General features: G+C 43.3%; 1 protein-coding gene, 1 long non-coding RNA gene and 1 pseudogene across 36 annotated transcripts; 1 reads left to right on the top strand and 2 right to left on the bottom strand.

Moving 5' to 3' along the window:
• Window positions 1-2817: 2817 nt before the first annotated feature.
• Window positions 2818-20932, bottom strand: LOC138847639 (small ubiquitin-related modifier 2 pseudogene; annotated as a pseudogene).
• Window positions 20933-21962: 1030 nt separating this feature from the next.
• Window positions 21963-79499, top strand: SLC35F2 (solute carrier family 35 member F2). 4 transcript variants are annotated; one of them, XM_051849731.3, is made up of 9 exons: window positions 21963-22102; window positions 22504-22775; window positions 61558-61733; window positions 64102-64229; window positions 71238-71397; window positions 72248-72404; window positions 73952-74004; window positions 75542-75696; window positions 78110-79499. In XM_051849731.3, exons 2-9 carry the CDS (start codon window positions 22666-22668, stop codon window positions 78293-78295), a joined length of 1125 nt encoding a protein of 374 aa, XP_051705691.3. In that variant the 5' UTR covers window positions 21963-22102; window positions 22504-22665; the 3' UTR covers window positions 78296-79499. The 4 variants fall into 4 exon arrangements, with proteins under 4 accessions (XP_051705691.3, XP_069933825.2, XP_089189637.1 ...); XM_070077724.2 differs by lacking the exon at window positions 21963-22102 and having other exon boundaries at window positions 22528-22775; window positions 78110-78419; window positions 78947-79079; XM_089333501.1 differs by lacking the exons at window positions 21963-22102; window positions 22504-22775 and adding an exon at window positions 35416-35549.
• On the bottom strand, window positions 46074-115404 carry LOC103349530 (uncharacterized). Of its 32 annotated transcripts, none has more exons than XR_011390468.2 (7): window positions 115251-115381; window positions 95406-95537; window positions 74125-74204; window positions 69622-69745; window positions 60938-61135; window positions 56354-56417; window positions 53684-54528 (listed from the first exon to the last, which is right to left on the bottom strand). It is a non-coding gene; the product is annotated as an uncharacterized LOC103349530 (long non-coding RNA). The 32 variants fall into 32 exon arrangements; XR_016234414.1 differs by lacking the exon at window positions 115251-115381 and adding an exon at window positions 100117-100394; XR_016234433.1 differs by lacking the exons at window positions 53684-54528; window positions 69622-69745 and adding an exon at window positions 46074-46488.
• Between the last annotated feature and the right edge of the window lie 6492 nt (window positions 115405-121896).

The raw sequence follows: 121896 nt of genomic DNA, 5'->3' as shown, positions 1-121896 counted from the left end.
TTTTTATATCACATAGAAATTATTGTTGTTGCTTAAGGTTTTTTTTTTCCTAGGAATAAACTTCCAAAAAGTTTCCCAGAAGTTTACATAAACTGAGAATCTGATTCATTGGATTACATTAGACCTCACAGTGTTTGGAGATGTGCCTAAAACAATGAAGGAGGCAATTAATTTCTCTTCTGCTATTGCAACTTTTTTACACATGGAGGCAGTACAGTCTAATAGTAGAGTCCAGGGTCAGCCATCAGACTGATGTTCCCAGCCAAGATCTGTTGGCCGGCGCCGCGGCTCAATAGGCTAATCCTCCGCTTGTGGCACCGGCACTCCGGGTTCTAGTCCTGGTTGGGGCGCTGGGTTCTAGTCTTGGTTGCTCCTCTTCCAGTCCAGCTCTCTGCTATGGCCCGGGAGTGCAGTGGAGGATGGCCCAAGTGCTTGGGCACTTGCACCTCTCTGGGAGACCAGGAAGAAACATCTGGCTCCTGGCTTCAGATCAGCATAGCTCTGGCCATTGTGGCCATTTGGTGGGTGAACCAGCAGAAGGAAGACCTTTCTCTCTGTCTCTCCCTCTCACTGTCTATAACTCTACCTGTCAAGTAAATAAATAAATAAATAAATAATCCAAAAAAAAAAAAAAGATCTGTTGTGGACCAGGTGCATGATTATGACATTTGATGTGAGCTATCAAATCTATGCCTTTCTTTACATATCAAAGGATATTTTGTGAATTAATAAAACAAATATCATACATTTGGAAGGGCTAAATTAACCTCATATTAGTGGATGTGAAGAAATCAGTTCCAGGGGCCGGCGCTGTGGCATAGTGGGTTAATGTCCTGGCCTGAAGTGCCGGCATCCAATATAAGTGCCGGTTTGAGACCTGGCTGCTCCACTTCCAATCCAGCTCTCTGCTGTGGCCTGGGAAAGTAGTAGAAGATGGCCTAAGTCCTTGGGCCCTTGCATCCATGTGGGAGACCTGGAAGAAGCTCCTGGCTTCTGGCTCCTGGCTTCAGATCGGTGCAGCTCCAACTGTTGGAGCCAATTGGGGAGTGAACCAGCAGATGGAAGACCCTTCTCTCTCTCTCTGTCTCTCTGCCTCTCCTCTCTTTGTAACTCTGATTTTTAAATAAATAAATAAATCTTTAAAAAAAATCAATTCCAGGCAGCAGATTTTTTTTTAAACCACTTTACTGTACACCTCCATCTGTCTTAGAGGTCATGCAAGCACACAAAAAGTCATAATTTTCCATTTTGGAACTACTCCTCTCCCTGTAGTCCTTAAAAGGAATAAATCATCTTTTATGCAGTCGCTTCAGTCAGAAGCCAGGGACTTCGCCTAGGCTTCTCCATCCCCTCTGCCCATGACATCTGAGCAGTACCAAACTTTGTTGATTCAGTTTTCTAAGTGTGTTTAAACTCTGTCCCTTTTCCACTATCCTTAGTTCAGGCCTTCCTCCTCTTTTTCCTGGACTGGGGAAACTGCCCCTAAGTGATGTTTCTGCCCTCCCATAGGAAGGCATACATATGGCACACACATTGCTGACAGAGTGACTGTGACATTCCCAGGCTTCCCGGGCTGCCGGTCCTGGGGTGGCATCAAGCTCTCCTATGAAAAGTTCCTGCCCTCCCTTCGTCTCCCTTCTTTTACCACAATGCGTGTCCTCTGTGAACCAGCCACACCTGGTGTGTTTGCAATTCCTCCTCTTTTTTGCTGTAATGTCTTTTTAAAAAAATCTCCTTAACTGTCTACTGAATTCCTATGTAAAGAGCTGCCTTTGCCACTTTGTCAGTCAATCACTCTGGACCCCTTTGCACCCTCTCTGTTGCCTCTTGCCCTCTGCATCAGGAGCTTCTTTCTTTCTACATTCAAAGCACCTTTTTCTGGAGAAGGCATACAGCTGTATTTAAGAGCCCAGACTCTCAGGCTGGCGCTGTGGCGTACTGGGTAAAGCCACCGCCTGTGGCACTGGCATCCTATATGGGTGCCCAATGAGTTTTGGTTGCTCCACTTGCAATCAGTTGCCTGTTAATGTGCCTGGAAAAGCAGTAGTCCTTGGGCCCCTACACCCACAAGGGAGACAGGTAAGAAGCTCCTAGTTCCTGGCTTTGCATCGGCCCAGCTCTTGCCATTGCAGCCATTTGGGGACTGAATCAGCAGATGGAAGACCTTTCTCTGTGTTTCTCCTTCTCTCTGTTTGTAACTCTACCTCTCAAATAAATACATAAAACTTTTTTTTTTTTTTTTTACAGGCAGAGTTAGACAGTGAGAGAGAGACAGAGAGAAAGGTCTTCCTTCTGTTGGTTCACCCCCAAATGGCCACTATGGCCGTTGCTGCGCCTATCCAAAGCCAGGAGACAGGTGCTTCCTCCTGGTCTCCCATGCAGGTGCAGGGCCCAAGCACTTGGGCCATCTTCCACTGCCTTCCCGGACCGCAGCAAAGAGCTGAACTGGAAGAGGGGCAACCGGGACTAGAACCCGGAGTACCGGTGCTGCAGGCAGAGGATTAGCTAAGTGAGCCGTGGCGCCGGCCCAAATACATAAAACTTTTAAAAAATAAAGAGAGTAATTTACTCCTGCTTGCAGACAAATTGTTCTACATATAACAGTTACATACAAAAAGTTATAAAATTGTCTTATCTTTATAATAGTAAATGAAAAATATTACAATTCTCCCATCAAACAAGGTATGCAAGGATTTTTATGTTGCTGTTAAAATAGAGAAAAATAATCACTGGAATATAAAGATAAGAGCTGAATGAGCATGCCACTAATGGAGAAAGGGGAAAAAGGAATGAAGAGGAAGATGAAATAATGGAGAAAACCATTCCGTAGCAGGCGGGATGTCATGGAACCAACTGCAGTTTTCTGAATGAGAATGTACTCTGGATCTGAAAGGACAGAGCTCAACAGTACAGCAGCAGCCTCCCTTCTTCGTGGACACCTCCTCTCTGCTGGTGGAACACATTGATTCTATCTTCAGCCTCCAGTTCCAACTGCACAGGTGGGTCTCACTCATTGATTGGCTGCCCATCAAACTGGAACCTGATCTGCCTCATTGACAAACCCTGTGGTTCACAATAAGCTTTCCTTAGTTTACTAAGTGGTATACACCTCTTAATCTTTTTTTTTAAAGATTTATTTTATATATTTGAAAGGCACTTACCAAGAGAGAGAGGGGGAGAGACAAAGAGATCTTCTATCCATTGCAATTGCTGGGGCTGGGCCAGGCCAAAGCCAGGAGCAAAGAACTTCTTCGGGATCTCCCACATGGGTGCAGGGGCCTAAGCACTTTGGGCCATCTTCTGTTGCTTTCCCAGGTGCATCAGTAGAGAGCTGGGCTGAATTAGAAATGGAGCAGCCAGGACTTGAACCATTGCCCATATGGGATGCTGGAGCTGCAGGCAGCAGCTTAACCCTCTAAATCACAATGCTGGCCCACACCTCTTAATCTTAAACTGCACCACAGAACCATCCAGTCCTGCCACCTTCAAATTAATGATTGGTGTTCTCAGTCTTGATTCCCTCCCTGGGATTTTCATCAGCCTTGGCGAGTTGTGGAGTCTCCTCAGCTGCTGCTTCACAAAAGAGGTACCAGGGCCTCACCAAACCAGCACACAAGCACACCAGGAGAGGCAGAAGCAACCTGGTCAGTTTCTGAAAGAACGCAATTAGCTGATGGACTCAGATAGCCAGCACAGGTGATTTATTTCTTACGCATATATATGTCATAGATTTTGTATTCAGTAGCTCAAATATTTGTATACATATGCTTTATTACTCATCTCACCTAAATGAGCAGCTTTTTTTTTTTAAAAAAAAGATTTTATTTATTTATTTGAAAGTCAGAGTTACACAGAGAAAGGAGAGGCAGAGAGAGAGAGAGAGAGAGAGAGAGAGAGATATCTTCCATCCACTGGTTCACTCTCCAGTTGAACACAATGGCTGGAGCTGGGCCAATTTGAAACCAGGAGCCAGGAGCTTCCTCCAGGTCTTCCCATGCAGGTGCAGAGGCCCAAGGACTTGGGCCATCTTCTACTGCTTTCCCAGGCCATAGCAGAGAGCTGGATTGGAAGTGGAGCAGCAAGGACTTGAAATGCTGCCCAGATAGGATGCTGGCAGTGCAGGTGGCGGCTTTACCCAGTACACCACAGCGCCGGCCCCATGAGCAGATTTTAAAATCGTTTATGTATTTGAAAGGCAGAATGATAGAGAGAAGAGGAGGGAGATCTCTTATCTGTTGGCTCACTCCCTGAATGCCCACAATAGCCAGGGGTGGGTCAGGCTGAAGCCGGGAGTCAAGGACTCAATCACCTGCTGCCCCCTAGCGTTCACATTAGCAGGAAGCTAAATGGGGAGGAAAGCTGGAATCCAACCTAGGCGCTTTGACAAGGGGTGTGGGCATCCCAGTAGTGGTTTAACCACTGCACCACAATGCTTGCTCCACATAAGAAGTTTTTAATTGGAAAACATTGCAATATTTATCTGTTGTGCCTTAACACGTTATGATTTCTGTTGAAGGAATTCCTAAAAGAAGGTTGCCTTTCCATTATTCTTAGTAAAGTTTCAATATTTTATATTTCCCTGAAAATACTGAGTAGCAAACTTGTAAAATAATCATCAATATCATCATTCATATTACTACTCGCTGCACCGATGTCCATGAAATGTTTAGACTGCCCCCGCGACCTTTCCTCCTCTTCCCATCTTGTAAGTAAGGGCGATTTCCAGGTTTGGTCCTCTTTTGCTCTACTTACACTCTTATCTTCAAGGCATTTAATTCAGTTTCATCATCTCAGCCACTCATTCCAGGTGAAAGAACCCAAAGCTTTTTCTGTAGTATTGTCCATTTTATGTATATTAACAGCCCCATACCTAAGCCCTGGAAGTTTAGCAGCTCCTTGAAATGCAAAATGCTTGAAAATCAAACTATTTTCTACACAAAGTGACTCCTCCTGATGATTTTTCTTTTTCTGTCAGCAGTATTGTCATTCTCCTAGTCACTCTCACAGCCTTCAGGCTGTGTTTACCACACTTTCTTTGTTCATTTTTTGAGGGACATTAAGGTTTGTTTCCACATCTTGGCCACTGTGACTAGGCCACAGTGAATATAGGAGTGCTACTATACTTTTTTTTTTTAGATTTATGATTTATTTATTTTAGAGTAGAGTTACAGTGAGAGGAAGAGACAGAAAGAAAGGTCTTCCTTCCATTGGTTCACTCCCCAAATGGCCGCAACGGCCAGAGCTGTGCTAATCCGGAGCCAGGTGCTTCTTCCAGGTCTCCCACGTGGGTGCAGGGTTCCAAGGACTTGGGCCATCTTCTACTGCTTTCCCAGGCCATAGCAGAGAGCTGGATCAGAAGAGGAACAGCCAGGACTGGAACCCGGCGCCCATATGGGATGCCAGCGCCTCAGGCAGAAGATTAACATATTGCGCCACAGTGCCTGCCCCTACTATACATTTTTTGAGACTGATTTCAATTCTTTTGCATAAATACCCAAAACTGGGATAGTTGGATCATAGGATAGCTCTATTTTTAATTTTTGGAGGAAGCATAGTGGCTGCACCATTTTGTATTCCTGTCAACAGTGGCAAGGGCTTTAATTTCTCTCTTTTTTTTTTTATTGACAGGCAGAGTGGACAGTGAGAGAGAGAGACAGAGAGAAAGGTCTTCCTTTTGCTGTTGGTTCACCCTCCAATGGCTGCTGCAGCCGGCGCGCTACAGCCGTCGCACTGCGCTGATCTGAAGCCAGGAGCCAGGTGCCTCTCCTGGTCTCCCATGGGGTGCAGGGCCCAAGCACCTGGGCCATCCTCCCCTGCCCTCCCGGGCCAGAGCAGAGAGCTGGACAGGAAGAGGGGCAACTGGGACAGAATCCGGCACCCCGACCGGGACTAGAACCTGGGGTGCTGGCACCACAGGCGGAGGATTAGCTTAGTGAGCCACAGCGTCAGCCTAATTTCTCTTCATCTTAGCCTCTATTTGCCTTTCTTTTTTGGGTAGTAGCCTTTCTTATTGCTGCGAGGTGACATCTCATTATAGCTCTGATTTGAATTTCCTTGACGACTAGTGACCCTGAGCATTATTCATGGGTTGGCCATTTGTATATGTTCTTTGGAACAATGTCTGCTGCAGTCGTTGGTGAAAGAAGGAAATTCTGCAATATACAACAATATGGTGAAACTTCAGACATTATGCAAGGGAGATAAGTCAGCCACAGAAAGACAGATATTGCATGAGGCCACTCATATTAAGTATGTAAAACAGTCCGATTCATAGAGCCAGAGTGGAATGGTGGTTGCTAGAGGCCAGTAGAGGGGAACAAAGAGTTATGAATCAATGCGCATAAAGTTACAGATAAACAAGATGAATAAGCTGTAGAGATCTGTTGTGCAATGCTGTACTATGCTAAGCAATAATGTGCTGTATACTTAAAAATACGTTAGGGTAAGACTCATTCAACATTTAAATGGGTCCATAATTGGCCCTTCCCTCAAAGTACATTTATAAGCACATATTTTTTATATTTAAAAAAGTTTCCTTATTTTAATCTACTTGAAGGGCACAGTGACAGAGAAGGAGAGAGAAGTAGAGAGAGAATTGGAGGGGGTGGGGGCAAGTGGTTCTCACCTACTGGCTCACTACCCAAATGCTGAGTCTGGGCCAGGCTAAAACTGGGAGGCCAGAGCGTGGTCCAGGTGTCCCATGTGGGTGGCAGGGACCCAGGTATAAGGTCACTAACATGCAACCTGGGAGGCACCAGGTGATGATGACTCAGCTGGTGGGGTCCATTCCATACACATGGGAGACCAGATTGAACTCTGGGCTCTTGGCTTTGGCCTGGCCCAGCCATGGCTGCTGCCTGCATTTGATGAGTCAATCTACAGATGAGAGTCTCTCTCTCTCTCTCTCTCTCTCTCTCTCTGTTCAGTCAAGTGAAAAGTAGAGAAAAAATGTGGAGGGACCCCAGCCTTGGGAGGGATCAGTCTATGGGCAAATCCTGATCATTTTACCTCCCGCACGGGCAGACCTCTCCTGTCTGGGTTGGTGTTTCTGGGTGACCTGATAAAGAGAGGCTCTGCTATTTTGATGATTATTGCTAGAGGAAATACCCAGGTGACCAACACCGAGTTACAGAAGGAATATTACAAATACAGTTGATGTGCCACCTCTTCTTGCTGAAAATTCTACCATTTAGAGATCTGTGTAACTGATTCTCTTGCTCTGCTTTCAAAATGTATAATGGATGCAGAAAAAATATGTTAGGGCAGGACTCACAGCAAGTGTTTCTACCACGAGAACAAAACCAAACAAAAGCTTCAGGTTCTCTTTCAGCCCTTCCTTTTCCTTGCTGAGAGCTGTGAATTCTTCAGACACTTCTGTTTCAGTTCCTGCTTTTGTACTCCTGTTACCATTACAAGGGGACCCTGTTACCACTCTGGTGCTGTGATAATTACGTCTAGTGGCTCTCCCTGCTTCCAGAAGCCTTTCTTTCTGACATAGTCTACGTGAACAAGCTTCTTAGTACTCCTCTGTTCACGAGAGCCTCTCAATGACTGTCCACTGATTGTGGAATGAAACCAAAGCTTCTTGACTCATAATTCCAGACGCTACACAATCAGATCCCTATCTATTTTTCTTTCTTCATCATTTCCTGTTTCCTGTCATGAATTCCCTTCCTTCATCCAGGCTGTTTTGCTTATCCTTGTATGTTAAATATATGCTCCACTTTTTTGCTGTGTTCCACGTTTTCTCTTGTGCATCACCCATACAGGTCCTGATCATAATTTAAATCTCAGAGAAACAGCAATCTTTTTTTCTCCAGGAACCTTTCTCTGATTGGATCCTGAACCATTTCATCTAGTTCTGAATGCCTGTATAATGCACAACGTTGACATGTAATGCCTCACTTTTAATGCATATGCCTTAATTCTCTAATGAATTGTTAACTTCTTGATGCCAAGAACACATAAACCTATACCTGCTAACATATATTACAATGACTTGAGCCCAACAACTATACACACTTAACAAAAATTAGGACATATGTTCTGTGAAAATGTGTGGATACTTGGGAGGACATAGGAACTGCCAAGTGAAGTTGGGACATTTGTGACTGGTGGAGAATCACCCAAAATTTCGTGACTAATTTGTAAGTGCTTTTTGTTGATGTATTTAAGTTTGTTTTCTAACAAGTGGATGTTGTAGGGCAGTAAGGTGATGTAATTTGTCATATATGAATCAAAATCCTAACTTTTTTCTTTTATCTGATTTAATAAGAAAACAAGTAAATCAAAGCATGAAAATCAAACGCACTAAACCTCAGAATATTCTTAGCTGATTTATTTTGACAAGTTTGTAAATTATTTAGCTGTTCTGAATTTATTTGATTTTAATTATTTATAACAACACTGTAGTGCATTAGTAAATGTCTTAAAGAGTGTTTTGTAAAAGTAGGCAGCATCTTGGTAATTATTTCACTATAACTCTGCCATTTAATTTTTGCTGACAAGTGGGCTGAGCCTATGAGGATAATTATAAGAAACATTAGAGGACAGAGTGTATGCACTTGGTACAGGATGGCACTGTATTTGCCTTTTCAGTTCTTTGTGTTATTCTTTTGTGCCGCTGTAGTCTTTCAATAGATTTCAAAGCTGTCAGCAGTTCAATATGACTTTTAGTTCAATCTTGAGCTTAAAATATCTTTATATGCACTCTATGCTATATGCCCAAAATTTCTCAAGTGCTTACCTACTTACTTTTTAACTGTAGCACTTTTAAATGATGTTCCATTACATCCTAAATGTACAAACCTCTTTTTTTTTTTTTTACTTCTTGGCAACTTTTCAAAAGCACTTTAGTATTTGAACAATAATGTAATAATCCACAATGTAGATTTTTTGCACAGAAAAACTCTAGCTCCTGAAGTTAGCTTCTTTATGCATTTCCCCTCTTAATTCTTTCCATTTGACATTTCCAATAGAAACTAGTTAGTTATTCCTCAACAGGGAGGAGAGTAGTAAAAAAGAGAGCTACATTAAGGCATTCCCAGGGTTTCCTGGCTTGAGAGAAAAACCAAAAAGAATCATGCACTCATTAACTAACTTTTGCAGTAGATACCAGCTGCAGAAGGATCCACTCTAAGATATGTATTGCTAATAATTACTGTGACTAAGATGTAGTCTTTTTTTTCTTAAGATTTGTTTTATTTATTTGAAAGGCAGAGTTACAGAGAGAGAGAGAGAGAGAGAAAGAAGGAGAGACAGAGAGTGAGGTCTTTTATCACTGGTTCACTCCCCAGATGGCTGCAACGGCCAGGACTGGGCCAGGACAAAACCAGAAACCAGGAGCCAGGAGCTTCTTCTGGGTCTCCCATGTGGGAGCAGGTGCACAAACACTTGGACCATCTTCCATTGCTTTCCTAGGCACATTAGCAGGGAGCTGGATCAGAAGTGGAGCCACGGGGACTCAAACCGGCAGCCATATAGGATACTAGCACTGTAGTTGGAGGCTTAACCTGCTATGCCACATGCCAGCCCCTAGGATGTAATTTTTTTCTTTAAGATTTTTATCTATTTGTTTGAGAGGTAGAGTTACAGACAGTGAGAGGGAGCAAGAGAGAGAAAAGTCTTCTGTCCACTGGATCACTCCTCAAATTGCTGCTATGGCTGGAGCTGGGCTGATCCGAAGCCAGGAGCCAGGAGCTTCTTCTGGATCTCCTACATGGGTGCAGGGGCCCAAATGCAAGGGCCATGTTCTTCTACTTTCCCAGGCCATAGCAGAGAGCTGGATTGGAAGAGGAGCAGCCGGGACTAGAACTGGCACTCATATGGGATGCCAGTGCCACAGGTGGAGGATTAACCTACTGCGCCACAGCCCTGGCCCCCAAGTTGTAATCTTATGACTGGTAAATAATTCAGAAAATTATAGATTTTGGTATTATCCAAGGGAGAGAGACACTGTTTCACAGATACAAACACTCCAATTACTGGAGAAACAGAATCCACTGTGGAACAGGGGCTTTCTAATCTCTGCGCCACTTCTTTTTTTTGTTTTATTTATTTGGTAACATGATAGCCTAATACTTTATCTCCATTCAGTTTTCTTGTAGTGTGCTTTTCTTATTTGCAAACACTGAAAATCAAAAAATTAGATCTCCCATACTTCTTTGTGGCTATGGAAATACAAATGCTCTCCAATAAAGTAAAATAAAGTGCTAAGAGATATTATCTTTTATGTCCCTACAGTCATAAACTTTATATCATTTTCTGTACTACGCTTTTCTGTTTGTTTTACTTTTTATTATTTTAAAATCAGGTATAGCTCAGAGTAAAGTGCATATGAAGATGTAGGCTGATAAATGTTTACATATGTATACACAGTGTAACCACCACCCAGATCAAGACACAGATCATTTTCAGTGCCCCAGAAGGCTTCTTCATGCTCTGTCCCAGCTGATATCTCCCCATAGTGTATGAATTTCCCAGGGCTGCCACAGCAGATTATCATAAACCAGGGGGCTTAAAACAGAAGAAATTCATGCTTTCACAGATCTGGAGGCTAGAAGTCCAAAGTCAAGGTCCTGGAAAGACTGATTTTTTGTTGTTGTTGTTAAGATTTGTTTATTTGAGAGGCAGATTTACAGAGAGGCAGACAGAGGCAGAGAGAGGAGAGGTCTTCCCATCCACTTGTCCATTCCCCAAATGGCCACATTGTAGATCTGAAGCAGGAGCTTCTTCTGGGTCTCTCATATGGGTGCAGGGACCCAAGCACTTGGGCCACCTTCCTCACTTTCCCAGATACATTATCAGGGACCTGGATCGGAAGTGGAGCAGTCGGGACTTGAACAGGCGCCCAAATGGGATGCTGTCACTGCTGGCGGTGGCTTTACCTGTTATGCCATAGCGCCAGCCCCTATTGCTAGCTTTTTTTTTTTTTTTTTAAAGAAAAATATCTTAATGGCTCAACATTTTTAGGTTATAGATTAAGTGAAAGCATAACTCCATTTCAGGGACTATTGTTAAGTTAGATATCCTAATGGTCCTCCAAACTAAACAATTAAAATATAAGGAATACAAAATAATTTACAATGCACTGCTGAGTTGGTAGGAATGTAATAACTCTGCAGAATCTTCCAAATAGAGTGAGATAAAAACATGCTGAAGAGGCTGGCACTGTATTGTAGCGGGTAAAGCTGCTGCTTGCAGTGCCGGCATCCCTTATGGGTGCCAGTTCAAGTCCTGGCTGCTCCACTTCTGATCCAGCTCTCTGCTATGGCATGAGAAAGCAGTAGAAGATGGCCCAAGTCCTTGGACCCCTGCATCTGCGTGGGAAGACCCAGAGGAAGCTCTTGGCTCCTGGCTTCAGATCGGTGCAGCTCCGCCTGTTGTGGCCATCTGGGGAGTGAACCAGTGGATGGAAGACTCCTTTCTCTCTGCCTCTCCTCTTTCTGTGAAACTCTGACTTTCAAATAAATAAATAAATCTTTTTAAAAAAATGAGCTGAAGCTAGTATTTGTCCTAAAGATTTCTACTAAATGTTGAAGAACGAGGCTCTGTTTTGAAGACGTCTTGGAGCTACTCTTTAAGTGTAGAAGTTAAAATCCAGGCATGCTGGAAGTTTGGCATACTATGCCACCTTTTTTTTTTTTTTTTTTAAGATTTATTTATTTATTTGAAATTCATAGTTACACAGAGAGAGATATGTCTTCCATCCACTGGTTCACTCCCCAGATGGCCACAACAGCTGGAGCTGGGCCGATCCGAAGCCAGGAGCCAGGAGCTTCTTCCGGGTCTCCCACATGGGTGCAGGGGCCCAAGGACTTGGGCCATCTTCTACTGCTTTCCCAGGCCATAACAGAGAGCTGGATCAGATGTGGAGCAGCCGGGACTAGAACCGGCACCCATATGGGATGCCGGTGCTTCAGGCCAGGGCTTTAACCTGCTGTGCCACGTGGCATACTATGCCTTCTAACAGAGCTGGAGGGCCAGATAGCTATCCTTGAAGTATTCAGGAAAGTGACAAAATAAACCCCATCATGTGGAAGGGCTCACCACAAAGATGTGCTAACTAAGTATTCTGATAACCTGGACTGGAGCTGAATTCTTCCAAAGTTCCTTCTACCTGGAAGACAGCTGAACCTGCCAGCGCCTTGTTCTCACAAGAATGTAAGGAAATAAATTATTTTCTTTATAAAATAACTATTATTTTCTTAAATAGTTATTTGTTTGTTTTGAAAGAGTTACAGAGAGAGAAGCAGAGACACAGAGAGATCTTCCATCTGCTGGTTCACTCCCCAGATGGCTGAAACAGCTAGCACTGGGCCAGGCAGAAGCCAGGAGCCAGGTGCTTCATCTGGGTCTCCCACATGGGTGGCAAGGGCCCAAATGCTTAAGTCATCCTCTGCTACTTTTCTGAGACCATTAGCAGGGAGCTGGATTGGAAGAGGAGCAGCTGGGACACAAACCGGTGCTCCTATGGGATGCCAGCATTGCAGGCGGCAGCTCAACCTACTAAGCCACAATGCCAGCCCCTCAGACAATTTTTAAACAGTCTCTCAGGAAAACTAAGACTCCAAGCATGACTTCTGAGCATGGGGCCTTATGTGACTGCACAGGTCAGACATCCATGGCTCTGGTCCTAAACAATTGTGACTGTATGAAACTAAAAATAATACCTACTGTGTGGGTGACAAAGAGCAAACTAGAACTAAATTATTGGTCAACAATAGCATATAAGTTAGGGGAGTTATTAGGGTTAAAATATTCTAAGGTTCTTGCATTGCTTGAGAACAGGATAAATATTTTGACTGATTTTAGACTTTGGGGTGGGCTTGTGGCACAGCAGGTAAAGCCACCAGTTGGGGTGCCCATGTCTCAAATTGGAGTGTAGGCTTGTTTACTGGCACTTCTACTTCTGATCCAGTTGCCTGCTAATGTACCCTGGGAGGCAGTAGATGATGGCTCAAGTGCTGAGTCCCTGCCACCAATGGAGGAGACCTAGCCCAGCCCCTGCTATTGTCGGCATTTGGGAAGTGAACCAATGGATAAAAGATCTCTGTCTCTTTCTCTCTCTGTTGTTCTGCCTTTAAATAAACAGAAATGAATAGACATTTAAAAAACAAATATTAAATGAGACAAATTGAAAACAGTAATTTGGTAGAAATAAATCCAAATATATCAGTAATCACTCTATTTAAATAAACTAAACTGTCTGATGAAAAGACAAAGATTTTCAGAGTAAAACACACAACAAAATCCAGCTCTATGCTATTTGATAACATATATAAACCTCATTTTTATATATATTGAAAAGGAAATAATAGGGAGAAAAATACCCCAGGTCTATACTAACTAAAATGAAGTTGGAGAAGTTGTATTTGTGTGATATATTGATGTCTTGGTTTTCATTCCTGGTTCCTGGCTCACAGCTCCCACAGCCCATTCTACTTCCACAATGACTAATGCAACAAGATTAAAGCATTTGGCCTTTTGTCTCTTGTTTCTGAAGCAGCTTCCTAGCAACAGAGGTGAAAGAAAGTCTTTTGTTGTAGTGTTGGGGTGCTTTAGGCCTTGGAGAGCGAAATCTCTCTCTCTCTCTGAACTTCTGCCCTCCTTTTACCTGCTCCTTTTCCTCCATAAGGCAGGGGATAGAAGCTAGGATTTCTCTTTTCGAAGAAACTCATAGAAACTCAAAACCAATGCTTATCTTCCCCTACCTTTCTGTCTTGGAGCTAGCTATAGCAGAACCTTCTGACTTACCTTATCTGATAGTAGATCACAAGACCTCCATTTTAGGGTGTCTGGCCCCATAATGGGGAGGAAGGAATGCTGTACAGAGAGACCAGAGAGAAACAAAACAAACAGGCCTTGCTGAATTTGCTCATTTAATCTCTTAGCACTAGGTCATATCCTTTTGGTCCAATCACACTTCTACAATGGTTGTCCGTGCTTTGATCATGCTTATGCAATGAAGACTCTATAAAAACTCAAAAGGGCAGAATTTGGGAAGCTCAGGGAAAGCCCACACTAGAGATAAAAATTTGAGTCATCAGTCTATGGATGGTACTATGGGGTTAGATAATAAAATATTTAAATAATAAAATAATAAGGGGCACCTACAGTTAATTACAAAACTGAGTATTTCATTTAAAAAAATTTTTTTTAAAGATTTATTTATTTATTTGAAAGTCAGAGTTACACAGAGAGAGGAGAGGCAGAGAGAGAGAGAGAGAGAGAGGTCTTCCATCCGATGGTTCACTCCCAAATTGGCCACAACCACCAGAGTTGCGCCGATCCGAAGCCAGGAGCCAGGAGCTTCTTCTGGGTCTCCCACGCGGGTGCAGAGGCCCAGGTTGGGCCATCTTCTACTACTTTCCCAGGCCGTAGCAGACAGCTGGATTGGAAGTGGAGCAGCCGGGTCTCGAACCTGCGCCCCTATGGGATGCCAGCGCTTCAGTCCAGGATGTTAACCCGCTGTGCCACAGTGCCAGCCCCCAAAATTGAATATTTCTTAGATGACTTTTCTGTCCCCTATATTTTGGTTATTTATTTTTTTTTGTTCAACTTTTATCACTTTTTTTCAGACCGTGGCCCTTTTCATGATCCCTTCAGTACTTATTTTAGGAGCTGGGCACCCTCAGGAAGTGATTCAGGAAATGGCGGCTGGAAAAGGGCTTGTTAAGAAGAAAATCTGTCAGGGTTGTAGGTAAAAAAAGAAGGGATGAGGTGGGAGTCTGCTGGGACTAAGGAATAATCTCGGAGTCTTCTCAAATAGGCAGAGGGTCATTTAGAGTCATATTCAAGTACTTTTCCCTATTTAATTGTAAGCACTTTCAGAGCAAGAACCAAATTTTATTCTTACTACATTTTCCCTGTCACCTAGCACAAGGCACTGAAAATAGTAGGAGTTCTAAACACGTTTATGGAAAGAAGGGAGAAAAGAAACCTGGAAGAAAGGGTGAGAATATCTTTTATGTCTTGAACATCATAGATCATGTGGCCTGTACATGATTTTCCTTCAACCAATACCTGGTTGATTGATTTGCAATATGTCCTATACTAATGCAATAGCAATAATGTGAATTCTCCAAACTTGCTATCCAAGCACAGAATATTATTGATTCATTTTGCTTAATGACAAATAATTCTGACATTTTCATTTGTTTGGTACCTTGTGTACTTTTGGCCATTCAACTAGAAGACCGGCTGGCCAGAATTTCTAGAACACCACTGAAAAGGAAAACAAGAGACTTAGCTGGAGTAAGACTTTTGGGAACTTCAAGTGTAGTGCAATAAATGTATTGAATAGGATACTCCAGATGGGATCTTTTTAAAAGAAGGCCTTCTAAGTAGGGGCTTTAATATGAACTTTAAGTGCAGATTACCTTAAACACTGGTTCTAAGTCAAAAGGGTCATAAGTTTTCATATCTGCAAGCTGTCTCAAATTTTTTTTCTTCTTTTTGACCCTTTTCAATATAGAAGTTCTCGTTCATTGCTAACATGACATTTTTGGGATTCAAATATGCTTTGCAAAGTAATAGAAAATCAAAACCATTTAGAACTATAGTCCTATATTTAGAGCTCTCTATTTTGTTTGAGAGAGAGAGAGAGAGAGAGAGAGAGAGAGAGGTGGAGAGAAGGAGAGAAAGAGAGATACAGAGTTCTCCCATCTGCTGGTTTACTCCCCAAATGCTCCCAACAGCTGTGGTGGGGACAGGGCCAGGGCCAGAACCAGGGGCCTGGAGCCTCAACTCAGGTCTCTCACATGGGTGGCAGGGCCCAATCACTGACCTGTGAACCTGCTGCCCCCAGGGTGCCTAGCTTTAGCAGGAACCTTGAACTGGAGATCAGAGCTGGAAATTGAACCCAGGTACCACATCATGTGATGAGGGTGTCTTAACTACCAGGCCAAATCCCGCCCCAATAGTCTTAAGCTTTTTGTTGGATGATAATGTGAATGTGACTATAATTGTCCTTATTATTCAATATGTTGTGTTTGGTGAGATTTACAAAAGATGTTTACCTAGAGCTTTTTTTTACAAGCAGTCAGAAAAAGATGTTAGGAAAAAGGCTTGTTCCATGCTTTCCAGTTAAATTGGAGAGGCAGCTTGGTGACTTGCGACACCATCAGTTAGCTACTGTATTTTTTTTTTTAAGATTTATTTATTTATTTGAAAGGCAAAGGCAGAGAGAGAGAGAGAGAGAGAGAGAGAGAGAGAAAGTCTTCTATCTGCTAGTTCACTCCCCAAATGACCAAACTGGCTAGAACTGGATTGATCCAAAGCCAGGAGCCAGGAGATGCCTCCAGGTCTGCCACTTGGGTGCAGGGGCCCAAGGACTTGGGCCACCTTCTACTGCTTTCCCAGGCCACAGCAGAGAGCTGGATCGGAAGAGGAGCAGCCAGGACTCAAACTGGTGTGCATATGGGATGCCAGCATTGCAGGTAGGTGGGGGCTTTACCTGCTATGCCACAGTGCTGGCACTGACCCCATTTTAGCTATTAAAGCTTCGTTAGCATAAAAACAGGTCACTATGCCACCGACAAAATACCAACTCTCCTGTGTTGGTCAAAATGAGTGACTGTTATTTTGTTTCTTTTTTCTTTTCTTTTCTTTTCTTTTTTTGACAGGCAGAGTTAGAGAGAGAGAGACAGAGAGAAAAGTCTTCCTTCTGTTGGTTCATCCCCCAAATGGCCACTGCGGCCGCCGGCGCGCCATGCCGATCCAAAGCCAGGGGCCAGGTGCTTCCTCCTGGTCTCCCCTGTAGGTGCAAGGCCCAAGCACTTGGGCCATCCTCCACTGCCTTCCCAGGACACAGCAGAGAGCTGGACTGGAAGAGGAGCAACCGGGATAGAATCCGGCGCCCCAACCGGGACTAGAACCCTGGGTGCCAGCGCCACAGGCAGAGGATTAGCCTAGTGAGCCGCGGTGCTGGCCTGCTACTTTGTTTCAGTTTTATCCTCTCGCTAGACTGCCCTTCATATAAGATTGGTTGAGATGTCAATCAGAATTGCATCCAATCTGACAGCATCCAATCTAAAGTGAATCTGTTGTGGGGAAGGAACCCCTGGATTACATTGTGGGGATCCAGAGCCCCACTTGGGCTGAGAGAGAACTCCAGCTGGACTTAGCCAGGTTCTTGATTTCCCACATGCAGGAATACAACAAGCAGGTGTAGATAGAGGTGAGGAGAAAAGCAGGATTTATTGAAAGGCCTAGGGATGGTACACACAGATACGAGTGTGGGCAACCTCACAAGGGAGAATCATCCCGCCCAGGCTGGTGTTGTCCTTATTATAGGACAAGGGGTTATGCTCAGGGCATGGCTTGATGGATTATTCAAAGGATGGAGGGTTTTGGGTGGGGCTGCGGTGCACATGGTGATCTCCAGGAAGGTGTCATGACATCTGGTGCACAACTGAAAGTGAGGTGTGGTTGCTCGATGGGGTACGGGTGTATTGAGCATTCAGTCTGGCTGAGCTAACACAGAAGGTGATAGGATTTGAGCTCCTTACAGCTCCCAGCTGGCTCCCTGCCCATACCAAAACCACTTCCTTAGATCCTTTCTCAGATTATTCACTCAAAGCCCAAATCATTTACATTTCTTGTCCATCTCTCCGAATCTGTGGAGGATGGGTTCCATCCTGGTGGATACCAAAATCCATGAGTGTTTAAATCCCTTATGTACCATGGCATAGTATTTGCATATAACCTACACACAGCCTCCTGCACACTTTAAAGCATCTCTAGATCACTTATAATACCTCATGCATTGTAAATGCTATGTAAATAGCTCCTATTCCTTATTGTGTGGGAATAATGACCAGGAAAAAAAAGTTTGTACCTATTCAGGACAGATGCAAATTCTTTTTCAATATTTACTGGGTTTGATTGAATCTGCAGATTTGGAACTCTGGATACAAAAAGCTGACTGTCTTTCTAATACCCCTGTATCCATGTGAGGAATAATAAGTTCAACTTGTTTACATGTGTATTCATGGTGGTGTTTAGTTGAAGGACATTTACAATGTGCTTTGGTTATTGTTTCTCTTAGGGCACTTTCCTGGGGAATGGGGCACCAGTTGCCATAGAACTAGAGTAGCTACTCTGATGTCACCAGACTGTGAGGAAGCCCCAATTAGCCCACAAAGAAAGTCTGTATGAAGAGCTCCTGAAACTATGTAGGGAGACAGAGATGCTAGCCAGGCTCCGGTTGTTCCAGCCTTAACCTCCTACTCCAACCTATGCCTTCCAGCTTCAGCAACCTTCTGATGAGAACAAACTGCCCCCCAAAAGCCTGCAAGGCATTCAAGAGAAACACCTGCTGAGACTTGTCTGAGGAGTGACCAGACAGCTATCAATCTTGTCTACGTCACTTTGACTTCAGTGCACACTGGGTCTGTTTTGCCTTAGTCATCTGGAGCAACCTTGAGCAATTCTTTGTTATTTATCCACACATTCCCTGTCCATTCACAGAAATGTTCTTAAAATCAATCAGGAACCTCTTTTGAGAGATAATTTCCTCCATCTCTGGAGATGCTTGTAGCCAATCATCCTCTAAAGAAAGTAATCTCTAACCAGTGAGAAATGTGTGGCCTCCCACCAGACCCCCAACTTACCTAAAGACTTTTAGGACTAAACTGGAAAAATGTATATTCCTTGTATAATACATAAATTCTGACTACAATTTGAACACTTCCTAAGACTCATTGAAAGTCCTTGGGCTTGTGGGTCCTGGGCCTGGGTCACTCATGTCCTGCCCTGAATAAACCTTGTATTTACTGTTTTACAGATCCTGTTTATTTACATCATCATGACAAACCACAGGAGAGACTTCTAACCAGAACTGCCTGGGCCACCTCTTCCTAAATTCCTGACCCACGTAAACCACAAAGTATAATAAAATGATTGGTGTTTGAAACCGCCAAGATTTAGGGTGATTGATATGAACAATAGAGAGCATGCAGTATCTGGCACACAGTAGGTGTTTAATAAGTGATGGTTGATTTTCATATTTGTAAGGCTATTTTATGCAAAATCCCCAATACCTAAATTTTTTTCCATAGTTAATTTCTTTGAAAAAACTTGTGGATTGGTGCCCTTATTTCTACTCAATGTATTTTAATCCTGATACCAAAATAACACAGACTGATCAATACTCCTCAGTAAGGGAGATGACCTCATTTTGAAGGAAGGCTAAAGCAGTGCTACTATTGCAACATTTTGAGGAAGATTTTGTGGTTAGGAACTACATATAACTTTGTAGTTGTGGTCCTCTGGGGTCCACATGTTGAGCCTAGCATGTTTTAAATTAAGATTAATGCAACCTAAACAGATTGATTTATTTACTTATTGATTATTTGCAAAGCAGAGTTACAGAGAGGGAGGGAGAGACAGAGAGATCTTCCATATGCTGGTTCATTCCCCAAATGGCTGCAATGGCTGAGGCTGGGCCAAGCCAAAGCCAAGAGCCTGGAACTCCATCTGGGCCATTCTTGGATGCTCTCTCATGCACATGAGCAGGGAGCTGGATCCCAAGTGGAACAGCTGGGACTTAACCTGTGTTCACATGAGATGATAGTGGCAGGTGGCAGTCTAACCACTGGGTCACAATACCACCCTGAAAAATGTCTTAACTGAAAGCAGTATATGCCTGTAGTAAGAAAACAAAATAAAAATAAACAAGGCAATCTCTCTTTCCTTATCCACCCCTCCTATCACTGAGCACTCCCAGGTTCTGATCATTATCAACTGCCTGGTATGCATTCTTCCACACCCAACCCTTCTAGCTCATATAAACACAGGAAAGCACAAAATATATGTGTATATCTGTATTTGTGTATTTATTTATATGAAGATATTTAGTTATTTAGTTATGGTTTTTATTAAAATGGAATCATATTAAATGCTTACTCTGTAACTTTAATTACCTACAGTATGTTACAATCTTTATAAATAAGTGTATGAACCTCTGCTTTGTTCCCTACAGGTGCTGCAACAAATTAGCAAAAATTTAGTGGCTTGAAACAACACAGATTTATTGTCTTATAATTCTGGAGGTCAGACATCCAAAATCTGTGTCACTGGGCTACAGTCTCTCCTGAAGTCAGTAGAGCTACTGACTTCCTCCCGTGGCTGCTGCTATTCCTTGGCCTGTGGCGTGTCCTTCCAGTTTTTACTCCAAACTCGGTTTCCATCATCGTATCACTGTCTCCTCTTCTGTTGTAAGTCTTCCTCGGCCTCTTTCCTAAAATGACGCTTGTGATTACATTATAGCCCACTGGATAATCCCTCAGCACATGTGTGTAACTTACATCTGCAAAGTCCCTTTTGCTGCAAAAAGCAAGCTTCTCAGGTTCTAGGGATTAGGATTCAGGTTTTTTTTTTTTGGGGGGGGGGCATGTATTCACTCTACCACAACATCTAAGTGCATCTTTTAATATCATGTACTTATGCAAAACCGTATATTTTACATAAAAGGGACTATAGCATAATACTGAAGATTTGATCAATTTTTAAAGACTTATTTATTTATTTGGCGTAGTGACACACGCATATGCATATACACACACACAGAGAAATATCTTCCGTCTGCTGATTCACTTCCTAAATAGCTGAAAAAAGCCAGGTGTGGACCAGGCCCAAGCCAGGAACCAGGAACTCCATCCTGGTTCTCCACATGTACGGCAGGAGCCCAAGTACATGCATGGGCTATCTTTTGCTGTTTCCCAGGTACATTTGCAGGGAGCTGGATTGGAAGCGAAGGACTTCAACCAGGCACTCTGATAACGGGATGCCAGCATTGCAAGCAGCTGCTTCACCACAGTGCCAGACATTGAAGATTTTTCTTTTAAGTACAATTTTTTCCCTCATTTTCTGCATTCTTACCTTCTTTTAAGGTTACTTGCATTGACATGTATCCTATTCTTTTCTTCATGTCCATATAACCATATATATACTCCAATAAAAATCAAATCTGTTTTAGTTAAGGACTTTATTTGAAAGGATCAGTACAAGTGGAGGGTGGGGAAAGATGACCATCCATATCAGCGTTTGGGGATTATTCTCTCCCTGTGGGGCAGTGAAATGAAAGGGTGGCTTGACTGCAATCAGAAAATGTTTTACTCTAAGGCAGGTTTATGCAGGGTAGGTGGAAATTTATACGCTTGGGGGAAGGAGAAAAATTTAACAGTAATTTGATTAACAATCATTTTGTTCGGATTAGTTAGTGGAGACAAGCAATTCAACCTATCATTTATGAGGCATGCATGGGGTAGGAATTTGGAAACTCAGTGTCAGGCCTTGTTCTAGTACAAAGCAACCTTGGGTCTTATCCATAAACCACAGGCAGAAGGCCTTTCTGAGAACAGAAAAGGGTGGGCGGTTTCTTAACCATCCTATTTTTTAAGAGCACAGGGCTTAGTTACAACTCAGCATTGTCAATCTGCAGGCTGTGTATGTTACAAAAATGAATGCATATTAAAGGTGCTGTCAATATCCTCAGTGTGTTTTTCTCCATGTGGTTGCACTATAATAATCAATCCTCTGTGGTGGTCAGGTTCTTCATTTTTTCCTTCCCATCTAGCCTCAATTAAAAAAAAAGCACATTTCCTCTAAACTTCAGGACTCTTTCAGCTGCTAAACTTGCCGAACTTACATTTTATTTTTCAAAACCTACTTTTTTCTTAGACTGTTCCTCCAGAGCCGCCTCTTAGGATGGACTGCCTTCTCCAACCTACTTTAGTCCTGTCTAAAAGAAGTGGCCAGGAAAAACAAAACACGGTCCCAACACCTCTTTCTTTTGTCTTCTCGCCCTCCTCCTTCCCGGAAGCGCCGAATCTACCAGACTCAAGAGAGAGTCAGGAACTTTGCCACTGGGCTCTCGGTCCCTCTCAGTTCCGCCTCGGTCCGCCGAAGCGTTGGAAGGCGTGGCCGAGCCCGGGCCTGCTGGCTCAGCGCCCGGGCTTCTGCAGCGTCTTCCTCCCGGCCCAGCTCTGAAACACCGCCCCAGCACGCCCGAGAAGGCAAGCCCGCCTCGCTCCACGCCGCGAAGACACTTCTACGGGATCCTTTTGGGATGTGACCTCTGTTTGGGAAGAAAAGACAGGTCTTTTGATGCGTGGGGGTGGGGTGCGGTGGTGGGGGTTCTGACTGGTATAAATGTGTCAGAGGGCGGGAGATTAGGAGAGCAGGCGGCAGGTCGGGAGGTCCTTGAAGTTAGCAAAGTTCACTTGTTAGCTCGCTGCCTCTTGGGTCAGGACACCCTGGGAGCAGTCACGACAACCTCGTATCACCTCCTTTGCTGATTTCAAACAAGGAACCGTAAAAACCTGAAATGCGCATTGGGTGCCACCCAGCACGGAGGCTCCAGTGCCAAGGCAAAAAAAAAAAAAAAAAAAAAAAAAACCAACAAAATCCCTGCTCTTCCTGCTGCCCCGGAGGTGCCAGGTTGTTATCTGCTAATGTGTTGTCTGGTCCCCGGGCCTGACAGTTAATGATTTGTCGCAGACGGAGCCCCGCGGAGGAGCGAGCGAGCGAAGCAGCGAGGGAAGCGGCGAGCGCGCGCGGGAGTCGAGGGGAGCCCGCGCCGGCAGCGCAGGCGCCGCCTCCCGGCTTCTCAGCCCCGGCACTTGTGGGGATTCCGCGCGCAAGAGACGCTCAGGGGTCCCCATGGAGGCTGCACCGCCCGCGGCACCCGGCGCCGCGCAGGCCCACGCGCTGGGAGCGGCTGAGGCGTTCGGCAGGGTGCTGAGCCGGATCAAAGGCAAAGTCTTCACCTGGTGAGTGCGGGGCCGCCGCGTGGCGCGGCGGGGAGCGGCAGGGAGCGCCGGCTCGCACAACCTGCGGCCCGGCTCGAACGTGTCTGCCGGCGCCGGGGAGGCAAAGGTGGCGGCTCCGTGGACTTTGTTTCTGGGCGCCGAGGATATTGCGCTTCACCTGGCTTCACGAAGTGCTCGGTGCTCCTCCCGCGGAAGGGCATTTCAGGGGACTTGGTGGGGAAGGCACCCGGCTGGCACTGGGCGGCCGGTGCCTGTGGCTGCCTGGCGGCGGTGGGGGTGGGGGTGGGGACCGAGCCGCCCCCAGGGCTTCGGCGAAGGAGGAGTGCCCACCCTCGGGCTTGGCGGTGGATGGACTCCTCTTCCTGGCGGTGCGCCCGCCCGAGTTCCTTCTGCCGCCCAGCGGGTCACACGTGGCCCTGTGAGCCTCCACTAACACGAGTTCACCCAAGTGCGAAACGCGGTGGAGTTGTGTGCTGCTGAGTGGCAGGAGACCAGAACCTGCCTTCTCCCCGGGCCTGAGCGAGGCCGGGCCCCTCTGGCGGGGAGAAATGTTCTGGAGGAGTTGGCAGGGACCTGGGGAAAGCGTTTCTGTGGTTACTGGAAGACTTGCCTTCTGCAGGTACAGGTAACCTGGGACCTAGCTACTGCACTCTGACAGGCACTGTAATTGCTTAGCAATTTAGATGGATAAAATCTCCTTTCCGCCTCAGGAAATAGAATGATTGTGGTACCCACTTTGCAGATGGAGCAACAAAGAAGGCTAAGCAATTTGCCCTGAGGGCATAGATTTGGGATTCAAATCCTGGTTGGGTCACTCAGTTTCTCTGTGCTCTAGTTTCCTTCCTTGTAAAGTGGAGATGACCACGGTTCCTACCTTGTGGGGCTGTGGCGAGGATTAATTGGTGGCTACCTGGGAGCGGACCCACAGCCTGGTCATTTCAGTGCTCTGCGCTGGTTAGATGTCACCACTGTTCCTAGGTGATGAGAACATGTGGCGGTTGTTCAGGGGGATGCCCGTGGCCTGAGCCTGGGGCAGACACTATGCCAGTTGTCAGTTTAGCAAGATGTAAAGAGAATGAACCATGATGGTTTTTTTCTTCTAATGTCCTCATATTTTCAGAATCCTGACATGTTGTTTTTAAGATTTTAGATAGAAATATATTCCATCCACTGGTGCACTCCCCAGATGCCCACACTAGAGCGGGGTCAGGCAGAAGCCAGGACCCGGGAACTCTATCTGGGTCTTCCACTTGGGCGGTCATCTGCTGCCTCTCAGCTTTCACAGGAAGGTGGATGGGAACTTGTACTCCAGTATGGGATGCAGATATCCTAATTAGTGGCTTAACCCCCTGTGCCTTATCTCTCACCCTTGAATCCTGGTATGTTTTACAATCAGGAGTGTCTAGAAGCTTTCTAATTAGGAGATTTCTGCTGGCTCTCAATAAACTTTTTGTACCTATCTGAGGGCTTTACTTTCTTCCTTGTGTGATAACCACTTGTGGGCATTTTATAATCCAATGGACAGAGTCCCTTAACAGTAGCAATAGTGTCTTTTTTTGTTTTTGTGTATCCAGCACACAAATGAGTGAGTGAGTGGTAGATAACGAAGGTTCTTGGAGCTTTCTTTCTACTCTGCCTCACTTCTTGAACTCTCCCCTTTATCTATCTTTATTCCAAGGGAGGGTCCTGGGCTGGAGCTTCTTTGTTGAAGGCTAAGTCTCTTGTTCCTTAAGCTTTTCAGTTTAATCCAGGCAGCCGTTCATGCATTTGGTGGATTCTGATTGCAGTTTTTCTTTGTCTAATCCAGTAATCAGAAAAGTACATCTTACCAGATATCCAGTACTCCTTCTGCTCAGTATTGGAAACTGTTATTAAATCTCATCTCCCAAGTTTGAATTTTGGGTGGTGCACTGTGGAGGATGAGTTTGGTGAATGGATTTGATGTGTTATCACCATGTGCATGGGATACATTTTTAAAGATTTATTTAGTTATTTGAAAGAGTTAGAGAGAGAGAGAGAGAGAGGTCTTCCATCTGCTGGTTCACTCTCCAAATGGCTGCAATGACCAGAGCTGGGCAGATCTGAAGCCAGGAGCCAGGAGCTTCCTCTGGGTCTCCCATGTGGGTTTAGGGGCCCAAGCACTTGGGCCATCTTCCACTGCTCTCCCAGGTGCATTAGCAGGGAGCTGGATCAGAAGCAGAGCAGCCAGGTCTCGAACTGGTGCCCATATGGGATGCCGGCACTACGGGAGGTGACTGTACCTGCTACACCATAGCGCTGGCCCCTGCACAACTCTTTTCTATTCCTTTTACCAAAATGGGGCTAGAAAAACCTTTTGGCAACTGGCTGCTAAATACAGAGGGAAGATTGGGGCCCTGAGTTGCTTCTGTTTTCATTACGAGAAGCAAATAGTCTAGGTGACTCCAACTCCTGACATACCTGCCTCCCTAAGGGTATAGACAGCTTTTCCCTGTGGGTATGAAATCAGATTACTTGTTCAAGAAAGTTTATTGAGCACTTACTGTGTGCCAGGCATTCATGATAAAGAGTGTTATATGTTCCCATGTATGTTCTCTGCTTGAAACTTTGCCTTTTATTGCTGTCAGTGATGAATACTGTGATCAATACTGTAACAGAAGGCCTTGGATTTCCAGGAGTCCCTGAAGATACTTATTGTTTAATTGTACAGTGTCAGGCAGTTTACATTCTTACACAGACGCTGTTCATATAGTTAAAAAAATGTTCATTCCTCATAACAAGCATCCAGTTTATATCTGGCAAAATCCTCTAAGCATTCTTTTTTTTTTTTTTTTTGACAGGCAGAGTTAGGCAGTGGGGAAGAGAGAGAGAGGTTTGCCAGCTAATCCTCCGCCTGCAGCGCCGGCACACGGGGTTGTAGTCCCGGTCGGGGCGCCAGATTCTGTCCCAGTTGCCCCTCTTCCAGGCCAGCTCTCTGCTGTGGCCCGGAGTGCAGTGGAGGATGGCCCAAGTGCTTGGGCCCTGCACCCCATGGGAGACCAGGAGAAGCACCTGGCTCCTGTCTTCGGATCAGCGCGATGTGCCGGCCGCAGCGCGCCGGCTGCGGTGGCCCTTGGAGGTGAACCAATGGCAAAAGGAAGACCTTTCTCTCTGTCTCTCTCTTTCACTGTCCACTCTGCCTGTCACAAAAAAAAAAAAAAAAAAAAAAAAAAAAGTCCTTCTTTTTCCATTGGTTCACTCCGCAGATGGCCACTACAGCCAGCGCTGTGCCGATCGAAGGCAGGAGCCAGGTGCTTCTCCTGGTCTCCCATGGGGTGCAGGGCCCAAGGACTTGGGCTATCCTCCACTGCACTTCCGGGCCACAGCAGAGAGCTGCACTGGAAGAGGAGCAACTGGGACAGAATTCAGAGCCCCAACCGGGTCTAGAACCCCGGGTACCGGCGCTGCAGGCGGAGGATTAGCCTAGTGAGCCACGGCGCCAGCGGCAAAATCCTTTAATGGTTATTTCATATCTATCTTTTTTTCCCCATCAAATAGAAAACTTTTGGAGAGCACTGATTTTGTTGGATTCCTTTTGTCGGACAGTGCTGGATGCAGTTCATTCCTTCATTCTTTCATTCTTCAGAACTTGAACTTCTGTGCTCTAGGTTCTAGACTAGCATCTTGGCTACTATGATGAATATCTGCTCTCAAGGAAGCTTGTAGCCAAATTATGGTAAGAAGTTATGATGAGTGCTATGGAGCTCAGTACAAAGTTAAGCTAAAACAAGTGGCAGAGACCAAGTCTACAGGGTACAGTAGGCCTGGGGAGCTTTGAGTGATGTAGTCAGGATCATGAAGCATAAATAAGAGTTTTCCAGGGGGGCTAAGTAAGGAAGGGCTTGGAAGTGCTGGAGAGTGTTTTGCTTAAGGAACTGCAGGTAGCGTGGTGTGAGGAGGCCGTGGGCTAGAGGAGCAATGGTACAATAATAGTAGGTCGATCAATGAGTGTTCTCCTTGTTGTCTAACAAAGGACCTGGCCTGGCCCTCTGGTTTCTTCTTTCATTTTTGTTTTCTCCTTGCAGACGATGTTTTAAAAGGGGTCACTGAGTTGTGTTTAACTATGCAGCCTTCATCTGTTCGCTGAGCAGACATCTGTGCACCCCCATGTGCACAGCGCGAGTCTGAAGCTGGTGTGTAGCCCTGCTGAAGGGTATTATTCCTTAGAGTTATTTAAGCAAAGATGTAAGGTAAGGGGCTTTTTCTGGCCTGTGCAGTGGGGCAATTGGGGAACTCTAGATCGTACCCATAAATTCTTCTCCCTGCCCCTTTTTATTAATTTTAATTAATTTCTGCCTCTTATACTAGACCCCAGAAGTCAGAAATGATATATAGTTTTGGTTACTCTTATGTGAGTATACTCTGATGGTTATAGTACCTACCTTACAGTAGATACATAGTATGTATTGGATACATGACTAAATTTTTTAAAGATTTATTTATTTTTATTTGAAAGAGTTACACAGAGAGGAGAGGCAGAGAGAGAGGGGTCTTCCATCCGATGGTTCACTCCCCAGTTGGCTGCAACGGCTGGAGCTGCGCCAATCTGAAACCAGGAGCCAGGAGCTTCTTCCAGGTCTCCCACACGGGTGCAGAGACCCAAGGATTTGGGCCATCTTCCACTGCTTTCCCAGGCCATAGCAGAGAGCCGGATTGGAAGAGGAGCAGCCGGGACTAGAACCGGCGCCTGTATGGGTGCCAGCGCTTCAGGCCAGGGCGTTAACCCACTGCGCCACAGCGCCGGCCCCTGATGCATGACTAAATTAATCCCTGATTCCAAATAGGAATTATATAATGTATAATGTACTATATATTTGTTTTTGATTCAGTTATGTTGTTTTGTTCATCTGGTGTTTCTCAACCTCAGCCCTATTGAGATTTTGGGTCTTTTTTTTTTTTTTTTTGGAGTGAGAGCTGTCCAGTGTATTGTAGGATATGGCAGCAGCCGTGGTCTCTATCCCGTTGATGACAGGATAGCACATTCCCTTGTCACCACCCCCTTGGTTGTGACAGTGTCAGTGCCTACTGGGGAATGAAATTCCCCTTGGTGGAGAACCACTGAGCCAGCCCCGTGTTTCTGTCTCAGAGAATTCTGTGGCTCCATGGTCCCAGATAGTGCAACATAGCATGATGAGCATTCCTAGACACTTCCCTTTGAGTACTGAAGAAGAGCTGATGGCCAGGCCTGGGTCTGAGTCCTTCCAAGTGACTTCAGTTTATCAGGGAGGGGATGAACTGCAGGATGAAGAAACCGTGGGCAACAGCACCACTATGGATTGCTGTTTTGCAGTGCTCTTCCATTAGGCTATTCCTATCAGTTGCTATTGTGGGGGGAAGAGTGTCAGCATCTCTAGATTGTAGCCCGTAAGCTCAAGGAGCTTGGAGCAGTGAGAGGAAGAATGATGCTAGTTGGACAACCTGAACCTGTTTTTATTAATTTCTCCATCCTACAGGGCGCTGTTAAAGGGGCAGGTAGCAATTGTCTCCCTGCAATGTAGGGGAGTGGCAAGAGGAACTTAAAAGCTTTCCTCCAGCATGCCCCAACTTTGCCCAAGCTGTAGGCCTCTCCCTCTACCAGATTGGTTCTAGACAACCAATGGGTTAATGCAGCCTTTCTTTAGGCTGAGTTGAAGGAAGAGGAGGTGGCTGCTAATGTTTATTCTCTATCTTGATAGCACTTTCATAATATTCCAAGTCACCTGTCCCTTCAATGCCTATTGTTACTACTTCAGGTCAAGCCTTTATCATCTTGCTTGGACTCTTGTCCAAATAGCTTCCACTGCTGCCCTCCACCCACTCCCTCTCCCACCGTCATCTCATGACACAAGAACCAGAGTGAGCCCCAAAGTGAAAGATCACTGTCATCAAGTAAGAATTCACCATGTATCAGACATCTCATATTTCATCACTCCTATGAGAAGTCTATAAAAATGGGGCTTTCAGATCCATTTGACAGAGCAGGCACTCAGCTGGTGAGAGGCAGAGCTGAGATGGTTTCATTGGATTCTAAAAGGCAGACCAACTTTACTGTTTCAGAAATCTCACTGCATCAAGTTTAGACTGAAACCTTTCAGGATTCCTCCTGTTGTCTGCACCTGTGGTTTGCAAACTGTGGGAGCCCTTGGAACCCTTTGGAGTTTCCTTAGGGTTCCCTACTAGGGATAAGTAGGGAGTGAGAGCTGGTGGGCTTCTGGCACCCTCTAGGGTATGTTGCTCTTGCTTGTTATATAGCTGGGCTTTTATGCAAGGTGTTTATTTTAGCCCATTTGGGCTGCAGTAATAAAACGGTAGCTGGGTGGCTTATGAACAACAGAGACTTATTTCTCACAGTTGATCGAGGTGCCTTCAGATTCCGTGTCTGGTGAGGGCACGCTCCCAGGTTCCTGGTTGGTGTCTTCTCACTGTGTCCTCGCCTGGTGGAAAGGGAAGACAGCAGCTCCCTCAGGCCTCTTTATAAGGCCATTAATCCCATGGGTGAGGGCTAGCCCTCATTGCCTCATCACCTTCCAGAGCCACACCTCTTCAAACACCATCACACTGGAGACAAGGTTTCGATGTGGGAATTTTTTCAGATGCGAATACACAGTCTGGTTTGAAGAAAGGGTTCTGCAGCTAAACCACGTCTGAAAGGCAGTGTTCAGAGCTAAGCTGCTGCTGATCCTCCTCGTTGCTCTGTTCCTGTAATTGGTTTTCACTTCAGTGGTTTTTGTATTGTGGTTAAATAGAATTTACCATGGTACCATTTTTATGTGTACAATGAATTCAGGGCCATGAAGTCCATTCCCACTATCCATTTCCCGAACTTCTGCATCGTCCCAAACACCAGCTCTACCCACTGTGTAATAACTGTCCCTTCCTCCCCGCAGCGCCTGGCAGGCACCATTCTACCTTTCTGTCTCTGTTATCTGACTTCTCTAGATAACCTCATGTAAGCGGGATTGTATGGGATCGGGCCTCTCACGCGAGCTCCGGCTTCTGGACAGGGACGACGAGGCCCTCCCAGGCTCATCTCCCAGGATGCCACTCTCACTTGGCACAGTCCAGCCACTCTGATGTGCCTGTGGCTCCCGTGGACCCAGCAGGGCCTGTGCCTTTGCACCTGTAGTTCCCTCCTGGGATGCTTTTGCCATCTGACCTCTCCTCATCGTGGCTTAAGAACTTTCTGTGGGGGCCGGTTGCTGTAGTGCAGTAGGCTAAGCCTCTTCCGGCCCCCATTTAGCCCCTTCTGACACTCATCTTGGTTGGGTGCCCCTCTTCTCTACTCCCCTGTTCCTAACTCATGACATTGCAGTTCCCATGTTGTGTGTTCCATGTAATCATTGCTCCCCTGGGAGAATGCCGTATCATGGGCAGAAGCTCTTGTTTAGCATTGAAGTCCTGCCAGTGCTTTGTGCTTGGCACTGAACTGAAATGGTACCAATTCTTTGTGTTTTAGAGGTTGAACTGATTTCCAGTCATGGTAAAAATGCATTTGTGGGGCTGGTGCTGTGGCCTAACAGGTAGCCATTGCCTGCGGTGCCAACATCCCGTATGAGCACTGGTTCAAGTCCCAGCTGCTCCACTTCCGATCCAGCTCTCTGCTGTGGCCTGGGAAAGCAGTAGAAGATGGCCCAAGTGCTTGGGCCCCTGCACCCGTGTGGGAGACCTGGAAGAAGCTCCTGGCTCCTGGCTTCAGATTGGCCCAGGTCCAGCTGTTGTGGCCGTTTGGGGAGTGAACCAGCGGTTGGAAGACCTCTTTCTGCCTCTGCTTCTGCTTTTCCCTCTCTGCCTTTCAAGTTAAATTAAAAAAAAAAAATTTAAATGAATTTGTAACCAGATTTGATAAATAAGATGTGATGGTTAGAACTGAAATAAAGTTAGGCTGTTTCTGAAAAGAAGCTTTCAAAGTTGTTTTGGAGGTAGCCACATCTGTGGATGAAGCAAGCTGCCTCTCAAGGAAGCTGTTTGTGTATATAAATTTTGGTAAGTTTGTTAAAAATTCTATGAACAGTTCCTTTGTTATTATTCATTGAGGATTATCAGAGAGAACTAAACATTTCACAGATTAATTTTCAAGGTAACTTAAAGTTCACTTTTTGAGCATTAAAATTATTTTTAAACAGCACTTTTAAAAAAAGCACTACTTATGTAATAGATTATCCACTTCTGCTAATTCATTTATTCATAATTTTTGGCAGTGATTCTTCAACATTTAATTGGTTTGTACTCAACAACTCTCTAGGGTAGGTGAATCCATTTACTTAACTGAGTGGGTCTGTTTGCAACTAATCCTGAAGATTTTGCCAAGAAAAAGTGACATGATGTAAAATTCTTCATAGCATATTTGGAACAAATATATGTGACTTTGCTCCTTTTAATACACAAAGTGCCTTCAACGTAGTAGATATCAACTTTGCTTTTTGGTTCTGGATCATCACTATGAGCTTCATTATTCTGCTAAGTGGCAGTAATATGCTCAGAGCATTGGAGTGAATTCTATTATTTTTTCTCACTTTTTTTCTCCCGGGTTATCACTTGTGATTTTTTTCTGTGGTTTCAAGCATATCTCTAGAAGAAGCCTGTGTTCTTTCTAAATTAAGATTTCTAATCTATCAACATTGTAGAAACCATAGAACTCAGCTTCTTAGAATTGCTCTTGCCTTCAAAGTATAGATAGGCCTCGAATAAAGATTTGAATAGTATTCATTTTAATACATTATAAAATCTTTTAGTCCACAAATTTTGGGATGTTTATTTTGAATGGTCACAGGAGTTTGTTAATTACAGTCAGACTAAACTTGGCTGTTTAGATTAATGATGCAGAGATAGATTCTGTAAAAAACCGTAGTGAAGCCCCAAAATTCTTTCTAGTCATTTCTTAAAAAGCAGAGTATTTGTGTGTGTGTGTGTGTGTGTGTGTGTGTGTGGAGAGGAGATAATTTGAATACAGAATAGGAAGGGTAGAGGGCCACAGTGAGAGGATGAATTACAGGTGCCAGGTTCTGATGTTCTGCGGCACAGTGGTTGAATGTAGTTCACAGTAACCTGTTACGTATTTAATAAACAAATAAAAGCAAGGAGTTGGAAGGCTCCAAATGTAAGTAATGATAAAGAGAGGGGCACATTAATTACTCTGATTTCTTCAGTATTCATTGTTCACATTTCTTGAAATATCACACTGCATCACATAAATATGTGCAATTATTGAGTGTTAACATCTTCCACTGCTTTCCCAGGCCATAGCAGAGAGCTGGATCAGAAGAGGAGCAACCAGGACACCAACTGGTGCCCATATGGGATGTTGGAACTGCAGGCAGAGGCTTAGCTTTACTGTGTCACTGGAGAAAAGAGCCATGGAAGCTGTGGGGTTCTTGTCTTCACACAAGAAAGAATTCAGGCATGAGACAGAGTGAAGTAATAAGGTTTTGTTGGGGATAAGGCATCCATCAGAACAGAAGGAACAGATAGAGAGTGCCAAGTCATTCAGGCTAGGGGAGAACGAGATTACATGGTTGAATGGAGAGAATACACCTGGGCAAGCCAGGAGGGCGGCTCAGCAGAGAGCAGAGGGCTCAGTATGCCCAGTCTTTGTTTAGACTGGGGCTTTTAAGGGAAAAAGGAGCCAGGTTTCTCCTTCCCCTCCTCCTCTATGACAAAGGGTTTGTGGAGGATAAATTAGCCAATTCCTTCCCAGGGTTGTTGGTGCTGGCTGAGCCAGGCAGAGGGGGTGTCTGTGAAGGTTTTATTGCCCCACTTGGTCCTGAGGAGACAGAATTCTCCTGGGAGCTTTCCTTTGGAGGAAAGGGTGGGATCACCTGGAAGGTCATCAGGGTCTGAGCAGGACTTTGAAGTGCAAAATGCTGGGTTTCTGGAGCTTGCACAGCAGGTGCTGATCTTCAGGCCCTTCTCACTCACACATAGGCTAATTTCTAACTTCCTAACATTCTCTCCCCCCTCAAGAGAGAAATACCCATAATCTTATGGGGATAATTGGCCAAACGTCCATTTTCTGTAGCTACCTCGGAAGCTGACAAAATGGATGTAGAGAGGGATATGGGTATTTTTCTCTTGCTATCTGTCCTATGGTGTTTGAGAGTGGCATCAGGAACCATTGTCCTGCTTGGTCTAGAGGGTTGGTCATCTTACCTGATGTGGTAGGCTGGAAGTCCTGTCTTAGAAGCACCTGAAGTGGATGGCTTGTCTTCTGTTAGAGGCAAAAAAACAAGGGCATTAGACACAAAAGTCTGCAGAGAAGCAGAAAGAATGTGGATGTTATGTCACCAAGGGGAGGCAATGACCAGGATTTCTATGACCAGATGTTAGGCCAGATATTTTAGCCTTGTCTGACCTGGTCCTGGAGTTGTCTGGTCCTGTCCATGAAAGCATGAATATGATTTTGTACCCATCTAGTTTGACCCTAGTTCAGGACACTTTCTTGGGCAACAAGTAGCAGGTCTAGGGCCTGCCTGTTTTGAAGGACTGAATTAGCAATCCCTTTCTGAGAGCCCTAGTCATGACAGCTTGTTTTTTTCCCAAAGGGGGGACCTCTGCTTTGGTTCCTTGTTGAGAGCCTGATCTAGGAACTATGCAATTTCCTATATCTAGGAATCCGTAACTGGTTAGGGAAATGCTGGAACTACCTGAAGTTTGCAGAAGTAGGAATTTACTGCATGGCCCATATCCTCTCTGGGGTTGGTTTTCTCTCCCCAGGGGTGAGGATAAGGGTTAAATAATTAACTCTCTAGTGGACTGGCTATGCTCCCCCCCCCCCCCCCATGCCTAATAGCTATGTTTTGCTAGGAAGTTAAGCTAATGTATAAGACCAGAGTCTCAGGCTGGGAAAGGAAACAGACTAATAAATCATTTACATTTAACCACCTACATTTTAGATTATTTCATACTCCTTTAAGTCCTTGGTGAGGTCCTGTCCAAATAGGTGCAGGACTAAGTCAGCTGTTGCTCTAAGCCCTGTTTTTAGGAACTGGCAGGAAGGGCTTTTTAAGTTTACCAATATTTGGATAGGTTTTAAGGCCTGACCAGGTATGTGTGAGGCCCAGACCTATCCATGGGATGCTGGAAGAGAATTACAAGAGATGTGAATCTCCTTAAAGGAGACACCGTTTTGACTTCTACATGTGGCTGGACTAGTAGGAGAACTGAAAAGGAGGCTAGTACAGATAGGCAACTTACGGTTCACTGCCCCTCGGCCATCCCCTCAATAGCAGTGTTTAGAGCTGGAAGCTGGGCAGAGGCTGGACAGAGCCAAAGGCTTTGTAGCTTGGGGCCTCAGGGTCTGCAGTTCTTAACCAGGAATCCTTCGACACCCAGGGCAGTTCTGTTTCTTGGCAGAGCTGACAGAAGCTGGTTTCTGTTACAACAGCTTCTTGCCCAGTGCCCTGGCTCCTCACATCAGAAACAGGTGCCATTTGGGGTGATCTGGCCTTGTTGGGTCTCCTTGACAGCAGATCTCTGTGTAAAGCAGTCATTAATTGGCCTGCTGCCCATCCTTACATTGCTCCTGCCGCTACCTTGCTCCTCATTCTCCTGGTTTCTAATAAAGTAGACCATGGAAGCAGCCTCCATGATGTCAGTCAAGGGGGTGCTCAACCCAACCCTGATTTTTGAAGATTTCTTTTAAAATCATCAGGATGAGCTAGGAAGCTATGGTCATGGGCAAATTCTGACAGCACCCCCAGTTTAGTGCACCCTTTCTGTTTTGCCTTCTTCCTGATTTAGGCTCTGTAACTCAAGGTTCTCTGACGCATGTCAACAAAATTGGGGATTGGAAAATGTGTTTCACACCTGCTCAATTCAGCAAATAAATGTGAATTAAAACTGTGTCCATGTGGAGAAGTATGACCTTTCAGGTAAGATCAAATGTGGTGACCTGTCTGTATATTTTGAGGTCATCATACAACTTCCCACCTCCCCCTAAATTGGGTTAAGGGGAGTTCTTCCCATTTACTGTGTACACAGAAAAATCAGTCTAGCTGCTAAATCATTTCATAGTTTCATCTCTCATTTTCTGGCTATGCTATTTGGTCCTTTATACTGTGGCTAGGCATTATTACAGAAAAGGTCAGTCATCCCTTTTAAGGTCTGGGGATCAAACTGCACATCACTGTGGAGAGTCCTATGGAACAGTCAACTTCCCTTCTGGAAGAGAAAAGAGGAGAAATGAGGCAGCAAGTCAGGTCTCTGCTTAGCCTGACTTTCTGGGCTTTCGAATTTAACTGGTGTTTAACAAGTGTTTGCTGCATAGCCTGACTTAGAGAAGTGGCAGACATCTCTGACATCCATAGGCTTCCGGATTTTCACTGTGTAGCTGGTGGGCCTGGGTTGCCAAGTTTAACTAGTGTCACTGTGTAACCTGTAAGTTTATTCTAGAACATACCAAACAGTGAATTTTTGGATTTATGTAGTAAGTTTTTGGGCTTCCGGATTTTCACTGTGTAGCCTGTGGATACTAGAGCTTTCTTGGGCTCCTGGAACCCAGTTCTCTGATATCTGCCCTATAAGCATCTCTTTTGCAACACTAAGTCTCTTTTGGAACACTTCCTCTCTTTTGGCTGGACCTCCGTTTGATCCACATTTTGAACTAGAATGCTGGGCTTCCGGAGCTTGTGCAGAAGGGGCTGGGCTTCAAGCCCTTCTCACACAACGTAGGCTAATTTCCAGCTTCCTGCCTAACAGATGTATCAGTTTGTACACCCAGCAGTGGTCTATGAGAAATCCTCTGAAACAACTTGCTGTTGTGCTTGGGACAGCTAAAGAAATGTAAGAGTATTTCTTAATTTCCATATGCCGGATCACTAAGGAAATGGGGTCTCTGTATGTTTATTGGCCTATGTGGTTCTTCTTCCGTGAAGTGCTAGTGTTTTGTGAAACACCCACCTTTTGCACATAATTTTTTTAGTAAGCAGATTGCTCTATACACATCGCAATTTCCGTGGGTTCTAAAGGTACCACCTGAGAGTTGAAAAAAATCCGGGGCTTGCGTCAGCTTCGCCACTAATGTCTGTGTGTTTCACCTCATGTGCAGTTCATTTGCAAAATCTGAGTGTTGGCTGGATTAAATGAGGAGCAGCCGGGGCATGGTAAGGGGAGGAGCATGACCGTATTTCTGGTTCGAGTCCTGTGGGTGTTGAAAGGCTGGAAGGGGTACATGACTCACAGGAAACCTGCTCTACGCCTCTATTTGCCTCTTTGGGCTGGGCCCTTGGAACTTTCTAGACTAGCCTTAGCCTCCTTTTTTCTTCAGGTGCCTGCCCGCTGTTTGATGAGTGTTTTAGGTTGGTTGTTAGAGAAATCCGGCTCACCACTGGCACAGGAAGAAAGAGAATTTATTACTTTACAGAATGACCGAGGGTTCTGCCGCCAAACCACAGAGAGACCAGAGGAGCGGTTGGAGCCTGGAGCCAGGACCAGCACCCAGGCCGGGGTTCCCTCCCTATCTCCTGCGCTTTGCTCTTGCTGTTGATGATCTTCCTGTGGGGATTCTGTCGGACAGGATAAACCAGCCAAAACAAAAAGCTCACGTTTCCGGAATGACTTTTATTTTGGCAGTCCATAAGGAGCTACACTTAGATCTTACCATAGTTTAAAAATTTAGTTGAAAACTTTCCATTCCACCTCAATGGGCAGGCAGTATTCGGCCCTGAACATTTATGGGATATGGCTTCTTGGCTGCCTGCTGCGAACGGATCAGTCTGCTCTCCTCAGTTCTCGTGCCAGGCTGGGATGGGAGAGGCAGGGCTGCGTGCCTGTCTCAGGGATGTGAACTCTAGTCTAGTGTGGACCCTAGGAGCAGCAGCGCACTCATTGCTCAGTGCAAGTCACAAGCTTCCTGATTGTACCCTTCCCCCTGTCTTTCTCCTGCCTTTTCAGTCTCCTTGGGAGCTCCTGTGTCTCCCTGGAGGTACTCCTCCTGGGATTCTCACAGAGGAGGCTGGGGTGAGAGGTAGATGCTGGGGACAGGGACCACAAACCCCACACACCACCCCCAGTTTAGTGCACCCTTTCTGTTTTGCCTTCTTCTTGATTTAGGCTCTGTAACTCAAGGTTCTCAACAAAATTGGGGATTGGAAAATGTGTTTCACACCTGCTCAATTCAGCAAATAAAAAATAAGAAGGGAGGACCCGCTGTTGTTTTGCAGGAGGGTAAGCCTCTGTTTGCAACACCTGCATCCCATATGGGAGAGTGGGTTCCAGACCCAGCTGCTGCTTCTTGCTAATGTGCCTGAGAAAGCAACAGATGGTGGCCTAAGTATTTGGGCCTCTGCCAGCCATGTGGGAGACATGGATGGAGTTCCAGGCTGCAGCCTGGCCCAGTCCTGGATATTGTGGGCATCTGGGGAGTGAACCAGTGGATGGAAGATCTCCCCTCCTTCCATCACTCTGCCTTTAAAACAAACAAATCTTAAAAGAAACAGGAAGACGAAGAGAAGGATTTCATAAATAGATCTTATACCCTTTCCCTACTTCTATAGAACAGCCCTTGTTATAATCGTTGTAGAACATAGCATCAAACAGATTGTGCTAGTCAATGCCCATTGTTAGAGATGCAGGATAATTTGCATCAGTTAATCTCTGTGCTTCTGTTTCTTTATCTATACAAAGCTATCATAATAATACCTACCACATGGATTAGGATTTTGAAATCGTCAGGACAGTTCTTGGTACATAGAGTGCACTCAGCAAGCCATAATTATTATTACCACTACTATTCTTAGAAGATATTATGTGCCTATGTATGTATAAAGGGAAGAAAAATACCCCTGACACAGTTCCCAATCAATTAGAGCAAATGCATCATGTGAGACATTCAGGCAAAATGTAGAGAGAGGGAAAAGGGGGTTACAATCCTTGTGGTAACAAGGATTTAGAGGTCACCATTGTGGCACTGGGCAGCCTTCTTACTGCCTGTAGTCCCACAGTTGTCTCATTTTTTTTTTAGCATGGTAGAATTAAAAAACATAGACACACTTTTGGATTTTAAGCTAGTGCTGCTGTTTATTTGCCAAAGGAACTTGGTTAGAATATTTGAGCTTTGGCCAGATGACACCTGTTTTATATGTTGTGTGAAAATCCAAGAAGCTGATTAAGCCAAGAGGTCAGACCAGTGGCTGGCACTGTGTCCCCTCTTCTTTTTATTGTATAGGGGGTGAGAGGGTATTAATATGCTTCTTCTATGTTCTTGTAGGACATAATGTATAAGAAGAAACTGCTGGATTTACAGTTTTTACTTTTGTTGGCTTTTGTGAAACCAGCTCCATTATTTCAGCTTGATGGCCTGGTTTTCATTTTCTACCTTGAAAATGACAGTGTTTTAATCTAGGGTGGCTCCTGCTCAGCTTTGCCTGCCATTATTTAATAGACTCTTTATTTGATGTGATTATCTTGTTTCTAAGCAAATTCATTGAGATGAATGTAGATAGTTATAGCTATGATTCAAGCATTGTTTTAAAGTATCACATGCATTTTTAAAAATTTATTTGAGAGGTAGAGTTACAGAGAGAGGGAGATACAGAGAGAGGTCTTCCATCTGCTGATTTACTTCCCAAATTGCTGCAATGGCTGGAGCTGTGCTCTTCAGAAGCCAGGAACCAGGATCTTTTTCCAGGTCCCCCATGTAGGTGCCAGGGCCCAAGCACTTGGGCCATCTTCCACTGCTTTCCCAGGCCATAGAAGAGAGGTGGATTCAAAGAGGAGCAGCTGGGACACGAACTGGCAATTATATGGGATGCCTGCACTGCAGGTAGATGCTTAACCTACCATGCCATAGCGCCAGCCCCACACATGCATTAGCACAAACTTAATGGCTTAAAACTATTAAAAATTTATTATCTTACAGTTAATAGGTCAGAAGGAAAATGCAGGCCAAAATAAAAAGATCTTTGGGCTTGCATTCTTTTTTCGAAGATTTTTTGGAGATTGAGTTTCCTTCACTTGTCCAAATTCTACAGGCTACCTGTTTCTTTCCTCGGGTCATGGCCCTCTTGATCTCCAAAGCCAGACACTTTGCATCTCTTCAATTCTCCCTCTGACTGTAACTGGAAAAGGTTCTGTTTTTTTAAGGACTCATTTGATTAGATGAGTCTACCTGGCTAATTCAGGAAGAGCTCCCCATTTCAAGGTACCTAACCTTAATACCATTTGCAAAATCTCTTTTGCTGTGTAAGGTAACTTATTTGCAGGTGTGATGTGTGTGGCAGGGAGGTTGGACATATTGGGAGGACCATTATTCTCCCTTCCATGTTTAGTGATAGAACCTAAAAATGTTTCCAATAAAAAAAATAGCTTTAGAGCACAAAGAAAAAAGACCATCTGGATGTTGGTAAAACTGCAGCAAGAATTCATAAAATGTCAAGGAAACTTTTTCTTAGCCCTTTTAACTCACAACCTTTTATATAACTCAGTGCTTGAAATCATCCAAGAATTTCTGTTGACTCTGTTCAAGTCCTACCCCAGGAGTGAAAGAGATTAGACCACTGCTGATACCCATGGATGGGCTGTCAGGCCTAGTCATGCTGGAGAATTTACCATGCTCTTCCCTCTACTGGGATGACCTGAGCAAGAGATGAACTATCCCTTCACGAACAAGACTTCCGTGAAATCCCAGGTTAGGTTAAGAGCCCATCCTATGCTCTGCGTCTCGTTGGTCACATTCATTGCACTGGTGATTTCCATGAGCTCAGCGGCTCTGTTTCTCCATGTTTTTAGAGCATGGTACAGTGTTAGGATCTCTCTAGGAACAACAAAACAAAGAAACAAAAAAACAAAAAAACAACTTGCTGAATTGAACTGATTATCCTTGAGGAGATGGTAATAAAAATCATTTTGGGCTGTTGAAGTTGCCTCCTAGGTTTTCACTATTTCCACTAAGCAGGTAAGGAAAATTCTTACACGTTCCAGTCTCTATGTAGAAGTCCTGCAGCAAAGCCTTCTCTCCTCCAAAGACACAGGTCCAACCTTTATTTGAGTGTTCCCGAGGTAGATGAGCCCTCAAACACGGCTGCAGTTTTTTTTTTTTTTTAAGAATTATTTTATTTATTTGAAAATCAGAGTTACACAAAGAGAGGAGGAGAGGCAGAGAGAGAGAGAGAGGTCTTCCATTCCTCTGGTTAATTCCCCAAATGACCGCAATGGCCAGAGCTGAGCTGATCTGAAGCCAGGAGCCAGGAGCTTCTTCTGGGTCTCCCAGGTGGGTGCAGGGGCCCAAGGAGTTGGGCCATCTTCTACTGCTTTCCCAGGCCATAGCAGAGAGCTGGATCAGAAGAGGAGCAGCCGGGACTCAAACAAGCGCCCATATGGGATGCTGGCGCTGCAGGCTGTGGCTTCAACCCACTGTGCCACAGCGCCAGCATCTACGGCTGCAGTTTATCAGGGAGCTCTGTCCTGTTGGTAGGTTCACTTACCCTCCCATACCTCAGGTGGCATTTGCTTGATCTGTGTGTGTGTGTGTGTGTGTGTGTGTTTAGAGAGTTAATTATTTATTTGAAAAGGCAGAGTTACAGAGAGAGAGAGGGAGGAGACAGAGGCAGAGAGAGAGGGAGTCTTCCATATGCTGGTTCACCCCCAAAATGGCTGCAACTGCTGGACTGGGCCAGGCCTAAGCCAGGAACCAGGAATTCCATCTAGGTTCCTGGATGGTGGGAACCCTAGTACTTGGGCCATCTTCTGCTGCTTTCCCAAGTGCATTAACAGGGAGCTGGATGGGAAGTGGAGCAGCCGAGACCCTTAACTGGTGCGCATATGGTGGAGGTGCACATATGGTACAGGTGGAAGCTTAACCTTCTACACCACAGCGGAGGGAGGCCCCATGTATGTGTGTTTTGAGGTTTTGAGACATTGAATATTGGTCCCTTCAACTAGCATTCATTTGATTTTCTGCTAGTTTTCTAGAGGATCTGATATTCTTAGCTTCTTGGTTGTTGCTATGGGATAATAGTGTGATGATTTAAAATTGCCAGGTATTGTACAAGTTGGTATATGTTAGTAGTATGGACAATATTAAATTGATTGGAGTGTGTTAAGATGTATTTCATGTAAAATTCCAAGTACAATGTAAATTATAATTTCTCAATAATGGCATGCTTATTATGAAATATATTATGTGTCATAAAATATATATAAAAATACTCAATAGTTAATGGTCAGATAAAAGATTGGGCTTTTTTTTTTTTTTTAATTTATTTGACAGGTAGAGTCATAGACAGTGAGAGATACAGAGAGAAAGGTCTTCCTTTCCATTGTTCACTCCCTAATTGGCCGTTATGGCTGGCGCTGCGCTGATCTGAAGCCAGGAGCCAGGTGCTTCCTCCTGGTCTCCCGTGCGGGTGCAGGGCCCAAGCACTTGGGCCATCCTCCACTGCCCTCCTGGGCCACAGCAGAAAGCTGGACTGGAAGAGGAGCAACCAGGACTAGAACCTGGTGCCCATATGGAATGTCAGTGCCGCAGGTGGAGGATTAACCAAATGAGCCACGGAGGCGGCCCAAGATTGGGCTTTTATAGAAAGAAGGGGCATTTGTATGATCTAGCCTGTATTTTTGCAGTTACATTCATTTCCATCAGCTATCTGGTTAGAGAAGAAAAGGAGATGGATCTTCCATCGGGAAGTTATTTTTAGAGTCACATAGAAGGCAGGTGCTACTGGAAGCACTCTACTTAGTGCCAGGGAAATTGTTTCTTGCACCTGACTCTGACACTGTTGAACAACATCAGTTAGGGAACCCTTTCACTCTCTGTGATCCCACAGCATTGGTAAATGGATAAAAAAAATTAAATAAGAAAAGTTTTTGTAAACTGTGAGGCACTGTAAAAACAAGCTATTCTGATGGGGTCCATTAGCATGAGTGTAATAAATAAATAATATGTGATGATGATGGATGCCCATTGGCAAGTCCATGGAGCTTTAAATCAGCAGTTTGGAAACCCTGAATATTGACAGAGGGTCACGAAGCAAAGGCGGGTAGGGGAGAAATGGAAGAGGAAAGGCGAGCTGCGAATCCTAGTGAGCACAAGGATTCCAGACAAGTCAAGGAGAAGTCTTCAGTGTTGCAAGGAGCATTTCTCACTGTTTTTTCACTTTCCTTGTTTTTTTTAAAAAAGGATGTAGGTTTTAAAAATTGATTTCTCATTGTCAGTTTCTACACACAGCATGAATAAAGAGTAAAGCAACCAAAAAAAAAAAAAGCCCCATAATCTGGTCCAAATTCTCTGGTTCTTCTAAGGTTCAGTCAGGAAATTTGATCTATTAATCAGTTTGCCGAGGTATTGACTTCTTACCCTTTGCGGTGGCATCTTTTGGCTCTAGCCCTTTTCTTGCGCCTGCAGATTTGGAACAGATGAAACTGATCCAGGACCTTGTAGAGATGGGAATGCCCAGGGGTTGAAGTTTGTCTTGATTGAAAACATCCCAAGTTATGACTAAAGTGACCAAATGTAATCAGATGGGCTACTTGCTGGATCTAGACCTGCACACGACTTGCTCTTTAAACTTCTGTTGTATTCTTATAGGACACTGCAAAATCTCCTCTGCCTCTAATCTAAGAAGCACCATATGATATATATATATATATTTATTTGAAAGGCAGAGTTACAGAGATAAGAGAGGCAGAGACAGAGATCTTTCATCTGCTGGTTCACTCTCCAGATGGCTTCAACATCTGGAGCTGAGCTGACCCGAAGTCGGGAACCAGGAGCTTCTTCTGTGTCTCCCACGTGGGTTCAGGGGTCAAGTGCTTGGGCCATCTTCTACTGCTTTCCCAGGCCATTAGCAGAGAGCTGGATTGGAAATAGAGCAGCTGGGAATCTAACTGGTGCCCATATGGGACGCTGGCGCCACAGGCCAGCATTACCTTCTATGCTACAGTGCCGGCACCACCACCATATAATGTTTTGTAAAGATTAGTAGAGAAAAAAATATTTTGTCAATTTCAGAAGTGGCCTGCTCAATTATTTTATCTAAAATAATCATGAAAACAAGAAAATGTAATTTGTGTTATGAAGTAATTTTTGGTAAAGCTTGCTTCCAGTGCTTCATTAAATGCTTCTTGATTTGGTACAACTTCTTTGGAATTTTCTAGCTCTTTTCATTTAAAAAAATCATTTTATTTATTTAAAAGATGAGAATGAGAAAACGAGTGGGTTCCCATCCACCAGTTCATTCCTCAAATGCTCTCAACAACCAGGGCTGTGCCAAGCTGACACCAGGGGCCTGGAAGTCAGTTTGGGTCTCTCGTGTGAGTGACAGGGACCCAAGTACTTGAGCCATCATCTGCTGCCTCCCAGGATCTGCATCAGCAGGAAACTGGAATGGAGAGCAGAGCCAGCACTTGAACACAGGCATTCTGATATGGGATATGGGCATCACATCCCAAGTGGTGGTTTAATCACTGTGCCAAACTCCCACCATGACTTTTCTAGTTCTGTATGTCTGGAACACCAGGTTCAGTCATTAGGGTGAGTCTTGCTGTCCAAATTCACATTAAAAAAAAAAAAAGGTTTATTTATGTATTTGAAAGTCAGAATTACAGAGAGAGAGGGAGAGACAGACAAAGAGAGATCGTCTATGTGCTGGTTCACTCACCAAATGCCTGCAATGGCTGGACTGGGCCAGGCCTAAACCGGGAGCCAAGAACTCCATCTGAGTCTTACATGTGAATGGCAGGAGCACAAGTACATGGGCCATCTTCTGCTGCTTTCCCAGGTGCATTAGTTGGGAACTGGATTGGAAGTGGAGCATCTGGGACTCAAACTGCTGCTCTACATCAGCCCCCCAAATTTACATTTATATTTGAAAATGAGTGTATTAATTTATAATGAGAATCATCACTGCTAAATTTGGCTTCTAGTCACAATAAGACCATCCCAACAGAAAATACGAGATCTGAAGTTACTTGGTGAATCTAGAACAAGGACAAAAGAAATTACATGTTCCCGACTTCATGAAACCCTTTCTCTTGGCACCTGCTTTCCAAATGGGTGAAGACTCGTAGCTTAGGAAAACGCTGGACCCCTGTATAGGTCGGAAGAATACGAGATAACTCATCCAGTTTTCTTCTTCCAGAATTCATTTTGCCTAGCAGAGCAGATCACTGTCACTCTGTCCCATCTGAATATGCATTGTGACTTATTTTTAGGTTGAATTCTTTCTGGTGGTCACATTTGGGTTGACATTTCCCAGTTGCAATGTAGAATGATCTATTGGTGTACTCCATCATAATCCCCTGGCTACAGCTGTACTCAGAGGCTTGGGTAAAGCTTTGGTGGCATTTTCATGTTTGCAGCAATTCACTCGGCCCATTTTGATGCACATTTTGATAAACAAAGATGGATATGACATTGTTTCTGCCTTTTAGGAGCCTGCAATCTACCCAGGGACCCAAACACATATACTACCTGGAATACAGTGTGAGATGTTTTACATTATAGCAGCAGTCTTCAGGGTTTTCCCCTGTTGTGAGCTCCTGTTCTTATTTATTTATTTATTTTTGCCAGAATGCTTTTTTTTTTTTATTTGACAGATAGAGTTAGACAGTGAGAGAGACAGAAAGGTCTTCCTTCCATTGGTTTACTCCCCAAATGGCTGCTAAGGCTGGAACTACGCCGATCTGAAGCCAGGAGCCAGGTACTTCTCCTGGTCTCCCATGCGGGTGCAGGGCCCAAGCACTTGGGCCATCCTCCACTGCCTTCCCGGGCCACAGCAGAGAGCTGGACTGGAAGAGGAGCAGCCAGGAGTAGAACCCGGTGCCCATATGGGATGCCGGTGCCACAGGCGGAGGATTAGCCAAGTGAGCCATAGCGTTGGCCCCCAGAATGCTATTTTTGAAAGATTTTGACCCTCCCCACAGCTGCATTTGTTGAGTAGTAATGAGTTTATTTTTCTCTCTTTTAAATAATCAGACTCTAGAGCTTCTGCTTAGCATGAAAAAAAAAATGAGTGTTATTCCAGTTGGTTGCTATAATTATAGCTGGAAGCAAATAAATGTGTGTTTTGGTTGTGTGAACAGCCTTATTATCTTAAAGGTACCATTCCTTTAGGTTTTGGTTTAAGCTTTATTATGGGAATATTCAAGCAAGTAGAAGCTGTTTCCTACTGTTATGTACCCATCACCCGGTTTCAGTAAATGCCTTCAGCTCATCTTGTTTCATGTATATCCCTCTGTTTCCTTCCCCCTCATGATTTAAATTTCAGTTGTCCTATAATATCGTACATACATATTATTCAGTATTAATCTCCAGAAGATAAGGATTTAAACATGTAATCATAATACCATTATCCTATCTAAAAACTACAATAATTCCTTAATATAAAATATCCAGTTCCTGTTCAGGTATCTTCAGTTATCTCATAAGTTTAAGAATATTTTGTTCAAGTTGACATGCAAATAAGGTCCATATATTTTAGTGCATTTTAGTATATGTGCTGCTGAAGCGAGCACTTAATGCATCTTCCTGTCTACATCATTTTCTCTCTGTAGTCTTCCCTTCCTCTTTTAAAAAATTTTTAGTGAAAAATGAAAAAAAAATTATTTGAAAGGTGGGGTTGGTGGTGTTAGGAAACTGGCGCAGTTGTAGCCAGGTGGCCGAATGGCCCAGCTACCTGAGCCAGGCTCCACCCCCATCCTAATGGGATTCGCTGCTCCTGCTTCCCTGCCCGCCCTCAGGCAAAGTTTTAAAAGGGCCTGTTCCTGCACACGTGCTCTCTCGGCCCTTCTCTCCTGCTCTCTCTCTGTTCCTCTCTCCAGCCTCCTCCTCTGGTCTCTTGGCTCTTGGTTCTTCCCTTCTGCTCTCTGCTCTATCTTCTCTCCTTGCTAGCTCCCTCCTCTCTGTTTCACTCTTATATTCTCTTTCTCTCTTTTTCCTTCGCCGCCCCTTCACTCCGGTCTGTAGGGTGTTCCCCAATAAACCCTTTCCCTTACTCCAGTGTCCGGTGTGCTTTGCAAAGGCTAACATTAAGATATAACAGGTGGTGGGGGGAGCAGGAGACTCAGAGAGCACAAGAGAGCAGTTCCATTGCTGGTTCACCCACAGCAGCCTGTGCTGCTGGGCCAAAACTTGGAGCCAGGAACTCAATCCATGTCTTTTCTACATGGGTGTCAGGAACCCAATTACTTGAGCCATCACCATTGCTTTTCTGGGTCTACATTAGCAAGAAGTTGGAATCAGGAGCCAGAGCCAGGAATTGAACCCTGGAATTGAACCCAGGAACTCATCTGATGTGGGACTTCTGTGTTTTAACTGACAACTTAACATTAGGCTAAACTCTTGCCCCTCTTTTTAAATTTTCCTTGCAGTTTATTTTATTTATTTATTTATTTTTAAATATTTATTTATTTATTTGAAAGTCAGAGTTACACAGATTGATGAGGCAGAGAGAGAGAGGTCTTCCATCCGCTGGTTCACTCCCCAACTGGCTGCAATGGCTGGAGCTGCGCTGATCCGAAGCCAGGAGCTTCTTCTGGGTCTCCCACGTGGGTGCAGGGGCCCAAGGAGTTGGGCCATCTTCTGCTACTTTCCCAGGTCACAGCAGAGAGCTGGATGGGAATTGGAGCAGTCGGGTCTGATGCCCATATGGTATGCCGGCGCTTCAGGCCAGGGTGTTAACCGGCTGTTTTTGAAGAAACAATTCATTTGTCATGTAGAGTTGCTCACATTCTTGTTTTTGCTGGCTGTGTCCTGGGTTTCCGGTATTTCCTTCTTGGCATAATGCTTTTTAAAGTATAAAATTAATCACATGGGATTATAATGGAAACCAATTAAATATATTTAGTTGACAAATGATTAAGAAACAAATTGTGACATATGTTAATATACAGGGTACTTCAAAAAGTTCATAAGGGTGGTTGATAAACCTAATGGTTAAGAAGCTGGGTTGGGACACCTGTATCCCGTATCAGAGTGTCTGTTCAAGTCCTGGCTCCAGTCCCAATTCCAGCCTCCTGCTAATGACCACACTGGGATACAGAACGTGATGAATCAAATTCCTGGATTTCTGCCACTCTTGTGCGAGACCTGGGTTGGGTTTCTAGCTCTTGGCTTTGACCTGGCCCAGCCCTAGTCATTGCAGGCATTTGAAGAATTAATCAGCGGATGAGAGCTCTGTTTGTCTTTCTGTGTCTCAAGCAAATAAATAATTGAAAGTTTTTTAAATGTGGAAGAATAGAGTTAAGAATTTAGTTTATTTTGGTGCAAAAGCTTTGGAATCTGTGTATCGGTTTTTCATAATATATTTCCGTGAACTTTTTGAGGACACTTCATAAGTTCTTTACAAAAGTATCTTAAATAATAGATTTTAAAAAGATTTATTTGGCCGGTGCTATGGCTCACTAAGCTAATCCTCTGCCTGCGGCGCCGGTACCCTGGGTTCTAGTCCCGGTTGGGGCGTCGGCTTCTGTCCCTGTTGCTCCTCTTCCAGTCTAGCTCTCTGCTGTGGCCCGGGAGTGCAGTGGAGGATGGCCCAAGTGCTTGGGCCCTGCATCCGCATGGGAGACCAGGAGGAAGCACCTGGTTCCTGGCTTCAGATCGGCTCAGCACGCCGGCCATGGTGGCCATTTTGGGGGTGAACCGATGGAAGGAAGACCTTTCTCTCCACTCCTTTCCCAGGCACATTAGCTGGAAGCGAAGCAGGCTTGAACCTGCCCTCCCATCTGGGATGTCATTGCTGCTTAACCTGCTGTAACACAATATTGGCTCTCTAAGTTTTGTTTTACATGGTTTCAGTTTATGTGGAATACTTACATGGCTCCAAAGACAAAGCTCTTATCCTTTTATTTTGATCCCTCTCCTGCCCTACAGATAACTTTAAAAAAAGTGTTTATCTTTTCATTTAAGAACATCAACAAATTACAGATAAATATTAGCACTCTATACCCATTTTCTGTATATTTGTTGTCTTTTTTAAAATTACACTTTAAAAAGTCACTTTATAGCAGTGAAAAGAAATATTTGCCTTGCTTTTTATGGCTCTGCAGTAATCCTGTGTGTTTATTCAGCTAGTCCCATATTGTTAAGACTAGGTTTTTTCCTTTAGTTTTTTTGCTATTACAAATAGTGTTGTAATGAGTAACTTTGTATAAACACTTATTGGTCTTTTTCCCTTAGTATCTTTGGGATAGGTTTCTAGAAATAAAAATTGTGAGAAATTGCCACCCTCACTCCTGATTTAGAGGGTGTATTATTTAGTGCTGTTACCAGCAATAGTCAGAAGTACTACTAAGCTCTTTGAAGCATCAAAGACAGATCCTGAGCAGCCCGTGGATTGCTGCTGCTTCTTGTGTGAATTCCTAGGGGGTCAGAAATCTTGGAATCAGACACCCTGCTTCAGATTCCTGATGCTCAAATTGTGGTCCGTGGACCAGCAGCATAGGCATTGCCTGAGAGCTTGCTGGACATGCAGAACCTCAGCTCTCTCCAAATGTATGAATTAGAAGCTGCAATTTAATAAGAGCCTTAGGTGATTTATAGCACATTAAAAATTGAAAAGCACTGGGCTAGCGTTGAGTTCTCGAATACCATAACCCCTGCCACATGTGGTTATTTAAATGAAAATGAATTAAAATGAAAATTCAGTTCCTCATTCACACTAGCCACATTTTAAGTGCTTGGCAGGTACTTCTCAGACAGTCTCATCACTGCGGTAAGTTCTGTTTGCACAATGCTAGTCCATAGCTAAACTGTCCAATTTGGTAGCCACTGGCCACAATGGCTATTTTAATTTAAATTTAAATTAAATGCCATTGAAAATTCAGTTTTTCATTCACATTAGCCACATTTAAAGTGCTCAGTAGCTATATGTGGCTAGAGACTACTGTATTGGATATTGTATACATAAAATATTTCCTTTTTTAAAATTTATTTTTATTTATTTGAAGGACTGAGAGACAGAGATGGAAGCAGAGCAGGGTCTCAAACCCAGGCACTCCAATAAGGGATGTGGGTGTCTAACCTCCACACCAAATTACTGCCTCCCCTGCCACTGCTTTTATTTTTATTTTTTTTAAGATTTATTTATTTGTTTGAAAGGCAGAGTTACAGAGAGGCAGAGGCAGAGAGAGGGAGAGAATCTTCCATCTGATGGTTCACTCTTCAAACGGCCACAATGGCTGGAGCTGGGCTGATCCGAAGCCAGGAGCCAGGAGCTTCTTGAGGGTCTCCCACGTGGGTGCAGGGGCCCATATTTACTTATTTGATTATTAATTTTTAAGATTTATTTACTTATTTGAAAGGCAGAGTTAACAGAGAGAGGGAGAGAAACAGAGAGAGATCTTCCATTTACTGGTTCACTCTCCAAATGGTCACAACAGCCAGGGCTGGGCCAGGCTGAACCCAGGAGTTTCTTCTGGGTCTTCCATGTGGGTGCAGGGCCTAAGCACTTGGGCCATCTTCTGCTGCTTTCCCAGGTGTATTTCCCAGGGAGCTGGATCAGAAGTAGAGTACCTAGGACTCAAACCAATGCCCATATGGGATGTCAGCATTGCCGGTGGCAGCTTAACCGGCTACACCGCAATGCTGGCCCTGATAATTTGATACATATATCCATTATGTGCTGATAAACCCAGGACATTTAGGTTCTCCTTCCTCTCAAGGATTTATTATTGCTTTGTGACAATGATGTTCAAAATTCCTCTCTTCTAGCTGTTTTGAGTAGCTCTGGGCTTACAAGATGCGATGTTGTAAACCATAATATAATAGTCTCCAAGAGCTTATTCCTTGTATTTAGTTTTGACTTTGTACTAATTTTCCTCATCTCCAGTTCCTCTCCCTTTCCCGACCTGTGGTAATGGCCATTCTACTTACAACCCCCATGAGCTCAGCTGTTTTAGATTCCACATATGAGTGAAATCATGAAGAATTTGTTTTTCTGTGTCTGACTTCTTTCACTTAACACTATGCTCTCCAGGCCCACCTGTGCTGCTGCAAATGAGAGGATTGTATATCATTTTCTTGCTGAATAGTATTCCATTGCTTCTATACCACATTTTCTTTATCCATTCACTGATGGACACTTAGGTTGCCTGTAGGGAATCACACATTCAGCAGGGGAGTACTGATATCTTTTCCATGTACTGATTTCATACCCTTTGAATTATACCCAGTAGTGGTATTGCTGGAAGGATTTGAGTCATAGAAATGTAGAAATGGAAATAAAACAGATCATCTAGGCTGCTACTCACCGTGTAAAAAAAAAACTACTGATAATTCATTTTTGAGCTTGTTTGCAATATAACTTAAAATGTTCCAGAAACAGAAACTGAATAACTTGCATGCTAAGTGTGAGGACTTTGCTTAAATGACAGTTTTTTTTTTTTTTCAGCTATGTGATAGGATTTTTATAGATATGCTGGAAGTTATTATTCCCTACCAGGTATTTTCAGGTGGCAGATAGGCTGGATTTGAAAATCTACCTGAAGTTACTGTGTTCCATAGAAGTCTTTTAGTGCCATGGGTGTCGTTAGCTGGCAACATGGCAACGTGGCAGCACAGATTTATTGAGACAGAAAGTGAAGGAAATGTGTGGTTTGAATTCAAACAATGCATTTTATCAGTCATTTGGAGCACCTTTTCCCCCTTCAAATAAAAAGAAGAGAATAACATACTGGTTTGCTGACTGTTTAATATACAGTAGAGAGCTGTAGAGAGCTGCCTAACTCAAAGTTGCAAAGGGAAAAAAAAGCTAAAGAAGTGAATGGACTGAATGGACCATGTTATTTCTCTGTCTCACGTATATATTATGTAAAACGGGTTTGAAGAAGACAGAAACCCAGGTGATAGCCTTTCCTCCATGCCAGAGTCTTCTTGAAATCATGCATCTTCCTATTCTGTGATCAAAGGTCTCTGCCTCTGTGAACCTTCTCCACAAAGTCCTTACCACTCCTCTCTCCGGCTGCAAGCACAACTATGATTTTGTCATGGGGGTCTTTTAAAGTATAAATTCCTCGTGCTTGGTGCATAACACCCAGGAACCTTTGTTGCTTACATGACTGAAGCTTACCAGCTGAGTAAAAGAAGGTATAGTCTCACAGGAAAGTGTGGACATGAGTGTGTTTTGGAGTGGAAGTGAGGTTAACACAGGGACTGTGGGTTTTCTGGGAGAAAGAATGGGAAATAAAGTGTTTTAAAATCTTTTCTTCCTTCATTCCATACATTATTAAATTTGTAGAACACATGTATACCCAGACAGTAAAGTGGGTGGGGATGACCTTACTCAGCCTGTCTCCCACTTGTTTTCCCACCCCCACCCCCGCATGGCTCTGAGCTCTTGTTTGCTGTGGTTTGTGGTGCCCTGGCTCCCACAGCATGAAGCTGCCTTGGGAAACACGTTCTTGGAGTTTCACCACATCCTGCCATTGAAGTTCACTTCAGTGAAGATTCCGCTAGAAACATCCTAACAGGATATGTCCCAGGGTCAGATGCATGTGGCTTCTGGCAGCTTCTCTGAGGCAGGAACAGATTTTGTTATGGTGTAGAGAGCCCCTGAGTGCAGAATTCAAATGAAGTAGAATCTGTGGTAAAACGCAAATCTACCTCTAAGTGAAGTCAAAAGTAACAGACATTGTTTTGAAGCCTGTCTCGTCTTTCCCTACAAGTCTCAGTGTTTTTCTCTTTTCTCTCTTTGTTCCATCTCTGTCCCCTCCAGCTTCTGCTTGCTCTCGTTCTCGCTCTTCCATTATAGATGAGGTCATTATGGTTTGAAGCCAAGAGAAGTGCATTCCTGTAACTTTAAATCTCCATACTCAATTTGCAAGTCTCCTTTTTTTTTTATTTGAAAAAAAAAATAGTTATCCTTTATCGTTGGAGGGCAGCTTGCTTAATTGTGCTATTTTAGAATGCAAACACAAGCTTAGTGGAGAAATTTTGTCAATTTGTGAGCAGGGCTCGGCACTTCCACACTTCTTATTCTCACTTATTTCAAATTTATAATTGCTTTCAAGTCCATTACAGGATGTGAAAAGTGTTCTGAATATGATTAGGTTATTAGCCTTTTGATTAGATTTTATGTACCTTGTTCTTTGGGCACCCAGCTCCATCATGATGCATTGGGAAGCCATGTTACTACGGGGAGGAGAAAGATCAGGCTAGCTCCCTTCTTTCCTGGCAGCAAGGTGAGGTGCAAGGGTGCTTTCTAGTTTAAGTTCCGTTGTGGAATCATCATGGAGACGTGAGAAGAGGGAAGAGTGAGGAGGAAGAGAAATACAGGGTAGGAAGAGACCAGCCATGAGGGGTGGCCTCACCTATTATTCCATGTGCTATCCAAGGACAGCAGGTATTTAATAGCCAGGAAATTTGGGCATTGCCTCTAACACTTCCCTCTTCTGTACCCCTAGTCTCTCTTCAACTTAAAAATGTGGCATGAGCACCCAAGATCTAATTCTGAGATTTTCTTCTGGGGAGGAGAGAAAGTTTCCCTAAGTTATTTTCCTAAATAAATTTTAACTCTTTGAGCAAGTCTTTTGACAGCTCAGAGTGTTGATTTTCTGCTTTTTATTAACTGAATGGGTGTGGGTGAATTATGGAGCTATTCTGAGTCTCATTTTCTCCATCTGTAACATGATTATAATCATTCTTTTCTCAGGGTTGTTGTGAGTATTATGTTGAGAATGTGTGCTGTGGTGTTATTATTTGAACAATGAAAAATGGGAGAATTAGAACCATTTCCTTGGCCAGGTGCCCCTCCCCTTCTGATTCCTGAGGAAGTATTTGGCTGGGAACAATGACATGAAATGGCTTTGGGTCCATATTCCTGTAGACTCCTAGTGCACTGTACAGGACCAAGTAGTGAACTTCTTTTGTCTAGGGTAGGGCAACCCCAAACCATGAATCAGTGCAAACTACGCCTTCCTTCAGCAGGAAGTGACCACGAGAAAAAGAGATAGCAATCCTTGGATCTGTCTCGTTTTGTCAACCTGTGCCTAGAAAAAAGAATGCTCTATGGAAGCGAGTCCTTTCCCCTTTGCTCATCATGGTGAAAATGTCCTTCAATAGCTTCATAAAATGTCTTTTGATTCAGCCCATTCCTGCCATCATTTCTCCCTCTTGATGGGTGGAGGTTCTTCAGTTCCTTCCTTTTGGGTGTAACAGACTAATAATAAAAATCCTTTGGAGAGCAATATAGCAAAACAAGTTAAATTGAGGATGCTTATGCCCTAAGACCAACAATTCTACTCTTAGAAAGATCTCCAGAGTGAATGAGTGTTTTAGACTCCCTGGCACAAATGGAAAGTCCTCATATCTTCAGGGAGCTCTGAGTTTGCGGTTCCTAGCATTGAAAGCAACTGGCTGGATGCTCGCCAGATGCCGTCTATGGCCCCCATCAGGCCATACTGAATTCTGAGAAGACCGGGTCTCACCGTATTTATAATAATCCAATTGTACAACTTTTCTAAAATATAGAGAGAGTCTTAGATATGAGGGAGCCTTCAGAAAGTTAATGAATGATGCATAATATGAAAGGCCACATGGATTTAATAATTTTTGGCATCAAAATAAACATTTTTTTATCCATTCCCATGAACTTTTTGAAGTATCTGCATATATATATTTGGACACATATGCAAGAATATTTGTAGAAACGTTGTCTATAAAAGCAGAATGGATAAAGTATGACCTATTCAGAAAGTGGAGTACTTTACAGTAAGGGAATGAACTAGAACTAATGTGTCAATATGGAGGAGTCTCTCAGTGTTGATCACAATAGCAAGCTGCAGAAGTACATATACAATATACAGCATTCTATGAAGTCTCAAAACAAAACAATTCTACTTATTGCTTAGGGAAGTGTAAATATTACCCTGTATAGAAATGAAAGAATAGTTAATACCAAGTTCTGAAAATACCAAGTTCTCTTATCTCACCAGAGGCCTAAGACATCAGGGAGAACATGGGGAATAAATTGCTGTTGCTCATATTTTATTTATTTTTAAAAATGTTTATTTTAATCTATTTGACAGGGAGAAAGAGAGAGAGAGAGGGAGGAAGAGAAAGAGAGAGAGGTGTATTTCGTGGCTGGTTTACTCCCCAGATGCCCACAGCAGCCGGAACTGCCAGACTGAAGTCTGGAGCCTGGATCTCCCACATGGGTGACAGGAGCTTGTGCACTTGAGCCGTTTTCTGCTGCCACCCGGGATGCATTAGCAGGGGGCTGGATAGGAAGCAGAGTAGCCAGGGTTCAAATTGGCATTCTGATGTGGGATGTTGGTGTGCCAAGTGGTAGCTTAACTTGCTGTACCATAGCATCCACCCTTAGTATTTTATTTCTTAAACTGCCTGGTAGCTACATGAATACTTGTGGAATATACATTATACTTTGTTATACTTTAAGTATCTTATAAGAAATTTAAAAACATGAAAAATTAAGTAGGCTGTGAGAGAGTGGCCAAAGACGAGGCTGACGAGCCAGGCAGGGTCAGATGGCTGGCTGCCTTGGTGGCCATTTTCAAGTTTGGTTTTCATCCAAGGGCAGAGGGAGCTACTGAAAGGTTTTTAGCCATGGGAGCAATCCCATCAAATTAACATCCAGAACATTGACTCCAAGTATGGTGTGGAGACTGGATTTGCAGAGTGAGTGGAGCAGGAACAGCAGTTAGGAGAATGTGGCTGAGGTCCAGACGCTGGGGCTTCCTCCTGGAAATGACACCTCCATGTGGCCTCCAGAGTGCTCGCCCTTCCTTGCCGGGTCCCTCCTTTCTGACCGTGCCCCTTCATCTCCATCTCTAATTCCTCTTCTTTCAGTCCCTTACATGTGGCTGTTTCCTAGAATATTTATTTATGTTTTTAAAAAATATTTGTAAAGGCAGAACAACAGGGAGAGCAGCATTGAGAGAAAGAGAATGAGAGAGAGAGAGAGCGTGAGGTTGATTTTCTGTCTGCTAGTTCAGTCTTTTTGGGCCAGGCCAAAGCCAAGAGCCTGGAACTCTATCTGGGTCTCTGACATAGGTGGCCAGCAAGCACTTCGGCCATCATCTGCTGCCTCTCAGGGTGCACATTATCATGAAGCTGGACAAGGAATGGGTTAGCTGGGACTCTGATATGGTATGCAGGTGTCTGAAGTTGCATGTTAACTGCTGTACCAAACACCTAGCCCAGGGGCTGGCGCCGTGGCTCACTTGGTTAATCCTCCACCTGCAGCGCCAGCATCCCATATGGGTGCCGGGTTCTAGTCCTGGTTGCTCCTCTTCCAGTCCAGCTCTCTGCTGTGGCCCAAGTGTTTGGGCCCTTGCACCTGTATGGGAGACCAGGAAGAAACACCTGGCTCCTGGCTTCGGATTGGTGCAGCACCGGCCATAGTGGCCTTTTGGGGAGTGACTCAACGGAAGGAAGACCTTTCTCTCTGTCTCTCCCTCTCACTGCCTGTAACGCTACCTCTCAAATTAAAAAAAAAGAAAAAAAAAGAAAAAAAAAGAAATTATCCCAGGATATTTCTCTTTACCTTTATTTCTTTTTGGGTTTTAGTTATTTGCCTTGGCAGTCTAATTTATATCCCCAGCTTCAACTACCACCTTTATTATGCTCATGAGTGCCAGATCTATTTCTCCAATCCAGTCTCCAAACTGCCTATTGAACATTTCTTCTTGGCTGTCTCATAATGAAACAAAACCCAACATGTTCAGAGTGGAGTTATTATCTTTTCCAAATGTACCTTTCTCTACTGTTCTTGGAACCTAAAAACATGTTTAGTTAATTTAATTATTTTCAAGGGAGAGAAAGAGAGAAAAATCTGTCTTCTTGTTCACTACCCAAATGCCCCAGTCTGATCTGGGCTAGGCCAGGCCAAAGGCAGTAGTCTGGAAGTCATTCTGGGTCTCCCAAGTGGATGGCAGAGACTCAAGTACTTGAGCCATCACCTGCTGTTTCCCAGGGTGTTCATTAGCAGGAAGCTGGATCAGATGTGGAGGAGCAAGACTGGAACTAGGCCCTCCAATAAGGGATGCAGGCATCCCAAGCACTGTCTTCTTCTTTCTTTTTCTTTTTTAAAGATTTATTTATTTATTTGAAAGGCAGCGTTACAGAGAGGGAGAGGCAGAGGCAGAGAGAGAGAGAGATCTTCCATTTGCTGGTTAATTCCCCAAATGGCCACAATGGCCAGAGCTGGGCTGAATTGAAGGCAGGAGCTTCTTCCAGGTCTCCCACGTGGGTGCAGGGGCTCAAACACTTGGACCATCTTCTACTGCTCCCCCAGGCCATAGCAGAGAGCTGGATCAGAAGTGGAGCAGCCAAGTCTCCAACCAGTACCCATGTGGGATGCTGGCACTGCAGGCGGCAGCTTTACCCACTAAGCCTCAGTGCAGGCCTCCAAATAGTGTCTTAGTTGCTGCACCAAATGCCTCCCCCTCCCCCGTTTTTGGGATCTGATTAATCGTATTGTTATCTATGAATTATCTGATCCAGGAAACTGGCTATTATCATAAACTCTTCTGTCTCTGTCAACTTGCTTCTTTAATTGGTTTCCATGTTAGGAATTAAGAATAGGTTTTGGTGCTATGCTCCGATGTATTTGGGGATCCAGGGCAATAATCAGTTTTGTGTTACTCCAGTGAAATAGCTAAGACAATACTGGTGAAGGAAGAGGTTTAGTTACCTTACAGCTGGGAGGTTCAGAGTCGGCTTTGCCTGGTGAGGAATCGTAGTGGCTGGTGAAGTACCTGGAGTGAGGAGCACATGGTGAGTCAGGAAGCAGAGTTCAGGCCCAAATCAGGCTTCTGTAACAGTCCGCTTGTGGGAACTCCCTTCCCATGACATGCTCCCAGGGACCTAAGGGTCTCCCAGCAGACACCACCTGCAAATGCCGTGATTGCATTACATTCCACCCCCTTAATATCAGCAGCTTAAGACTTTGGGGGCTCAACTCTTGAATTTGGGCTGTGGTGGGGGCACTAGTACTTAAACCAGGAATGCTTGGTTCCTGCCTGGCTAATCACGTTACTCCTTATTCAGAAGATTCCAATGATCTCATCGCCAGCAAGATAAGTGGCAGCCAGCATTAGAGAGTTATACATCACACCCTTTTGATCTGGTGTTGGTGGGCTTTTCCATCCTCATCCACTGCTATTTCTCTCTTAGACTTGGTGCTGTAGCTCCATCAACCTTTTAGACATTCCCGAATGTGTCACATTATTTTAGAGCTCATTGCTTTGGCATATGCTATTCCTTCTGCTTGGAACACCCTTCATTATCTTGCCTTTCTGGTGAACTCTTGGATTTTTATTTATTTATTTGGTGAGAGATGCCATTTTTTTTTTTTTAAGATTTATTTATTTGAAAGGCAGAGTTACAGAGAGAGAGAGAGAGAGAGAGGAGAGACAGAGAGAGAAGTCTTCCATCCGTTGGTTCACTCCCCAAAATGGCTGCAATAGCTGGGCTGAGCCAGGCCAAAGCTAGGAGCCAGGAGCTTCCTTTAGGTCTCCCACATGGGTGCAGGGGCCCAAGCACTTGAGCTATCCTCCCGCTGCTTTCCCAGGCTCATTAGCAGGGAGCTGGATGGGAGGTAAAGCATCTGGGGCTTGAATCAGTGACTGTAGGGAATGTTGATACAGCAGGTGGCAGCCTAACCTGCTGTGCCACAGCACTGGCCTCAGGAATTTTTACAACTAGTCAGGTTAGCGTTTGTCTTGCTGCACTCTGGTGACCAGCGTATATGCCCACTTATCTGCCAGAGGCACTAGGGCTGCCTTTTCATTGTTGTGACTTCATGACCTGGCACATGGAAAGTGCTCCACAAATGTATTCAGGTTTGTCTTGCCCAGCAAGCTCCACCTTGTGCTATGCTTATTTGAGGTTAGTTGTAAGTTACTGCAACAAATATTCCAGTGGAAAAAGCACATTGTAAACTTTTAGAGATTCTGTATTTTCTACCTTTTGATAGTTTCTACTTTGTTTAGAAGCTGTGACACAAAGTACATATTTATTTAATGAAACAAAGACTAAAAAAGACATTTGAAAAAAACGGGGAAAGCATAATATAAACATCTTGAAGCTAGAAGAAACTCCAAGAAGTCTTTGAGAGAAAAGAATGACATGTCCTGGTAATTCCACAGAAGTTTGGAAATCTAGTTTGGATAGCTTTGGCACCTTGTCTCCACTCTGACATGGTTGGACTGCATCAGTGGTCTCAACCTGGCAGTGTCCTAGGAGAATCAGCCGAGAGCTAAAAGAATACCAATATCCCACACTAGAGACTGTCAAATAATTGATCTGATTTGAGCCCTCAGCATCAATGTTTTAAAGTGGCTTGGAGGGAGGTGGGGGTGGCGCTGTGGCAAAGCAGGTTAAGCCTCCTCCTGCAGTGCTGGCATCCCATATGGGTGCTGGTTTGAGTCCCAGTCACTCCATTTCTGATCCAGGTCCCTGCTAATGTGCCTGGGAAAGCAGCAGAAGATGGCTCAAATACTTGGACCCCTGCACCCATGGGGAGACCCAGAGGAAGCTCCTGCCTCTGGCTTTGGTCTGGCCGTTGCAGCTGTTTGGGGAATGAACCAATGGGTGTAAGATCAATAGATCTCTCTTTCTTGCTCTCCTCTCTCTGTATCTCTGCCTTTCAAATACATAAATAAATCTTTAAAAAACAAACAAAATGGCTCTTGGGGCTAGCATTTTTTTTAAAAGATTTTTTATTTTATTTATTTGAGAGGTAGACAATGAGAGGGAGAGACAGAGAGAAAGGTCTTTCTTCTGTTGGTTCAGAGCTGCGCCAATCTAAAACCAGGAGCCAGGTGCTTCCTCCTGGTTTCCCATGCAGGTGTAGGGGCCCAAGCACTTGGGCCATCCTCTGCTTTCCCAGGCCACAGCAGAGAGCTGGATTGAAAGAGGAGCAGCTGGGACTAGAACCAGTGCCCATATGGGATACTTGCGCCACGGTGGAGGATTAACCTATTGTGCCACAGCACTGGCCCCAGGGCTAGCATTCGATGCAGCAGTTAAATCACCACTTGGGACACCCACATCCCATGTTAGAGTGCCTGGTTTGAGTCCTGGCTACTTCACTTCTGAACCAGTTTCCTACTAATGCACAACCTAGGAGGCAGCAGGTGACAGCTCAAATGCTTAGGGCCCTTCCACCCAATTGGTAGACCAAAGTTAAGTTCTGGCTTAAGCACTGGCTGATGCAGGCATTTTGGGAGTGAACTAGAAGATGGACAATCTCTCTGTCTCTCTCTCTCTCCACCTTAAAAAAGAAAAGAAAAAGAAACAAAAAGAAAGTCCATTCTCTTGTTAATTCTAGTGCACACCTGTGGTGGAAAGATCAGTGAGTTAGATGAACTCTGAGGTTTACCAAATAATGAACTCACATTTTGTATCTCTTTGTTTTTTGTTTGTTTGCTTGTTTGTTTCAGAAAGTATTTGTGTAGAGAACATTTTAAATAAAGTTTGCAGTGTTCTCAATTTTGGTTCTTGAGTGTTTCAAGAACTCTTTGTCACCTCTTAAATTTCATCCTTGTAAGTCATCAAGATTTCATTCTCTTTGCCTTCAGTTTATCTTACAAACATGTTTCAGTTTCCTTGATGCTCCAACAAAACAGTGAACACTCTCTCCTTAACTGCTGCCTGTTCTTCCAGTTCTTGCCCCATCCCAATTCTCCTCCCTTTCCTTGTGTTTACTTAAAGGAGCTGTTTCCGTTTGTCTGTATATCTTTTTTCCCCTAACCCTGCAGGATTTTTCTTGTTCTCCTTTACCCTAGTGAGACTCTAACATTCCATCATTAAGCCTTTTGCAAAGCATATCTGGTTATTTAAAAAGAAAAGGGAATGTGAAACAATATTCAAGCTACCTTAATTTTAGGAACCAAAAATAAGTCAGAATTCTGTGTCATTTGATCATCTGCAAATTGAACAAATAAGGTAGAAAAAAAACCATTATCACTGAAAGCTCTTACCTTCCTCCAAGATGAAGTTGAAATAAATTTAGATGGATCATTATTTTAAATACCATTGTGTGTATTTGGCAAAAATAAAATCAGATTAAAGATGTGTCCTTGGTATCAGGAAAACTTTAGCTATTAGCATAGAGAATGGAGACATATCTTTGCAATGTGTCCATGGACCTCGTCTATGAAGTGCAAGGTGATGAACTTGTATGTTCTTGTTCTCTTCATGCAGTAGCAACTATGGCAGATCACTGTACCATAGAATAAATATCATTTCTACCTACTTTTAGCTTTTAGCAGCCCAAGGAAGTGTTAAGTCATAAAGGGGAAGAGAAAAATATATTTAAATCCCTCCATCTAAACAATCAAATAAATAGCCGAACAACAAACACTCACCCTCATCAGTTAGAGTAATACTGGAAAAAAGCCTATATCTCACAGGCATCATTTCGAAACAAACCTCAAATCTGCTGTAATAGAATAAATGCTAAATGCATACTGTGAATTTTTATATATATATAGATATAGATAGATATAGATATAGATAGATACAGATATAAAATGCACACACACAACCTGCTTCTCTTTTACTTGCTCAGCACTTGAGATCTTTGGACCTTGCCACTAATAGAAAGCTTTCCTCCATAGCTCCAGCAATCTCCAGTGAGCCAATCACACTGTGTCTCAAGCCACAATACTGCTTCTCTGTGTAGCTGCTGACACTCCAGGACTGGTGTTCTCATCCCTCTTAAAATGTTTCTTTTCTTTTTTTTTATAGAAAAATAATTTTTTAAAAAGATTTATTATTTATTTGAAAGGCAGGGTGACAGAGAGTCAGAGGCAGAGAGAGAGAGAGAGAGAGAGAGAGAGAGGTCTTCCATCTGCTGGTCCATCCTCCAGATGGCCACAATGGTGAGAGCTGTGCTGATTGGAAGCCAGGAGCCAGGAGCTTCTTCTGGGTCTCCCACGTGGGTGCAGGGGCCCGAGGACCTGGGCCATCCTCTACTGCCCTCCCAGGCCACAGCAGAGAGCTGGATTGAAAGTGGGGCAGCCAGGTGGTAGCTCCACCCCCAGACCACAGCACCGGCCTTGGCTTGTGTCATGGCACTCTCAGAGTTCCTTATCTTTTTCTCTGTTGAGAAAGTTGGGAAATATCACATATTTGAGTATTATGGTGGTTTTTTCTTTTACATTTATTCATTCAATAAATATTTGTTGAGTGATAACCAAGTACCAGTTATCTATTGCCCTGTAACGGCTTACCACAAATGGAGTGGCTTAAAACAACACCCATTAATCACCTCACAGTTTTTATGTAGCAGGCATCAGAGCATGTTTTGGGCTCTGCCCTGGGGTCTCCCACAGGCCTCAGTCCTGGTGCTGGCCAGAGCTGAAGTCTCCTGAAGACACACCTAGGACGCGCTTGCAGCAGGCATGGTTCTGATGTGCAGGCTGTGTGGCCCATCCCTGCCTTTGAGGAGCTGCTGGGGAAACCAAGTCTGTGGGAGAATGAAAGAAAGAGAAAATGTTAAACATTTATGGAATAAATAGAGGATATAAAACTAGAGTTCAAGTTGCTTTAAAGAAATGCCGCATACACACACACAGATACACATGCCATACACATTTCCATAGTATTTGACACAGCTGAGCAAAATGATCTCTAAATGGAATGTCAGTGAAATGGCAAATTAGTCTGTATGGGAGTTGGGGAGGGTAAAAAATGCTAACAAATATGCAGTGTAGTCTCTCAAAATTCAACACTGTGCTCCCATACTCATGAAGTAGGCTGTAAGGTGAAACACAGAACCCCTTGGAATAATTGGCTCCCCTTGTGTTTGGCACTGCAGCATATATTGGTGAGTATGTTAAAGGTGTAACTTACTTGCACATTATTCTGACTCCCACCTTTGTTTTCTAGGCATATTCTGAAAACAATCGCTCTGGGTCAGATGTTGTCCTTGTGTATATGTGGGACGGCCATCAGCAGCCAGTATTTGGCGGAAAAATACAAAGTGAACACCCCTATGCTTCAGAGCTTTATCAACTATTGCTTACTGTTCATAGTTTATACCATGATGCTCGCATTTCAATCAGGTATGTTACATGTAGGAATTACCTTTCCAACAGAATCATCTTCATGAAAATGTTGGCTTTCAGACAACCCCACCACCACCCGAGCCCAAGAAAAACCTACCATGTAAGATGAAGACCAAGAAACTACAGCTGTTATTTATAAAAGTAATTTGAAAAGCATGACACTCCTAAAGGCCTTGAAAGTAATGGCTGTAGACGTATACATTCCTGTCAGAACTTGTTGATTAAAACAAGTAGCACCAAACCCTAACAGGATGGAAATTGTTATTTAAAAAAAAAAAAGGTGTAAAAGTCATTACTTGTTGGGTTTTATGTTTTTTTTCCCCCTGTGGTTGATAAAATTAAGATACAATATTAAGTACTTGAAATGTCAAGAACTTCACTTTTCAAAATATCTTTAATTGAGTAGAGAATGCTGAATGGAACATGGATTTCACATTGATCAAGTGTATGTTGTAACGGAAACAAAGATGAGGAATTAGTAAAGAATTAACATCTTTACTACTGGCTGCTCAAGCTACTTTAGAACCATCATAAAATAATTATTTCTAGGTGGAAATGGGAAAAAGTAGGAAGTCACTGACATTTTTGTGACAGGCAATCATTTTGGTTGCTTTACTTTTCTAAGTTGTATATTAATTCATTAAAACCTCATAACTCAGGAGAATATTATTATTGCCTGCACTTTACAGATGAGGAAATTGAGGCATGAACACTTAAATCATTTGCTCTGAGACACACTGGCAATAACTGTTGGAGTGGAGTCCAACCTAGGCAGCCTGCTCCAGCGCCCATGATCTCACCACCCCTCTCTGTTAGATGCTACCCATTTTGCAGCCCCAAAGTTCTTCCCACAATAGATGCACATGGTATAAAAGAAATTAAATGGGATTGAATTCAGGGGTGGGAAGAAAATGGATATCCGACGGGGAGGGTGCAATCCCATTTTCCTTATCTCTGAGTCCTATAACAAAATAACCAGGATGATGTTTGTTAGCCCCATTTAAAATGAACCTTAATGTATCAACTGCATTCCTGTGGGGAGCAGCCCGGACTGGACTGAGTTACTGGAATTAAGACTTATTCTATGCATCTGCTCTCCCACAATATGGCGCTGGGAGAGAAGTAAACAGCTTCCGCACAGCTGCCTCCAGTTCAACCAATAAACTGTAGGACTTGCTACTGATTGGAGGAGAGCAGCGTACTCGGCGTGTGGGCAGCCGAGTTGGGATTGGCAGAGGAGGACTATAAAGGAGGAGAGAGACGGCATGCACCAGGAACATCTAAGGGGAACATCTGAGGGAACACCTGTGCAGCCCCCCAGAGAGCCGGCCGGCGGTGTGCCGCTCCCCTGCGGAAGTGGGGAAAGCGGCCAGGGGGAACCGCCCTTCCACGGAGGTGGAAGGGATAGTAGCCAACCCGGGAAGAACCAGCAGCAAACCCGGGGAGGGCTGAGCAGACGAAAGAACAGTGCAGGGTCCTGTGTCATTCCTCCACGAAGAGGGGGAGCGACACATTCCTATGAATCAAGACAAATAATTCATTTTTTTTTTTAAAGGAGTGACTCTTTGTGAGGGTGGGGAGATCATTTTTAGGGGAAAACACAAGACTTGGCCAGAACTTTCGGGATTGTTTGTAGAACTGGTGCATGGTTCATGGCCCTGGACACCATTGTTCCCTAGAAGCATTGGCCACTCGAATGTCAGTGTGGTTCATAACACATCACTGTGGTCCTCCTAGGGACAGGTCTTAGGTGTTTCCTGCCATGCTATGTAGAGGCTAATTCTGTGTTTTCAGGATGTAACTGCAAATTGGTCTTAATTATTTGATTGTGATTCTCACTTACTTTTATTTCTTAATGTTATCATACCACAATGCCTTTTCATATGTGTACCAACTTTACTTCTTCTATAATGTTAGATTTTCCAAACTAGTGGATCCTAGTTAATTTGAGAGCACATCTCTTCCAAAAGAATGGTCACTTACAGATAGTCCTCTGAAGAAGCCTGTTAATTCATTGAAAAACATTTCATTTCTTAGAATACCCTATTGCTTGTCAGAAATGGCAACATGCAAACTCTTATCTATATATTGTGTTTCTATTAGGATAGGATAGGGAATTTACCACTTTTCTCTTATTTCCTTTCCGATGTTTTCATTGAACCCTTGATTTATGATGACACTTCAACAACTTGAGTCTCAAGCTAGAAAACATATGATTGATTCTGCTGAACTGTTGCAAGAGTTTGGGTTATGAGTAATGGAAATTAGGTGGGGCCCCCATCAAAATATACAACAAACCTTATTTTGACTCTTCAAGCTCCAAATGATCTTGCCAAGTACTAATCTAGATTTTTTTCTCACCCAGGCAGTGATAACCTTTTAGACATCTTGAAAAGAAAATGGTGGAAGTACATTCTGCTGGGGCTGGCAGATGTGGAAGCTAATTACTTGATTGTCAAAGCATACCAGTACACGACTCTCACCAGTGTCCAGGTAAGGGGGAGTCCTCTGACCCCTGGGCTTTACAGCTTCAAGAGGAGAATGTGAACTCCTGTTTGTTAACCCGGTTGTATGGAAAACCTGTTTACTTGAAGCAAACCTAAGCACAGGTGGATGCTCTCTGTTTCCAGTGGAGCATATGTTCTAATGAGTAATGTTTCCTGGAATTAGTGAAAATGTATACAAGTTAATCACTTCTCAAACTGCTAATGCTATAGCAGATTAGAATTGTTCCTACCAAAATAAGCATAAATATTTAGTTGGCAGTTGATGCTGTGATGTTGGTGAGAGCTCTGGTTTATGCATTGCTCAAACATGCTGTATACAATTAGATATACCTTGATACTGCTGTAAAGTTGGAGATTTCCTGGCAAAGTTGCTATTGACCACAAAGGAACCGATTAGAAGGAGCTTATTAGACATTTTAGGGCGAGGTTGTACCCAAAGGTAAAACTACCAGCACTGTTTCTTGCTGAGTTGAAAGGAAAATGTTCCTACATAGCAGTCCTTTTTTTCTTTTTTTACTTTTTAAACAAATATTTATTGCCTAGCTCTTAAGTGGTAGGCACTAATACCTGCTGGGGATTAACAATGAACAAAATCATTAAAAGTCTGTACCTGGGGCCTGTACTGTGGCGCATTGGGAAAAGCTGCTATCTGCAACAACTGCATCCCATATGGCGCTGGTTCAAGTCCCGGCTGCTCCACTTTTGACCCAGCTCCCTAGTAATGGCCTGGGAAAAGCAGTGGAAGCTGGCCCAAGTGCTTGGTCCCCTGCACCCACATGGGAGACCCAGATGAAGCTCCTGGCTCCTGGTTTCTGTCTGGCCCCATCCCGGTTGTTGTGGCCAATGTGCAGGTGAACCAACATATGGAAGATTCTCTCATATTCTCTCTCTCTCTCTCTCTCATCTCCCTCATCTCCCTCATCTCCCCCTCTCTCTGTAACTCTTTCAAATACATAAGTAAATTTCTTTAAAGTTTGTACCCTCTAGGAGCTTACATTATTGTTGGGGGTCAGGGGACAGAAACAAATGTGATAATTAAATTACATAGTATCCCAGTGGAGAAAAATACATGAAGCAAAGAGGTAAAGAGTGTTGGAACAGAGGTGAGGGTTGAGGCTTGAAGTCAGCTAAAGGAAGAGTGTTCTAGGCAGAGGGAACAGCATGCACAAAGGACAGGAGTGTGCCAGAGGGATTGGAATGGAGGAAGAGGATGGATGGTAGTGGGAGATGAGGCTATAGGTAGTGGGTTTGGGGATAATGTGGAGTGGAGGTGGGGAGGGCATAGCTGTGAGGCTTGATGGACAGTGATTAGCACACTGGCTTTTGAGCTGACAGATGAGAAGCAGAGGAGTGACATGATCCCACTAGCATCTGTGGATCACCACATATGTGCCAGGCAGATGAAAATCCTTGCCCTCATGGAGTTTACCTGGTGGTAATGTGAATTATATTTTAAGGGGATCATGGTCATTTTGGAATGGAGTATAGGTCATGTTGAAGGGGGAGGGGTGTGGCAGGAAGCTCACTGAGGAAGCCATTGTAGTAGCCCAGATGGAAGATGCTGATGTACAGTAGTAACCTCCAACTCTGTGTCGCCAGGAAGACTGGTGCCCGTTGTCTGTTAGCAAACTATTGGATGTATCATGATGCTGTCTCACCAACACTAACAACAACATGTTTTGTTAGTGGAAGTGAAAGAGAGAGAGACTCTAAGGACAGATTTAGACTTCTCAGTGTGGTGAATTTATAACTTTCTGATGGCTCACTTCCTCACTACACAACACAGAGTTTTTATTTATTTGATCTCTAGATTTTAGGAGCTGTGTAAAACTAAATGACATTAGACTTATTTCACTTGGAAAAGAGAAAGATTGTAAAAACAGTATTTTTCCAAAGTGAACAGACAGTAGGCATTTATTAAGTTGCTTCTTGTTTGTAACATTATGCCAAGCATGTCCTCAGCAAACCTCTTGGCTCTTGACCAGCAGGAGTTAAACACAAAGTTAAACACAAATGATTTGTAAAGCCAGATGTAAGAGGCACACAAAGAACCCAGAATTTCATAGAAATTAAACACAGGAGTTACCTAGAGGATGAAGTTTATTGCCGATAGGAGTAAGTGTAGTTTTTATCATTAGATAATAAGGTATAAGTATATAGAAACTTTTTAAATTTATTTTGTTTGAAGGGTAGAGTGACACAGAGAGGAACAAAAGAGGGAAGGAGGGGGAGAGAGAAAGAGATAAAGAGAGAAAGAGAGAGAGAGAGAGAGAGAGAGAGATATCTTCAGTCCATTGGCTCACTCCCTAATTGCCTGCCACAGCCAGGGTGAGGCCAGATCAAAACCAGGAGTCAGGAACTTCACCTGGGTCTCCCACATGGGTGGCAGAAACCCAAGTACTTGTTCCATCATCCTTTGCCTCTCAGGCACATCAGCAGGAAACTGGATTGGAAGTGTAGAACAGCCAAGTAGCACTTTGATATGGGATGCAAGTGTCCCAAGCGGTGGCTTAACCCACTATGGCACAATGCTGGCCCCCATATCGTAATTGCACACACATTTTAATTACCTGATTATAATTTTTAGTAACATTGATATCAGACTAATAATGATGAAAAGTTTTGAGGGGCTGGCACTGTGGCATAGCAGGTAAAGATGCCTCCTGCGATGCCAGGATCCCATATGAGTGTCGGTTCGAGTCCCAGCTGCCCCACTTCTGATCCAGCTCTCTGCTACGGCCTGGGGAAGCAGTAGAAGATGGCCCAAGTCCTTGGGCCCCTGCACCTGCATGGGAGCCCCAGAGGAAGCTCCTGGCTTCAGATTGGCCCAGCTCCGGCTGTTGCAGACATTTGAGGAGTGAACCAGCAGATGGAAGAATCTCAATCTCTCTCTCTCTCTCTCTCTCTCTCTCTCTGCCTCTGCCTCTGCCTCTCTGTAACTCTGCCTTTCAAATAAATAAATAAATCTTAAACCAATTCAAAACTTTTTTTTTTTTTAAGTTTTAAACACAGCTAAGCAAAACACAGTTGGGTTTTTGCAACTGAAGTTTGTGCCTTGAACTGTCAAGAACAATTTCTTTCATTCTAGTCTCTCAGAAAAATCTTAGCATTTATTGTCAGAAGTCAGGTGCCTGTGGTCCTAGCAAGGAATATATTATTTGAAAAGGCCTCGAACCTCCAAAGCTCCCTCCAGCAGCAGAGATGCCCGTCACTGGAGCTATGAGCTGGTTCTCTAGTTGAGTAGATAGATCTCTGGCCTGCGTGATCTGCCAGGGTGGAAGTTTGGATTAAATGGTCATTGAACCTCCTTCTTATAAGGATTCCTTTCAAGATGCTGAAATTATAGTCTTGACATTTTATGGCTGAGGTATCTACTCATGTCCTTTCCCTCTTTACTGCCGCAGTCTGCCAGTTCCCCACCCACTATCTGGCCCTTCTCTTCTGAGCTCCTCTATTCTTTCTGGAATGCAGCCCTCTTGAAGCCCACCCCTAATGCCCCCCAGGCCTAAATCAGTTTCACTTCTCTTCTATACTTCATTGTGCACCTGTTATGGTCTCACTCGTGAGTACATTCATGTTTCCCCCCTCCCTCAGGTCTTAGTATCCTGCTTACTGTGACTGTCTGATTTTTTTTTTTTTGTAAAGATTTATATATTCACTGGAAAATCAGAGTTAGAGAGAGAGTGAGAGAGAGAGCGAGCGAGCGAGCGAGCTTTCATCTGCTGATTCACTCCCCAAATGGCCACAATGGCCTGAGCTGGGCCAGGCTGAAACCAGTTGCCTGGAACTCTATCTGTGTCTCCCATGCGGGTGACAGGGGCTCAAGTACTAGAGTCATCTTCTGTTGCCTTCCCAGGTGCATTAGCAGGGAGCTGGATTGGAATTGGAGCTGTCAGGACTCAAACTGGCTCTCATGTGGGATGCTTGTGTTGCAGACTGCGGCTTAACCTGCTGCACCACAATACTGGTCTTTCTACCATCATTTAAAAACATTTAATTAAATGAGACTTTTAGAACCAAAAGCATTGAAGACATCTATCACCAAGATAATACATTTAAAATTTTTAAAAAAGATTTATTTATTAATTTGAAAGAGTTAAAGAGAAAGAGGGAGAGAATGAGAACTTCCCATTTGCTGGTTCACTCCCCAGATGGCTGCAGTGGCCAGGAGCTTCATCTAGGTTTCCCACGTGGATGCAGAAGCCCAAGTAGTTGGCCTATCTTCACTGCTCTCCCAGGTGCATTAACAGGGAGCTGGATTGGAAGTGGAGGAGCCAGGACTCAAACCAGCATTCATATGGTGTGCTGGCATTGCAGGTGACCAAAAATTCAGGCCAGCCCTGAGAATACATTTTGAAAAGGTGGTTCATGTAGATAAATGATCGGAGGTAATAGGGATCAGCTGATAAGTCCTGAAATTTTCAAGTAGGAGCAGACTTGTAAAACCATTGGTCTGATCCCTTCATTCCATGTAAAGTGGAACTCCAGAGAGTGACTGGGACCTGAGGCCCTGCGGCTCTCATGGTGGCACAGGCAGCTCCATTTTAGGCACAATCATTGCACCAAAAATGGTTCAAGCAAATTTCAGTTTGATTTTAAAACACAGTTTGAGGGTAGGAGGGTTCTGTGAAAGTTTTTGGAGTGGCCTTTTCTAGTTTTTTTGTTTAAAAAATGTAGTTTAGATTTTGTTAAACCACAATGGCTGCATTTTCCTGGTGTCTTCCAGGACAGGCCATTATCATCTGCATCACTTAATGGTTTGTTACTCAGGCAGCCCAGTAAAACACTTAGGAGATTAGGGTTGCACAGCTGGAATCAGTGACAAGGCAAAGGTGCCCATTCCCACACCAGACACGGTGGACACCAGTGATGACACTACGGTGAAGGGCAATCAGTAAACAACTGTGGGTACAATCGGACAGGCTGCCAGAGACTTAGGGGAGAATAAAAGAGAATCAGGGACTGTGGGGAGCAACTGGGAGCAACTCGGACTAGACTAAGTTACTGGAATTAAGACTTATTCTGTGCATCTGCTCTCCCACAATATGGCGCTGGGAGAGGAGGAAACAGCTTCTACACAGCTGCCTCCAGTTCAACCAATAGACTGTGGGACCTGCTCCTGATTGGAGGAGAGCAGCGTACTCGGCGTGTGGGTAGCAGAGTTGGGATTGGCGGAAGAGGACTATAAAGGAGGAGAGAGACAACATGCACCAGGAACACCTGAGGAACATCTATCTGAAGGAACACCTGTGCAGCCCCGAGAGAGCCGGCCGGCGGCGTGCCGCTCCCCCGCGGAAGTGGGGAAAGTGGCAGAGGGAACTGCCCTTCCACGGAGGTGGAAGGGTCGGTAGCCAACCTGGGAAGAACCAGCAGCAAACCTGGGAAGGGCCGAGCAGACGAAAGAACAGCGCAGGGTCCTGTGTCATTCCTCCACGAAGACGGGGAGCGACATAATGGTGCCGTGACTCGGATATGAAGCCTAGGCAGGGTTTAGTGTCGTTCCTCCATGAAGACGGGGAGTGACAAGGGACAAAGTGAAACACACACAAAACAGGGCAAGCAGTAATACAGCACTTTCAGGAATATTCTATGAAGTGTATTTTATTCTGAGTTCATATAAAATTTGAATTTGTGAATTTAAGAATTGAATGAAATTTCACAGGATCTTGCAAAGTGAGATTGAATTTTCCTTTATCTGACCAATGATTTTGGATTGGCTATAATTTTGGCACCCCCAATTGCCTTGCCTTTCAGATGGGCAGTGCCAAGCTTTCTGGAGCCAGGGTTAACAGGTGCTGAAGACATACAGTGAAGGGGAGTGGGAGTGTGTGCCATGAACAAGTGTCTGTTTCACATAGTGGGGCTGGACACTAGGTCAAGGAGGTGGCATCTATTTGCTCTTTCATTGTTTCCTGTTCTTTGTCACACTTGGCCCAATTACCAAACGTTGGTTGCATGATTATTCTGTGTCTGCTAGCTTGTTGGGGGCTCCTTTATCTGTCTTGTTCATCTCTGTGTTCATAGCTCCTCTCAATGTGTCAAATATGTGAGAGGTTTAATAAATATTTGCTGATTGAACAAGTAAAGGAAGGAAACTTTGCCTCCTGGACTTACAGATAAACACAGTTGAAAGTATAGAGATAAGTTACACAGGACCTTGGCCAGAATTCCTGGGTTCACCAGCTGGCTCTTTATGTCACTTTGGAGCAACTCATATAGTTATAAAGATTAAAAGATAACCCAGGTGAAGTTCTTAGTACAGAGCTGCCAACAATACTCAACAACTATTGGCTCTTAATATGACCTAATTGTCCATCTTGTAGTAATGAGAGAGTTAAATTTTTTAAAGATTTATTTATTTATTTAATTTGAAAAGAAGAGTGACAGAACTCTTTCATTCATTGGTTCACTATTTTTTTTTTAAGATTTATTTATTTGAAAGGCAAAATTACAGAGAGGCAAAAGTAGGGGGGGGGTCCTCCATCTGCTGGTTCACTCCCCAGATGGCCACAATGGCCGGAGTTGTACTGATCCAATGCCAGGAGCCAGGAGCTTCTTCCAGGTCTTCCATACAGATGCAGGGGCCCAAGGACTTGGGCCATCTTCCACTGCTTTCCCAGGCCATAGCACAGAGTGGGATCAGAAGTGGAACAGCCGGGACTTGAACCGGCACCCATATGGGATGCCAGCACTGCAGGCGGTGGCTTTATCCACTACGCCACAGCACCAGCCCTTGGTTCACTCTAAATAGTCCCCACAGCCAGGGCTGGGCTAGGCTAAAACCAGGAGCCTGGAACTCCATCCAGGTCTACCCCATGGGTGGCAGGGCTTGAGTACTTGGGCCATCTTCTGTTGCCTACCCAGCCAAGACTTCAGCCAGGGCTCCAACTGGTACGCTGACATGGGATGCTGCCATCAAGTGCTGGCTTAACCTAATGCATCACAATACCGACCTCTGAAAGAGGTTTTAAAGTTTCTTTTTCTTTTCATGCAGCTTTTGGATTGCTTTGGGATTCCTGTGTTGATGGCTCTCTCATGGTTTGTTCTGTATGCAAGATACAGAGTGATTCACTTCATTGCTGTGGCTGTCTGTCTGTTGGGCGTAGGAACCATGGTTGGTGCAGACATATTAGCAGGGAGGGAAGACAATTCAGGTAAGATTCTGTTCCTTGTTTGTGGTTCAGTCACAAAACAGTGTTGCTCATATTTCACTTCTATTTTGCAAAGATAGAGTAAAAGGCAGAAAATAGACCCTAGTTAATTACATTTAAAACTTTATTTTAAGATTTCCTTGTTTCTGGGGTTTTGTAACCACATGGACAAAACAATCTTTATTTTCCTACCAGCCCACAGTCTTGGCCTTGTCCTTTGTGTCATCCTGCCAAGTCCCGTTTTGTCTGACAAGAGAGAAGTTTTATTATATATTTGCAATAATCTCCTTTGGCTTGTACCTTTGAATTAGTTAGTGGAAAGCCTACTGAAGATTTTTTGTTTTTCATTTTTACCAAAAAGGAGACTTGAGTTCACTGGAGGCCTCTGATGGATTCACCCTGTAGGTGCCTTTGTCCTTGGTGTCAAATGCAGATCATTGATGGCTTCCTAGCTAAATAAGGTCTGTGAAGTCACCCAATCTACAGGTGACTTCAGTGTCTCCTTGGATTAAGAGAGAAAAGTGTCTTGCTCACCAAGCTTCTTCCCCTGTAGTTTTAAATAAATTCTCTTAGGTGGATTCCATGAATTTGTCATGTCGTAGAGTCACCTCCTGAGGCTGGTTGTTATGGTGTGTACCACCACCTTCCAGTCTGTGACTCTCCTGAGGAACCAGAATAAGAGGAAGCAGAACAGAACTGTGGCAGAAAAGGAGAAGAGTAAGGGATTTTGAATTTCTAGAAACCAGGGTTAGGCATGATCTTATTTAAATGAAAGTCTGATAGTTTCCTCCAGGTCAGCGTTAGAGGTTCACCCATTGATGATGTCTTCCCTCTGTGGCTTTTCTTCCTGCAGGGAGTGGCGTACTCATCGGTGACATCCTGGTCCTTCTTGGGGCTTCCCTCTATGCCGTTTCTAATGTGTGTGAAGAATACATTGTGAAGAAGCTGAGCAGACAGGAGTTTTTAGGAATGGTGGGCTTATTTGGAACAATTATTAGTGGCATACAGCTGTAAGATTCTAAAATTTTTCTTAAAAACAAAACAAGCAAATGTATCAAAGATGATTATTCTGGAACTGCTAATATTCATTGTTGAGTTTGCCAAAATTTGCATTTGAAATTAATAGCTTGCTAAATTTCTACTAGGGGATTGTTAACATCAACAGTTGTGCTTTATTTTCTGACATGTGTGACGTTCAGGATTCCTGGTAACAGTGTGTGAGGGTCATTACCAGTTGGAACTTTTCTTTTCCACTCATTTTCAGTAATCATTAATACCTTAACTTCCTATTTCCCTTGCATTCAAAGGGAAAGCGTAATATCATGGCCTCCTCTGATAGTTGACTGTGGTTGAATAGCACTTGGAAAGGAATACAGCAAGTCTTTAAGGACTCTCTTTTTATTCTTTGTCTTTTTATTAAAGATAGTCATTGTTATATTTTAAGAAAAATTAAAAAGTCAACATAATTCTTTAAACATTTTTATTCTAATTTTAATTTTAATTCTTCAAATGCCTATAACAGCCAGGGTTGGGCCAGGCAGATACCAGGAGCCAGAAACTCATTCTGAGTCTCCTACATGGGTGGCAGGGACCCAACCACTTGAGCCATCATCTGTGGACTCCCAGGATGTGCAATACCAGGCAGCTAGAATCAAGAGTGTTGCCGGCGCCGTGGCTCAATAGGCTAATCCTCCACCTTGCGGCGCCGGCACACCGGGTTCTAGTCCCGGTTGGGGCGCCGGATTCTGTCCCGGTTGCCCCTCTTCCAGGCCAGCTCTCTGCTATGGCCAGGGAGTGCAGTGGAGGATGGCCCAGGTGCTTGGGCCCTGCACCCCATGGGAGACCAGGAAAAGCACCTGGATCCTGGCTCCTGCCATCGGATCAGCGCGGTGTGCCGGCTGCAGCGGCGGCCATTGGAGGGTGAACCAACGGCAAAGGAAGACCTTTCTCTCTCTGTCTGTCTCTCTCACTGTCCACTCTGCCTGTCAAAAATAAAAAAAAAAAATAAAAAATAAAATAAAAAAAATAAATAAATAAAGTTTAAAAAAAAAAAAAAAGAATCAAGAGTGTAGCCAGGTGGGACTTGAACTCAGGCACCCTAATTAGGGATGTGAGTGTCCCAAGTTGTGTGTTAACCTCCCCAACAAATGCCTGCCCCAAAAGTTAACATAATTCATAACTTTAGCCAAAGAATGGTAACTAACATGCTTATAAAATAGTAGTGGCGTAGTGAGTGCCGGTTCTAGTCCCAGCTGCTCCTCTTCTGATCCAGCTCTCTGCTATGACCAGGGAAAGCAGTGGAGGATGGCCCTTGTGCTTAGGCCCCTGCACCCATGTGGGATACCCAGAAGAAGCTCCTGGCTCCTGGCTTTAGATTGGTGCAGCTCCATCTGTTGTGGCCATTTGGGGAGTGAACCAGTGGATGGAAGATCTATCTCTCCCTCTTTCTCTCTCTGCCTCTCTGTAACTCTACCTTTCAAATAAATAAATAGAATCTTTAAAAAAATAGTAAAAATTAGTATGTAGACCTCTCAAAAACTTCTTGTTTTAACTTTAGGTTGATTGTGGAATATGAGGATATTGCCAGCATTCACTGGGACTGGAAAGTTGGTATGTACATAAGTGATACGTTCTTTTTAGTTGGTATTATATCCTTTAATCAACAAAATTCACATCAAGAAATGACTACATCCTTTCAATAGTATTTAAACATCCTTGTAAGAATCATACCTGCTATAGTGCTTTACGTTGCTTGTTTTCCTCTGAGAATTGGTGATGAACCTCCAGGAAAGTTAATGCTTGATCTTCACCTGCAGGAATAGCTTTACTTTACCAGGAATTCTGAGCCTCACTGAAGATTGGCCTTCATCACGCTAGCTTTCAGTTAGATCTGTATCTTGGGTCCTCAAACTTCATGTGAAGGTTCTTATCTGCTTGCTGTTACTTGTGAAGCATGAATCTGAATCATCTGATGGTGTGTAATCACCCACCACCCCCTTAGCCCCTCTTATCTGATAGTCCCAGGCATCTGAACAAATAAATAGGGCAGAAGAAATTGTTAGGCTGGTTAGGAAAGATTTTAACCTTACTTAATGATGGGTAGAACAAGGTAAATATACATGTCATTGAAGGTTGCACACCATGCTTGGATAATTTAATTCAATTAAATAACTTAGATTGCCAGAAAAATGTGTGTGTTGCATATGGGATGAGATTGAAGAATCCCTTGCAGAGCAGTCATACAGATGATACAGGTAGCATCACATGACCAGCACTGACCTAGAGAGGATAGTTTTCTGTATTGTCTGGGACTATTTAATCCAATGAGATGAACAAAATACAACTGACCTAATAATTCTCATTGATGCCCTAAAAATACTTTATTCTGAATCCAGTTACACAAACCATGTCTAACCAACCAAACGAAAGCAAACAAAAGATCATGAGTGATTTTTCTTGAAACAAGATATTGATTCTACTTTTACTGACCTTTTGGCACAAGTGTCACCCTGCCCTGAGAGGGTGGAAGGTTTTTGATGCAGTCACAACCATAAGCAATATTTTATGGCCTTAGTCATCCAGCACCTAGTTGGATTTTTGAGGTCCTTCATATACATCACAACTTGTTGCTGTTATTATTATTTTTTAAAGATTTATTTTTATTTACTTAAGAGGCAGAGTTACAGAGAAAGGAGGAGAGATAGAGAGAAATCGATCTTCCATCCATTGGTTCACTCCCTAAATGGCTGCAACAGCTGGGGCTGGGCCATGCTGAAGCCAGGAACCAGGAGCTTCCTCTGGGTCTTCCAGTGGGTGCAGGGGCCGAAGGGCTTGGGCCATCTTCCACTGTTTTCCCAAGTGCATTAGCAGGGAGCTAGATCGGAAGTGGAGCAGTCAGGTCTTGAACTGGTGCCCATATGGGATGCCCACTGCAGGTGGAGGCTTAATGTGCTATACCACATCACTGGCCCTGATAATTATTTTTACCACAGAAAGTTTTGTAGTCTCATCCACAATGCTGACCGTTAACAAGAGTTCTTATACATGGTGTGTTAGCAGACCAGGGAGTTTTAGATGGCAGCCGAGCTTTTGAGCCCTTTGTCTCCTGACTTCTTCACATAACAGTAAATGTTCCCTTTCTTCGCAGCTCTGCTGTTCGTGGCATTTGCCCTCTGTATGTTTTGCCTGTACAGCTTCATGCCGTTGGTGATAAAAGTCACTAGTGCCACGTCCGTCAACCTGGGCATCCTGACAGCTGACCTCTACAGCCTGTTCTTTGGACTCTTTCTGTTTGGCTATAAGGTAAGGAGGTGGATCATGTTAAATAAGAACACTTGGTTGGTACAAAAGAAGTGGCAGGTTTGTTTAAGACCCTATGTCCCAAAACAAAATCTTATCATCCAACCTGGCAAGAATCTCAGTGACAGGCCTCACTCCTCATGTAACTGCTTCTAAACTAGAAAATAGGTCCAAGAAAGAATTGCCCTTTTAGGGTTTTTCTGAAGGGTGAAATACAATTGGTTTTTTCTCTGATGGTACGCCCTAGGACACTAGCTTAGGAAACTGTTGCCAGGGGATATGCAAGCAACTCCATAGCTGCTGTGGTCCTCAAGAGACATTCTAGCTTAGACTGCATGCCAGGAGCTCACTGTCTTTGCCCTGGTACACAGAGATGTCCGGAGTGGCTGATGGAAGACAATGAGAAAGAGAGAGAGAGAGAGATTCATACATACGTAAATGGAACAGGGCAAATAGCATCTTAATATTATTGTGATATTAGTTTTGACCTTACAGAGTCCTCTCAAAGATTTTAGATCCCCTCAGGGGTCCTTGGACCACATTTTGGAGAGCCAGTGCTTTAGAGATGCATCTGTTCTCAGCAGTGAGGTCTTGTTGACTTGCTTGCTATCTTTCTTGATAATCATTTGAGAACATAGTTATAATGTTGGTTGTTACCTGATAATTTTTAGTTTCAGTGGGAGATACCAACTGTATTTCTTTGTCCTGGTACAATTTTGTATCCGTACAGAAAACTTTGTCCCTGATTTGACAGTGTTCCCAGGACTTTGCCATGGATTCACAACATTTATCTGAATTAAGTTCAATGGGCTTTCAGAAATTTCTGCAAAAGAAGCATTAACCTTTTTGCCTTACAAGGCTACATGTGATAGGAACTAGCGGTTGTTTTGCAGACTTGCTGGTTAAGATATTCCTGAACTGAGACTGAAAGAGTATTTAAGACTTATTGGTAGCATCATAAAAAGGTGGTAAATGTCAGAGTGAATCAGAGAAGTGGTCTTTGTAGGCCCTGATAATTTTTTCTGTGAGAGCACAGTTTGTCAAGGACTACATCAGTGCCATGGCTGCATTTCCTATGGCGCCCACTAGGGATGCTGGTGTTTGTTTACTGTGGTGCCAGGTTGGTAACACACTACACCCAAAGAAAGCCTGAGAACTCAGCAGTATAACAAGTAACACCCTCCTTCTGCTTTTTTTTTTTTTTAACCAAACATTGATTTAGCTTTAGTAGTTTGCTTTTCCATCATAAGTAAAAGAGTGTTCAAGAGGGAGCTAAGGTTAAAGAAATAACGTCTAAGTGAAAGTACAGTTGTTACTACCTATTGTAAACTCGCTTAATCTAAATATTTGCTCTTCAGCTGCTTTTGACTTTGATATAAAAAAGCCCTTTCATGCCTCTTTGTTTGGACACTTAACTTGCACTAGTCCTGGAAAGAGCAGGCACTCTAGACATTCCTTTCAGTTCTTTTATGTTCCTTTGTCCTGCATGTCTAGCAGTTCACTCTGAACTTGGATGAGATTTTATTGTTTTTGGTCAGAGGTCATGTCAAGCCTTATAGTGTAATGTGCCTGGCAGGAGTGGAATCTTTAGAGTAAATTTCAGAGGTAGGAAAAAACTTCAGGGCATAATAAAGATGTCTAGCATTTTAAACATAGTTTTTTTTTTTTTTTAACATAGTTTTAAAATACGGAATTGTAAACCCAGTGCACCACCAATTTATGAAATTATACTATCTAAATAACTTTAGCTATTAGTTTTTTGAATCAGACAGTTGAAAGAGAGGTGTAAAATTGCTTTTAAAAGATTTATTTATTAGAAAGAGTTACAGAAAAAGGGAGAGACCGAGAGAGATCTTCTATCTACTAGTTCACTCCCCAAATGGCCACAAAGGCTGGAGCTGGGCCAGGCAGAAGCCAAGAGCGCAGAACTTCATATAATTATCCCACACGGGTTACTGGGAGCCCCTGGCACATTAGCAGGGAGCTGGGATTGGAAGTGGTACAGCCTGGACTTGAACCATCGTTCATATAGGATGTTGGCATTGCAGGTGGTGGCTTAACCTGTGGTGCTACAACTCTGGCCCAATATTTTCCTCTGTTTCATGTCAATATTGTAAGCTGTGCCTGTTGTCTGAAAGGGTCTCTCCCAGAGTATTTATGCTGACCTTTTATCTTCTCCACTAAGTAGGACTACTTGCAGGGTAGGGTAGAGCTGGACTATCACTAAGAAAGGCAAAGGTTCCATTTCTCCAAGGATCTGGTTGGCGGAGCCCAGGTAGGCTTGGGAGTGTTTTCAAAGGGCATTAGCATCCCTGAGGCAGCTTGCCACAAAGGATTGTGGGATGAGAGCATTAAAAGCACAGCAGCACAGATGAGTTTGGGGGAGCACAGTCCACTGCCTGCTCTTCTCTTCCAGTTCTCAGGACTCTACATCCTGTCCTTCACCATCATCATGGTGGGTTTCGTCCTGTACTGTTCCACCCCGACACGCACGGCAGAGCCGGCCGAAAGCAGCGTACCCCCAGTCACCATCATTGGCATCGACAACCTGGGGCTGAAGCTCGAGGAGAACCTCCCGGAGACGCACTCTGAGGTCTTGTAGCCGGAGAGGGACGGTGCCCGCCTGTGCACCACCAGGAGAAAGCAGCGCCCGCCCACTGCTGAGGGGCCACTTGGGGAAATGATCAGACTCCGAGCCAACACTCCACAGCATCGGATTGGACCCAGTGCGTAGACTTTAGAAAAGAACTCTGAATAATGTATCCAAACTAGAACTACCAAAATAGAGCAGAGCCCGAGGCTAGGGTAATGCTTCTGAGTATTTGAGGACCACTACCTGTTAGTGTCAGGGAGGTGAGGTGTGGGCTCCACACTGAGCTCTCCAAGGCACACATGGGGAAGCAGGACGGGGGAGGTACCCAGGAGCAAGCCAGCCACAGGACAGGCTGCGGTTGGCCGGGAGTAGGGACAGGGCAGGGTGGCTGTGTCTTAGGTTTCCCGGGTTGGAGGCTTGGGGTTTTCACCCCGTAGAGAGTCACTGTCTACAGGCCTTGTGGCCTTTTTGCACAGATGTGGCCTAGTGACTGATGGCACGTGCTGGGGGAGGCGGCTGGGGCTGCACTTGAGAAGTCCTGAGATACGGATGTGAGGACTATAGACGTGTTAAATGGCAGTGCAGTAAATCCTGGAGTCATCTTCTAAGTTTTTTTTTTTTTTTTTAATTTCTCCTCTGTCACTCCTGGCTCCTTGCCAGTCACAGTCACTCCTTCCCTCCAGGCCCCAGAGCAAACTCTGCCCTCCAGCCTGTGACACTGGATGTTTCTTCCACATATGTACGCCTACACTGTGCTCTCCAAGACTTCGCAGACCCGAGTGAATACATGGACGCCATCCTTTCTAAAAAATTCCCACAACCTCCTCGAGTATTCCTCTTGGTCCCATTTTTTAAATATAGACTGAAGAAACCAAGTCTTACTGCCAATTTTCACAACAAGAAGAGAGCTTTATTTCTGTAAGTGGTAAAAAATAGATTTTAATCAAAATGGAAACAGAATTAATAATTTTTCAGAAAAGGATATGTCCAGGAGCCCTGAGAATGGGGTACTGCTCCCCGTCTTACAAATATCTGTAATGCCGTGACATTTCTGTGATGCGCCTTCAGTACAAAGTGCTGTCATGCAGATTCAAGTGTAATATCGACCGCCAGAATGCCACTTCATGAAAATATGTATGTAAATTCTTTGTAAGACTATAAAAGAGATTGGAGTTAAGTGTCCATTTATTAAAAGACTTTGAATTCGTGGAAAGACATTCACCGTGGTGGTTTCTTTGATGAACCAATTCCCCTTGTGGGTGGTAAATGGCTCCATATATTTGCGATCTCTTCATACCCAGCTTTTCAGAATCATGTCTAATGTTCGGTGAGGCAAACCTATCAATTTGGGGGCTACTCTGGGATCGAAGGGAGGAGTTCACATTTCAGAAGAAATGTCTTCGAATTCTGAATTACCACAGGGATTTTTCTTTCTTGAGTGAAATAACTTTCTCTACAACCGATGGAAATTGCTTTTTCAATTCATGTTTGGTTTCATGCCCTGCCATTAACAATGATCCATGAGCGCAGAGGTTATGTTAAAACGGTGCTTTGGGGAAGGCTTTCTGGTTGGGTTGCACACTGGTTATTTCTGAAAGTACAGTGCTTAATAAGCCTGTTTCTTTAGAGGGAGAGTGCTACAGTAGAGCATCTCAGGTGACGAAATCCCACGTGTCCGTCAAGAGCCAGTTTTAATGTCTGCTCCTCTGTGAATCTTTCCTGATGCTGCCCAGGCTGGGTCCTGCTGTGGATCCTGGTGCAAAAAGTTGAAGCCCATGCATGTTTTTTTTCATCATATGTGCTTTCCATGAACTTTTTGACTATTCCTTGCATCAATTGTCCCATGATAAAGACCGAAGAGTCAAAGTTTTTCACAACACTTAAAACTGAAATCTGTCTGATATCAATCCATTAATTTTTTTTTAAAAAAAGATTTATTTATTTATTTGAAAGGCAGAGCTACAGAGAGGCAGAGGCAGAGAGAGAGATGGAGAAGTCTTCTATCCGCTGGTTCACTCCCCAGATGGCAGCAACGGCTGGAGCTGAGCAAACCTGAAGCCGGGAGCCAGGAGCTTCCTCAGGTCTCCACGCGGATGCTGGGGCTCAACGACTTGAACCATCTTCTGCTGCTTTCCAGGCCATAGCAGAGAGCTGGATCGGAAGTGGAGCAGCCAGGACACGAACCAGTACCCATATGGGATGCTGGTGCTGCAGGGGGCAGCTTTACCTGCTATGCCACAGGGCCAGTCCCCTATTAATTTTCATGAAGAATTTTCCAATGAGTATTTTACTATAAAATCCATGGATGACATTAAGATCCTAGAAGCTAAAAATTAGGAACGGGGCCAGCACTATGGCATAAAAGTTAAGCCTCTGCCTGCAGTGGCAGCATCCCATATGGGCACCAGTTCAAGACCCAGCTGCTCCATTTCCAGTCCAGCTCTCTGCTAATGCACCTGGGAAAGCAGAATATGGCCCAAGTGCCTGGGCCCCTGTACACACATGGGAGACCTGGAAAAGCTCCTGGATCCTGACTTTAGCCTGACCCAGCCCCAGCCACTGTGGCCATTGGGGAGTGAACCAGCAATGGAAGATTGTCTTTCTCTCTCTCCTTCTCCTTCTATTTCTTTCAATTTCAAACAAGTAAATATGTCTTTTTAAAAAAATTAGAAACACGCATGGACTTTTGAAACACAATCCATACTTTGATTGGGAACTTTCTCTAAATCTCTTTTTCTCCTATTGCAATCATATTGATTTTTCATTTTTTGGTTGATACTCATTCTATAAAAAAAAAGCCCTATTAAATAATATTATAGAGTTGCTAGATTGTTCTCCAATGTTGTGTAGATATAATAAATTGTGCAGCTGGACTGTGGCAATACTATTTGTATTTTGAAATTAGGTTCTCATGAGGGCATGCAGATCTCATTCACTTGGTATGTACTTAACAGTGGAGCTTCCAACTGGTGGTGCTTTAACAACTGTAACATCTAGAATGCTGGTGACATACATAATAATTTGTCTCACTTTTAGTACCTCCACAGTGTCTTGTTAAATTTTACAAGAGTGTGCTCTTTCAAATGATTACAGTAGCTGGCTGGTCCAGGAGCAGGGAACTCAATTCAGATCTTCCATGTGAGTGGCAGGACCTCAGTTACTTGAGCCATCACCTGCCAGGATCTACATTAGCAGGTAGCTGGAATCAGGAGCTGCAGCAGGAATTCATACTCAGGTACTCTGATGTGGGATATGGAGTTCTGACCAGTGTCCCACACCTATAGGCCACACACCTGTTCCTTGTTTTTTTTGTTTGTTTGTTTGTTTGTTTTTTTAAAGAGGGTATTACAGGCAATGCCATGGTTAACAAGTGAAGAATTTGGGTCCAGATAAACTGAAACATCCATCACAGAAACATCCTCACGTGGAGTTGGTGGCTAGGGTGAAAACCAAATCTATGGTGTTCTTTTTTTTTTTTTTTTTTTTTAAATTTTTTGACAGGCAGAGTGGACAGTGAGAGAGAGAGAGAAAGGTCTTCCTTTGCAGTTGGTTCACCCTCCAGTGGCCGCCACGGCTGGTGCGCTGAAGCCGGTGCACTGCGCTGATCCGATGACAGGAGCCAGGTACTTATCCTGGTCTCCCATGGGGTGCAGGGCCCAAGCACTTGGGCCATCCTCCACTGCACTCCCGGGCCACAGCAGAGAGCTGGCCTGGAAGAGGGGCAACAGGGACAGAATCCGGCACCCTGACCGGGACTAGAACCCCGTGTGCTGGCACCACAAGGCAGAGGATTAGCCTAGTGAGCCACGGCGCCGGCCATCTATGGTGTTCTAACCTTTGAGGTTCGCCAGCAGTCAGTTCCCACTAGAGCCTAGTGGCTCATCCTTCTGCTAAGCCAGAAAATGCAAATGCAAATGTACTGCTAATGAGAGCTGTTGGGGAGGATTTCTGGGGAGAAAAGCTAGCCTGGTAGACGGTTTTTCCTGCAGCCCTGGAGGCTGCCCTTCTATGGAGTGGTCTCCATTCGTATGCCTAGTCACGCTTCTCTTTTCTATCATAATTATGGTGCTGTGCCATTTCATCCACATTTAATCACTTAGGATCTAGACATATCCTGAGCCCTCAAAAGATGTCAATAAATCAGGGAAATTCAGCAGATAGCCACTTAGCTGATTAAAAGGCAAGAGATTTATGAGGAAATTAGGTAATGCTGAACATGCAGTTCTCCAACAGTTGTCCAGAGGGGGTTTGGAGAAGCCTAGCAGTAGAGGAAGTGGTCAGTCAGGGAAGTAAGACCTGCAGAACAGCAAAGTGTTACCTGCCCCTCCATCTATAAACCTGTAGGATTTAGTGTCACAAGGTTTATCCTCCCAGTGTTCCAACTTTCACCATGCACTTTATTCCTTGGTTTAAATATTACCTTCTTCTAACAAGCTTAATTTAAAAAAGATAGACACTGTTAGAGAAGGGAATTTAGGTTGATAGGGCAGGAGAATTGATCCCAATAAAAATATATAAGCCATTTGAACAACCGTTGGCTCCAGCTGACCATAAACAGGGTTCAGGAGGTTTCCTAGGGTCATCACTCAGCTGTTACCACTCACTGCCTGTCCGCTGGGGAGGCCAGAGTCTTTACACTATGTATGACCTGGAAAACTTTGTGTTCACAGCTGGACTTTCCGTGCTGTCTCCCCTTCCCTGACCTTGGACCATCTACCTGCCTCTGTCTGCCTAGCGACTGTGCTGCTCTCTTCTTCCTGAGTGACTCACATGCTTTTACATTCATAATCTGAGTTTGGTCTTACAAACCCATGTGGGATGTTACCTTGGTCCATGAAAAGGCTGCTGGTTTAGTCCACACATCTTCAGGTGGTGGTGGTGGTGGGAAGAACACACACCCACACACTTACCCCATCACCCAAGCAAACCCCGTGGAGGACCACCGTTTTGAGGAATTGCTATTCTCAGAGAGACTGATTGCAGCAGCCTCAGGGAATCTGTCCCAGGCCCTCACACCTCTATAGCATTCCGGTAGAATTTCATAGGTTGAGTATATATGGCCTCTACTTGGACACAATTGGTGTACAACGCTTTTTTATTTGATAGGATTAAAGAGGAGAGCCAAGGCTTGGCCCCTGATCTGCTAACTAAAGCGCAGGATATGCTAGAGCAGGTAGGTTTGATTCAGTTGTGAGCCAAATTTAGCTGATGAGCACAGTGTACTACTATCTCAGGTACTCTTCAGTTATCATCTAGGAACATGGTTCAAACCCACAGTTCATTGTGGGTGGGGAGAGCACAGCAGGAGGTCTCTGGGGCAGGCTGGGAGACAGTGTTGGGGAAGTCTATCTGTAGAGACTGGAGTACTCCAACAGCCAATCTCTTAGGAAGAAGGCTAGCTAGGGTCTGAGAGGGCACTTAAATTGGGCCCCAAGAGAGTGGCCATTTAGCCTAGCATTTAAGATGGTCACATCCACCACTGGAGTATGGGTTTGAATCCTGGTCTGGCTTCTGACTCCAGCTTCCTGCCAATGAAGACCCTGGGAGGCAGTGGTGATAGCTCAAATAATTGGGTTCCTGACACCCACTGGGTAAACCTGGGTTGTGATCCTGGCTCCTGGCTTTGGCCTTGGCCCATCCCTGGCTTTTGCAAGTATTTGGGGAGTCAACCAAGGCATGGGGAATTTTTCTTTTCTTTTTTTTTCCTTTTCTCTTTCTTTCTTCCTTCCATCCTTCCTTCCTTCCTTCCTTCCTTCCTTCCTCCCTCCCTCCCTCCCTCCCTCTCCCCACCCCCATACCTTTTTTTCTCTTTGCCTTTCAAATAAAGAGGAAAAAAAAAAAGGCCCTCCTAATGGGGATGTATGTGTGAGGAGAACTAACTGGAGAAGGTGAGACTTCTAGGACCCTGGGACTAAGATGAGCTCAAGAAAGGCAGCTGGGAGCACTGGAGACATACGGAACTCAGTTTGGCCTCCCAATAGGCCTCTGTCATCAGAATGCTCTTAACTTTCTAAAAGGGGCATTTCTCCAGCCCGATTCTGTATCTTTTTTTTTTTTTTTTTTTTTTTTGGACAGGCAGAGTGGACAGTGAGAGAGAGAGAGAGAAAGGTCTACCTTTGCCATTGGTTCACCCTCCAATGGCTGCCACGGCCAGCACACCGCGCTGATCGATGGCAGGAGCCAGGTACTTATCCTGGTCTCCCATGGGGTGCAGGGCCCAAGCACTTGAGCCATCCTCCACTGCACTCCCTGGCCACAGCAGAGAGCTGGCCTGGAAGAGGGGCAACCGGGACAGAATCCGGCGCCCCGACCAGGACTAGAACCCGGTGTGCCAGCGCCGCAAGGCGGAGGATTAGCCTATTGAGCCGCGGCGCCAGCTAGTTTCCACTTCTAATTTTCATATTTCACTAATGGCACCATTCTAGTGTTCCGATTCAACTTTTGAAACTGTTCTATCCATTCCTCACTCTTCACATCCCAAAGGGCACTTCTCTGGTGATGTCTCCTGTGTCTCTTCTTTATAGTTCTTGCTTCAGTGCAAACTCTCATTATTTTGCCAGTACTGGTCCTAGAGTCTTTCGTATTAGTCAGGGTTCCTCAGAGAAACTAATGGGATATAGCTAATGACATTTATGAGGGATTGGTTTACACAATCATGGAGGTTAAGTCCCACGAGCCGTCTGCAACCTGGAGGCCAAAGGAAGTGGGTATAGAGGTTCCATCTGAGTCCAAAAACTTTGAGAACCAGAAGAGCGAGTGGTGTAAGTCCCAATCTGAGCCTGAAGACTTGAGAACTGGGGATTCAGTGTTTGAGGAGAAGACAGATGGCCCACCTCAAGCAGAAAGAATGAAGGCATCCTTCCTCCACCCTTGTGTGCTATCTCAGTGGATTAGGTGGCACCCACCTACACGAGAGAGGATGGACCTTCTGTACTAAGTGGAATGAGTTAAATGCCGGTATTTTCAAGAAACTCATTCATAGATACACGCAGAGTGATATTTACCAGCTACCTGGGTATCCCTTAGCCCCTTCAAGTTGACACAAAAAAGGAAATATCACACCTAACTATCTTGAGTTTTTGCATCCTCTTTCATTCTCTTCATATTCCTATCATTCTTTAAATCCCACATAGTTCTTCCAGTGGCATCTTTCTGACATATCCCTAGTTGGTTCAGAAAACTTCATCGCTCATGACTTTTAGAATGAAGTTCAAGCTGAGCCTAACGGACTTTCTTCTTAAATTGCTAATCTGATCTCCTGTGACAGAGCTCACACAAATCCAGTCAACAAGCCTCTTCTGTGGTCTGTGCTCACATGCTTTCTGCAATCTTCCTTCAGGACTTAGTTTTAGGCACACTATTGCTTCTTCCACTTTGTCTTTGTGTAGCTAATGCTTGCTTCATTCTCCAGGCTTCAGCTCAGCTCTGCCTCCTCCTGCCTATCTGATGGTGTGCATAAGGTTCTTTCCCTCTGCAGAATGCCCATAGTATTTACCCTCTTGTCCCACTCGGATGATACACACAGATCACGTCCTATCAGAATTATGCTGCATTCCTCAGAATGTGTATGGGAGTTGAAAGTGGGCATCAAACACTGCACTTAGACATTGTAAAGAGGGAGCTTCATTGCAAGAAAGCCAAGAAACCTAAAATTCTCAACTACATCTCACATTTCAGATACATACTTTGGTGATACATTTTCAGCATTCTGTACACATTTTTTATTATTTCTCACTTAATAACAGACCAGTGATCTTGATTGAGGCTACAGATGCACCACTTTTAAAATTTCCATTCTTTCTTTGAAAATGGAAAGAAATAATGTCCACTTTTGTCTTATGTTACATTTGTAAAAATTTATGCTCCTAATTGGGAGCCCCCCATTCTCACTTCTTGTTATTAAGTAACATAGGCAAAATGAGATAAGATAGGTAAATAGGTATATAAAAGCTGATTGCTCAGTGGGGGATAATGCTGGAATTAAATTGTTGGCTGGCAGCACCATCATTTGTTTCTTCATTCAAAAATATATTTACTGAGCATCAGAGAAGGCACTGTTCTAGGAGATGGCCCCATACAGCTTTCAAAAATTGGTTTGAGGCTTTAATATCTAAAAAGGAAAAATGAAGATTTTATGAAAGTACTGAATTTGAGATCTTCCTTTTGCCTCTTAATGAAATTACAAATTTGTTATGGACAGAGATTGTATTTTGCTATAGAGTGAATGTTTGCATTTCTGTTGAAACTATAAATAAAGAACATTCGTGAAAACTCAATCCCCAGCGCAGTGGTGTTTGGAGACAGGGCCTTTGTGAAGTGATTTGGTACTGAGGGCAGAGTCCTCGTGAACGGGATCAGTGCCTTTACACAGAGGCCCCAGGGGCGCCCTTCCTCCTCCTGCCACGTCAGGCCCTGGAGAAAAGGCGACCTTTTAGAAACCAGGAAGGAGGCCCTCCTCAGACCCCCAGTGCACACCCAGCCTCTGGAACCATGAAAATACACTTCTGTTGCTTCTCAACCGTCCAGTCTGTGGTACGTTTTGTTACAATAGCCTGGAAGAACTAAGACATATTTTGTCTTACTTTGTGGTGTACTTCAATCTTCATGGATGAGAAAGCTGAGAAACAAAATCTTTTTATGGACAAATAGCAGCAAGCATAAAGCCTTAAAAGTAACAGGAACTCAGTATATTTCATTTGTGTTTCTCAGTTATGTTTTTGTCATTTTCTATCAGATTATTTTTTACATTTATTTATTTTTATTTGACAGGCAGAGTGAGAGAGAGAAATACTTTTCATCTGCAGGTTCACCCTCCCAAATGTCCGTAACAGCCGGAGCCTGCTCAGGCCCGAGCCAAGAGCCAGGAACTCTATGTGGGTCTCCTGTATGGGTGGTAGAGACTCAAGTACTTGTGCCATAATCTGCTGCCTCCCAAGTGCTCCTGAGTAGGAAGCTAAGTGAGAAGTGGAGACAAGACTCCGCAACTCAGGCACTCTGATTTGGGGTGCAATTGTCCCAAGTAGTGGCTTAACCTATTTCACCACAATGCCTGCTTCTTATCATGCTGTAAACTGATGAATCACAATTTTTAACTTAGACAAGAAAGGAAGGAGGAGGGTGGTTGGAGGGAGCATGGTAAGTACCATAATGTTCTTAAAACTGTATATATAAAATGTGTGGAATCTGTTCCCTTTATCTAAATCAATAAATATAAATTTTTAAGTAAGAAACCAAATGATGATTTAATATTCATGGCATTACCTGATGTTGTACATTAATCTCTCCCAGGAAGTGTCACTCTAGGCATCAGCTAAAATGGGCCAGAACAAGGAATTTTAGAAGATGCTTGATGAGGAAATGCTACTCCAGTTCGGAAAAAGGAAAGCCTAGGTCAGTAGGTTACATTTTCCATGGTCAGAGCCCATGTTATTGAGAAATGACAAGCAAACTAAATAGAAGGGAAATCACAGGAAATTATGGTCACCTTCACGCTAATATAAATATCAATGCAAATGATTATGTAGTAGTCATCTCTTTCCTCAGGAGATACCTTAAGACTCCCAGTGGATGCCTGAAATTGCAGATAGTACCTAACCATATATATATATATATATATATATATATATATATATATATATATATATATTTTCTCTTTGTAATATGTAACATTAAAGTTTAATTTATAAATTAAATTTATAATAAATTTATAAATTATGAGCGCCACGGCTCAATAGGCTAATCCTCCACCTGCGGTGCCGGCACACCAGGTTCTAGTCCTGGTCGGGGCGCTGGATTCTGTCCTGGTTGCTCCTCTTCCAGTCCAGCTCTCTGCTGTGGCCAGGGAGTGCAGAGGAGGATGGCCCAAGTTTTTGGGCCCTGCACCCGCAGGGGAGACCAGGAGAAGCCATCTGGCTCCTGGCTTTGGATCAGCGCAGTGCGCCGGCTGTAGTGGCCATTGAGGGGTGAACCAACGGCAAAGGAAGACCTTTCTCTCTGTCTCTCTCACTGTCCACTCTGCCTGTCAAAAAAAAAAAAAAAAAAGATGCCACTTGGTATGCCCACATCCCATATTAGAGTGTGCCTGGCTAAGTCCTGGCTCTGCTTCCAATCCAGTTTCCTGCTGATGTACACACTGGGAGGCAGCAGGTGATGACTCAAGTGGTTGGCTCCCTGCCATCCATATGGGAGACCTGGATTGAAATCCTAGTCACTGGCTTTGTTCTGGCTCAGCATTAGCTATTGTAGGTATTTGGGGAGTTAACCTGTGGATGGAAGATTTCTCTCTTTCTGCCTTTCCAACAAATTAATTAAAGTTAATTAACTAATACAAATATATTACCTTACTTAAACTTCCTGCATTTTTTTTTTTTAATTTTTGATAGGCAGAGTGGACAGAGAGAGAGAGAGACAGAGAGAAAGGTCTTCCTTTTGCCGTTGGTTCACCCTCCAATGGCCGCCGCGCTGCGGCCGGCACATCGTACTGATCCAAAGCCAGGAGCCAGGTGCTTCTCCTGGTGTCCCATGCAGGTGCAGGGCCCAAGCACTTGGGCCATCCTCCACTGCCTTCCCCGGGCCATAGCAGAGAGCTGGCCTGGAAGAGGGGCAATCGGGACAGGATCTGGTGCCCAACTGGGACTAGAACCCAGTGTGCCGGCGCCGCAAGGCGGAGGATTAGCCTATTGAGCCATGGCACTGGCCACTTCCTGCATCTTAAGGATGTTATGTTTCTGCACCCATTTAACACATGAGGAAACCAAGGCTTGCAACCAGTCAAGGTGGACCAAATTTGCTGCTATAACAAACAGCACCAGATATCTCGTTGGCTTATAACAACAAAGATGAAGTTTTTGGTTGAACTATAGTTCCATGTGGGTCTGCCTCAAGTTGTCCTCCTCTGGGACCCAGGCCAGTGGAACTTCCATGGCAGAGGAAAAGTGAGAAGCAAAAAAATTTCTCCCTGGCTTCTTCCAGAAGTGATGTATGCCTCTTTCTCTTAATTTCATGGTCCAAAGTATAGCATATGGCCATGTCTAAATTCAAGGGCATGTGGAAAAGCAATTCTATTATGTGCTCTGGTAGGGAGAAACCTGGGGCATTTATGTGCATCTCGAAAATTTTCAGAGGCTTAAAGAAGTTGAGCTACTTTATTAAACTTAAACTCTCATGTGACTTAATCCAGAGTCTGCATTTTTAGCTACCTTGATATATTACCATGGTAAAAAAGTAATACTTGCATTACCTACCTTTGTGGCAGCAGTAAAATCAGTAATATGGGAAGTAAAAGGATGACTATATCACAAAGTATTATTTTAACTTTTATCATAAAATCATTGTTTAGACTCATGGAGGTCTTGTTGGAACCAAGAATGGTGAGCTTGAAGTATTGCCATTTTGTTGCATCTTGGTGGGTAGTTTCACATGCAATCCTTTGATTGTCCTCAATTAGGGATCACCCAAGCCTGCCAGAGAGTATTTTTAGACATTGGAAATTTGAAAATAAGTTTGAGCTTCAATTTTGGTTGTTTTCCAGACGTGGGCCTGTTACCCAGGGAACTATTGGCAGTGCCAGCCAGAATAACTAATGTACTGATATATTAAACTCTAGAATTCTTGATCTAAAGCTTTTATAATAGTCCTGGATGGGTCGGAGTACAGGCAGGGTCTGGTCTGAGAGCTTTTCTGGAAGAAACCCCCAGCCTTGTGAGCACAAAGCTCCCTAAAGTACTGATGGCAAGCCCCACAGGTGCAATCCTGGCTCTGCTCCTTGCTGGGTGAGCCTTGTGCATCTACTTCCTTTTGTGAAAAAGTGAGGATTCATCAAGTGCTGAGCACTACACAGCTATGCTCCTGTGGCAACTTTTAGGGCTCCCTGTCCCCTGAGCTACTGCCTTGCATTCTTCCTTCACTTCGGCTACCTCAAGTTATGCAGTCTTGCTACCTCCTCCACCTTAAGATACCCAGTGTTTCTGTGTTGATGGTAGAGAAGGTCCAAAAACAAAGGAAACATAAAGTGACTTATCATTAAAGTCATGGCTGGGACCGTTGCTGTGGCTCACTTGGTTAATCCTCTGCCTGCGATGCCAGCATCCCATATGGGTGCTGGGTTCTAGTTCGGTTGCTCCTCTTCCAGTCTGGCTCTCTGGTGTGGCCCGGGAAGGCAGTGGAGGATGGCCCAAGTGCTTGGGTCTCTGCACCTGCATGGAAGACCAGGAGGAAGCACCTGGCTCCTGGCTTCGGACTGGCGCAGCATCAGCTGTAGCGACCATTTGGGGAGTGAACCAACAGAAGGAAGACCTTTCTCTCTGTCTCTCTCTCTCACTGCCTATAACTCTACCTGTCAAATAAATAAAAAATAAAAAAAGAGACAAAGAAGGACATATATAATGATTAAAGGATCAATCCAACACGAAGATATTACTATTATAAATGTATATGCACCTAACCTGACTATTTGAAAGAAGAATTACTAAAGGACTTAAAGGGAGATATAGACTCAAATACAATAGTAACAGGGGACTTAAACACCCCACTTTCACCAATGGACAGATCAACCAGACAGAAAACCAACAAGGAAACAACAGAGCTAATTGACGCTATAGACCAAATAGACCTAGTAAATATCTACAGAGCCTTCTACCCCACAGACACAGAGTACATAGAATTCCCCAGTACATGGAACTTACTCTAGGGTTGACCATATGCTAGGCCATAAAGGGAGCCTCAGCAAATTAAAAAAAAATGAAATTATACCATGCATCTTCTCAGACCATAGTGCAATGAAACTCGAAATCAACAACTCAAGAATCTCTGCATCATATGCAAACACATGGAGAATGAACAACGTGATTCTGAATGAACAGTGGGTCATAGAAGAAATCAAAAGATAAATCAAAAAATTTCTAGAAACAAATGAAAATGACAATACAACTTATCAAAACTTGTGGGATATAGCAAAAGCAGTGCTAAGAGGAAAGTTTATAGCAATTGGTGCCTACATCAGGAAACTGGAAAGGTACCAAATAAATGACCTCTCCATGTACCTCAAGGATTTAGAAAAACAGCAGCAAACCAAACCCAAACACAGAAGAAGAAAAGAAATACTAAAGATTAGAGAAGAAACAAACAGAATTGAAACAAACAAACAAAAAAAACGATACGAAAGATCAGCAAAACCAAGAGCTGGTTCTTTGAAAAAAATAAACAAAATAGACACACCATTGGCCCAACTAACCAAAAAAAGGAGAGAGAAGACTCAAATCTGTAAAATTAAAGATGCTAATGGAAATGTAACAACAGACACAACAGAAATAAAAAGAATCATCAGAAACAACTACAAAGAGTTGCATGTCAACAAACTGGGAAACCTGGAAGAAATGGATAGATTCCTGAATACACAACAACCTTCTGAAACTGAGCCATGAAGACATAGAAAACCTAAACAGACCCATAATCATGCAAGAAATTGAATCAGTAATAAATGCACTACCAAAAGAGAAGAGCCCAGGACCGGATGGCTTCACCACTGAATTCTACCAGACATTTAAAGAAGAACTAATCCCAGTTCTTCTCAAATTATTCAAAACAATTGAAAGGGAGGGAATCCTCCCAAATTCTTTCTATGAAGCCAATATCACCTTAATTCCTAAGCCCAGAAAAGATGCAACAGAGAAAGAAAACTACAGACCTATCTCCCTGATGAACATAGATGCAAAAATACTCAACAAAATCCTGACCAACCAAATCCAACTACACATCAGAAAGATCATTCACCCGGACCAAGTGGGATGTATCCCTGGCATGCAGAGATGGTTCAACGTTCAAAAATCAATCAATGTGATAACAAATTAAGAAACAAAAATCATGATTATCTCAATAGATGCAGAGAAGGCATTTGACAAAATACAACACCCTTTCATGATGAAAACTCTAAGCAAATTGGGTTTAAAAGGAACATTCTTCAACACAGTTAAGGCAATTTATGACAAACTCATGGCCAGCATTATATTGAATGGGGAAAAGTTGGAGGCATTTCCATTGAAAACTGGCATACGACAGGGTTGCCCACTCTTACCATTGCTATTCAATATAGTCCTAGAAGTTTTAGCTAGAGACATCAGGCAAGAAATTAAAGGGATACAAATGGGAAAGGAGGAAGTCAAACTATCCCTATTTGCAGACGACATGATTCTATATATAGAGGATCCAAAAGATTCCTCTAAGAGACTATTGGAACTCATAGAAGAGTTTGGTAAAGTAGCAGGATACAAAGTCAGTGCACAGAAATCAACAGCCTTTGTATACACAGACAATGCTGTGGCCGAGGAAGAACTTCTAAGATCAGTGCCATTCACAATAGCCACAAAAACAATCAAGTACCTTGGAATAAATTTAACCAAGGATGTCAAAGATCTCTATGATGAAAATTACAAAACATTAAAGAAAGAAATAGAAGAAGACACAAAAAAGGGAAAAATCTGCCATGTTCATGGATTGGAAGAATCAATATCATCAAAATGTCCATTCTTCTGAAAGCAATATACAGGTTCAACGCCATTCCAATCAAAATACCAAAGACATTCTTCACAGACCTAGAAAAAATGATGCTGAAATTCATATGGAGGAACAGGAGACCACGAATAGCTAAAGCAATCCTATACAATAAAAACAAAGCTGGAGGCATCACAATTCTAGGCTTCAAGACATACTACAAGGCAGTTAGAATCAAAACAGCGTGGTACTGGTACAAACACAGATGGATAGACCAACGGAACAGAATAGAAACACTGGAAATCAATCCAAACATCTACAACCAACTCATGTTCGACAAAGGAGCTAAGACCAACCTCTGGAACAGGGACAGCCTCTTCAACAAATGGTGCTGGGAAAACTGAATGTCCACATGTCAAAGTATGAAACAAGACTCCCATCTTACACCATATACAAAAATCCACTCAATATGGATTAAAGATCTAAATCTACGCCATGATACCATCAAATTAATTGAGAGCATAGGGGAAACCTTTCAAGACATTGGACCAGGCAGAGAATTCCTGGAAAAGACCCCAGAGGCATGGGTAGTCAAAGCCAAAATGAACAATTGGAATTACCTCAAATTGAGAAGTTTCTTTTTTTTTTTTTTTTTTTTTTTTTTTGACAGGCAGAGTGGACAGTGAGAGAGAGAGACAGAGAGAAAGGTCTTCCTTTGCCGTTGGTTCACCCTCCAATGGCTGCCGCTGCAGCCGGCGCACCGCGCTGATCCGATGGCAGGAGCCAGGATCCAGGTGCTTTTCCTGGTCTCCCATGGGGTGCAGGGCCCAAGCACCTGGGCCATCCTCCACTGCACTCCCTGGCCATAGCAGAGAGCTGGCCTGGAAGAGGGGCAACCGGGACAGAATCTGGTGCCCCGACCGGGACTAGAACCTGGTGTGCCGGCACCGCAAGGTGGAGGATTAGCCTATTGAGCCACGGCGCCGGCTCGAGAAGTTTCTTTACAGCAAAAGAAATAGTCAGGAAAGTGAAGAGGCAACCGACAGAATGGGAGAAACTATTTGCAAACTACACAACTGATAAAGGATTAACAACTAGAATCTATAAAATGATCAAGAAACTCCACAGCAACAAAACAAACAACCCAATAAAAAAGATGGGCCAAGGACCTTAACAGACATTTTTCAAAAGAGGAAATCCAAATGGCCAGCAGACACATGAAAAAAATGCTCAGGATCTCTAGCCATCAGGGAAATGCAAATCAAAACCACAATGAGGTTTCACCTCACCCTAGTTAGAGTGGCCCTCATACAGAAATCCACAAACAACAAATGCTGGAGAGGATGTGGAGAAAAGGGCACCCTAGCCCACTGTTGGTAGGAATGCAAACTGGTAAAGCCACTGTGGAAGATAATTTGGAGATGCCTCAGGAATCTGAATATAGACCTACCATATGACCCAGCCATTTCACTACTGGGAGTTTACCCAAAGGAAATGAATCAGTAAACAAAAGAACTATCTGCACCTCATGTTTGTCTCAGCTCAATTCACAATAGCTAAGACATGGAAGCAACCTAAATGTCCATCAACCAAAGACTGGATAAAGAAACTGTGGGACATGTACACTATGGAATACTACATGGCAGTAAAAAAAGGATGAAATCTGGTCCTTTGCAACAAAATGGAGCAAGCTGGAAAACCTCATAGTGAAATAACCCAGTCCCAAAGAGACAAACACCATATGTTCCCCCTGGGTCAGGAGAATTATCAGCACAGCTAAAATGAAAGCTATAGACGCAAAATAGTCACCTTCAGAACTAATATCCTCAAAAACCCTTGACCTGATTGTCTAGAGACAGTTAACTATTGTTACTTTTTACTGTGTATATCCCTTTGGTTTTGTTTTGTTGGTTGTTTTTGTTTGTTTGTTTTTCCTCTGTTTTCTTTCTCTCTCTTTCATCTACCTCACACTGTAGGCTGAATTCTCTATGTAACACAGAGTTAATTATATGTATTTTTAAAGCAATTGGAAAAAGATACCAGCTTAAAAAAAGAGAGGGAATAAAAGATGGAGGAGATAGTCTAAAACTGTAAAAAAAAAAGTATAGTTATGCATAGAAGCATATGGACTCACCTCTAAGGGTACAGCCTAAGGATTAATCATGGGGCTCTGAACCCTTAAGAATCGGTGGTATAAACACCGTCTTCAATATTACAATGATCAACTGAAGTGTTAAAGGCTGGACAGAGGATGCCATTCCTTTCTGGGGTGAAGCCTGTGTGCATTCAGATCTGCACAGATTTGATGTGGTTCTCTGGTAGAGAATGAATGAATGAATGACTCAAGCCTATGGAAGCTTGGCCAGACACGTTGCAATCCCTGGCACTTAGCATTTTGATTTATACACAGTGATTTCTCAAAGTGTCCCCTGGACTCAGACACTTAGTTTAAGTATCTACTGCTCGGGAACTACTGACTTCCTTTCCTGCCCAGGGGTCCACACCTTTAGTAGTCAAGCAGTTTTCAAATTTTCAATCCCCAAAACAGAACAACCTTCTTCCTCCACACATCAGGTTCACCATCCTGCTAAACAACACTTAGTGCTTAGAGAGCACTGCGAGGCTCACTCACCTTCTTAGGGGGCTTCTCTCAAGAGATACAAGTGTGTCCACATCAAATTCTGGGCAATGACTGTTTTCAAGGACCGAAGCTATTCTATTCCCAAGAGAAGCATCTCTCGGTGTATTAGGTCACTTTTCTTTGCTGAAAAAGAATTAAAAAAATTGATGCTTGTTAAAATTATTTTAATTTAAAATTTGAAAACTTTTTTTGTTTGTTTACAAAGAGGGAGGGAGGGAGGGAGGGAGGATGAGAGATAGAGAGAGAGAGAGAGAGAGAGAGAGAATAGAATGAGCTCTCATTCCCTGGTTCATTCCCCAAATGCCTGTAAAGGCTGGGACAGGGCTGGGGTTGAAGCCAGAAGCTAAGATCCCAATCAAGGCCTCCTACATGGGTGGAAGACACCCAATTATTTGAGCCATTACTGTTTCCTCCCAGGGTCTGCATTGGCAAGAGGATGCAGACAGGATCTGGAGCTGGAAGTCAAACCCAGCTACTTTAAGGTGAGATGTCGGTGTCCTAACTGCTAGGCTAAACACCTGCTCATATGAGGATTAGTTAGACTGAAGAATAAGCTTTAGGGGCTGGTGTCATGGTGGAGTAGTTTAAGCTGCCACCTGCAATGCTGGCATTCCATATGGACAATGGTTTGTACCCTGGCCAATCTATTTCCAATCCAGCTCCTTGCCAATGTGCCTGGGAAAGCAGTGGAAGCTAGCCCAAGTGCTTGGGCTCCTGACACTCATTGGGGAGACCCAGATGAAGGTCCTGGCTTCGGCTGGGCTCAGTCTTGGCCATTGCAGTCATTTGAGGAGTGAACCAACAGATGGAAGATCTTTCTCTCTCCTTCTCTTTCTCTCCATCTCTCTTGGTAACTCTGACTTTCAAATAAATAAATATGTATTTTTTTAAAAAGCTATAAAGTTTCAAAAGTTTGACATTTTCTTTAAAAGGATAATACCTACCAGGAAGCTCTTCTCTGATGGGGACTGTTTTTTTTTTTTTTTTTTTTTTTTTTGCCATAGGAGTTACATTTGCTGCTAACAGTATTTCAATTTTTGGCCTAATGGAAAAATTAGCTGTGATTTTTGCATAGCAACAAAATATTTCCAACAATAAAACTATACATTTTATTTTCTTCCTATTTACTTTTATACTCTATCTCTTATGATCAACTTCGGCCTTCCAGTCACTCCCCAGCCTTCAAAAAGGACTTTGGAACTTGGCTACAGTCTTCCCACTTCACTTCCTTCATCAGTTGGATGGTCCATGCCCAATTACCCCTGCTTAAATGACATGATTTCTTATCTCCTTAAAGCCAATGATTGTTACCTTGACTTCTCTCTGGAATTTACTCCCATTTTGTATCTAAATTTTGTTTTCATTTAGAAATGCTTTATCTCTGTGTCTTAAATTCCTGCATTCTCAGTTTTCACAACTCACTTTGTCAAACCCTGCACAACTGTTTTCCAAGCTTTCTTCATCTACTCAACTCCTGTTTTTTAATTACTTTATTTTTTTCCTTTTTTCTTGACTGCTTTTTTTCTTCTCTACCCTTTCTGGAGATCATGATTTATTGCTTGGACTTCTAGTCTCACCTATGCCCTTCATTTACTTGTACCCACATCCTGCCCAGCAAAATTCCAACACTATAGCAAATGTCAAATCAGTCCTCATTTACCTGCTTGTCATCATATCTGGTCCAACCCAGGAAATATGTGTGGGAGAATACCTCTATCCAGCTAAGGGAGATGGGTACATGACATTGGATTGGCACCAATAATCCTATGGCCAAAGCTTTCCTATCATATCCACTATATCCTATGGTTCTTGAACTTCCCTAGGCATTTCTTATGGTTCATTTCTCAGTTTTCTATCCCAATAACTCCAGTACCAACTTCCTCAGAAAGAAGAGAATGGAGAGATTATGAATTTCATTGCAGCATCAGTAAGAAGTTCTTGTTTTCTCTTCTGTAGGTTACAAGATCTTGGTCAAGATACTGATTGTAGTCTCTGGGGACCTCTGGAGCCCATGATAGGCCTATTACACTTGCTATTGACTAAGGGACATCAAATACTACTTATTGTTCATTTCTCTTTCAATTGTCCTTATGTTAGATTCTTAATGATGTGGCATTTTATATGCTCCAGGAGCTCTCTTCTCTTGAGTTGTCTGTGATAATTTCCAGCTCCAGAAACTCCAAAATCATGTGATTTTTGGCAATCAACATGCAGTTTGTATTTGGTTTTGGAGAACCCCTGAAGTCCATGTTCAGTAATCTACAGACTAACAACAGACAGTATCCCCAAATGCAGAAGGCTCTCTATATTACTATACCTTGTACCAATAAGACAAACATCACCTTTCAAATGTATAACACTTACACTAAATGCATAACAAGTAACTCCATGCCTCCGCTCATATTGTCCAATATAGTTCTTCTACTTCCTTACCCTCTGATAGGCTACAGACGGGTTCAAAAAGTTTGCTTGTATGCATTAGAGCCTAGGTATCACTATCAGTTGGTATACATATGTATTGTCTACTGTATTATAGGGGATTATGACCTGGGCCCTCAGAGATAGAGGAGACCATCAGCCCAGTGAACTCCTATTGACAAGAAAGTTTGTTGCAGCTCTCACCATAATGACCCAAGATTGGAAATGTCCATTGGCAAAAGAATGAATAAAAATGGATATATTAACAAATAGACTACTACTCAGCAATAAAAAGAAACAATTGATACAAGTAGTAATATGAATAAATCTCAAAAACATTATGTCAGGTGAAAGAAGACAGAAACAAGAGTTATATTGTTTTTTTATATGAAACTCAAAATCTTGCAGAGTAATCCATGGAAAGAGAAACTTGCAAAGTGGTTGTTTTTTGGTGGTATGGGAGTCATTGGAAGAGGCATGAGAGTACTTTCTAGTGTGATGGAAATCTTCTGTAACTTGCCTGAGGTCTTAATCACAAGGCTGTTCAAAAGCTACTTTAAATGTATTGACTTTTTTTATTTGCACCCATCTCACGTTATTCTTTGTTCCTTATGACTCTTAGATTCTACCTTCTACCCTCCTGCTGTAACTTATCTTGATCTTTCCCTGGATTGGGAACCATAGTGAATTGTGAAGGAGATTCTAGGCAAAAAACTCCATGTGGGTCCTGGATTGGTGGTAGATAATGCAGAGTCCAGAAATATATGGCCCTCCAAACTTGGAATTCTCCCAGAGGGCTAGAAATCTACCACTGTACAAATAAGGAAATTTGGGTCTTTTCTTTGTGAAGTAACTTTGCACTCTAAATGGCAACACCTGAACAAATTCTCATAGTGAAAACAACCTGATGCAGGAACATATTTTAAAAATTATAATTGCAAACAGGTTAAAAAAAAAAAAAACTCTTAAGAGTCTAGGCCCTTCAGAATCAGCCCTAAAGGATTCGGATCTGGCTGAAAAGCCCATGAGAGTATTTCAGGCATGGAAAGCCAAGACACTCTGGCAAAAAGATCTCTGTGAGTGAGATCCCAGTGGAAAGAACAGGTCTTCAAAGAAGGAGGTACCTTTCTCTGAAGGGAGGAGAGAACCTCCACTTTGACTATGACCTTGTCTAAACAAGATAAGAGTCGGAGAACTCAGAGGGCTTCCATAGCCTTGGAAACTCATGACTGGAGCATAGGGAGATTACTGATGCCATAGACAGGAGTGTCAATTGGTAAAGTCAACAACAGGAGTCACTGTGCACTTACTCTTCATGTAGGATCTCTGTCCTTAATGTGCTGTACATTGAGATTTAATGCTATAACGAGTACTCAAACAATATATTTCACTTTGTGTTTCTATGGGGGTGCAAACTGTTGAAATCTTTACTTAATGTATACTAAACTGATCTTCTGTAAAAAAAAAAAATTATCAATTCCCAACTTGACTCTCACTGGGATTAAACATGACAATAGGTCTGCTCTGATTTCATCATCATTTAAAAAAATCATTTATTATTTTTCACTTTATGTTTCTGTGTGGGAGCAAACTGTTGAAATCCTTACTTAATGTATACTAAGCTGATCTTCTGTATATTAAGATAATCAAAAATGAATCTTGATGTGAATGGAAGGGGAGAGGGAGTGGGAAAGGGGAGGGTTGTGGGTGGGAGGGACGGTATGGGGGGGAAGCCATTGTAATCCATAAGTCGTACTTTGGAAATTTATATTCATTAAATAAAAGTTAAAAAAAAAGAGTTTAGGCCCTTAGGCAGAGAAACGGTCCCCTACGGATGTTCACGTTCTAACCCTTGGAACCTGTGGATGTGTTAGTTTACAGAGTAAAAGGAACATTGCATTTATGATCAAATGATGGATGTTTCGAAGAGTAGATAGCCAGGGAGCTCAATGCAACCACAAGAGTCCTTACAAATCAAAGTGGGAGGAGAGAGTGTCAGTGTCACATACACACACACACCAAAAAGTTTGCATAATACATGCAGAGATATCTCATAGATATCTTTCCATGGAGACAACATTGATCTTGCTTTGAGCAGAAATCCTGAGGCTTGGTAAAGCAGGGAACTGGACACTAGATGGCGATGTTGAAATAAAAATTTTGGAAAGCAAATGCTTCCTCCCTGACAAGCTGCCCCAGGGACTTTGTTCTGCTGAGTCCTGTTATTGACATCCTGATAATTAATAACTGTGAAAGAACAATGATCTGGTTAAGATTGTATTACCTTGGAGGCTCCACATTTCACCCGTCGGGCTGCACACATCCGCTGCTGAGACGCCAAAACATTTGTAAGGCCACATTCAGATTTATCATCGGTAAAACTGAAACTTTGCCATAAAGAAGAAATAAATTCTCTCACAGCCTGTCCCTGATGCTTGTAGCAGATGGACTACACTTGGTGCCTCCTACCCTGAAAATCCAGTCTGATTCCTGTCCCCCCCGCAGCAGGGGAAGCCCTGGCAGATAGGTGAGAAACACTTCCTCTCTGCTCCGCGGAACTCTGGGAGCCGTGCTGCAATCTGATGCCAAGTTCCAAAGACTTGAACGGAGTCTCTCCGGAAGTTGTACAAGGGACCGTCAAAAAGTTAGGAAAAACTTGTGCATGGCTTTCAACTTTTTTTTTTTTTTGCAACAAAATACATGTATCTTTTAATTCCATTTTTTCCACGAACTTTCTGAAGCGCCTTCTTACTTTCCCTAGCAACTGTGCCCACAGAGATAGCAGGTCAGCCCTGACCTTCCTTCAGGCCGAGAGTTACCTTGTCTTTTTGTAGATATTTTCCACCTGATCACACACACACCCCCTTGGTACTTACTCAATATAATCCACTGGGGGAAGCGCACGATTTTAGCTTAGCTGTTAACCCTGTGATCTTGGTAAACCTCCTCACCTGTCTATTTCTTCGTCCCTACTTGGCTGCATATGAGTAATAACAGCACCTGTTCCCATTCTGGAGTAGCAGAAATGGAGATCATTTCTGTGCTCAGGGCCTTCTCAGCCCCACCCATAAAAATGTGAAGACATACTTTGAAGGAGTTTGGTAATTTTTATTTTTAAAAATAGCTATTATGGAGAAGATCAGAACTTTATTTTTTTACATTGATTTTTATGATGTAGTTTGCTTTTATCTTGTGCTATGCTGACTCAAAACACTCCATGGTAGAGGCTCCTAAAAATATAGTAAAGTAGTATCAAAATAATCTGTGATTGTGTTGGCAAGGGTACTTTCAGAATCAGAGCTCAGTCACACCACATTCATTGACAGAAACAACAGGGCCCATCATAGCACTGAGTCGCGGGTACATATGTCATGTTACCGGAAGCAGCACAAAGCTCCTGGCTTCCGATAGGCACAGCTCCCGCCATTGCGGCCATCTGGGGAGTGAACCAGCAGATGGAAGACTCTCTCTCTGTCTCTCCCTCTCACTGTCTGTAACTCTAGCTTTCAAATAAATAAATAAAATCTTTAAAAAAAAAAAATCAAGGGGCCGGTGCCGTGGCTTATTTGTTAATCCTCTGCCTGCGGCGCCTGCATCCCATATGGGTGCCGGATTCTAGCCCCGGCAGCCCCTCTTCCAGGCCAGCTCTCTACTGTCGCTTGGAGGGCAATGGAGGATGACCCAAGTGCTTGGCCTCTGCACCTGCATGGGAGACCAGGAGGAAGCACCTGGCTCCTGGCTTCGGATTGGCGTAGTGCCGGCCGTAGTGGCCATTTAGGGAGGTGAACCAGCGGAAGGAAGACCTTTCTGTCTGTCTCTCTCACTGTCTACAACTCTACTTGTCAAAAAAAAAATCTCAAAATAAAACAAAGCCCCACCAAGCATATATAAAGATACTTCAAAATGTTCATGGAAAAATGGAATTAAAAAATAAGTTTATTTTGGCACACAATCAAATCCCTTGTGTGTTTTTTTTAAATAATACATATTTTTACGTGAATTCTTTTTAAAATGTGGTTCCATTACAATTGTTGATTTAAAAATTTTTTTATTGATAATAACTACATGGTTATGGGCTACAGTATGATATTTCAATACATGTATGTCATATATACTGATCAAAATAAGGTAATGTTTTCACTTCTTTAACATTACTTTATAATTGGAGGCTTGGAGTTTGTTTCTTCTCTTTTTTGCATACAATATATACAATATGTCAACCATAATCTCTCCCAAACCCGTGCATAGTTTTTTCATAATATGCATTTCTACAAATTCTTTGATGTACCTTTGAATAGGCTTTCTGTGGCAGTCACTGTTCAATGTGTTTTATTATTGTGAACTCATTCAGTTTCACAGCAAATCTACAGGATATGTGCTAGAACTTCTTTATAGACAAGGAAACTGAGGCACAGAAACAGTGAATAACTATCCAAAGTCACACAAGCATGATGTCGCAGATCCAGCGTTCAAACCCAGGCAACCTGTCTCCAGAGGTTGTTTTTAAATCCTGATTATGGATTGCAGAAGTGGATACAGATGGCCGTTCTCTCTGTAACTGGGATTTTGAAAAGTGACTTTGCACCTTCACCCATCAAGAGGTAGAATCTGGACTAGTTTTGTGACTTGGTTTGGCCGTTTGCATGTAGCAGAAGCAATGCTGTGCCAGTTCCAAGCTCAGGCCTCAAAAGACCACACATGCTTTGCTCTCACCCTGGGAACCCAGCCTGCTGCCATGTGAATGAGCCTGGGTTGCCCTGCTGGTTGAAGAGAAATACGTGGCCCAGTTACCTCCTTGGCTCTAACTGACAGCAGCCAATTCTCAGAACCACTCAGCTGAGCCCAGCGTGAAGTGCCAACCCACAAAAACATGAGCTAAATGAACTGTGGTTGTTTAGGTTACTAAGCTTGGGGATGGTTTGTTAAGCATCAAAAACTAATTGATAACTTGATTGTGCTCCCTCTAAATTACTGTATACTTTGTACATCATATTTTGTAGCTGATTTTGCATGGTACCTCATTTGCTTTTCACAGATACTATATGAGATAGAATTTTAAAAAGTAGAGATTTTAGGTTCGATTAGCTTACTCAAGATCCAATTGCCAGTGGGTGGAAGAGGCAGAATTAAGATTTAGAAAATTTGTAAAGATTCAAAGATCTTAAGTCAAAGGGAGAATTCAACTAGTGCTGACAGGGAACAGTAGCTCTTCTGGTTCTAGGCAAGAGGATGAATTGGCCCAGCTGCTGGCTCTCTGTTGTAACTGCATGGTAGAGATGCTACAGTTATTAGAGAAGAGAAGCAAAATTCATGAGAAACCCTAGAGGAGATGCAATGTGATTATGGTGTGGTGTGGGAAGGAGAACCCATTAGGGAGTAGAAGAAAGCCAGGCTGTGCTTGGCTAGGAGTGCAGGTGGGATTTGAGTTATGCTGTTTGTCTGTTGTCCTGGGCGGATCATTGCTGTCTGTGTTGTAATGTAGAATAGAAATGCAGCAGCTCCAGCCCAGGGCTTCAAGAGGCAGTGGGACAACAGTAGAGTGGTTGCCTGGGGTGAGGAGCAGATAATGGTGCACGCCCGATTATTGAGACTTTGTGTCTTCTCTGCTCTCTCCTATCTGCTCCACGTTTCCAGGATTGGAAAAATTGCATTGCAGAGAGAAACCAGTCTTTCAGTGGAGATGTTTGAAGGTCACTGTTTATGCATCTTCTGCTGTAATCTGCTGTGAGTGTCAGGGTCACTTGGTGAAGGTGAAAGATGTGAAATAGACACCCTCTCCCCACAACTCCCTAGGAATGACACACAAGCAGGAGCCCAGGCCTTAGCTCCTCACTCTGGTTACCAGGGGAAAATGAACTCAGAGGCAAAAAATATCAAGATATTGGAAGGAGTCCAGTCTGTTTGAGAGAAAGAACACCACTCAAATGACCTATAGTACAGGAAGCAGAATTAATATAAGACATGGATCAAGGTTTCAAAAGAAGCTTATTAAATACCCTCAAAGAAATATCAGATTATGTTAACAGTAGGCACAAAAAGTAACTTGGTTCTGAACAGATATCGCAAGTATACAAAGTATAATAGTTGAACTATTGGTTGAATAGACATGGCATTAAACAGAATGAATATAGACAAATAATTAATAAGCTGGAATATCAGGTAAAGCAAAGTCCTAGAAATGTGAAGAGTGAAGGTTCTGGCTCTGGCTTGTCTCAAATCCTAGCTTTTCTGGGGAAAATTTTTTCCCTCTTTCATTTTTATCTCCTCTTTCTTGAGTAAACAGAAGAGTACTATACACACTGTTTTGTAACTTGCTTTTCATTTAACAATATATGCATATCTCAGAGATTATTCCACTGCAAAATAAGGAGTTCTTCCTCATTTCCTTTTATGGTTCTACATATAAAATGTAGTTGTACTGCAGTGAATACCCTTGTTTACTGCTGCTTTTTAATAGAGATAAGGAGGTCCTGGCTCAAGGGTTAAAAAAAGAAAAAGGCACAAGAGATATAAGGACTGAAACAAAAGAGGTAAAACCCAATCTGTTCAAAATGCCCATATATTAGAAGTAATGCAAATATTTGGCAAGATTACTGGATACAAGGCCAATTTGTAAAAATCAAGTGTATTCCTCTTTAGGCTAGGCACAAAATTGGAAAATAATATAGAAAATAATATTCTGTTCATAATTGTGATAACAGTTAAGAAGATGGATGATTAAAATATAGTGGAATACAGTAGATAAAGATAAAAATGGAAGCTTTGAAGTAGATATTCATGCCAGCATAGATAGGTCTTTAAAATTGTATTACAGGGGCTGGTGGTATGGCGTAATGGGTAAAGCCACCAACTGCAGTGCTGGCAGCAGATGTGGGCGCCAGTTCATGTCCCAGCTCCTCCACTTCCCATCCAGCTCCCTGCTAATGGCCTGAGAAGAACAGAGGAAGATGGCCCAAGTCCTTGGGCCCCTGCCACCACATAGGGGACCTGGAAAGATCTCCTGGCTCCTGACTTTGTCCTGGCCCAGCCCTGGTCATTGCAGCCATCTGGGGAGTGAACCAGCAGATGGAAGATCTCTCCCTCTGTCTCTCCTTCTCTCTGTAACTCCGCCTTTTAAACAAACAAGTCTTTTAAGAAAAATGGTGTTACAGATAAAAATGAAAAAAGAGATTGAAATTGCATTAAATGTTCTTGACAACACCACAGCATTCATGAGAGTGCTTGTTTATTTTAGGACATTATGTAAAATTATACATCAGAGTTACTGACTTTGGGATCAGAAATGAAGTGGAAAAGGAGAGATAACATAAAGCAAGAGAGATGTTTTATATGGACTGTTGATGATAATGTGCTAAGAATTAGGATTATGCTTAATTTAACTCTTCATCTAAGTTAGAACAAACCAAAACAAAGTCTCATAAACAGACATCCTTGCAAATCCCCAGGGACAAGGCTCAACTTACACTGGGTCAACAAAAGTTACATAAATGGATCATTAGAAAACGCGTGGCATCCCGAGAAGCAGCATGACAGATTTTCCAAGCATGTAAGTGCTCTGTTGAAATAAATTCAACGATCTGTGAAATCAAGCCCTTTATACCTTAACTGAAATGGCAGGTGTGGTCCCCCTGCCGTCTTTCTTCCTCCTGAGACTTGATCATAAGAAACTCACTAAATTTTCTCACGTGAGACCTGGTATGCAAAGTAGTTTTCCATTATCATGTGGTGACTCCCACTCCTTAGGATTTAAAGTGGGAAGCAACTGTCAGTGACCTTGAATCCCAAAGACTCATGGTTAGATTATTCCTGCCTCCTGGAAAACTCAGCACAGACACCACCTCCTGTGGCTGGAATTCACACCAGCGCCCCCTCTGGGTGCTGGTGTTCAGAATCTGCATAGTTGTAAAGGGGATTGAGTTTCAACTGGCCTAGTCCATTTAGCTCGAATAATGAGATCTGTGCAGTGTGATCAAAACAAAGGTGTCCAAGGGAATCGTGGTCCTCTGATTCATAAAATGTATTTAGAAAGAGTATGTTAAATGGTCATCCTGCTCAGTTCTCCAGCTGGTGGTTGGTGCTGCTTCGCAAGATTCCACTAATTAGTCCATGGATTAGTTGAATATACTTGTCTGGAAAGTGCATTATGTCAGCAAAAAGGATTGTATTACCTTTTTCATACATCAATATATTCAACAGGTGTTCACTGGACACCAACTATGTGTCAAGCACCGGGCATGCGAGGCTGAACAAGATAGATGAATTTCCTATTCTGGGAGTCTGACTTTCTGGTGAGAAAAGAGTTAATTAGATGATAGAGAAAAATATGTCAGCAAGTAATAATGTATGATGAAAAAAAAAAAAAAAAAAGAAGGTGGGGGGGTCAGAAATACCTGTATGGAGAGACAACATTTAAACTGAGACCTAAATAGCAAGGAAGAGTTCGTCATAGGAAGCTTTAGGGGAAAAGGATTTGAGACAGAGGCAATGCTTGGAAAAGACTCACTGGCTACAATAAAAGAATTTGGTATAGTAGAGGAAGAGAAAGATTCTGTCTTGATGAGATATCTTTGCTAGTTTTTTGGTTTTTCTTTTTCATGAATTACCTGTTCATATTATTTAGCCATTTTAAAAATTAGATGTCCTTTCTCTTTTTTATATGGTTTAGGTGACCCTGGTTCACCCTAGAAATTAATTCCTTGTTGGCTTAATATATTGCAAATATATTCTAATCTGTCATCCTAGCACTTGCTCGTACCCGGTGCTTGGTTAAGCAAAAACCCTTAATTTTGATGTGGTAAAATACGAAATTTTCTCCTCATGGTCTTTGCCTTCTGGGTCTTGTTTAAGAAACCCCTGGGTTTTTACATTTTTTATTTGCTTCATGAATTTACCTTTTACATAGTTATTTAACCTACCTGGAATTTACCTTAATTTATGATGTGAAGTGTGCATCCAAATTAATTCCTTTCCATATCACAGGGTGCTTTTTTCACTCATGTTTCCCTCTAATTTTGTGATGCCACTTCTACTATAAAGCAGCTCAGATCTGGGCACTAGCGGGGCTTATTTTTAGAAAGCATGAGTTCTTCCTTAGGCTTCTGCTGCCAATTATTTTTTCTAAAGATTCATTTTATTTATTTGAAAGGCAGAGTTTTATAAATAGAGAGAGAGACAGGGACAGAGAGGTCTTCCATCCACTGGTTCACTCCCCAAATGGCCACAATGGCCAGGGCTGGGCCAGACTGAAACCAGGAGCTTCTTCCAGGTCTCCCACGTGGGTGCAGGGGCCCAAGGACTTGGGCCATCTTCCACTGCTCTCCCAGGCCATAGCAGGGAATTGGATCAGAAGTGGAGTAGCAAGACTCAAGCCAGTCCCCATCCGGGATGCCAGGGTTGCAGGCAGTGGCTTTACCTGTTACACCACGATTCCACCCCCACCCCCCGATGCCACTTTGATAGCACAGAGATGTTGCTTTCTTTCCTCAATTCCATAATTGTATCTCCTTCCTTCCACAGGGAGATCCCAGGCTTCCTCAAACATAATCATGTTTACCCATTTATTCAATTCTATAATCAATGTAAAGTAGATTCTGAATTGTTACATCCACACTGCCAAGGATAGCAAACCTATTAAAAAGGGTTCAGGGGACCAGTCCCAGCTTCTCCTCTTCTGATCCAGTTCCCTGCTAATGGTCTTGGGAAAGCAGTGGAGGATGGCCCAAGTCCTTGGGCCCCTGCACCCATGTGGGAGTCCTGGCAGAAGCTCCTGGCTCCTGGCTTTGGATCAGCCCAACTCCAGCCGTTGCGGCCATTTGGGGAGTGAACCAGCAGATGGAAGACCTCTCTCTCTCTCTGTAACTCAGCCTTTCAAATAAATAAATACATTTAAAAAAAAGGGGGTTCAGAATTTGTTTGCTTGACTACCTTCACTAGTCTGAGGACTGAGGGTCATGTTCAAAAGTTTCTCACTAGTTCTCCCCTTCTTCTACCCATTTTGGTGATTCATTTCACACCCAGTTGAACTAATTTGTTTGCACTAAATTTTAGCCCCTGTCCCTCACCAATTCCTGTTGACCCTACTTTAGCACTGGCATAGGTAGAATATTTCCATTCCTCCAAAATTCAATACCACTTGCCAAGAAGCTTCACTCTTTCCTTTTTTTGGTATGTGACCAATTTCATCATTTTCTAGTTACTCTTCCTTTATTTTATTTTATTTTTATTTTATTTTTTTGCAGAAAAGATATTCGATACAAGTATGTTTCTGTCTCCTTTTTTTTTCCTTGCACAACAGGCAGTGTATTAGGAATGAGGGTGCTTGAGAAAGTTTACGGAAAGTGTCTATTATGATACATATAATGCATGTGATATCTCTGCCTGTACAGCCCCAACATTAGGTGCTCAATGACTCTCAAGGTGGCACATTCCATCTTTACCATCCACTTTAAAAAAAAAAGATTTAGGGGTTGGTGCTGGGGTGCTTAGTAGGCTAAGCCTCTGCCTGTGGCACCAGCATCCCATATGGGCACTGGTTTGAGTTCCAGTTGCTCCTCTTCTGATCCAGATCTGTGCTATGGCCTGGAAAAGCAGTGGAAGATGGCCCAAGAACTTGGGCCCCTGCACCTGCATGGGAGACCCAGAAAAAGCTCCTGGCTCCTGGATTCAGATCAGCCCACTCTGGCTGTTGTAGCCAATTGCAGGGTGAACCAGCAGATGGAAGATCTTTCTCTCTGTCTCTCCCTCTCTGTCTGTAACTCTAGCTCTCAAAAAAAAATTCATTTTTATTTATTTCAAAGGCAGAGTTAGAGAGAGAGAGAGAGAAAAAAAAAAGGTCTTTCATCTGGTGGTTCACTCCCCAAATGGCTACAACAGCCAGGGCTAGGCCAGGCCAAAGCCAGGAGCCAGGAGCTTTATCTGGGTCTCCCACATGGGTGCAAGGGCCTAAACACTTGGGCCATCATCTTCTGCATTCACAGGTGCATTAGCAGGGAGCTGGATCAGAAGTTGAGCAGCCGGGACTTGAGCTGGTGCCTATATTGGATGCTGGTATTGCAGGTTGCAGCCTTAGTTGCTATAGCACAACGCCATCCCTGTATACTTTCAGTTAGAGATGGTTCCCTCTTTGAATCACACTTTTCTATTTTCCCCTTTATCTCTCTGTTCCCATTATTTTAGTTGCATTGTTTCTGCTTTGTTCATGTACTGTTCTACATATTTTCTAATCTTTGTTTGAGTCTTGTTCTGTATGATTAAACATATTAAATGCTTATGATCAGCCCACTTGCTGATGTTTCCTGCTTCCCCTGGGTTAAATGAAACTGGTCCCTCATGGGTTCCTCGGGAGCTGGCGCAGACTAGAGGGACAGCTTGACTGTGTATAAGATTCTTGATTCTGCCAGCGTCTTCTCATCTTGTCTATAACTGGTTCCTTTCCACAAGACTGGAGATTTGCTGGCACCATCTTGATTGCAAAATAGTCTGTTGCAACATCAGACTGGTGTCAGGTTGTAAGTTCTATTTTGGAGTTCAATGTATGGTCTCCAAACCTCCAAGCCTAGTGTCAGTGACACTAGGAGGAGTCAGTGGAGTCAGTGACAATGCAGGAGTCAGCGACAATGAAGTTTCAAGTAAAGGTTTTTGGCTTGGGGAAGGGGAAGAGAAATAGTCCCAGAACGTCCAGACCCCGTCATAGTACAAATCAGAGCTGGATTTAGATAGAGCTAACAGAATATAAATAGAGAGGATGGCAAGTGGGGAATGCCTCTGGGGTGAGGCTACAGTGAGAAGATGCAGCTTTCACAGGTTGTAAGAAGGTCCCAAGGCTTCTTCCCCCTGCAACAGCTGGCAGCATATTCCTAGCCCCTTCCCAGAACACACTCGTACAAAAGGTCTGTGTGCTCTTCAGAGGACTTAGAGGTTTCATAGGAGGCTTGGATGTCAGGGCTGCAAAGGACCTTGGAAATGACCTTATCTACTTTTTCTTACATTACACAGGTGAATAAACTAGTGGTGTTAAGTCTGGGGTTCAAAAGGGCATATTAAAAACGTCCATGTGAAATGTCTGGCTTATGTAAAATGTTCTGTGGGGCTGGCGTTGTGGGTGGCCAGTGAAGCCGCCACCTGTAATGCTGGCGTCCCATATGGGCATGGTTCATGTTCCAGCTGTTCTATTTCTGATCCAGCTCCCTGTTAATAGCCTGGGAAGGCATCAGAAGATGGTCCAAGTGCTTGGGCCTCTGTATCTACGTGGGAGACCTGGATGAAGCACATGGCTCCTGGCTTTTCTGTCTGGCCCAGCTCCTGCTGTTGTGGCCATTTGGGGAGTGAACCAGCAGATGGAGGATCCCTCTGTGTCTCTCCCTTTCTCTCTGTAACTCTGTCCTCCAAATAAATAGATAAATCTTTAAAAAATAGTTGCACTAAAAGTATGTACTTTTCTCTGAAGGGAGGAGAGAACTTCCACCTTGCATATGGCTGTGTCTAAATACCAAAGGAGTTTGTGGACTCAAAAGGCTTCCATAGCTTTGGCAGCTCATGACAAGAGCCTTGGGTGATCACTGACATCAAAAATAAAAGTGTTAATTGTTAAACCAACAATAGGAGTCACTGTGCACTTATTCCCCATGTTGGACCTTAGTGCTAAATGAAGTGTACTATGAGAATTAGTGGTAAAACTTGTCTTCAAACAGTGCTTTATACTTTGTGTGGATGCGAATAGTGGAAATCTCTACTTAGTATAGAGTTGGTCTTCTGTATATAAAGTGAATTAAAAACGAATCTTAATGAAAAATGGAATGGGAGAGGGAGTAGGAGATGGGAGGGGGGGTTGGAGGGCGGGAATGGGGGGAAGAACCACTATATTCCTAAAAGCTGTACATATGAAATTTGTATTCATTAAATAAAAACCTTGAAATAAACATTATCATATTACAAGCCAAAAAATAATTGCACTGTTGAAATGAACAAAAACAAATTTCAGAATGTCATGTACTATGTTACCATTTCTAAAATTAAAATGATCTATTAATACATGTCTATGAAATATATATAACAATTATATATGATACATATATGAAACAAAAGTTTAAAAGGATAGACTATATATATATTAAATTCATGATAACAGTTACCTCTAAAAGGAGAGGAAGAAGATAAAAGAGTGAAATGGGCTTCAAATTTGTTAGGATTTTTTTTCTTTGTTGTGTTTTGTGTTTCTTAAAATTTCGTTTTCAAAAATCTTCTATCAAAAGTTGATAATAAAGGGGCTGGTGCAGTGGCGTAGTGGGAAAAGCCACTGCCTGCAGTGCTGGCATCCCATATGGGTGCTGGTTCAAGTCCCAGCCACTCCACTCCCAATCCAACCCTCTGCTATGGCCTGGGAAAGCAGTGGAAAATGGCCCAAGTGCTTGGGCCCTGCACCCATGTGGGAGACCTAGAAGCAGCTCCTGGCTCCTGGCTTCGGATCAGATCAGCTCTGGCCATTGTTGCCATCTGGAGAGTAAGCCAGTGGATGGAAGACCTCTCTCTCTTTGCCTTTCAAATAAATAAATCTTAAAAAAAAGCTTTGAAAATAGTTTTAAAAATTTAATTCCTTTTTTTCAGAAACTTTTTGAAGTACCCTCATGAGCTTCTTTAATATATATTACAGATATTTTTTATAATATTAGTTATGTGTATGAGTTTTATATATATATATATATATATATCAATCAAGAAGTGGAATTCATTGTTGGGTCATAGTGTTTTAGCTTTGTTTGACTTACTCCAAAGGGAGTTCTTGTCCCATCTTCATCAACACTTCCTTTGACTACACTTTCAAGTGTTTATAAATCTGGAGTGAAAGTGATCATACCATTTTACTGCACATCTTGATTAGTGGTGAGCATTTTCTATGTGCTTTTTGGCTGTTACAGTTTGCATTTTTCCAAGTTGCCTGTTTATATCCTTTGCCAGTTTTTTCTTGATGGGTTATTAGTCATTTTCTCATTGACATGTAGCAGCTCCTTGAACTCTACATAGTATTTCTTTGATGAGTTTTATATGCAGTTAATATCTGTCCCCAGTCTATGACTTATCCTTTAATTTTATTGGTAGAGTTCTGCTTTTACAGACATGTTCCATTTTTAATGGAGTCAAAATTAACAATCTTTTTTATTTGTAACAAGCTAACCCCAAATGAAGGCAAGACCAGGTAAACCTCTATCTTGGGGTGTCCTCCAGGCTCTTGGCAAGTGAGTCGTTGAGCACAGGTGTCCTTATAATTGGGACAGGCTGTGAATAATTAGCAGCACCCCGCTCCTATCAGGTGTCAGAATGCTCTTGCCTTCTGGAAGGAGTTTTGGATGAGGAGTCATCTCCTCCTGGCTCCGTTCCTACTGGTGTGACTTCTGAGGCGTGGCAGAATGTGCACTGGGCAGGCAGCAGAAGAGCCCTGGCTTCCAGCTCTACCACTAATTCCATTTGAGCCTCAGTTTCCTGATGTGTTAAAAAAGGATGATGCAGCTTCCCAGGGCTGTTGGGTTCACACCGAATAGGGGTGAAATGTTTTTATAAGATGGCACATTAAATCACCATCTTCTGTAGACTTAAGAGTTCATATCTAGAAGAAGAGGAACGGAACTAGGCGTGAAAGTATTGTGCCGTCACTGCAATAGGCTGTGATTAGATGACTGGTGGTGAGCACAGATCTTCCAAATAAGATGGAGTGTCAGGTGGCTCCGAGAATTATAGGGTTCTTGCTAAGGCCAGCTTCTGGAACAAGAAGAAGTATGATAAAGGGGCTAGCCCCTTTATAACAGCGCTGTAGCGTAGCGGGTAAAGCCGCTGCCTCCAGTGCCGGCGTCCCATATGGGCACCAGTTCAAGTCCCGGCTGCTCCACTTCTACTCCAGCTGTCTGCTAATGCACCTGGGAAAGCAGCGGAGGACAGCCCAAGTTCCTGGGCCCCTGCACCTGTGTGGGAGACCTGGAAGACGTTCCTAGCTCCTAGCTTCGTATTGGCTCAGCTCTGGCCTTTGTGGCCATCTGGGGAATGAGCTAGTGGATATAAGATCTTTCTCCCTATCTGTCTGTTTGTAACTCTACCTCTCAAATTAATAAAATCTTAAAAAAAAAAAAAACACAACCTTAGTTCTGAAAGAGCTAAAGTATAATATGTATAGAGACATGTAGGTAAGTACTATAATAATATGCATTATACTTGTATATAATATATACTTATACTATGAAAAATACTTTATATAATAATATGTATTATTATATAACAGGAGTGAGTGTTTGTAGTATCTGTCTTGGAGTGTCTGAATTTGATACTTGTCTCTGCCTCCTGATTCCAGCTTCCTGCCAAGGGCAGCAGCAATGATGGGTCCCTGCCATCCACGTGAGAGACCTGCATTTAGTTCCTGGCTCCTGGATTTTGCCCTGCCCAGCCCTGGCTGTTGGGGGCATTTGAAGAGTGAACCAGCAGATGGTAGTGCCTGCTTGCGTGTGCTCGCTCACTCTTCTTTCTCTCCTTCTTAAATAAATAAATAGAATACTTTTAAAAGAACAAGCAACAGATATGTGTTCCAAGTAAAGATATATGGCATCTTCAAAAAACACATATTATTAAAAAGAAAACTATGCATGGATATCAAAATTTTTGCACCAAGATAAACTTTTCTTTTAATTCATTTTTTTGGTGAACTTCTCCAAGTGCCTTTGTATGTGGAAAAAGTTTGGATGTGCCAAAGAAAGCTGTACAAGAGATAGTTGAATTGAAATTTGAAGGATGAACAGGAATTCGTCATTTTGAGAAAAGGTAGAAGACATACCAGACAGAGCAGCATATTGACTCAATCATTAATCCAGCAGATATTTGCTGGGTCCCTACTATGTGCCAAGTCTTGTAGCAGGTGCTGAGGGCAGAGCAGGCAGCCAGGGAAAGTGCCCTCCTGGAGAGAATCTGTCCCACCATCTACAGGGGTCCTCTCTCTGGACTGACCTGCGTCATCCTGTGCCTTTGAGCTCTTCTGTGAACGTGGGCATTCAGTGCCTCTGAGAGCCAGTGGAGCCGTTGCCCCAGCTCTCCTTGATCTAGGAGAACAGAGTCTAGGCTGTTGTGTGTGCGTGCGCATGCACCCGCGCTGAGGAGGTCGTGAGGGTTGTGTTTCTCAGTGTTTTGATCAAAGGTACACAGCTGTTACACGAGAATGCCTTGGAAATGTAATCTGACTGCCCGAAGGCACTGACTGGGCCTCACCGCCTGCCTCAGGCCTCAGCTTGACTGAGGACCTTCTTTGGCTGCACACCCTTTGCATGGTCAGATAGTAACACTGGCGTCTGGCAGGTGAAATAACAAGGTAAGAAAAAGTAGAAATGGAATAAAGACTGGAGGAAGTGTCCTAAATCCCCACACACCATTATGTAGAGCTTTTATAGAGATCAGTAGGAAGAAATGCAGTGTTACACAGAGATGAGCAATAAATCATGTAAAGGGTTATTTTATGGCAAAACTGCAACTTCTACTTACAGCAAGTTCTCCACTGGTTCTTAGGGAGAGCTAGAAAGGAAATGAACTTCTTGTCTAATTGGGTTCTGCTTATTCACCTGCTGAGTCAACTTGCTATTTTAAAACAAGCCCTCTTCTCTAGCTGACTGGCTGCAGGGACTGACTGACACAAGGTTTGTAATTTTAGAGAGAGAAGAAAGGAGGGAGGTTGAGGAGGGGAGGGAGAAGAGGGGGTGAGGATAAGTTTTGTCATTTAAAAATCTTTCTTTACATTTTCTTTTTGTTTTGTTGGTTTTAATTTTTGTTACATATGCTGTGGTTTAAAGAGACAGCTTTACAACAAACAAGAGCATCTATGCCCTCATTGCAATCTTGTGCCATGCCAGCCACCTTCACCTTTTTGCTGATTCATGTTTTCCTATATATTTACTTTTGCTTGCTCATTTCTTATCTGCACACATTTTTAAATAAAATACTTTACTCTTTTGTTTAGTTTTAGCCATTATATTGACTTGTCGCAAATGTAGAAATAATTTATTTCTCTTCACTACTCTTTCCTCAATGTCCCAATAAGTTATATTTAATTTTATGTGGCTTATTATTCAATGTTTTACCTTGGGATTTTGAAAATGTTATTCATAGATGAGCCACGTAGTCAACTATAATGAATGGTTTATATTCTGTATAAATTTTAACCTCCCCACCACCCAGGGTAAAAATAGCCATCTTCTTTTCTCTGGGTTTAGTTGTCTGCTTTTCTATGAATTTATCCCTCATTCAACCCCAGACTCTGATGGTGCTCCAACACTCCTCCCAAGGTGCTGCATGCAGCAGGTGTCAGAGCCGTTTGCGTTTTCCCTAAGGCGTCTCTCACAGCCTTCTGATCTCCTGCAGTCTGCCTGCACTTGATTCTAGAAACACAAGTGTTACCTTGAAATGTCTACTCACTGCTGCCTTGGCATTCCCTTGGTCTTCCCCCTCAATCTGGTGGAGCACCTCCTCTCTTCAGTAAGATACTTCTGCCTCAACTGTGCATACAGTTTCCTGGTCTAGATTCTCCCTGGGACTTAAACCCTAGTCTTCTGTCTTCTGCGTGGATGAGGAAAGAGCTCTCATTGGCTGTGTCAAGGCTGGGGTAAAGGGAAGGGTCTTGGGGCCAATTTCTTTAAAGGCTCTCAACTAATTCTCCTTATCTCTTTCGTTCCCACTGCCAGCAGCTTGAACAGCATAAATCAGATGGGCGCTCGCTTGCCCCTACTCCCAGTTTAGGATTCAGCTTTCTTAGCTGTGCTGTCAGGTACACCTGTCTTTTTGCTTCACAGCTCCCAACATCAACTTGCTGCCTTCTCCTGTCAGTTCTTGTCCTCATAGCTTTATGCTTTTAAAGAGAATCTCTCCACTATCATTTTAGAAGGTCTCTGAGAAGGATTAAAGTTAATAATATATGTTCAATCTGACAAGATTATTTTATTAGCCCAGAACACTTCTAAATTGGGGGTAAAGAGATACCATTCCTGTCACTGAATCCCAAAGATTAACTGAAGCCAAGAAATTAGCAAGCAGATGGTTGATCGCAGACTCCAGAATCGCACACTGTCACTTGCTCTGTGTCTTAGTCCATTCTGTGTTGCTATAATGAAATACCCAAGGCTGGGCACATGATAAAGCAAAGAAGTCTTTCGACTCATGATTCCGGTGATTGGAAAGTCCAAGCAGTGTGGGGCAAGCATCTCGTGAGCTCCTCTGGCTGCATCAGAGCCCCTCTGGCAGGTGGCATCACAGGCAGAGCACGTGCAAGAGGTGAGTGGGGTGTGCAGAATAGATCATATGGTGAGAAAGGAAGAGACCAGGGAGGGGCCAGACCTGCTTTTTTATAACAACCCGCTCTCATGGGAAGGAGTCCACTCTTGTCAGACCTACCGCACTCTGGGGGATCAGCACTAACCTCTTCATGAGGACAGGTGATGGTCAGTCACCTCCCACTGAGCTTTCAGCACGTGAACCTGTAGGGGATGATCCATACCCAAACCCCAGCATCCAGCTTCTGCCCTTTTGACTTTTACCTAACCTCCCCCAGTCTTAGTCTTCACATCCGTACAGTAGAGATAATAATAGTGCTACTAATGAGCTTAAAGTCTGTATGCACATGGGACATTCTTGTGGTATCTAAATGCTCAATAAACGGAGGCACATTAAGGCATGAAAGGACAGTCAATAGAGAGCACCTGCAGTCAATGACTCCGTGACCCGCTGACTGCGTGTTCTTGAGTGCCCCTGACATAGCAAGACTGTGCTAGGCACTGGGCACGGAGAGCAAAACATGTATACAGTCAGCCTTCAAGGACTTCAGAGTCTGGTGGAGGAGAAATCAGCAAATAAGTACAAGAAATGCTTGTATATAATTAAAACTTGTAACAAGCGCTATAAAAAAAGGCACAGAACACTCTGAAAGGATATAACAAAAAGGCTATTAGTTTGGATTAGTCTGCTGGGTAAAATCTGCTAAATCCAGACTAGTGTCAAAGTGGATCAATAAAATGTACATGCCTTTTAAACATTCATGGTAAATTAATATTAATCCATAACATGCAGGTCAAAGAGATTAGAGATGTGACTGCATCATTTAACTTGACCTTAACTTGTCTACAAAACAAAGGCTAGACAAAATAATCTCTCAACTCATAGCTTCTACAAGTCTATGCAAATTTAGGACAGTAAAAATATTATAAATAAGGTTAAAAGTAAACAGAATAGTTTTTTCCCCCATTTAGTCCTCATTATATAGTTCTAACACTTTTTTTTAAAGATTTATTTATTTATTTGAAAGGCAGAGTTACAGAGAGGCAGAGAGAGAGAGAGAGAGAGATCTTCCATCCACTGGTTCATTCTCCAGATGACTGCAATGGCCAAAGCTGTGCCGACCCAAAACCAGGAGCCAGGAGCTTCTTCTGGGTCTCCCACATGGGTGCAGGGGCCCAAGGAATTGGGCCATCTTCTACTGCTTTCCCAGGCCATAGCAGAGAGCTGATTGGAAGTGGAGCAGTCAGTAGTCAAACTGGCGCCCATATGGGATGCCAGCACTGCAGACAGGGGCTTTTACCCGCTGCGCCACAGCACCGGCCCCTCTAACACTTATTTTTAAAAGTAAAATATACATATTCATTAGAAGTAATAAGACAGGGGCTGGCATTGTGGTGCAGCAGGTTAACCTGTCACCTGTGTTAGCATCCCATATGAGGACGGGTTCAAATTCCAGCTGTTTCACTTCTATCTAGCTTCCTGCTAATGTGGTCTGGGAGGCAGTGGATGGTGGCACAAGTGCTTGAGTCTCTGTCACCCACATGGAAGACCCAGATGGAGTTCTGGGCTCCTGGCTTCAGTCTGGCCTAGCCCTGACTGTTGAAGGCATTTGGAGAGAGAATCAGGGGATGAAAGATCTCTCTCTGTTAGTCCCTCATGTGCTCTCTCTCTCTCCTACTTTGTTGTTTTGCTTTTCAAGTTGATGAAAAATAAGTAGTAAGTAGTCATTTGAAAAATTCTGTGAGCGGCTGGTGCTGTGGTGCAGCAGGTTAAGCTGCCACTTGCAGTGCCAGCATCTTATGCGGGTACTGGTTCAAGTCCCGGCTGCTTCACTTCTGATGCAGCTCCCTGCTAACGCGCCTGGGAAAGTAGTGGAGGATGGCTCAAGTGCTTGGGCCCCTGCACCCATGTGGGAGATGTGGAAGGAGCTCCTGGCTTCTGGCTTTGGCCTGGCCCAGCCCTGGCCATTGTGGCAATTTGGGGAGTGAACCAGCAGATGGATGATCTCTTTTTCTCTCTGTCTCTCTGTACTCTGACTTTCAAAAAAAAAAAATAAATAAATACATATTTAAAATAATTCTGTGAGAATTCATATCAACTAAAGGACAATCTTGGGAAATAATGAGAAAAAATTAGACATAAATAATAGTAAACTCCAAATATCCATGTTTGAATAAAATCAAACCAAACTAAAATTCTCATTCATATATAATACATGTTTAAAAAGGAAACCCTAGTGATAAAGTTTGTAATGCTGACTGATCCCAACAGTGCTATTATACTGAAACATGCAGAAAGCAGCTAAATTAGTGTTTACGAGCATTCTAATCTCAAGTGCATATATGAGGGTATTTCAAAAAGTTCATGGAAAGTGAATTGAAAGATAAATTTATCTTGGTGCAAAAATTTTGAAATCCATGCATTGTGTTTTCATAATAGACATTTCCCATAAACTTCTTGAAGATCTCTTCTATTTAAAAACAAAGCAGATTTTTAAAAAATCCTTAGGCATTTAAACAACGAAGTTAGAAACCAGGCAAAGAATAATATCAATGAAAATAGAAGGAAATAATAAAGAAATTAAATAGAAAACAAGTTAATAAAGTATTAATTCTCATTAAGGAGGAAAAAGAAAGAAAGCAAAACTGAGGCGCTTAAAAGACAGAAAGACAAGGCTGTGGCAGTGGACACCCCGTATGTGGAAGCTGCTGTCTGAGTGCCATCTCCCACTGAAGGGAAGCAGGGCTCCTTGGACGCAGGTAATTTCTGAAAGGAATCATATCAAAAGGAGAATATAAAAATCTTCTTCAGGGTGCCACTGACCTTTAGATGGAACAAATTTGAGCAGTAGAAAAATGATCAATTATTGATTGAAACGTCAGAAATAGAAAAATTCTCTAGTTCATAAAAATATTCAGGAATTCTCATTGGTAACCACTGAGGGGTGATAGGGTATCAACTGTGACATGTAAAAATTGATATATGAAGGGAAAGTATCCCTCCTGCCTTCCATTCTGAACTACATTTTTTGGACAATCAAACAGAATCTGATTAAGGGATGTGCTGTATGGAAGAATTTCAGTGACTAAATGTAGATGCAGCTACAGAATTAGCATATCACTAGTTTGCAACTTCTGCTAAATAATAGATCAGGGCAACAGTTATAAAACTGCCAGAACTCACTGATCAGACTCAGCAACACTGTAACTTGGAAAGCCAGACATTCTATGTCTTACAATGTTATAATAATAAGATGTATACAGCACCAACTATGAAGAATTCTCCCCCGCCCCCCAAACCTGAATTGGAATCTAACAGCCAGATGAATTAGGTCTAATCAGCATTTTGTGGGAAATACAGATGATGGAGGAGCAAGTTACATGCCATCACAGGGAAGCAGTGCTTCCAGTCAAGAATATAGACATCAGACAGAGTAACAGTCCTATTTCTCTGACAGATTAATCACAGTAAGAGTGGGAACTGTGAGAGAATAAAGAACATATTAACCAAATGCAATATAGGGACCTCGTATGAATCCTAATTGGAACAAATTGAAAAAAGACATTTTTGAGATAATTAGGGAAAATTGATTCTAGGTTGGTTATTAGATAGAATTCAGCAGAATGACTGTTAATTTCATTAGATGTAATAATGGTGTGGAGGCTGTGTTAAAATATGTCATCAATGAAATATGCATATGAAATTATCATGATTTCTGGGATTCCCATTAAAATATTTCAGCAGAGAGAATGTCAGAAGGAAAGAAAGGGAAGAAAGAAAAGTGAGGAGGCTAAGAATAAATATAGCAAGATTGAAACAATTTTTTTCCTAAAGATTTATTTATTTATTTGAAAGTTAGAGTTACACAGAGGAGAGGCAGAGAGAGAGAGAGAGAAAGAGAGACAGAGAGAGAGGCGTTTTCCATCCGATAATTCACTCCCCAACTGGTTGCAATGGCTGCAGCTGCGCCAATCCAAAGCCAGGAGCCAGGAGCTTCTTTTGGGTCTCCCACATGGTTGCAGGGGCCCAAGGACTTGGGCCATCCTTTACTGCTTTCCCAGGCCATAGCAGAGAGCTGGATCAGAAGTGGAGTGGCCGGGACTAGAACCGGTGCCCATATGGGATGCCTGCACTGCAGATGGCGACTTTACCTGCTAAGCCACAGCGCCAGCCCCGACACAATTTTCATAATTGCTGAAATTTGCAGTTCTTTATATTATTTCTTCTATTTTTTAAAATATTTATTTCTTTGAAAGATGGAATGACAGAGAAAGAGAGGGAGAGACAGAGACCTTCCATCTGTTGGTTCACTCCCCAAATGCTCACAACAGCTAGAGCTGGGTCAGGCTGAAACCAGGAACCAGGAACTCCATCACAGTTTCCTATGTTGGTGGCAAGGACTCAAGTACTTGAGCCATCATTTGCTGCCTCTAAGACATATCTGCAGGAAGCTGGAGTGGAGCAGAGGAGCCTGGAGTTGAAATGGCACTGTAATATGGGATGCTGGCACCACAATCAGTGGCTTAACCTGCTACACCACAATGCCTGCCCCATATCTCTTCAACTTTTACATGTTGAAAAGCCCTCTATAATATTTTTAGAAAGGGGGGAGCATAACAATAGATAAGAGGGAAATTGAAAAAGTCTAGCAGAATACAATGAAAAGAGATACTAATAAAAATACAAAATATTAAAGGGGCAATTTTCCAGTACTATAATAAATTGCCAGAACTGACCAAAGAAGAAATAGAAAATCTATAAAGTAGGACTGATAACTGAATAATCATGAACTCAATAGTCAAAAATTTCCTCTGAAAGGTTACCAGGCTTACGTAGTTTAACACGACTGCAGAGAGAGAGAGAGAGAGAGAGAGAGAGAGGAGAAGGAGGAGAGGGAGAAAGAGGAATGTCCATTTTACACAGACTGTTTCAGAGAAGGAGAAAGGGAAACCTATGTCTCAGGCTAGCACAACCTCGATGCTTGGATCTCAGAGGGTTAATCACAGGAACTAGGGCAATGCACCTAACTCATAACAAATGTTTAATCTGGGGAGGTGGGAAGGAGCATAGAACTGAGAATAGTGGTTAAATGGGACCTTAACTTTATATTTTCATTCTTTTATCAAAAAATCCCACAAAGAAATATGACAAAGCATTTAAGAAGTATTAACTATGTACACTAGGAACATTTAAACTATTTCTACTTTTCTAGATTTAAAATTTTTCTTCAAAGAAGTCCACTCTTCAAAGAAGTTACCCTGTTTGCAGCTCAACTTCACAGCAGAGAAAACCAGCCCGTTAAAGCATGTTATATGGCAACCTAACAAACAGCTGTCAGACCTGCTCAGTGGAAGACAGCCTAGAATATACTATTCTTAGATCAAGAAATCCTGAGTAGTTCAAGTTACCACAGCTCTTGTAAACAGCACCATTTTTCTGAACATAAACTGATGAGAGATTAGAATATTTTATTTTTAAAAAGTATTCATTTGCCATGACTCCCCAGTGTTGAACAGTTACGAATTAATTTTAATCACTTTACATTCATGCATACAGTTATTCAACAAATGTCTATGGAATGCCTGCTACATACCATGCACTATGTGACTACCAGGCACTGAACTTACAGAGGTGAGAGATGCCACCTCTATTTTTAAGGAGGAGAGGTGGACAAGAAGGTCAAGGATGGCTATAAGATGAAGTCAATGGTATGTAGGACTGTGTAGATTACAGAGGTCTGTCTGCCTAGTGGTCTGTGTATCATGCCATGTGACAA

Source organism: Oryctolagus cuniculus, chromosome 1, assembly GCF_051225735.1.
Source record: "Oryctolagus cuniculus isolate XC-2025 breed Fujian yellow rabbit chromosome 1, ASM5122573v1, whole genome shotgun sequence".
Lineage (NCBI taxonomy): Eukaryota > Metazoa > Chordata > Mammalia > Lagomorpha > Leporidae > Oryctolagus > Oryctolagus cuniculus.
The sequence above is the reverse complement of the archived record's forward strand: the minus strand, read 5'-3'. Positions and strand labels throughout refer to the sequence as shown.

Bases quoted from the DNA above. Each gene is read 5' to 3' on its own strand.
- SLC35F2 (XM_051849731.3), top strand. From the start codon at position 22,666: ATGGAGGCTGCACCGCCCGCGGCACCCGGCGCCGCGCAGGCCCACGCG. The intron at 71,398-72,247 runs GTAAGATTCTGT...TTCTTCCTGCAG, and splicing joins AGGGAGGGAAGACAATTCAG to GGAGTGGCGTACTCATCGGT. The intron at 74,005-75,541 runs GTATGTACATAA...CTTTCTTCGCAG, and splicing joins TCACTGGGACTGGAAAGTTG to CTCTGCTGTTCGTGGCATTT.